Source organism: Hypomesus transpacificus, chromosome 15 (assembly GCF_021917145.1).
Source record: "Hypomesus transpacificus isolate Combined female chromosome 15, fHypTra1, whole genome shotgun sequence".
Lineage (NCBI taxonomy): Eukaryota > Metazoa > Chordata > Actinopteri > Osmeriformes > Osmeridae > Hypomesus > Hypomesus transpacificus.
Window position 1 is genome coordinate 3,193,944 of NC_061074.1, and position 144,179 is coordinate 3,338,122.

Sequence of the window (144,179 nt, forward strand, 5' to 3'; positions counted from 1 at the left end):
GTTAACAATGCTAACGGGTTCCTGTAAACCAATTACTAAATCATTAGCTTCTCTAACATCAAAAATGTCATTTTGACTTGTCTCATTGGCATCATGAGACGCTTGGGCGGAGTTTCTACAACTTCACGCTCATATTATGGAGGCAGTAGCTCAAACACCACACCGAGACACGATTCTTTATCACTAACTCTGACTAAATTATCAAACCGTTTCATCAGTTTACTTACAACAGTATGTACTCTGTTCCATATTTTATCATCAAAGTCATGTTCGTGGAGTTTAAAGTTATTTTTAATTATATTAAACGTTACAAGGTGCGCTGGCATTTGAAATACTAATTTGTGACTACGCGTGATAATGTCGATCATGATCCCATTTGTTAAAGTTTCTGATGGTAATTTACCACAAACCTTAAGACTATTTGGATCTAAAATGATACCTAAACTTTTGCAAGTGGCTATGTGTTGCTCCCCCTCACCTATGAATGCAATTTCAGTAGTTCTTGTTTTTTTATCTGCCATAGAATTTCTTTTCTTGCGAAATTGATTGCCAGAAAGAAAGAATATTCGCGCTTTTTTTTTAAGTTTTGCATTTCCTGACAGACAAAAAATGTTATGATTGGTTCCGATTTGTGCTACGTGACAAGAACATTTGCATATCATTACCATGAATCATTTCGGTAGAAACATTTATTTAAAAGTCACCAAGAGAGTGGGTTTTATATTACCAACCTTTGTTTTTTGTTCTGCACACTGTAAAGATACATGTAAAATATTTATCTTTCAAACCAGTAACCATGACCGATACTTGCATCCACATACGGGTATATATAATAAGGCTAGTAGCACCCACGTGATGACAATCAGTTGATGTGAGCATTGGAAGCAGCCTAGCATGAGTCAAGCTCAAAACGTCTGACGTCACAGGTTTCTGAAGGACTTATTCAGGGAGCCAAAACACAAAATGTATGTCTTTCGATTTTCTTTAAAATTTGACTGATGACGTCTTTCTACGTAACCTTGCTTTCCAGGAAGTATCAGGGTGGTGCCGACATGTGGGAAAAAGTTACAAGGGAAAAACCAACCTTTTTCTCAATAGAACGTTCAGATTTCAATGCATTCCTATGGGATTTTCAGCAACATGTCTTCAACTTGATTTTTCTCAAAATGTATATGTTTTAAAATTGACTAAATATACCTTATTTTGAAGAAAACAACCTACTCTTTCATTTAAGATATGTCTCCCGGTGGTGCCGACCCTCTATGAAAGGTAGCCAAAGCAGCAAAAACTATAAACATTATTTTCACACACTTCCTCAATATGTATTGCAACCAACATTTGATAGCATTAAGGGGTAAGTGTCTACATGTTAACTGGCATGTTTGTTTTTAATATCTCGATAGTAGTCGCTAGTTATAGAGCTAAGAAAAGGACGTGGACCTTAAAATTCCGGTGCCAGATTTCTCAGTGGCGTTCTTAGCTACATTCAGGCTAACTTAGCATTCGATTTAATGCGTTTTCTACCGGCGTTCCACAGTATTTGACAGTTGGTTAGCCTAGGCCAAAAATGACGCGTTCTATTGTCCTCCCTACTAACAGAACAGCGCTAGCGGCTAGGTAAAGACTACTAACAGAACAGTGCTAGCGGCTAGGTAGCCTAGTAGGCTACTGTAGCTAACAAAAAAATCTCCACAGCTGTTTACAGTACTGTAGGAAGTCAAACGGCGGCACATGTTTTTGGTGAAACTATCTAACTAGTGACTACTAACCTGAACTCCATTGCCACAGCCTAAACTTTGTCAATCTGTTCATGAAAATAATTCATTTCAGCCTAGACCGTACAATGGAAGTAACGTTAAATCAAATTCAACCAACGCAATCGCGATCAAGACAGTCTAGTAGTAGTTGTAGCCAACAATCTACCGGGGCAGTTTCTCCACACAGCAGGGCTATATCGCATTTTGCCTTGTTACTGACAATGATCGCTACCACTGACATTCTTATGAATTAGTGATTTTCCCCTAAATAAATGTCAAGCTTACTTACGATTTTTGGGGCATATTTTCAGTTAGCAGATGATACTATTTGAATCGCGATTCCATCTGAGATAGCTAGCTACTGCTGGTAACGTTGTTGTTAAACTAAATTTCAAAGGGGGTTCTTTATTAATGAATTAATGCAATATGAGTAGGCTAAATGCCTGAAAATATCACGAGAATGGAAAAACTTACAATGACTTACAATGACGTTTAAGAGATTAGGTCTAATTTTTACACCGGTCTGCCAAATGTATTCGTTGATGCAACTATGAGGTTGCTGATCACCATTCCCTCTTGCAGGGGAAATGAGAAGACAACTATTTCATTCTACTCTTCACTCGTAGTATTTTGAGTTGTAAATGAGCAGAAAAAAATATGCTTTTAAATCTATGTAATCTTTAAAATATAAATAATATAAATAATAAGTAGGCTATGCATTTTAATATAAAATATACAGAAATGTAATTTAAATACAGACCCCTGCAACCAACACAAGTAAGCAAGCACACCCTACAATTTCCCCAGAAATTGTACCATCTCTAGTTATAGTCCTGTAACGGCCACAGATACCAGATTTATATTACTGTCTAAGCATTTGATTTGATTACTATTAGGATTTGAATTTTATTTAAGCCAATATGATGAAATGTCCATCTCCAAACCTTTACTTATACTAGTGTTAAAGGTCCCATGACATGAAAACTTCACTTTAGGAGGTTATTTAACATTAATTTGAGTTCCCCTATCGTACCTATGGTCCCCCAGTGGCTAGAAATTGCGATAGGTGTAAACCAAGCCCTGGATATCCTGCTCCGCCTTTGAGAAAATTAAAGCTCAGATGGGCCCATCTGGAATTTTCTTCTTATGTCGTCATAAGAGGAAAGGTTACATCCCCTTTCTCTGTTTGCCCGTCAAAAAAATTTGGTCCGCCAATGAAAAAATTAGCTACGACGGTGCAAGCACGATATTGTTTTTTCCTTGAGACACATCATGGCTTGCAAACGACCGAAGCATGGCAGGTAGCCCCGCCCCTCTCCTCCTCATACCATTTAAAACTACAGACACAGAAACGGCACATCCTGAGGAAAGCTCATTGTGGGACTGCTCTTAGTGGCTGTAATTCCGCACAAAGGCTGAATTTCGGGAGGAGACTTCAGATACAGTATTAGGGGGCAACTTAAGCCTATGTAAAAGCATCCAAAAACAGCATGCCATGGGGACCTTTAACTTAATTTAGATAATCTCATGGTGAAATTGTAAAACAAGATAACATTGATCACTGTATTTCACTAACTTTTGATAAAGTAACAAACATTTTCGGTAACACTTTACAATAAGGGTGCATTAATTAGCATTCATTAATGCATTAACTAATGCATGAATCATCATCAGTTAATACATAACTCAGAAAGTACTTAATGATGCACTGATCATGAACACATCATTTGGTAATAGGGAGTCACATATGATTTACTATTAATTAAATCTGGAATCATGTATCAATTCCTATTGACATTAACACATTAACTGATAGGTGAGTTAACTACTTTAGTTAATCGTGCAAACTATGACTGTTAGTTAACTGTGTGAACCAAAACCCTGTTTTAGGAGTGTAAGTGGCCACTAGAGGCCGTTAGAGGTACTGCGTCCAAGTGTCAGGTCATTCATGTGCCAGGGGTTGAGGCTGTGAGCCCAGGAACCTGTATATTCGATGGGTATACACTGATTGATGATTTCCATAGAAGAAGGACACGTGTGAGGTAACCGAGACGATGTTGTCCTTTTGTTTTAGCATATTAGTTCAATGTAATGCTGTTTGCTTTATGTTTTGTTTAATCGATTTGTTTACATCCACATTTGTGTACTGTTTTAGCAAAGAGACCCTCACGCCAATTAGAAGCAGCAAGTCAACCTTGCACCCTTTGGCTAGCGGAGCGAGGTGTGTATAATGCTAGCTAAAATGAAGGTCATAGATTGTCTATTTGAGTATTACTGCAACTTGTTAACTGTGTGTATGTTTAAGTGAGCGCATCTTTGTTTTATGTATTTTTCTTGTAAGATTAATCAATCAGCAATGTTTGTGTGTTAACTTTTAGTTTTCACGGTGCTCATGCTGGTTCGAGAATAAAGAACTATTGCACCCGTTGAGACGCTGCCGTTATTAAGAAAGCCGAGGGGCTGCTACAAGGAGGGTAATTCATGTGTTAATTACTACAACGGCGGTATCCATGGATTGAGACCGTAATTAATCATTTGTTAATAGTAATGTGCCTCCTCGAGGAAAGTCATAACATGAGTTACATTCACTAATTATTCACTCAACAAATACTTACAGTTTTTTCAGAGAGAACACTTTTAAATAAACTCTTTGTTTTGGCATCACAGTCAAAAAAACTTTTTGACGAATTGATGACTACCATGCCGTTTGCAAAACTTTTTATTTCACTCGAACAACACATGCAAGGACACCTTTCTAAGAAGAAGTCCACTTGAAATATCGACCAGATCTTCCGTAGAAAATGTTTGGCTGCAACAGATCCTGGATTCTGGACCAATTCATGACGGTGAACTCCTATGTTAACTTTCCACCAGTGGCGATTTCTTTAAGACTGAAAAGGAAGCTCAGCTTCCCCTAAAACATCAAAAAATGTATGGTAAAATATTTACTATAGTGTTAAAATGTTTAATGTGTTAGAACACGTTCATCTCGAAGACGAAGTAGTTCAGAATCAGTAAAAACTAAGTATTTGTTGAGTGAATAATTAGTTAATGATTAGTGAATGTAACTCATGTTATGACTTTACTTGAGGAGGCACATTACTATTAACAAATGATTAATTACCGTCTCAATCCATGGATACCGCCATTGTAGTAATTAACACATGAATTACCCTCCTAACTCAGGGTTTTAGTTCACACAGTTAACTAACAGTCATAGTTTGCACGATTAACTAAAGTAGGTAACTCAATGTCAATGTCAATAGGAATTGATACATGATTCCAGATTTAATTAATAGTAAATCATATGTGACTCCCTATTACCAAATTATGTGTTCATGATCTGTGCATCATTAAGTACTTTCTGAGTTATGTATTAACTGATGATGATTCATGCATTAGTTAATGCATTAATGAATGCTAATTCATGCACCCTTATTGTAAAGTGTTACCAAATTGTCTTATTCTTATTTATATATTTTATAGTTAAATTGTTTTATGCTTAGATTTTAGTTCTAAGAAATAATTAAACTTTTGCACTTTTACTTAATTTAAGATCCGTATGTTTATTGTTTGCCCCTCCCTGCCTTAGTAAATTCTGTGTTTGTTCACATACATGGTGAATAAACCATATTCCGATTCTGATGTGTATTTCTTTTCACAGTGTAAAAGAATGGGAGGATACCTGGAAGCCTGCTGTTAATATGTCTGTGCCTAGCTGCCTGGTTATTGTTTTAAGAGTTCCCAATTCTGTATTTGTTATTGATATACACTGTATACATTTTATGAGCTTGTTGAGATACTGTTACAGCCACTGTCTTTTTCTCTGTTCATGTTTTGTTTGTTATCGACTTACATTTACATTTAGTCACTTCCTGGGTTCTGGGCATCGATTGTGGTTCAACTTTGCTGCCTCCATAACACTTAACTTACAACATGGGTGAGTTGGTGACCTAGCTAACGTTTTTCAGGTTTTTGTTTTAGATTCACAGTTGGGTAAGGGAGCGCGCTGGCTCCACCTTCCCATTGCGGGGAGGGCCAGCAGCTACCAGGTTTTGGTTTTATTTTCACTAACTCAGTCTTGTTTTTCTGTTCCATAAACTTTGGTATTATTGTTATAAACATTGACTTGCATTGTTGGACTCACTTATGTAAGCCTACAAGCAACCGTCTGATCCTTTGCTTGGTGGAGGTAAGAGTAGACTATGAAGAGAAGACTTAGATTAAAACTCAGGCCATTACAAGTGGATGTAAATTTTTTATCTTATTAACACCACATTGCATACAATGTTAAATGATGGATTCCTTGTGGCTGAATATGAATAATCTGTTCTGGGATTGCGGCACAATGAAGTCGCATTCAGAATAATCCATGCCTTTATAAAGGTGATGGCATGAAGGTAGGCTATATGAATTATAAATAATATATATTTTCATTTTTTGCGTGTTAAGGGTTAGCGTGGTAAGACTTATACAAGTTTTTAAAGTAATTAAATATGTCATTATGAAATGTGCGCTACACTTAACTAAAATGATATCCATAGTGAACTTACGTGGACTACAAATATGGCGCATATTAGCGTTAAAACATTGGCGGGGTTCTGGGAAATGTAGTTCTTTTTTACTTAAAATAAAATAAAAATTGAGAATATTTTTGTCCTGTTACATTTAAATTCTTAATATGACAAATATACATTTATTGGTCTTTTATGAAAGACAAAATGTAGCAGTGCTCGAAAAGTCAACAGTTAAATGTCTTTATACGTAACCTTTACTTAACATTATTTTATATCGTAATCTTCGAACATGGTTCCAGTATAATGTGAAAAGGTTCCAAATACAAAATCCCAGGCTGTTCCTAGCTTCAGCTGAAAAAGAAAATGTAAACTTAAGGAAATTACATTTTCTAGGTGGCGCTGTTGATCCCCTGTAGGGGCTAGGGTTATGAAACTGAAAGACACAGTTTATCTAACCCCAGTTATTCACTGAACCAAGCCAGGACTATGTGCCATGAAAGGAACCCTAACCCTAAGTACCTTAATTAGGGTTACTAAATATAGGGCTTTAAGGTGACCCCTGGCAAGGGTTCAAAGGTCAATATATCAGATAAGTGTTTACAGGGATGTGTCAAACTTACATAAGTGAACCTGCAACCTAAGACCTTTCCAAAAATGGGTTTAATTTTGTTGTACGACAAAGTCTTTTTTAAATCAAAATCTTCCATTGCAGTGAGGTATCTTTCCAAGTACAGATTCCAAGACCATTCATAATTTAAATGGACTACATCAGTGGTCGAAGTCAAATTATGTTTCGGTGGCACATAGTCCTGGGGGGTGTTCCATCAACGTCGATTAAGGGAAAGCGAGACTTATTTCGCCAAGTCTCACTAACTTTAGCGAGAGTTCCGTTCCATGAAGGTGGATTATTCTAGTTCTAGCTAAGTAATCAAGGTTCGGAACTAGCCTGATCCGTGTCAGGCTAGAAGTCAAGCTAAACTAAAATGTGTTGCAAATAATTTCAAACAGGCGGAAACAGAATTTCAAAAGACAGTTCCGTCGAGTAAATTCCTGCGCGCAAAGCACTTTAGTCCGTGTTCGGAAACGTAAATTCAGACTTGTGCAGACATGAATGATTCACGTGTTTAGGCCTACTTCATCTCCAAAAAATATATTAATTTAAATTAACAAGTTAAGAAAAAATGTCACTTTAGCTGTTTTCAAAAGCCATTGGTTAATTGACATAAAATAAGGCCTTAGAAACTAAGCAGAGTCTCAAGACAAGTTACAACCAATTATGGCGTATCCGTTTTTTGACAAGCCTGTGGTGGGTGAAGGTGCTCAGATTATACAAAGAGCGTTTATCCCACCAGCCCCAAGGGTCTTCAGAGACAGAAGTAATGCTTCCCTGACCAGTATCTGTGGAAGAAGTATAAGTTCAGCAGGCCCAGCATTGTTCATCTAGATAGATTTAATTGTAATTCTTGAAAATGAAATAATATAAACATAAATAATATATATATATATAAAATAACACTTTAGCAACTCTTAAGGATGACAATGTACACATAAAAGCAAACTACCATCCTTTGTAGAAAGTAAATAGACATGAGAGTAGACTATAATAAAGGAGGGTAGTAGACTGCAGTTTATGTAGGTATGCCTAGACTATGTAGTCTGCTGGAATCACACACAAGGAAGCAAATTACCCACTGTAGCCAAGCCTTGACACTGTTCAGTCTGTCTGCATCTGTCTATGTCTTTGCATGTGGGACGTTCTTGAACTATGCCAGGAAATATGAAGGGTGTACTTTGCTCCAAGCAGTACCTGAATATTATCATCAGTTTTTCAGGTAATCTTGAAACACAAAGAATCAAGGAGACTCTTTATTCAATTGTATAAAGTATTTTCATTGTTTAAAGTAGCCTATATCGATTCAAGACCCTGGTACTGACCTTCCGAGCAGTGAACGGGACTGCACCCGACTACATCAAGTCTCTCCTGCAACCTTACACCCCCATCCGTCACCTACGGTCTTCCTCAGACAACCGCCTGGTGGTCCCACCGCTCAAGACTGCCAGGTCCCAACACAAGCTCTTCTCCTGCCTGGCCCCCCAATGGTGGAACCAGCTCCCCACCTCCATCAGGGATACCGACTGTCTCCCCACCTTCAAGAAAAGGCTCAAGACACACTTGTTCCGGGAGTACAACGGCACTTAGGAATGCTTGGCTAGACCTGTTGTTAGTTTCCTCCAGGATCACAATGACTCTTATTGAGTGACTTGTTGCTCTTGTAGGTTAGTTATAACGAAGTTAAGTCTTGTACTCGCTGTGAAAATGTTTACTATTGATTGTTCTTCCACAGGTACAGTCCTGCACTTTTTTGTGGTTCATGTTGTTTTAATTTGTAAACTTGTATAACTGCATGCTCTTATGGGTCTTCCCTTTTGGCACTTGTTTAGTTTTTTCACAATGTATGCTTCATGTTTTGGCTGCTTGCAATGTTTGGGACTACCTCGTTGTTATGATCAGTGACCTATGCTCTTTTGTAAAGCTCTCTCTTGGAAGTCGCTTTGGATAAAAGCGTCTGCTAAATGCATAAATGTAAATGTATATGTTGACAAGCCTCTATATTACCTCTCCTCTGGCTTCCCCAATATTATAGGTGCAATATACTGTCCCCATGGGTGTATCCAGGCCCAGTGGAAGACTCAGGGGGTGACTGCCTGGTGGCCCCATGGTTGAAAGTGTTTCTAAAATGCCTTAGAGTGGCGAAAATTAGACCAAGTGCCCTACTGTCTGCCATTCACAGTGCCTGGGATGCCCCACGCAATAAATAACAGTGCCCTCTATAAGTGTAAAAACATGTCTTAATGAGTTCCTTTATAGTATAGAAAATGTGATACCGTACCCTATAAGGTGCCCTTATAATGTTCCCATGCCCTTACTTCCAATGGAAAAGGGTGCTGTGATGAAGTGCCCTTTATGCTGCCCCTACATGAGTGTCACAAATGTTGCCCTTTCCCAAAAAGACAATTAGATGCTGTGCCCAACAGTCTCCCCTAATGTTCCCAGTAGGGCATGCTTTCCCAAAGTGAGTCTGTCACTGTCCAAGCCCACTCTGGATCTGTGGAGGCAGACTATGTTAATTGGAAATACTCATGATATAATAATGATAGTCATGCTAAGCAATAAAATGACTGTTCTTCCAAACAAAGTGTGCAATTTGGGTCACCTTCTGATCTAAAAAGTCAATGCTGGATCTGTGCAATACTAGTCATTTCAGTGAATCCCTATTTTAGTCATGGTTATCTTTCCCTTTTATCTTAAATCTCAGCATTTAGCCGATCAGTTAATAAATGCGTGTGGCAAAGTTATTTTGAAGTAATTTAAAACATTATTAGCCACATCAAGTGCAATTAACCATGGCTTTCATCAGTGTTTAGAATTTTATCCTACCACCCCACGTTCTCTTTTGGGCTAATATTATTTTCAATCTCCTGTTGAGAATATTGGCCATAGGCTAGCCTACTGTCAGGACGGTTTCAGACAGCTCATCAAATTACGCTAATTATCAGTAGGCCTAAATGCATATATATATAGATAGATATAGATATATATATATATATATATATGTTAAGTCGATTTGGTAGGTCTACAATTTACACATGTTAACGGTCGTAATGGTTTGACAAGTTGTCTCTCTTGCCATGTTAATTGCGGCAACATTGCTCTTTTTGGGGACAACTCCCAAAAAACTCAAAAAAATAATTTACGCTGCTGAAACAACACCTCTCTGCTGCTTTACGCTTTACTTTTTGCAACATAACTCCTCTTTTCGACTATCGCCTGATCTGGGCTGCAGAGTCTAAGCCAAGCCCTCGCCCCTCGGCTTGAAGCAACGGCCCCGGTGGATGTAGGTGGTATTGCATGTACGGTTAGGTTTCCGAGTCTTCCGGTCGTTTTTATTCTATTAACTCCATTCAACATTTACAAAACTATCTCCCCCAATAATTTTAGTTTGATTCTCGAACCTGGCTCATACTACTAGCTTTTTCATAGAATAATTGTTCCCGATTTTTGCTAAGTTTGAAACCAATCCGAAATGGGTAAACTAGCAACCCATTTATTTGCTTAGTCAATGAAAGTTGCCTGCAAATGTGCTTGCGGATACTAAGAGGGCACGAGCACAAAAGTTCACATTGGCCGATAGCCGATTTACATGAGCTCTCGGAGCTAGGAAAAAAAGATCCACTGTTTAAAGCTAGACAGGAAGACACGGAAGTGGAAAGATGGCCGCGTCCAGTCTCGCGCTCTCGCTTGCCTCACTGCGCCACTGAGCACTTTTCATGGAAATGAATGGGGACGCCATCTTGGAAGACTAAAGTAGCTTACTCTAGTTATATTAACTCTATGGTCTAAGCTTATTGAGGTCTAGCTTGAATAGGGGTTATGCGGAGCGCTCAGCGTTCGAACCGGAAAACAGATGTAATTGTTTTCGCTTCTCACTTCTGTACACATCTGCAGCGCTAGGTGATCCAAATAACTTATAAGTTTAAGGATTTTATAAGTTGTATTACACTCTACATTAGGGTAAGTGTGACAGGAATAAAGTGATGAGTTCATGTAACGTTATAATAGTCTAACGTTAGACCGTTTCCCAGGAGGTAGCACTAACACTAGCTCTACACATTAACTACAACGTTACAGTAGGTTACATAGCTACACAACTAGTGCTAAGTTATCAATGAAATATATGAATTCAGCAAATTAATTTAAGAAGCTCATTTTAATTTAGTGTCATATCCTAAAGAATTTATAATACATTACAGTATAATTCTAGTGCTATAATCATTAGCTGTATCATGGGCATGGCACTATCTATAATTCCAGTTATTAATATTTGTGGCAACTTAATCACCAAATGCATCACGGGCACTGTGCACTATATAGCAACGGGAACAATGCTCATAAGACTTTATACAGGATACATGTATTAAAGTTATGTTTTGTGCTTATTAAATGTATATCTTATGAACTTAGAAGTGTGCTCAGGCTTAAAACATTGTGTCTCACACGGGGTGTGGGAAACAGGCTGTATTTTGTGTTGTTATCTCTCCATTTCAGAAGCAACCTTGAATCCAGGCTGAGACAGCACCCGAGCAGAAGGGATGCGTGGGGAAGAACAAACTCCGTGCATTACGCATGCAGAGGGCGTAATGACTGGGAAATAATAGCATATATTCAAAGGAGTATTCTATATTACATGTTTTGATAAGACTTTTGAGAAGTTAAAGAGTAAGGGTTTGTGTCTTATGGGTTACATTGTTAAATTGCGGGTTTGAAACAGAAAAAGGGAGCATTTTGAGTTATATTTTCTTTTTGTCTTAAGGGCATTGTTTGGCTAACATGATTACAGAGCGTAATACTGACATGAGTGACGTAGGTCTGGGAGCAGTTTTATCCTATCTAAACATGGATTCCATGAAACAAAGTTATGATATAGATAGTGCTAAGCAAATTCAAAAGAGCAAAGTTATTTTATTTTGGTTTGAGGAAATGTGAAAAATTATGAGAAAGCAATTGGAAAGTTACATAAAAGATTGGTTTAGAGAGGATCATGGAAGGTTTTGAAATGAAACGGGAACGTTTTGTGGATGTGAACAGATGATTGGTGTAAAAACTGATGTTTTGAAGAGGAAACTATGCATATACTTTGAAAGTATAGGGGCAAACATTTTAAGTCAAAAGAGTCAAATCTAGAGTTTTTAAGAGTTTTGATAAAGGTATTAGATGCATTGTGGTTAAAAATGAGAAAGAGAAAGTATTTACAATGTACTTTTGTTTGGAGTTTCATCGTCATTTGGTTTTAAGTTTTATTTGAGAGTTTTATCAGAGCCTGGCATAAATCAAATCAAATGTATTTGTATAGCCCTTTTTACACGCAAGCATGTCACAGAGGGCTTCACATACGCCCATAGAACTGCCCCTCAACCAACCTAAACCCTCAAGGAAGACAAGGAAAAACTCCCAGAAAAACTCCCAATGGGAGAAAAAATTGAAGAAACCTTGGGAGGAGCAATTCAGAGAAGGATCCCCTCCTCCAGAGACGGTTGGTAGGAGAGAGGAGCAGAACACAAGCTAAACATAGTCATACAGTGTCAATGGGTTTTGAAACACCAAAACCCATTGTTCGCCTTTATAGACGTTGGATGGGACCGGGAAACTCGCTGTTGGCCGTCATGGAGACTGGATTCCGGGTGATGACCTGGTCCAACCTTGGCAGACCGACGACCAAGCAGGTCCTGACAGCTCCAACCCCCCACACCACAGGGAATGTGTGGAGGGGGGGGGGGACAGAGAGAGGAGAGCAGGGATTAGAGATAGCATACTGTTTGGGATAAATAGTTAGGCTGTGATAATGTTGTATTAATAAATGGTATTAGTGCATGAAGAGGGTTATTATTGGTAGCAGAGTTCTGAAATCATTTGGGAAGACTCATCAAGTCTGATAAATTGTGGTTATGATGGTTTGAGCTGATTGGCTCGTTTTGAACTGCAGCAAAACGAGTTATGAAGTTCTACCTATCTGACCTTTGTAGAAAATATAGTTGGGAAAATGTTTGGTTAATAGCTACATTAAGAACATTAATTGGTCTATATTTCATTTAAGAAGCATACAGATTCTGGTTTGGCATAATGAAAATTGCTTTTATCATATCTTTGATGAAAAGAGGTGTGATTTGGTAAAATTGAGAATCTGAAACAATGTAGGTCTTAAACTTAACTTTTAAAAGAAAGAAAACCTTTTTTGAAGTGAAAGAAACAAGATTAACAGTTGATTTTGTTTAAATAAGGAAACAAAGAAACAGATTGTAAATTCTGGTAGGTTATGTAAATTCGCAGGAGGAACTTATGGAACTAAGGAATCAGTTTCGTTATGTGCTGATTTGAGCCATGGGATGAAGCATGTCTCAAACAGGAGGGGTGGAGATAACAAAACAGTGTTTATAGCATATGGATTTCTATTCAAGGAAACTTTTAAGATTATTTTTTTTGCATACCCTATTTGTGCAAACATGATATGCATGCACTTTATTGAACTAAAAAAATGTGAAGAGGAAAATACTGCCTGGTAATTATAGATACAGTATGTTTACTATGTGAATTGAAGTCTTTCCCAGTCCTATACCAGATGCTTAACACCATTTGAATTGATTTATTGGAGATCATATGTACTACAACTTAAACCTTTCACATAGCATAATGAAGAGGTGAATCAAATGGTTAACCAATTTTATAAAAAATGCTAACTAGAAAAGAGATATCTTCTGCTAAATTCTGTTCCAGGTGAAGCTGTAACCCAAAGAGTGGAGGAGTTAAACCAGGAGATTGGGTTGACAGTTACATTTTGAATTACATTTCTTTTGATAATTTCTTTTATTTTTTCTATATTACAATTCTAAAAAGCTTGGCTAAAGTTGTATGTATGTGGTGAAGGGGGCCTGTGAGAATGTCCAGGTCTGCCGTGGATACATGGATGTTGAATGTCCACTCTGCGGAGTGACGGTGGGTTTTCCCCTGTAACATCATTAGGGTTTTCCCACTGTCCAGTGTGTCCTCACCACTTGGCCATAACGCTGCATAGTCTCATCATTATTGTTGAATTGTATGTTAACATTGTATAATCAGTAATGGGATATTTTTTATTCTGTGTTTGTTGTCCCACCCTAAAAATATCCACTTTAAATCCTCAAATGGGTTCTTGATTTCAATATCTGTGTTTAATCATTGGTGTCCGACTGTTTGCATCTCATTTGACTCAGTTACTGCTTGATCATGGGAGATAAGGTGATGCTGGGACTGTAACTCTTTTCTGCTTCAGGACGAATCAGAGCGGCGGGTCTGACTACCTTTGGATATACAACCCCTGTTCTAAGGCCCCATTCCCCTGGAGACCCTGTCCCCCCTTTCTCACTGGATGATCTACCCCTTCCCCTTGCAGACCCTGCCCTATTTGCCCCTATGCCTCATCAGACCTAGGAGTGGTCTGCCTCCCCCCTTCCCCTTGAATACCCTGCCCCACCTGCCCCCATACATCATCAGATGTTCGGGAAAGCCTGTTGTACATTTATGGCCAGGACCATTCCAGGTCATCGAGAGAACCTTGCACGCCCTAACGGTGCTGGGGAAAGGGAGTATGTGGTACCACTGGAGCATGTGTTGTGCTGTGCATGAGTTGGTGGAGAAGTGCCAGGAGGGCCAGTGAACCTTTGGCTATTGCTACAAATATGAGAGTCCGGAAAAGAGGGTTACGACCAGGTCAAGAGTGTTACTGCTTGACCATACTAGAATTGTACTGGACTAAGATGGTTTCTGCTAATTTGCTTAGTGTGTGCTATATCGAATATCAATATGATTGTTGCTCTATCCCATGTATCAGATCCCTGTGCAACCAGATCATTGTCTCGGCTGTGGAGAACCCAATGAAGGGGTTCCAAATGCCGTTGCTGGGGGTGGCTGACCAGGAAGAGGAGGCGGTGGTTGGTCCGGGCTATGTTGATTGATCTCTGGTGTTTTCAGAGATCAAAAGAGGGATTAAAGAATTTATAATACATTACAGTATAATTCTAGTGCTATAATCATTAGCTGTATCATGGGCATGGTACTATCTATAATTCCAGTTATTAATATTTGTGGCAACTTACTCACCAAATGCATCACGGGCACTGTGCACTATATAGCAACGGGAACAATGCTCGTAAGACTTTATACAGGATACATGTATTAAAGTTATGTTTTGTGCTTATTAAATGTATATCTTATGAACTTAGAAGTGTGCTCAGGCTTAAAACATTGTGTCTCACACGGGGTGTGGGAAACAGGCTGTATTTTGTGTTGTTATCTCTCCATTTCAGAAGCAACCTTGAATCCAGGCTGAGGCAGCACCCGAGCAGAAGGGATGCGTGGGGAAGAACAAACTCCCTGATACACGAGAGAACAAGCTCAACCCTTTTTTGATATTTCTGTTTCAATTGCACTGTATAATATATGCTGGGGCAGGGACAGATAGCCAGTTGGACTTCGTGAACCAGCCCAAACTCTATTGCGGGTAGGGAAACGTAGACAACCCCAGAGCTCTGTACTTGGCGATTTCCAACTGCTGCATTAAAGCTGATATTATCGGACCTCTGCGACTCCAGACCACTCTTTCTAGAACACATATTTGTGTCATTGATTACCATCATTACATATTGGATTAGACACAAAGATTTTCAGTCCTTCAATCCATATCATTATTCTGGTTTCTATAGCTAGGACCTATCGTTCCTAGAAGGAATTACGTTTACTAGCCTACTACTAGGCCAAAAAAAACTTTAAAGTTAGCAGGTGTATAAGATTACGCTACGACAAAATTGACCTGTAAATAAATACTGTCACACTGGTAGTTGTTGCAGTTGATTGCCAAACACTGAATTCTTTGAGTCCACTTGGACTTCTACAGGTACAGTCTTCGTTTGACTGTTTTGATCGTCTGCGAGCAAAAAGAGGCTACTCCACAGGGTACTCGGGGCTCTGGAAGTCCGTTTGGCAATCCTGTGTACATGGGAAAATGTTGCGCATAACCCCTATTAGCGTTGCTTGTTAGTGGAACGGAACGTTAGTGGAACGGCTTGAGGCCCAAGTCTAAGTTGACGTTTACCTAAGTGAGACTTATTCATGTTAGCGCAACGTTGATGGAACACCCCCCTGGTTTAGCACAAACAATATCAGGGTACAGACCCACTTGTGCATTTGTTTATCCCCAAACTTAAAAGATGATTAGTTGCTCTGCATAAGACATGGTCTAAACAGACCGCGCTAGGGTTAGGGGTTTGTTGTCCTTGGTGGTACATGTTCGTGGCTTGCCCTGTCGAATATTTTGGACTAGTAAATACTTTTTTGGACTAGTAAATACTTTTTTTTCCTATGGCCCAACATCTAAGCCTGATAGAGGCTCAACAGCGCCACCTTGTCTCGATAGTTGTCTCGAGTTATACAGAATTAAATCAGAATTTTTCAAAAACAATCTGGATAATTTAAATATATGTTGAATACACATGATGAATAATAAATGAACAATTTATCCCCATAATTTCCCAATTGCCCAATCTGCCAGCCAACATAAGGTGAGTCCAACCATGCAGGTGAGTCCAACCATGCAAGTCAATGTATGTAAAAAATAAGAAAGTTTATTGAACAGAAAAACAAGACTGAGTTAGTGAAAATAAAACCAAAACATGGTAGCCGCTGGCCCTCCCCGCAATGGGAAGGCCTAGTCAGCACGCTCCCTTACCTAACAGTGAATCTAAAACAAAAACCCGAAAACGTTAGCTAGGTCACCAACTCACCCATGTTATAAGTTAAGGTTTTATGTTCTACCACTCATTTACAAATAATGCTCTGTGCTCTGCTGCAGTAATGCTCTGGAGGCAGCCTCTGTTGCAATTGTCTCGCCTGGGCCATTACAGGTAGAGATCAAAGGGAGAGAACACACAGTATACATCACAGTATATCAAGTTAGGTCTCAGGCGATTACAGCTGTGACTGAGTGATTCAAATCCAAGTGACTTGAGTTCAATTCTCTGCATCCTCCTCCTCATCCCTATCATCATCCGAGCTGTTGCCACCTTGCCAGTCCATGTCTTCCTCCATTTACCTGTCCTCCTGTTACTTGGTTTGAGAGTGTATCTGTAGGTGCCTGCTATGGCCTGCTGTTGGAGTCTCAGGTCTTGCAGTCTTCTCTTCAGTGCACTGATGAGGCCCTTGGACCCCTCCTCGGTTAATCCATTTGGCAAGCCTGGAAATGTTGTTAATTGATGTTGAAATTAATTCACCGAAGACTATACTAGCAGGATTGGTTTACACTTAAATAGTTTGACCTATAAATTTAAAAGTGCATGTAGCCAGATCATTTGATTTACACTTACTTCCTGTCTGTGTGCTTACTAAAACAGTGCCCATCAGTGTCTGAACCTTTGCCACTGAGTCCTTGAGGTACTGGCAGTGCTGCAGCATCTCCTTCACAAGGATCTGCTTTTAGTCGTAAGGCAAGCATTACGTGGTCAAAGAGCTTCTTCTTTGTGAGGATGTCCACACCGTCTATAAAGGAATAAAAACATTTGAAATTACTAAACAAATTTGATGACATTTTATATGCATACTTAAAATTAAATCCTGATGCAACACCTGTGTTCTGTTCCTGCCAAGGCCAGATCATGCTCTCTGCAGCTTTGTTAGAGAGTTTCTGCACAACTAAGTCTGTGTCCACAAGGTCACCATCAGGCTGTTGGTTGTATCTCTGGATGTCTTCCAGCAACCGTTTCTTTTCCTGGGCTATCTTTTGAGTTACTTTCTGTTGCCTTTTGTTGCGATCTGCAAATACAGTAAAAACAATAGTACGTAAAAAGAGCTGCCATGGTAATGAAGATATCAGTATAGCCTAAGATTTATCTGCATTAGTTACGTTTACACTATACATACCATTCTGTCTGTAAAGGTAGTGTTTTTTCTGACAAATGCTCACAAAGAGTGCTTCGATTGTGATCTGCAAACTTTGAGCATCAACCGGACCAGGTGCTGCACTTCCTTGATTAAAGATAAAAGAAATACACTTAACATTTCAGATATGCATTACAACCAAGTAACTGACATTGTTTATATATTAAGTATTTTTCTTACTGCTCCTGGCTTTTTGTTTCAGCATGTCATCACAGCAATGCAACTGCTCCTGCATTGTATTCAGGCTCTCAGTTACATCCACAGTCTTCTCTACTGTCTGAAAACAGCAATACAGAAGGCAGTTTTTTAAACTAGCAGAGGTTCTGTACCACTACAATGTCTACTAGGGGGTACTATAACAACGTGATGCATTTTGGGTATAATAAGTAAAAGTTACATTTAAAAGTAAATGCTTTAAATAGTTAATCATCCCCAGTATGTGAACATACCTTCTTGAATCTAGAAGACAAGGCTATATGGAGGCCATTCTCTTTCTGTTCATTCCACCCCATAGCATGGACAGTCAGCATGTCAGTTCTTACTGTGAAGAACAAAACAAAATTACAATACAATTTTGTAAAACGTGTATATTTGCAGGCTGGCAGGGGGAAATAAGCTTACAACCCTGACTTGGCCATATACTTGGTGGTAAGGTCACATCTGGAGAGAAAACTATTTACTTGCTCTACTTCTTCACCGAGAGTGGTGCCGGCACCCTCCTGGTTCCTTGCAGTCCACAGAATCTACAGGAAGAAGATAATGTGTAAAGCGGCGTGGACACACGATATTGAAGCATATCCTGAGATTACCAACTTTAGAGGGCAGCACTTAGGGGCAGTGTTGGGAACGTTACCGAAAATTAGTAATTAGTTAGTTACTTATTTCAGAAGTAACTGCATTACTTTACTAGTTACTGCATAGAAAAGTAATTAGTTACGAGGGAAAGTAACGTTTGCGTTACTTTTAATTCCCTGCTTCTATTATCTATGTTCTCGCACCTGCACACAAACTACAACTAACCAGTATATTTGTATCCTTGATCTGGACAAGGGAAAAATAATGTCGATATTTCCATGACACAAAGCTTGCTCGGTCCGAACTGTCGGCCATTGTTTGGGCTGGTCTAAAATGCGGAGTGATTCAGTCATACACTGCGTCCCCGTAAACTTTTTTAAGTTAGATTAAAAACAGGAAATTGGGGAATTCATGCAAGAAAAGAGTAACGAGTAACGAGCCCATTTAAATTTCAGTAATGTAACTGCGTTATTTAATTGAAAAAAGTAATGAGTTACATTACTAGTTACCTCCAAAAGTAGTGGAGTTACAGTAACGCGTTATTCCCAACACTGCTTAGGGGCTACAGAAAAACTTTAAACACACTCCTAGGTTGTGGTATGGGTCAGTCCAGACCACTGTGGTATGGCTATTGTCATTTATTATGGCATTTTACACTCCCTTTGCCACATCATACTCTAAAATGTAAAGGTCAAGTAGTTAAAAGCATCACCTCGCATTTTGTATTGTGGGCTTTGGCATGCATCACAGACAAGCAATGCTTCATTTCCTGAAGGGATTGAAGATGAGTCAGGGCCTCTGACACTTTTGTCAAGTATGGCATATATCGGCAGGTCACATCCATGGGAAAAAATGTAGCGCTCTGGAACTCTTTTTGGAGAAACATTGGATATGCAAAGATTTCTCCTCTATACATATTCAGACCTTAAAAAAAAAGAAGCACAATGCACATGAGAGAGGCATTATTTCATAATATAAATATATATCATTTTATTTTTTTACTACTACTTATTCAGACCCATACCAACCTTTGAGAAGAAATCCATGTCTACACACAGCAATTTCCACACTTTCTTCATCCATCTTGTTGGCCCGCTTTGAAGTCTCTCTTGCTGCATTCAATTGGGAGTCACCACACATCGCTTTTCCTGCGGTCTACCAAAGTAAATAATTTGAACATGACAATAGTTAATTCAAGTACACTAGATTGCATGGCTGTTTACGCAAATAGGCCTGTCGGGATAGTCAATATATTGACTTATCGCACGGTATATGTAAATAAATGCAATATTTTTTGGTGCTGCGATATATTGCAACTGATCATTTTTATTATAAAAAATAATGATAATATAAATTTTTACATAATAACAAATGTCACCAACATTTTAGTCAATCCCGCTGCCTCAGTCATCTTGTCAGCTTTCTGTGTCGAAAGCATAGGCGGGACTAGCATTTCCACTAGAGATGGGAAGTACAGATCATTTTAGTGATTCGGTTCTTTGAATCTCGTTCAGTAAAATGATTGTATGATTTGGTCATTTATTATCAAACTAGCATTTAATTATCACGGCAAACAATTACACTGCACTAAACTGTAAGTGTAAATGTAAAGTGAATATAACAAAACCAGTCAGTATGATGACTTGAGCGAAAATCATTCACGTCTTACTAAAACAGCGGCCACGCGAAAGGGAATGAGGAACTGAGGTTTCCTCTGCTACAAAATACAAGAGTCGGGAAATTAACGAATTGTTTGTTTCTTCTAGCTACCAGTACAGAGCCTATGCATGCAGGTTACGTGAAAAATGATCTAAAGACTCATAAAAAGACTGAGGCGGGAAATTAACGAATCGTTTGTTTCATCTAGCTACCAGTACAGAGCCTATGCAGGTCACTTGAAAATTGCTCCCAAGACTCGTAGAAAGACCGAGTCGGGAAATGAACAAATCGTTCGTTTCCTCGGGCTACTGGTACAGAGCCTGCGCAGGTCAAGTGAAAAATGATCCAAAGACTCATACCCGAAGACGGGCCGAATCCCAATACTCCCCCTTCCCCTTACCCCTTCCCCTTAACTTACCCCTTCCCCTTGGCCCTCGAAAGTAAGGGGTAAGGGCTACATAGCCCTAGGAAATGGGACGCCACTTGGTTACAGGTACGTCATCTAGCACGTATCGATATCTCCAAAGCAAGTAGCGTTATGCACTGATATTAAACGAAATTCGCTGCTAATGGAGTTTACTTACAACTGTAGACATGCTAGGCAAAGAAATGCGGGACTGTTGTGCAATTCAGAACTGTAACATTAACGTACCAAACTAGCGATTTTTAGAAACGTTTCAATTAGGAAAATGGTTGCAAATATATATGTTCATGACTGTATATAACACAAAACAAGACTGTCATAATTTTTTTATCAATTAATTAAGCCGATAATATAACATTTATCGGACTCTATGGAGCAGGGGTGTCGAGCTCCGGTCCTCGAGGGCCGCTGTCCTGCATGTTTTAGATGTTTCCCTGATCCAGCTCACCTGATTCAAATGAATGGTCGTTATAAAAACCCTTTTAATTGAATCAGGTGTGTTGGAGCAGGGAAACATCTAAAACATGCAGGACAGCGGCCCTCGAGGACCGGAGTTCGACACCCCTGCTCTGGAGGATTTGGTCGCCATTGTTGCCGGTCGCGCAGTTTTCACATAGCCCTAGGTTTCAAGTAAGCTCCCGATCTTACTTGGTTTTAAGGGGTGTATACCCCTTAGTCTTAGCCCTTCCCCTAGCTCCAAAAGAGTATTGGGACACCACTTGGACGAGCCTGTGCAACAGTCCCGATTCGCGGCCACGAGAAAATGAACGAATCACTCTTAAGAGGACTCGTTACTCCAGAGTCCTTGTAAGGATTCGTTCAAAATGAACGAATCATTCACGAACGATACATCACTAGTCTTCACACACACACAGAGCGGACACCGACAGGTGAAGAGAAGGCGTGAACTCACTGTGTTATAAAGTGTTCTGTTTCGTGACATATACAGCTAGTTAGGAAGAACAAGTAAAAATTGACTTGGTTTCAAAGCTGCAATCTTCAGCTCTGGTGTGGGAACAGTGGCGGAACCAGACTTTTATATATGGGGTGGCCAAGGGGTGTCCACAGACCAAGACTGAAAATTTGTGTGTAAATTATTCATATGATTGCTGATGAGAAATAGAAATTACAATTCACTTAAGCCTGAGTTCTTCAGTGTGGCCTAGTATGGTCCACTAGGGTTGCTTTAATAAAATTCTACATTTACTATGAATAGACTGTGTCTCTACATCTGAATTGCAACTCCTTTCTTTCTTACACACACTGTAGTGTAGGCTACTCAAACTGGAGAGACTTTGGTCACTCTGTTTTCATGAACAGAGTCTGTAAGTCGCTCTGGATAAGAGCGTTTGCTAAATGAATAAATGTATATGAATACACTGTATAATCTGGGTCTAACCAGGTTAAAGGTTAGATCCTTCGTTTACATCAAAACATAACTATTAGTGTATACTAATGAGTCAGATGGCTGAGCGGTGAGGGAGTCGGTTTAGTCATCAGAAGGTTGCCGGATTTGATTCGATTCCCCGCCGTGCCAAATGACGTTGTGTCCTTGGGCAAGGCACTTCACCCTAGTTGCCTCGGGGGGAATGTCCCTGTACTTACTGTAAGTCGCTCTGGATAAGAGCGTCTGCTAAATGACTAAATGTAAATGTATGCTTACACAAAAAATGCCACAGCCATCAAAACAAGAACACTCATGAATCAACAACCAACATTTGAAAGTGAGGCTTAATCTGGGACAAAACTGTAGTCTAGGTTTACATGTGTGGCCTACAAACACAGGCTAAACTTGGCATGTGACTGACTGACTAGTATGCTGCTCTGAGGTCTTGGGGTGGTGCAAGTGTCACCGGCTTGGAAGTGGGGTACAGGGTGTATTGTATATTTAGTTAATTGGGTTATTTGGGTTGCAGTAGTGTGCCTTGTTTGGTTGCTGTGTGGTTGTTTTGCCTTTCCCTTTACCTCCAGAGTCACCGAGCCTAATTGACAATAAAGGAAATGACCAATTGGAGCGCAGTTGGGGCGGAATACCTGGCCTATAAAACAAGGAAGTCACGGGGAAACAAGGAAGTCTGAAACCACCGACGAAGTCACGGAGGAACCGATCGGGACGATCAAGGGAACGGCGGTAATTAGAGGGCCGCAAGGGAGTGTTCTGAATTACGGAGGGAGATCTAAGGGCGTGGTTAACATTCGGCACACCCGGACAACGCTGTGGGAACGAGACGGGAACCGGGGTAATCAGAGGACCGCAAGACAGGGATTCGGATTACGGAGGGAGACCTACGGACGTGGCCCTATGGACGAGGCTACCAGTCAGAACACTAGGGTGACTCTGTTAGAGACTCAGACATTCACTCTTTTAAACTTGTAGACATTTCGGACGCCTGGAAATACCTTTTATACTAATTAAAATACATTACTTTATATGGCATGGTTGTCGACTGTTCCTTTGGTCAAACACACAGGTTCCTCCCTCTCAGAACGAACCAATTGAGTTCCTAGACGTACAACTAGGTGGCGTAGTCAGTACAACACTACACGTCGGCGACACAAGGACTGAGGTCTTTTTCCACCTGATCCTGTTTGCTCAGTTTTTTGAAGAAGTCTGCTATCTCACCCTTTCTTTTAATGTTTGAAGTGAACACTAAGCAAAAATAACATGTAGGCTTACACATCCAATTACCCACAATTGAGTCCAATCTCAATCTTAAACATAATTCCCATTATTATCTTCAATCAACTACTAAATCATGGCTAGCCCTACTCTGAAATACGTATTTCGAACAGGCATTATACAATAGCAAACAGGGTAGCTATCTGACTGCAGCGTTAATCTTTTGTAACATTAATAAATTGATGAGGCATCTCATCAAGGAATCTTAGCAGTTAAAGTACAAACATAGTGTAGCGACCCACACTGAAAGACGTGTGTTATGTTAGGCTGTTAGTTGGTTGTTTACCAGTATTCTTCGGGGGGTCCAACATGCCAATCAACCTGCTGTCTGCTAATCACGGGAATGCCCAGAATGTTCGGATGCCGGGCATCCTGGTGGTTGGCGAAGGGTCATGGATGGGCAGGGGGTTGTAGCATTCGAAGTTAAGAGTGGGCTATTGTGGTTATTGTAAAGTTATTGTGGGCTAGCTACCTTTCTTTTATTCAGCGTGGGCTACGGCCAAACAGCTGTTTGGCTTACTGTGCCTGTGTACCGTGTGGTTAATAAACGTCAATTCTGGAACTTCATCTTATGCTTGTACGATTGTTCTTTTCTGACCTAGTCAAGTAATTACAATAGATTTCAAATGGCTAAATGATACTGTTGTTGTTTTAAAAGTGTGATATATGAATGAAAATGAAAACAACCAAATTGAATAAACTACACCACAGGAATTGTGCTGTTAGCTAGGCCTACGAAGGTAGTGCTAAGTGATAAAACAAAAACAGAGACATTTCTCTTATCTGAATCTGTTATAGAACCAGATTGCCAATATGCATCTTTTTCTATGGCTCTGCGGCCCAGCAACTCAACTTTCATAACATTTTGTTCGGGAAGCCTCGACCCCAATGCTAAACCTTAAAACGATAGTCTAACTGTAATGTGATGCTCTAGTCTTCCGTCGCGGGCGCTGTATCAGACGCTGGTAGGAATTTGTGACTGACTGGTGAACTGTGGAAATATCCTCGATTGAAAAAATGCACTGCCAGATGTAAAAAAAAAAAAAAAAAAAAAAAAAAGATTCTTTTAACAAGATAAATTAAATGTCAATCAGCAACCAATTGCCAGGGATAGCGAATTACATTTTGGGGTGGCACCTGGGGTGGCCAGTCCAATATCAGGGGGGTCCAGTGCCACCCTGGCCACCCCTTTGGCTCCGCGACTGTGTGGGAACATTTTGTCTTTAAGGCGAATGAGATGAGAGCCAATTAACGTGAACGAGCCGGTATGTCGACTTTGTTTAAAAACTGTGGAAACGAAAAGAGGCAACTAACCTAACATCTCACCTAGCAATACATAACTATCCCACCCAGTTTTTCAACCTGTGAACAACAACTGCAGCTGAAGCTGGATAGGGGTCTTCCATACAGTTCTGTTACAAATGCTTTTTTTCCGACAGTGAAAATATTAACGTGACAGCGCGAAATGGCGCACACATTTACATTTATGCATTTAGCAGATGCTTTTATCCAAAGCGACTTCCAAGAGAGAGCTTTACAAAAGAGCATAGGTCACTGATCATAACAACGAGGTAGTCCCAAACATTGCAAGCAGCCAAAACATGAAGCATACATTGTGGAAAACTAAACAAGTGCCAAAAGGGAAGACCCATAAGAGCATGCAGTTATACAAGTTTACAAATTAAACAACATGAACAACAAAAAGTGCAGGACTGTACCTGTGGAAGAACAATCAATAGTAAAATATTTCACAGTGAGTACAAGACTTAACTTCGTTATAACTAACCTACAAGAGCAATATTTCACAGGGAGTACAAGACTTAACTTCGTTATAACTAACCTACAAGAGCAACAAGTCACTCAATAAGAGTAATTGTGATCCTGGAGGAAACTAGCAACAGGTCTAGCCAAGCATTCCTAAGTGCCGTTGTACTCCCGGAACAAGTGTGTCTTGAGCCTTTTCTTGAAGGCGGGGAGACAGTCGGTGTCCCTGATGGAGGTGGGGAGCTGGTTCCACCATTGGGGGGCCAGGCAGGAGAAGAGCTTGTGTTGGGACCTGGCAGTCTTGAGCGGTGGGACCACCAGGCGGTTGTCTGAGGAAGACCGTAGGTGACGGGTGGGGGTGTAAGGTTGCAGGAGAGACTTGATGTAGTAGGGTGCAGTCCCGTTCACTGCTCGGAAGGTCAGTACCAGGGTCTTGAATCTGATACGAGCGTTGATGGGTAGCCAGTGGAGAGAGGAGATGAGGAGCGGGGTAACATGGGAGCGTCTGGGTAGGTTGTAGACCAGGCGGGCCGCTCCGTTCTGAATCCTCTGAAGAGGGCGGGTTGCACATGCTGGGAGACCAGCGAGCAGCGAGTTGCAGTAGTCCAACTTGGAGAGGACCATTGCTTGGACTAGCAGCTGGGTTGAGTGCTCAGACAGGTATCTCCTGATCTTCCGGATGTTGTAGAGGGTGAATCTACAAGACCGGGAGACTGCGGCAATGTGGGCCGTGAGGGAGAGCTCGTCATCCATGGTAACCCCAAGGTTCCTGGCAGAGGATGAAGGGGTCACCGTTGCAGATCCCAGGGTGATTGACAGATCATGGGAGATGGAGGGTTTAGCCGGGATGATGAGAAGTTCTGTTTTGGCGAGGTTCAGCTGGAGGTGGTGCTCGGTCATCCAGGCAAAGATGTCTGCGAGGCAGGCCTCAATCCTAGCTGAGATCCCCGGATCAGTCGGGGGGAACGACAGGTACAGCTGCGTGTCGTCAGCGTAGCAGTGGTAGGAGAAGCCATGGGAGGTGATGATTGGTCCAAGTGAGGTGGTGTACAGAGAGAAGAGGAGGGGGCCAAGGACGGAGCCCTGTGGGACACCAGTGGAGAGCTGGCGAGGGCCTGACAGTTTGCCTCCCCAGGAGACCTGGTAGGATCTTCCCGACGAGCACACTCACGGATAGCTTAACTCGCAACATAGCCAAAGAGATACAGCAATCAGGGGCGGCCTTAAGCATCTGGGGGCCCGTTTCAAAAACTAATATGGGGCCCCTACCAAAACATAAACATAATAGAGCAGAAAAGGCAAGGATTCCTGTTGGTTTCCATCAATGGTATATTATTTTATGACATGCACTTTTGGCTTCATGAACAGGGCAGCTCAACATCGAAATAATCCAACCTTATTTGATTAAAACTATATATAATTATACAGCATTTACTGTAAGTTGGAATAAGCCTCGCCCTTACACGCACGGCTACTTCACTGCTAATTGACTAGCGCAGTATATGTTCAGCTGTCTGGGCTGACTTAAAAAAAAAACAGCTCAAACATCCCGTCAATTTGAATTATTTAACAAAAGCAAATAAGAAAAACGAGTCTGACGTGACACTGAACCGAACTTATCATAAACTAGCTCTACAACGATGCACTCACCGGGCGCACCGCTGCTGTCGCCGTTAACGCTAGTTAGCTCTACACCACTGCTTTCGCCGGTAACGCTAGTTAGCTCTACACCGCTGCTGTCGCCGGTAGTTAGCTCTACAGAAGCTGGACCAAAGAAATAAGTCACTTTTTGAAAACTGAATAAAGCTTTTCTTTTGTTGTCCGATATTTTTACTTTTTCAGCACCACTGGCATATGTACGTTTCATTTATTTTCCTGCTCAAACTAACATTTTAACCTTGTTTGCGGGGGCAGTAAACGTCGCCATGGTAACCGCGAGTTCGACAAATCAGAGATATCAGTCAGTGTTGTTTTGCTTAGGATTGTGGGTAGTGTAGTATTTCAACAAAAGATCGCAAATAACAAGGTTGATTTACGGACTTGTGGCTTGAGCAGAAACGTTCTTTTCACAACCTCATAGCTCGTGGTCAGTCTACCTTCGATTAGAGTAGACATTATGGCAGACAATCAATATCTTACTGAGAGAATGAATGGGATTTTTGCTGGTCTGTTGGGGGCCCCCTTGGAGGGCGGGGCCCGTTTCAATTGAAACGGATGAAACATAGGTAAGGCTGCGTTTGACAGCAATCAAACACAGTCGAAAAACCAGCATTTACAAATATGCTGCAAACTTTGGACAAACACAGGGCTACCAACTCTTACGAATTGGCCGTGAGACACACGCATTTCAACCATTTCACACGGTCTCACGCAGGGGCGGTCTTTCCTACAGGCGGTAGAGGCGGTCGCCTAGGGCGCCACTCAGAGGGGGGCGCAAAAAAAAGTGCCCAGCAATTATTTTTTTTTACAGCTGGGCAGTTTTTTCGCGCCCCCTTCTATATCTCAATCCAATATTTGGACAGAACGGCTACTTCACTGCTAATTGACTAGCGCAGTATATGTTCAGCTGTCTGGGCTGACTTAAAAAAAAAACAGCTCAACGATCCCGTCAATTTGAATTATTTAACAAAAGCAAATAAGAAAAACGAGTCTGACGTGACACTGAACCGAACTTATCATAAACTAGCTCTACAACGATGCACTCACCGGGCGCACCGCTGCTGTCGCCGTTAACGCTAGTTAGCTCTACACCACTGCTTTCGCCGGTAACGCTAGTTAGCTCTACACCGCTGCTGTCGCCGGTAGTTAGCTCTACAGAAGCTGGACCAAAGAAATAAGTCACTTTTTGAAAACTGAATAAAGCTTTTCTTTTGTTGTCCGATATTTTTACTTTTTCAGCACCACTGGCATATGTACGTTTCATTTATTTTCCTGCTCAAACTAACATTTTAACCTTGTTTGCGGGGGCAGTAAACGTCGCCATGGTAACCGCGAGTTCGACAAATCAGAGATATCAGTCAGTGTTGTTTTGCTTAGGATTGTGGGTAGTGTAGTATTTCAACAAAAGATCGCAAATAACAAGGTTGATTTACGGACTTGTGGCTTGAGCAGAAACGTTCTTTTCACAACCTCATAGCTCGTGGTCAGTCTACCTTCGATTAGAGTAGACATTATGGCAGACAATCAATATCTTACTGAGAGAATGAATGGGATTTTTGCTGGTCTGTTGGGGGCCCCCTTGGAGGGCGGGGCCCGTTTCAATTGAAACGGATGAAACATAGGTAAGGCTGCGTTTGACAGCAATCAAACACAGTCGAAAAACCAGCATTTACAAATATGCTGCAAACTTTGGACAAACACAGGGCTACCAACTCTTACGAATTGGCCGTGAGACACACGCATTTCAACCATTTCACACGGTCTCACGCAGGGGCGGTCTTTCCTACAGGCGGTAGAGGCGGTCGCCTAGGGCGCCACTCAGAGGGGGGCGCAAAAAAAAGTGCCCAGCAATTTTTTTTTTTACAGCTGGGCAGTTTTTTCGCGCCCCCTTCTATATCTCAATATGAGTGGCGCCCAACATTAGGGTAAAATGAGCCAAAAATCTAAAACGGAAGGGGTACGTAACTTCTTGGTGTTATCCGAACATGCTAGCACAGTGAGGCGTTTCGTTAGAGTGGGTTTGTGTTGAAGAACGAAATAATGAAGAGGCAAAAGCCATCTGGGGCGGAATTTAAGAAGAAAAGAAAGGAAGAAGAGAAACGTGCAAAGGCGAAAGGTAGCCTAAATCCTTAAATTCTGTTCTTAGCCTAGAATGAATTCCTGATAAGAAAACGTTCATGAATGCGTGAATAGGTGGGCACTTTAGTGGAGTTAAGAAAAGATGTACCTCATTGAAAGTTTTCATACTCCCTGTCACATAGTTCTTTAAGGATTTTACAGAGGCGGGTATAACAAAAATTATATGTCCATTTATTCTACATTATACAAAAAAGACATGATTAAAATAGGGGCGCCAAGAGTGAAGCTCGCCTAGAGCGCCAAATGTGCTAGGGCCGGCCCTGGTCTCACACCACACCTTGGATATCTCAAGCTGAAAAGGCAACGCCAACCAAGTAGCCCTGTTAATGTTGTAATCAAAAAGGGATGGTGGAGTGAAGCAACATAGACGCGCGAAGGGGGGGGCGGTCATTGTGCAATCAGTGGTCTAAAATGGACTGAAAATTACAATTGACGTGTGGGCAATAATATCGTTTATCGCAATTAATTTTGGTGCAATATATCGCACAATTAAAAAGTTGTTATCGTGACAGCCCTACACGCAAACTTTTTTTCTTTGCCTGACCTATCTTACATTTGACGGATAAAGCAATATGCAGTATAAATATACTGTGCCCCCTGGATAAGAATCTAGTACTGTATAGTACCCCACTTGATCATAGACGCCCTTCTCCAAAGGCAAACGTGTTTTCTACTTTAACTTCACAAAATAATCCCAATAAATGTTGTTCAGAATAATGTCAGACTTACACTCTTGACAGTTCCCCGGACCTCCTCAACAAAACTGGACACCTCAGAGTCTCGGGCTAAAAACACTCCATCAAAGAACCCTGGCTCTTCACTCCTTTAAGAAAATGTATTATGGACTGCCTTTGTAATAGGACCTTTTATATATGTAGCACTTATTTAAAAAAAACTGACATTAACAGTTGGACATACTGTATATTAACTACATTGGCTGTTTATAATGTGTGCACAGAACTCAGTAGTTTGTTTTCTGGAACCTGTACAACGTTCTGTTGCCATCCACAGAAACAGCCACCATTTCAGGGCTACAGGCTGGACAGACCAATGGCTCCTTTCCAAGAAGTTGGTTCTTTTCATAGTTGCAGTACACAAATTGCAGAAAACTTCTCTGAAATGCATCTGCATTCACTTTGCCAGTCTAAAGGAAAGAATATAATACAGCTTTCAAGAACGATAAACTACATCTTTGCCTTTGAATGTTTTGTGTTTTGTATGCAACTTTTCAAATCCATACGGATGCAAATGAAAATGTTGTGTGGTAAGGTCTTCAGTCTATTATCTGAAATATGTACTACCTACTACAGCCACTTGTGGACCTTGAACTGCTTTTTACCTACCATTCCATATTGCTTTGTTCTCTGGTCCAACATTGCTGTAAAGGCTTGTCTGGACATTCCTGGAGCTGCTGTCTTCATAGCCTCAAAGGAATGGAAGAGATTTTGGTGGAACAGTGTCTGTGCCTGCATGGTAGCGGGCCAGTAACCACTTTTTACAGTCACTGACTTCTGGAGCTCATTTCTGGTTGCAATGTTTGCATTTTAGCACCGGAACGTGAAGATCATAACGGCCTGAGAGCACATAAAAGGCAAATCAATAACATGGAACCAAAGTAATGTGTCATCTAAAAAAATTCAACAGTTCAACAAGATCCTACCATTTATGCAAACCAGTATGATGGATCTACCAACAGAGACTGCTGCATCAGCCGTGTCACAAGAGCATATCCTTTGAAGTAGAGCTGTTGGCAGAAAACAATCTGCAAGGCAAAGAACCATAAGGTATACAATTAAGAATGTTTGGGTTGTGAGTAATGACTTAAACAACACATTTCAATTTCAGATAAGAATGGTCTGTTAAGAAAATTGTCAATCAATTGAAAAAGAAAGGCCAACCTTGTTCACAAATGATGTATTTTCCATCATGGAGTGTCACAAACTCTGTTGGCGGGATGTATTTGAAAAATCCATCCATGATGGTTTGCCTGTTGTGTTGAGTTGAGTTGAGTGTGGTGTTTATGTACCAAGCCATCACACTCAGCACAAAACCACTCTGAGGGCATACATTCCCCACAACGGATGACAGCTTCTTTCACGTGACAGTGATTGCATGTCATCTGTACGATGTTCTCATCAGAAAGTAAATTGTCAAGGTTCTATGGCCTTGCCTGTTGCCAACATTGTTGGACCTCTTTCTGCCTTTGACTCCAACTGGACAATGGTGGCTGCTGAACAAAATCTTGCGATTCAATGTTCTCTGAATTTTTGTTTGTAGAAGGTCCTCAAGCTGTCGTATATTAAAATCTTCAAAAGGGAGGAGAAAAAATAATAATATCATAACTTCAATATTGCCACAACACACTGTTGAAATACAGCATTTGCAACAAAAGATTATTCGCCATGGTCTAGGTGTTGGCCATGGTCTAATGGCGGTGAAGAAGAAACATGTCTTCCTTCGTCTGGTCTTTGTGATGGTGACTCCTTTCTAAGGGCTCGTGGGTGCTGGTGAACAATTTCCCCATTGTGAGCTAACTCAAAGATTTCCAAGTGTCACTTTCTTCGTAATACACCCCACTGGCATATATAACTGAGAATTTTTTGTTAATTGCAATACACAGTCAATATTCTGTTGCAAAACATGCTGAATAACTGAGTAGGTTAGTTCATATTATTCTCTAAGCAGTTATTTTGTCATTAAGTTTAATTTTCATATCAGGCTTAGCTAACACTATAACATTCCTTAATCTACACTGTCATCTAATGGATAAAACTGAAATAAAACTAGCCTACTTGGGTATAAACCTCACAGCTGTCTTATTACAACAGATATTTCTGCACAGCAATACATAACAAATGATATTTATGTATCTATTTATCTACTACAACACCTATGTAAATTATGCTAGCAATTTTACAGTTAGATTAGACTTTATGAGTTGAGGTACATGTGTGCTGTTAAGTTATTTTAGTATTTAAGTGTCTTTTATACACATGGATGAGGCGACTGTGACCAATAGAGACCGTGGGGCTGTCATTAGTCAGATAACGACTAATTCCCGTAGCCCCTAGCGTTCCGGTGGTGAACTGTAAAACCATACTGAAAACTGCAACGCAGAACTTAGAAAGACTCAAGACTCCATCAAAGCGCCTGCATGGTCAAAGAGTTGGATACTATTAGTAGTTCTCTAGTAGTTGAGAACTATAACGGAACCCTAAGAGTGAGGTATAAATCCAAATGGACTTAATTTCTCCTTTAAGGCATCCTGTTGAGGGGGGTTCGAGGGTGGAGGGGTATCTGTTAGGTTGGATATTTAATCCAACCTAATAATTATCTGTTGCAAGATGCAATATTAAGGCTAAGAGTGACACTTTCTCTCCAGAAATTGAAGATAAAATAAAGTGATACCTCAGTTATTACATTATTGGCTCGGTTATTACATTTTCAACGTTTTTGTAATAAGTTATTACATTATTGGCAAAACGTTATTACATTATTGGCTCAACAACTTTATTACATTATTGGCAATTTATTACGTTATTGGTTTTATTACATTTAAATTATTACGTTATTGGCTCTTATTACATTATCGGTTGCTACAGTCCCTCTTCTTCCAATGAACAGGCTTTGTACCCGCATTGTACTTTGTAGTAGAAGAAACAGTTTCCTCAGTTTCCTCTATCCCTTTCGCGTAGCCGCTGTTTTAGTAAGACGTTAATGATATTCGCTCAAGTCATCATACTGACTGGTTTTGTTATTTTCACTTTACATTTACACTTACAGTTTAGCGCAGTGTAATTGTTTGCCGTGATAATTAAATGCTTGTGTGATAATAAATGACAAAATCATAGCAACTGTCATGATACATTATTTTAATGCAGGAATTTATTTTGAAATAGTATCTGCTGGTGCACGTCATGCACTAACCTACATGAGAATGTGATACGTGTTTGCATTAGACGGATAGCCGGATGGATCTTGTGCAGGTAGGATGGACTGGAGCCTGGAGATGCACACAAACACAGAACAACTGAAAGACGAGAGGCGGTTAGAACCAAAACTGTACTGTCCTGTAGCTTGTGGTACGTGCCAGTGGAGCGAGTGGTACGTGTCAGTGGATCCGCTGGCACATGACAGTAGCTAGTAGTATGTGCCAGTGCCTCTACTGGCACCTAGTGGTACGTGCCAGTACCTCCGCTGGCACAGGACAGTAGGTAGTGGTACATGCCAGTGCCTCAGCTGGCACATGACAGTAGCTAGTGGTACGTGACAGTGCCTCTACTGGCACCTAGTGGTATGTGCCAGTGGAGCTAGTGGTATGTGACAGTAGCTAGTGGTACATGACAGTGCCTCCGCTGGTACATGACAGTAACTAGTGGTACGTGACAGCGCCTCCACTGGTACATGACAGTCACTGTTCTGTTGATAGTGGTACGCAAGTGTCTCGTGGCAGTTGCATTGGGTGTCTTGCAGCTTTTGTTTATTGTCATGTCGACTAACTGCCCCGCGGCCATTTTAGAATAGGAGAACAGGCTATAAACTTTTATTTACAAAAATAAGTTAAACTGTTCGTGCTAACAGACTCCATACCATACTTTTGATGTCTCACTACAAGCTCACCATACAAAGTAGACAATTTAGACATTATATTGCACATCGTGTAATGGTGTGACTGTAAAGCAGACTTACACACGAAATGAATTAGAATCAAATTATTTTATTCAGAGAAACTGAATTTAAGCGTGCACATGAGCCACCGTTGTAGACTCTCCTATGTCTCTAATGCACATCCTTGTGTTGTTATCAGCGCCTCCTAGTGCCGTATATAATTAATTGTAATAACTGAAGTCAATGTATGTACATTGCTACATTTGCATTTCGATACTTTTGAGTAAATATAGTTGTTAATAATAGTTCATTATTTTCACATGAAGAACCATGTCAATAAATGACACCCTATGATTGCAAATGTACTTTCTGGGTTTTATACATATTAGAAACTACAAACTCTCCTGGATACAAATCTGTTTAAATCACTCACTCATTAAATCACTTAAGATATCTTTATCACAACTGAAGTTACATTTCGACCTGAAAATCCTTTTGTTCGTAATGACGTTGTGAATGTAAACGTCAGTTTAAGTATAGGGTTAATAACTTCTCAGCAAGTTATTTCATTGATCAGTTGTTATGGGCTGCTGCAGCACTCAAAAGAGCAGGCAAACTAAGCATTTGATTTGACATGGCTTGAAAATCTTGCAAGCTGATCCAAGTAATCATATACTTTTTGTATATTACAATGAAGTTTAGGGTGTTAACAATACAAAACATCAAAAATCTCAATTTTGACAGAAAACGATTTTCGATCTTTTATGGCTTCTCATTCATAATATAAATATATATCATTTTATTTTTTTACTACTACTTATTCAGACCCATACCAACCTTTGAGAAGAAATCCATGTCTACACACAGCAATTTCCACACTTTCTTCATCCATCTTGTTGGCCCGCTTTGAAGTCTCTCTTGCTGCATTCAATTGGGAGTCACCACACATCGCTTTTCCTGCGGTCTACCAAAGTAAATAATTTGAACATGACAATAGTTAATTCAAGTACACTAGATTGCATGGCTGTTTACGCAAATAGGCCTGTCGGGATAGTCAATATATTGACTTATCGCACGGTATATGTAAATAAATGCAATATTTTTTGGTGCTGCGATATATTGCAACTGATCATTTTTATTATAAAAATAATGATAATATACATTTTTACATAAGAACAAATGTCACCAACATTTTAGTCAATCCCGCTGCCTCAGTCATCTTGTCAGCTTTCTGTGTCGAAAGCATAGGCGGGACTAGCATTTCCACTAGAGATGGGAAGTTCAGATCATTTTAGTGATTCGGTTCTTTGAATCTCGTTCAGTAAAATGATTGTATGATTTGGTCATTTATTATCAAACTAGCATTTAATTATCACGGCAAACAATTACACTGCACTAAACTGTAAGTGTAAATGTAAAGTGAATATAACAAAACCAGTCAGTATGATGACTTGAGCGAAAATCATTCACGTCTTACTAAAACAGCGGCCACGCGAAAGGGAATGAGGAACTGAGGTTTCCTCTGCTACAAAATACAAGAGTCGGGAAATTAACAAATTGTTTGTTTCTTCTAGCTACCAGTACAGAGCCTATGCATGCAGGTTACGTGAAAAATGATCTAAAGACTCATAAAAAGACTGAGGCGGGAAATTAATGAATCGTTTGTTTCATCTAGCTACCAGTACAGAGCCTATGCAGGTCACTTGAAAATTGCTCCCAAGACTCGTAGAAAGACCGAGTCGGGAAATGAACAAATCGTTTGTTTCCTCGGGCTACTGGTACAGAGCCTGCGCAGGTCAAGTGAAAAATGATCCAAAGACTCATACCCGAAGACGGGCCGAATCCCAATACTCCCCCTTCCCCTTACCCCTTCCCCTTAACTTACCCCTTCCCCTCGGCCCTCGAAAGTAAGGGGTAAGGGCTACATAGCCCTAGGAAATGGGACGCCACTTGGTTACAGGTACGTCATCTAGCACGTATCGATATCTCCAAAGCAAGTAGCGTTATGCACTGATATTAAACGAAATTCGCTGCTAATGGAGTTTACTTACAACTGTAGACATGCTAGGCAAAGAAATGCGGGACTGTTGTGCAATTCAGAACTGTAACATTAACGTACCAAACTAGCGATTTTTAGAAACGTTTCAATTAGGAAAATGGTTGCAAATATATATGTTCATGACTGTATATAACACAAAACAAGACTGTCATAATTTTTTTATCAATTAATTAAGCCGATAATATAACATTTATCGGACTCTCTGGAGGATTTGGTCGCCATTGTTGCCGGTCGCGCAGTTTTCACATAGCCCTAGGTTTCAAGTAAGCTCCCGATCTTACTTGGTTTTAAGGGGTGTATACCCCTTAGTCTTAGCCCTTCCCCTAGCTCCAAAAGAGTATTGGGACACCACTTGGACGAGCCTGTGCAACAGTCCCGATGCGCGGCCACGAGAAAATGAACGAATCACTCTTAAGAGGACTCGTTACTCCAGAGTCCTTGTAAGGATTCTTCAAAATGAACGAATCATTCACGAACGATACATCACTAGTCTTCACACACACACAGAGCGGACACCGACAGGTGAAGAGAAGGCGTGAACTCACTGTGTTATAAAGTGTTCTGTTTCGTGACATATACAGCTAGTTAGGAAGAACAAGTAAAAATTGACTTGGTTTCAAAGCTGCAATCTTCAGCTCTGGTGTGGGAACAGTGGCGGAACCAGACTTTTATATATGGGGTGGCCAAGGGGTGTCCACAGACCAAGACTGAAAATTTGTGTGTAAATTATTCATATGATTGCTGATGAGAAATAGAAATTACAATTCACTTAAGCCTGAGTTCTTCAGTGTGGCCTAGTATGGTCCACTAGGGTTGCTTTAATAAAATTCTACATTTACTATGAATAGACTGTGTCTCTACATCTGAATTGCAACTCCTTTCTTTCTTACACACACTGTAGTGTAGGCTACTCAAACTGGAGAGACTTTGGTCACTCTGTTTTCATGAACAGAGTCTGTAAGTCGCTCTGGATAAGAGCGTTTGCTAAATGAATAAATGTATATGAATACACTGTATAATCTGGGTCTAACCAGGTTAGAGGTTAGATCCTTCGTTTACATCAAAACATAACTATAAGTGTATACTAATGAGTCAGATGGCTGAGCGGTGAGGGAGTCGGGCTAGTCATCAGAAGGTTGCCGGATTCGATTCGATTCCCCGCCGTGCCAAATGACGTTGTGTCCTTGGGCAAGGCACTTCACCCTACTTGCCTCGGGGAGAATGTCCCTGTACTTACTGTAAGTCGCTCTGGATAAGAGCGTCTGCTAAATGACTAAATGTAAATGTACTCCCCAGCTGCTTCAAGAGGACCACCACCGTCCCTGTGCCCCAAAACACCTAGGTCAACTGCATGAACGACTATTGCCCGATAGCACTGACCTCTGTCATCATGAAGTGCTTCAAGTGGCTAGTCAAAACATTCATTTGCTCATCGCTGCTTCCCACCCTGGACCCTATGTTTGCATACCGGTACAACAGATCTACAGACAATGCCATCACCCTGACTATGCCCACCGCTCTCTCCCACCTGGACAAAGGAATACGTATGTGAAGATGCTGTTCATTGACTACAGCTCAGCAGTCAATACCATAATCCCCTCCAGACTCAGCTCGTAGCTTGTGGACCTTGGACTAAGCACCTCCCTATGCAAATCAAATCAAATCAAATTTATTTGTATAGCCCTTTTTACACGCAAGCATGTCACAGAGGGCTTCACATGCGCCCATAGAACTGCCCCTCAACCAACCTAAACCCTCAAGGAAGACAAGGAAAAACTCCCAGAAAAACTCCCACCGGGAGAAAAAATGGAAGAAACCTTGGGAGGAGCAATTCAGAGAGGGATCCCCTCCTCCAGAGACGGTTGGTAAGAGAGAGGAGCAGAACACAAGCTAAACATAGTCATACAGTGTCAATGGGTTTTGAAACACCAAAATCCATTGTTCGGCTTTATAGACGTTGGATGGGACCGGGAAACTCGCTGTTGGCCATCATGGAGACTGGATTCCGGGTGACGACCTGGTTCAGCGTAGGCAGACCGACGACCAAGCAGGTCCTGACAGCTCAAACCCCCCACACCACAGGGAATGTGTGGGGGGGGGGGACAGAGAGGAGAGCAGGGATTAGAGAATGCCAGGAGCAGCTAACAGTTACAGTCATAATAGAATGAGATCCCCACCGGTCAAGTGTGGACTAGTGCAGCAATTTAACAGAGCAAAAAGGGTATTTGATGCAGCCCCACACACCAAAACAACGACAGCCCCCCTCAGTTGGAACATGAAATCTGTTCCAGGGGAAAGAACTCTAAAGTAGGTTATACTTATACGAATAAGGATGAAAACAACCAGTCCCCCGTTGTCTCCAACTAGTAATAAAAACTGTAACAGTAACAATATACAGCAACGGAACTATAATAATAATACTTACAATATACAGTAACAGGTTTACTTTATTTGTAACATCTAGCTGGGCAATGTGAACATAAGCTATAATTAAAATTTAAAAGTTACATGTGATACACACATAGGCAAGCACACACCCCAGGTTTACATAGAAAGTACACACATACTTCCCTTTAACAATCATAGAATTGACTAAACAAGAACGTTTTTAATCTAGTTTTAAATGTCGAGACAGTATCAGCTTCCTTAATTGAGATGGGTAATTTGTTCCAAAGAAGAGGTGCTCTATATGAGAACGCCCTACCTCCAGCAGTTTTTTTCTTAACTTTGGGTATTACCAGATAGCCGGCATTTTGAGATCTTAGAGTCCTTGCGGGGCAATAGGGTGCAAGGAGACCGGAGAGGTACAGTGGTGCCAATCCATGCAGAGATTTGTAAGTTAGTAGTAGAACTTTGAAATCAGCTCTGGCTTGGATAGGGAGCCAGTGTAAAGAGATAAGAGTCGATGTTATATGATCAAACTTTCTAGTTTTAGTCAATAGTCTAGCAGCAGCATTTTGCACCCGCTGTAAGTTTTTTAGGTAGGTAATTGGGAGGCCAGAGAACAACACATTGCAGTAGTCCAATCGGGACGTAACAAAAGCATGTATTAGTTTTTCAGCATCATCCTTTGAGAGGAATTTTCGTATTTTGGCAATATTACGTAGATGGAAAAATGCTGTTCTGGTGATTTGCTTAATATGGTACTCAAACAAAAGGTCTGGGTCCATTGTGACTCCCAGATTTTTTACCAGCTGGCTTTGAGATACTTTGACGCCGTCTAAGGTTAGATGGGATAAATTATTTCGGTGTTTTTTCGGACCAAAAATTTGAACCTCGGTTTTATCCGAATTAAGAAGAAGGAAATTTGCAGTCATCCAAGTTTTCAACCCGGAAACACAGGTTTCCATAGCATGTGGAAATTCTCCCGGCTTTATAGACATGTATAGCTGAGTATCATCTGCATAGCAGTGAAAATCTACCCCAAAACTTCTAATTACGTTTCCTAAAGGCAACATATAGAGTGAAAATAACAAGGGGAAAAAGGGGAAAATGCAAGGGGATCTTCAACTTCCTGACGGGGAGGACACAGGTGGTGAGAATAGGTGACCGCACCTTATCCACACTGATCACCAACACAGGCACCCCCCAGGGCTGTGTGCTCAGCCTTCTCCTGCTCTCCTTGCAATGCACAGTTCCAACCTCCTTGTTAAGTTTGCTGCCGACACAACCATTGTGGGCCTCATCTCTGATAGTGACGAATCAGCCTACAGAGAGGAGGTTGATAAACTGACATCATGGTGTCAGGACAATAACTTCTCAACGTCAGCAAGACTAAGGAGATTATTGTGGACTATAGGAGGCGGCAGGAGGAGGAGCATGCTGCTTCAGGTCAGCTGCAAGCAGGTCAGCTGCGTCAGGTTCTTCGGGGTGAACATCAGCAATGATCTCATCTGGTCTACTCACACGGTAGTTAAAGCTGCCCGGAAATGCCTGTTCTTCCTGAGGAGACTGAGGAAGTTTGGCATGGACTCAGTCATCCTCACTAACTTTTACAGATGCACAATAGAGAGCATACTGACTGGTTGCATTACAGTGTGGTATGGGAGATGCACAGACAGGGGCCGCAAGGCCCTACGTAGTGTGGTCAGGTCTGCTGAGTTCATCAGCAGGAAGCTTCCAGCCCTACAGAACACTTACCACACACAATGCTTCAGGAAAGCTGACTGTTACCACCCATCCTTCAGTCTTTTTTCCCTGTTGCCTTCTGGTGGGCAATATTTAAGCATTCGGTCTCGCACACATAGACTGGAGAATAGTTTCTTTCCAAGGGCCATCAGGCTTCTGAATGGACACTAATTCAGTCTCACCACTTTCTCACTAGCCACTTTACACACTGTCACTTTCAGCTACTGGTTGTATTATCAGCAATATTGCACTAATTGTTACCCCACTTGTCTTTAGGTTAGTGTAGGTTTAAACGTTTAGGATAGGTTATTATGTGTATTACATGTTTAGTATAATGTATTGTATATTAATTTGTATATTTAGGAGTTTTTATTTTATTTTGTTATCATAGATGAAATATGATCAGAGTACTTATATGTTATGCCGGGTTGCTTTGCGCTGTCTTGTCCTAAGAATTTCAGGGCCCAGTCTGACCTTGTGTTGTTCTGTGCATCTGACAATAAAAGACTTGAACTGGAACTCAGCTAACAATCAGACTAAATGGTAGAACAATGGTGGTGAAAACCAATCTTCCTGTGGACACATAAAACAACTTAAAATACATGAAATGGTATTTCATTTTAAAACCAGCACATACAACTCATATTCACCTCTTGTTTGTCAGGGACACATAAAAAGGCTCTTTCTTTATAGTGACTTAGGACTCCAGGAAATACTATTGTTCAAACATTGAAAGCAGACACAAGGACAAGCAACTTTAAATGCAAAAACATCGTTTATTATCAAAATAGTAGGATAATCAATACATTATGACTATGTAACAAAATCAATACAGAAACAAACGCTACCTTCAGAGCAAACAATAACAAAGGTATTTTAAATGCAAATAAACCTAGCGCACCTAACCTGAGCAAGTATAGAAGGCTTATCAAACTCGGTGATTGGTTTAGCTTCTCCTTTTGTAAACCCATTCTGCATACTAAAATAGCGACGCCGGCTATATGAAGAAACAATTGCCTGACACATACAAATTCAAATGCCCCATCACCGGTATTTGGCTGCAGTAAGTAAGGGATAATGCCCGACGAGGTGTCCAATATCATCTGATAACGGACGATGCGGAGGCGTGAACCGTCCGATGCGCAGCGGACGAACGGACACATTTACAAACATTAATTTATGTTTTAAGGCGTTTTGCAATAGAAATCTAACGTTTTTCAACGTTAGCCAACTCTGATATTTATAGTCCGCTCAGCTCATAGAACCAACACCGGCTTTCCTTTGGCTGAGCTATTAGACCAAAAGCTAACGTTATGCTAGCAGGATTCAAAGCCAATAACATTGTGTATGGTTGACAAACAGTAAATATAATTTTACAGTATGTTTGACAATAAGATTTGCTAGCTAACCAGCCATGTCACTGTCCCAAAATCAATATCAAGATTTTCACGAACAATATCGGCCATATACTAGTACTAGGGCTACAGTATGGCCGCAGCCTGTGGAGCGAGTTGAATAGCAAATGGATGTGAGATGATTGCATCAAAGTTGACATTTTCTCCAATCAGTGATTATAATTTGACAGTATGTTTAACAACAAGCCACTAGCCAGCTATCAAGCCATGTTATTGTCCCCAAATAAAATCAAGATTTTAAAGAAGAAAATAGTCGGCCATGTGTAGAGTTGCTGCTAGCCGCAGACTGTCTGAAGTAGACTGACTAGCGAGGTGAATCAAATCAAATCAAATTTATTTGTATAGCCCTTTTTACACGCAAGCATGTCACAGAGGGCTTCACATGCGCCCATAGAACTGCCCCTCAACCAACCTAAACCCTCAAGGAAGTAGTGATGTGTCGTTCGTGAACGATTCGTTCATTTTGAACGAATCCTTATAAGGACTCGGGAGTAACGAGTCCTCTCAACGAGTGATTCGTTCATTTCCCGACTCGGTCTTTCTACGAGTCTTTGGATCATTTTTCACGTGACCTGCATAGGCTCTGTAGCTAGAGGAAACGAACGATTCGTTCCTTTCCCGACTCGGTCTTTCTACGAGTCTTTGGATCATTTTTCACGTGACCTGTATAGGCTGTAGCAAGAGGAAACAAACGATTCGTTCCTTTCCCGACTCGGTCTTTCTACGAGTCTTTGGATCATTTTTCACGTGACCTGCATAGGCTCTGTAGCTAGAGGAAACGAATGATTAGTTCCTTCCCCGACTCGGTCTTTCTACGAGTCTTTGGATCCTTTTTTCACGTGACCCGCATTGTATTATTTAGTAGAGGAAACAGTTTCCTTATTCCCTTTCGCGTGGCCGCTGTTTTAGTAAGACGTGAATGAATGATATTCGCTCAAGTCATCATACTGACTGGTTTTGTTATTTTCACTTTACATTTACACTTACAGTTTAGTGCAGTGTAATTGTTTGACGTGATAATTAAATGCTAGTGTGATAATACATGACCAAATCATACAAACTCATGATACATTATTTTAATGCAGGAATTTATTTTTAAATAGTATTTGCTGGTGCACATGTCATGCACTAACCTACAGTGGACGTATAGGGGCTATACGTCCTTTGCAGTGGACGTATAGCCCCCAACCCCCCCCCCCCTGAAATGAACAAATGACTCGAAAAAAGATTCGTTCATTTTACTGAACGAGATTCAAAGAACCGAATCAGTAAAAAGAACCGAACTTCCCATCACTGCAAGGAAGACAAGGAAAAACTCCCAGAAAAACTCCCACCGGGAGAAAAAATGGAAGAAACCTTGGGAGGAGCAATTCAGAGAGGGATCCCCTCCTCCAGAGACGGTTGGTAAGAGAGAGGAGCAGAACACAAGCTAAACATAGTCATACAGTGTCAATGGGTTTTGAAACACCAAAATCCATTGTTCGGCTTTATAGACGTTGGATGGGACCGGGAAACTCGCTGTTGGCCGTCATGGAGACTGGATTCCGGGTGACGACCTGGTTCAGCGTTGGCAGACCGACGACCAAGCAGGTCCTGACAGCTCAAACCCCCCACACCACAGGGAATGTGTGGGGGGGGGACAGAGAGGAGAGCAGGGATTAGAGAATGCCAGGAGCAGCTAACAGTTACAGTCAAAATAGAATGAGATCCCCACCGGTCAAGTGTGGACTAGTGCAGCAATTTAACAGAGCAAAAAGGGTATTTGATGCAGCCCCACACACCAAAACAACGACAGCCCCCCTCAGTTGGAACATGAAATCTGTTCCAGGGGAAAGAACTCTAAAGTAGGTTATACTTATACGAATAAGGATGAAAACAGCCAGTCCCCCGTTGTCTCCAACTAGTAATAAAAACTATAACAGTAACAATATACAGCAACGGAACTATAATAATAATAATACTAACAATATACAGTAACAGGTTTACTTATAAATAGCGAATGGGATGTGAGATGAGCGGTTACGTGACACTGACACACTACATTCAGAAAAGAAACATTTTTCAAATAGGTTAAAATAAATATTGAAATCACTCATTGTTGTAAATACAAGTTAGCTTGTTAAAGTCTTTCACTTATTGTAAATCGAGGCTTTGACTACGTCACTGTTGTTATGGTTACATATTTAAGATATTTTGTACAGGCTCCTGTGTAGCCAGCGGAATAATTTAGAACGGTGAAAAGACAGTTTTTCTGCAATGACGCAGTAGGTGTCCGTTATCACCCTATAATGTACACCCCTGCAGCCAATCAGAATTGAGTATTCACCCAGACCATGGTATAATTAAGCAATAAGCCCCAAGAGGCCGTGGTTTCCGCTGATTTTAGAACAGGTATGGGGAGTTGTTAGGCACGACGCGAAGCGAAGTGCCGAAAACCCCCTTACCTTTTCTAAAACTGTTACTACAAATAGTTGATATGGTTTCATCAATAAAAACAATTAGAAACAAAATAGTTTAATAATAAACCGTCATTCTTCCGCTACTACAAAGTATAGTTCCTACATAAATCGTTGCCACGCAACAGCCAGATGGACATCTTTGTCGTCTTTTTCAATTTGAAATATTCGATGCGCAGTAATATGGAATGTTAAAGAATGTTATGAGGACAACCTGTGCACCCGATACAGAATGAATCAGTAGATTTAATCGAACCAAATCACAAAAAAATCACCCATTTGAATCAATTTGTAGGGCACCTCCTGTCCTACCAGTAGTTTAGAAGGTTGGAATTACTCGATTTGTCTAATGATATGCTAAGCCGTGTGTGTTAATAATGAGCCACCCTGGACCTTAAACAAGCAGAAGGGCAGTAGATTACAATCGCCCGTTTCATATAGTGATCCCAGTCACGAAAAATAATCTAATATTTCGTGACACGTTCACGAAATTAGCACTTTTTTCGTGACTGCCACGTTTTTTCAACCAGTGCATTTCAATGGAGAGAATATTTCGTGACCTCGGCACGTTTTAATTAGCCTACCCAATTCATTTCAATGGAGCAACAATGGTGAAATGTTTTCGTGTTCATTTAAGGTTTTGTTCCAATTTTTAAGCGATAAAAAACGAGTTCATAATATAACTTGCCGTGTTGTTTTTTAAGAAGTAGGCTATAGAATATTTATTCAAATAATACCCAAAGCCTACTACTTTACCACTGATCCGTGCTTTTACGTATACTTTACCACCCGTATTCAACCGATCTTCCTATTTATAACCAAGAAAGGACTTAAGCAATAACCGAGGAAATATAGAAGCTGTCTATGTCATTCATAATGGAACGAGACCTGGACAACGAGAGCACGCGACCTGGCTGGTTGCCCTGGCTACTATCTACCACGCTATTTTAACTTTCAGTGCGACTTCATCCCTTTCCTGGTAAGTAGCATAATCAACCTGCTCGATTTTTCATGTGCAGTGTACGTTGTGATGAAGTTACTAGCCATAATTCCTGTTTTTGCAACAAAACATAGAAGCCCAACTCTATTGCATTTTTTTTTGTTGCAGTATTCATACATATAGTAACATTAAAGATTAGGAGGCATATTGAGGAATAATGTGGTCCTGGTTCTTGGGCCTTTATACCGTATATATCTATGCTTGGGACACCACCGGATAGAAAATCAGGAAATGACGTACTCAAATTAAGAGAGTTTGTGTAACTTCGTGTCTTTATCAGGAAATGACGTTCCCGAAATGAAGAGATTTCGTGTAACTTCGGCTCTTTAAATCGATTGTCAAGAGAGTTTCCATGGCATTCAGAAATATACAACCGCGCAAATCACGGTTAATGGCTGTCAGAGTTTTCCTTGATGCTAGCTAGAGGCTAACGTTGTTAGTTAATGGGTTAGTGGGGTGGTTCAGTTACATGTAGCAACATCTATCTGTATTACATACTTAGACATATCCAATGTTTATCAGTGTTTATTATGACTAGACAGACCATCTTCAAATCTCAAAGCAAAACAGCTATTTACCAACCTGCCTTTCAGGTCCACAACCCTAGCCCTACCTCCTGCTCTGCATCCAGCGCTGGTCCCAGCCTCCTAGCCCTACCTCCTGCTCTGCATCCAGCGTTGGTCCCAGCCTCCTAGCCCTACCTCCTGCTCTGCATCCAGCGCTGGTCCCAGCCTCCTAGCCCTACCTCCTGCTCTGCATCCAGCGCTGGTCCCAGCCTCCTTCCACTAACCCCTGCTCTGCATCCAGCACTGGTCCCAACCTCCTGCTCTGCTTCCAGCGCTGGTCCCAGTCTCCTTCCACTAACCCCTGCTCTGCGTAGCACTGGTCCCAGCCTCCTAGCCCTACCTCCTGCTCTGCATTTAGCACTGGTCCCAGCCTCCTTCCACTAACCCCTGCTCTGCATCCAGCACTGGTCCCAACCTCCTGCTCTGCTTCCAGCGCTGGTCCCAGCCTCCTTCCACTAACCCCTGCTCTGCGTAGCACTGGTCCCAGCCTCCTAGCCCTACCCCCTGCTCTGCATCCAGCGCTGGTCCCAGCCTCCTTCCACTAACCCTTGCTCTGCATCCAGCACTGGTTCCAATCTCCTGCTCTGCATCCAGCGCTGGTCCCAGCCTCCTTCCACTAACCCCTGCTCTGCATCCAATGCTGGTCCCAGCCTCCTACCACTAACCCCTGCTCTGCATCCAATGCTGGTCCCAGCCTCCTACCACTAACCCTTACTGAGGTCCTAGCGCTTTCCAATTATTTCGGTGTTGTAACCGCTAACCACTCTCAAATTAATGACAGTCCATGATGTTTGTGTGATGTGTCCAGAAAGCCCAGTACAGGACTGGTTGCCAGCCACAGTGGTGGCGAGAGAACTTGCCCTTTTCATCCCCCAACAGTGGTAAATCTGTTGATTAAATCAAAATATGCCATTAATAGTTAATATACAGCTAGCTGTCTTTTGTTTTTATGATAGAGACATTGCATTGCAACATCTCTAAAATTCCTTAGGTGAAAACAGTGGAACGTTTACTGCATCAGCAGTGCGAGGGATCATCAACTATTTTTTCCCTTTCCCTTTCTGGTACATAGTCATGATTTATTACAGTGAATAATTGGGGTTAGTTAAACACAATCTTTCAATATCATAACCCTAGTACCAACAGGGGGTCAACAGCGCCACCTAGAATCCCAGATTTTGGGCCAAAAGTCCAAGTTCAGATGTCCATATTTCACACCAGGAACCAAGTAGAACCTTCAGACTGGCATTGTTTTATTCTCCTGATCGAGACCCTTCCAATGATGTATTTGGTGTAGTCGCATGACAACATTTTAATTTTCACCCTGCTTGACTAGACCTTGTGTCGGGCGCACATTTCACAGAGGCATGAAAAGGTCAAATGCATAGAATTAGATTTTGTGTGTATAGTGGCTAAATTCCTTAATGATATATTTTTTTTTACTTACTATTGTTGTTAAGGATTCAACATGGGGCCAAATCTAACTTTTAAGCAAATGTACAATTAAAATACAAGGTTGCAGTCAGACGTGCAGTTTTGGTCCAAAATTAGGGTTAGGGTTTTGAGTTCCCTTTATGGTACATAGTCATGACTTATTACAGTGAATAATTGGGGTTAGTTAAACACAATCTTTCAATATCATAACCCTAGTACCAACAGGGGGTCAACAGCGCCACCTAGAATCCCAGATTTTGGGCCAAAAGTCCAAGTTCAGATGTCCGTATTTCACACCAGGAACCAAGTAGAACCTTCAGACTGGCATTGTTTTAATTTCCTGATCAAGACCCTTCCAATGATGTATTTGGTGTAGTCACATGACAACATTTTAATTTTCACCCTGCTGGACTAGACCTTGTGTCGGGCGCACATTTCACAAAGGCATGAAAAGGTCAAATGCATAGAATTAGATTTTGTGTGTATAGTGGCAAAATTCCTTAATTATATATATTTAACTTACTATTGTTGATGAGGATTCAACCCTTGGACTAAATACAACACCCTGTCTGGGATTTTGTATTTAGACCAATATTGATACTCTTCACATAATGTCGGAACCACTTTCAAAGATTATGTGAAATAATGCTAGGTGAAGGTTACATATAAAGACAGTTAAATGTTGACTTGTTGAGTATTGATCATTTGTGGCTTGTATGTATTTCTTAAATTGTTGACAAAGATGTATAAAATAACGAGTTTAAAAAGAAAACTACATTTCTCAAATCGCTGCCAACAGGTTTGAACGATAATAGGCACCATATTTGTAGTTTGGTTTGTTCACTTTGGTTGTAGCGCAGATTATATAAAGTTATTAAATATGAAATTACTTTAAAAACTTGTTGGAGTAGCCCACTATTAAATACAGTGAACCTTCAATGACTAATGGATCCCCATCATCGTAAAAAAATATTTTGTATTTCTAATAGGCCCTTACCTACATAAATTGTACATTTCTTGCCAAAACAAAAGAGGAATACTGAATGGAAATGAATGACTATCTAAAGTTGATAATAATAAATCTTTACTTTTCAAATGCATTACAAATAACACAAATAAAAGGGTGATGGTTAGGTGGTGGAGGTGAGGGTGGAGCTGTGGAGAAAAAGTAGCTGATCAACAGCTCTGTAGTATCAACATATTAATAAAGATTTGTTATTTAATCAAATTATTATTCAATTATGTATCATTAGTTATTCAATACAATTATTGTTGGTGTCTATTCTTGGGTCTGTCCCGATGAAGGGTCTGTCCATTCGCTGGTACAGACTTTCTCTTTTAATCACAACCCGACCATACTTGCTCTCTTTTTCTCACACACACACACAAACACACACACTGCTTTCTGTTGCTCTTGTTGAAGTGAGCATGTGCAGAGGTGAGAGTCTTGTTGCACTGGGATGCATGCGCCTCCTGATGGTCCTGGGTGACCTTGCCCAACTTGCCAGGGTTGCTGGGCTTCTACATCTGTAATGGTGGATAGGTAGAGGGTGTTTACTTTAGGTTACACAACACAGTCTGTGGGGCAATAGGAACAACAGTATCATTTGTAAGTGCAGTTTGTGCATAGAGTATTATTATGGTGAATTATTTAACATTGGTATAAATTAAATTAAAAACAAGACCATTATGTGAATGCAGTCCCAGCAAAGTGTTAGTGTCATTATATATTAACTGTAGTTATATATAGTTTATTAGTTTACCTCCTGGATTCTGGGAAGGAGTTAGTGGTAGGAGGCTGGGACCAGCGCTGGATGCAGAGCAGGAGGTTGGGCCCAGCACTGGATGCAGAGCAGGGGTTAGTGGAAGGAGGCTGAGACCAGTGCTGGATGCAGAGCAGGGGTTAGTGGAAGGAGGCTGGGACCAGCGCTGGATGCAGAGCAGGAGGTAGGGCTAGGAGGCTGGGACCAGCGCTGGATGCAGAGCAGGAGGTAGGGCTAGGGTTGTGGACCTGAAAGGCAGGTTGATAAATAGCTGTTTTGCTTTGAGATTTGAAGATGGTCTGTCTAGTCATAATAAACACTGATAAACATTGGATATGTCTAAGTATGTAATACAGATAGATGTTGCTACATGTAACTGAACCACCCCACTAACCCATTAACTAACAACGTTAGCCTCTAGCTAGCATCAAGGAAAACTCTGACAGCCATTAACCGCGATTTGCGCGGTTGTATATTTCTGAATGCCATGGAAACTCTCTTGACAATCGATTTAAAGAGCCAAAGTTACACGAAATCTCTTCATTTCGGGAACGTCATTTCCTGATAAAGACACAAAGTTACACGAACTCTCTTAATTTGAGTACGTCATTTCCTGATTTTCTATCCGGTGGTGTCCCAAGCATAGATATATATGGTATAAAGGCCCAAGAACCAGGACCACATTATTCCTCAATATGCCTCCTAATCTTTAATGTTACTATATGTATGAATACTGCAAAAAAAAAATGCAATAGAGTTGGGCAACTATGTTTTGTTGCAAAAACAGGAATTATGGCTAGTAACTTCATCACAACGTACACTGCACATGAAAAATCAAGCAGGTTGATTATGCTACTTACCAGTAAAGGGATGAAGTCGCACTGAAAGTTAAAATAGCGTGGTAGATAGTAGCCAGGGCAACCAGCCAGGTCGCATGCTCTCGTTGTCCAGGTTATGAAGGACATAGACAGCTTCTATATTTCCTCGGTTATTGCTTAAGTCCTTTCTTGGTTATAAATAGGAAGATCGGTTGAATACGGGTGGTAAAGTATACGTAAAAGCACGGATCAGTGGTAAAGTAGTAGGCTTTGGGTATTATTTGAATAAATATTCTATAGCCTACTTCTTAAAAAACAACACGGCAAGTTATATTATGAACTCGTTTTTTATCGCTTAAAAATTGGAACAAAACCTTAAATGAACACGAAAACATTTCACCATTGTTGCTCCATTGAAATGAATTGGGTAGGCTAATTAAAACGTGCCGAGGTCACGAAATATTCTCTCCATTGAAATGCACTGGTTGAAAAAACGTGGCAGTCACGAAAAAAGTGCTAATTTCGTGAACGTGTCACGAAATATTAGATTATTTTTTGTGACTGGGATCACTATATGAAACGGGCGATTGTAATCTACTGCCCTTCTGCTTGTTTAAGGTCCAGGGTGGCTCATTATTAACACACACGGTTTAGCATATCATTAGACAAATCGAGTAATTCCAACCTTCTAAACTACTGGTAGGACAGGAGGTGCCCTACTAATTGATTGAAATGGGTGATTTTTTTGTGATTTGGTTCGATTAAATCTACTGATTCATTCTGTATCGGGTGACCTGTGAGGTTATGCTGGATTTTACAACGGCATGGAATGCGATATAGCCAATCACAATCAAGGATGGGAACAATCAGTTTTAGAAAGGCTGATATATACTTCTGCGTCTCCGTTAACGGACAGACGCACGCACGGAGTCGGACGGAGTCGGACGGACTGGTTGAATTTATACTACTCCGACGGCTCTGCGTGCTGAAAGCAATTCACCGCCAGAACAGTATGAAATACGTATATGGCGCTGAACTGCAATGCTAGCTAGGTTATCGAAAAGTCGGAGCAAATTTACAAATGAGCCGTTTCATCAATAAAATAAGCACATTTTCAGCAACTACACTGCCCATTTCTCGTTACATTTGAATTCAGATGCTGATTTACATGTACTGTTTAGCTGAAATATGAATTGTAAAAACTTACAACAATGGCGATCAAAGGATTAACGTCACTGTGTCCAATCCCGACCGGTTATTAGCTAACATTCTGAGAAAATGCCACTTCAAATATTGATAAAAATGATTGTATCACGTCTTCAGCTGATTTACTGATTTCACGTTAAGCTTTAACTTCCTACCTTTCGAGCTAAATATTGTTAAAAAAATAGAGTTAGCTTATCCTTTACTAGAGCCGGTAGAAAGACGCTGGCGCCGGTAAATTAGCCGTGCGCTACCCTTGTCCAAACCCAACCGCACTTATACTTGTAGTAAACACTCGCTGCTGCTGTTTTTACGGGGATATTAACTTGATCCAGGGTCACCAAACTGACCATAATGCTGTCAATATATCCGGGGACAATAAGATATCACGCTTCAACATCTCAAAACTATGCGATAAAATCTCAATTTGACTGTTTACCACCACCTGCTGGATGTTTTGTTGAACTCTTCTCATGTCAGAGTAGAGAACGTCGCCCGAGCGTCGCCTGAGTGGTCTTTCGGCTTTCTCTCATCAATGTAACTTTCCTAAATTATTTATATATGTAAATGTCCATATATGTTTATGAAATTTGACACGTAGATTGTTTGGTATGCCTAAAATAATATTACTTACACTTTGTTAGCGATTGCAAAAGAAAATGGTGGCAAAAAGACCGGACACTGGGTGTCCAAACCCCGTTCGGGTTTGGACAATAGTAGTTTACAGCGGTCGGGATTGGACACAGTGACGCTAGTTCTCTTGTTGGTCACGGCAACCCCGCCCCCACCACTGACGCAAGTGGTTCTTAATACGGACCAATCACAGCCAAGGGGTATCCGTAAAAAGACGCATGGACAGATGGATAGTCAGGAAAATCAGGAGGCGCTCGCAGAGCTCTGCGAGGGCTCCGCGAGGACACGCAGAGGGCGTTTCTTGACGGAGAGGGAGTTCCCCGTGTGTGTGTGCGTAAAAACGCAGAAGTATAAATCGGCCTTAAGACAAATATGCCTTTGCATCAAGACAAGAGAATATGTAAACACATTTTGGGCCTCTGCACGACACAACTCTAGGCTATCAAACCAGCAAATATACATTTTACAACACTGAAAACATTACTAGAATGTGATGCATAAAATACGAAATTAATACATATCAAACATGACATGAAAACGTGCTTAAAACTATATTTACACACAACATAAATTTCGGAGTCTAATTAAGGTCTGCCAATACAACCCAACACAACCTAGCTGAAATAGCCAGAGTTGATCATAGGCTACTTTAATTTTTTATCTCCGATTGATAGCTAGCTAGCCTACAGTTACCAACCTGAGACCGGTTATAGCTAACTTACCACATAATGGCAGACGCTTGGCGTAGCGGCGTCCATCGTTGCAGACGCTTGGCGTAGCGGCGTCCATCATTGCAGACGCTTGGCAGCGGTGTCCATCGTTGCCAGACGCTTGGTGTAGCGGCGTCCATCGTTGCAGACGCTTGGCGTAGCGGCGTCCATCGTTGCAGACGCTTGGCGTAGCGGCGTCCATCATTGCAGACGGGCTACACGTCACAAGCACTAATGCAACGTTTACAAAGGTAACGTCGCCGCTATCAAAGTTCCCTCACGTACTACGTCGCCGCCATCACTCCCATTGGGAACCAATGATAAAAAGACTGAGACGACACGCACCGTGTGGGCAATGCTAGTATACAGTGCATGCTGTTTGTGTGTGAGGGCACTTGTCACCCCCCATACAGCGGAGGCACTGACACGTACCACTCGCTCCACTGGCACATACCACTAGCTACAGGACAGTACAGTTTCGGTTCTAACTGCTACTGAGAAAGACAGAAACAGAAAGACAGGCAGAGCCTGTAGAGGGCGTAATACAGGTAGACACAGGTAGGTGGACACAGGTATACACAGATACGTCCTGACAAATTATGAAATAGGCAGTAAGGCAAGGATATGGTGAGGTAATAAGGATGTCGATATGGTTTCCAGAAAATGCATGACTTCAGCTGCAAGTAAGAAAATATAAAAAAATACAATACAATAAATGTCATACAGCAAGCTATGAGATGCAAAAAGGACCACGCCAGCAAAGATAAACATTGGTCTGAGTCCAATGAATGTGCACCGGTTCATGACCTTGCATGACATAAAGTTAGTGACATAAAGATAGGTTAATACACAGAGTATTAGCCTATCTTTACAGTTTACAAAGTCAATCAATTTATATTGGTGATGCAAAGCACCTGTCAGGCCGGGGTTTTCAGGCACACATGCAGATAGCGGATCAGGTGTAAAAAATTATTTATTCAAAGGTTAACAAAAGGGGTACTCCACGGGAGGAAGGTTCAGTCCAACAAAAAGTAATCCATAAACAAAGGTAAATTCCAAAACGAAATAGGTATCCCCTTCTGGGTAGAGTCACACAACTTAAGACATAAACGGAAGGCGTACTTACAACAAACAAACTTCATGACAGAGTGAAGAGGGAAAGACACCCAGTGCTTAAATAGGAAGTATTGATCACCGCAGGTGTGGAGCCCAGTGTAGAAGAAGGTTGGTGCTAGGTGCTCTAGGGTGAGTGTCGCCCTCTAGAGGGCTGGCGCCCGTGCGCGGATGTGACAGCACCGGGCAATGTACGTCAAACATAATAACATTTAACTAACCTAAAAACTATTTTAAAAAACTGTATAGTAGGATAGTATCTTAAATATATGTTCACCTCATCGATAATAGTGTAACAACCACGACTATGGTCGTATGAATGAGTCAAGGCGACTTGGATGTCCACAGTTCTACTTGTTTATTTACCCGACTGGGCTGTTGTTTCGGCCACAACCCACGCCGCTAAACCATCACACTAGCAACGAACAGTAACAGAAACTCGTACACGTCTTTCCACTTCTCGGGTCAGAACACAGAGAGAGATACAAAAACAGTCGCTCTATTTATAACATCCCAACCCCGTGAGATTTATGGAACGCCGAATTAGTCAAAATTAAATAAATAAATAAATAGGTAAATAAATAGATAAATACATACATAAATAAATATGGCTATGGAATAAATTATGAAATTAAAAAAAGATTGCAATAAATATATAAATATAGCATTATATAATTACATAGCTGAATCCATTTACCGACACCAATAAATAAATACATTTTTTTATTTCAAAATGACGTTTTTGTAAAGACAACATTTATTTATTTCATGGGACTTTTATTTCCTAATACCATACGTAATTATTTTTTTGAGATCTCACATGCAAACGAGAGGGGCGTGGTTATCGTCAGACCAACGCAGCAGATAGCTGTGCTACCTGTATGGGGGTGACAGTGGAATCGCACTGCCGAAAAGCATGGCTTGTCAGGATATATTATTTTGGCACAGATAGTAGATTTTGTAGAGGTACTTGGGCGGATAAGTGCTCTACAGAACATAGATATTGAAGTCTTAAATAGTTTGAGACTTATCGAGCACTGTTCGTGTGCAAGATGAACAGGTAGTGGGGGTGATAAGTGCCAGGTAATGTTAGCTAACACAGCTAGCAACAAAGGAGACAATCACTGCCACCACCGCTACATCGCTCTACTATTATGTGGATAGATAGGTCGATAAGGCACCTGATTATAACTATCTAGCCTCACCGGCATTATGCCATGTATCACCATTTAGTGAGACGAGACCTGAAGTGAAGCCAGACCATTCCAGACATTACCCATACCTTTGGATTTACAGTAGGCAACTGCTTCAAATTGAAGTCAAGTTTCTGAACGCTTTGTTATTATTGGCAATATAAAGTTGCAACAACCAAGACAAGTCAAGACCAATACCCATTCAACACGGTACACAATAACCAAACCCAGATATTATAATTTACGGAATTATTCAATATTAAATCAAACCACTACCACTTGACTCGTTTTAATGACCATTCAGTGACAAAACGGGTTTGGCTGTTAAGGTATGTGCCAATACAGCACAACACTGCTAGCTCTACAGTAGCTAGTGATGAAGAAAATTATGTCACCCTGCTGAAATGATGGAGATGGGTTACACTTATGGAACTATCTAATTGAAAAGTGAATGTCTCAGTTATTCCTTATATTATACTCTAAGTTGTATTATGGGAAATTTGATTCTAAGCTGTGACTGAGGAAAAACAATAGAAGTGCGAGACATTGGTTTTAGCAAAGGAGGACGGGGAAGTACCACTCAAAGGAATGCAGAGGCCTAGCCGTAAATTAGAACGTACATTTATGGCCGAGCTTCAGGAACTCTTGCAAATCAAGTCTGAAGCTGTCACCCAGGTCAGGCCTAGGTCTGTGTCTAGGGGTTTCCTATGTTTATAAAGCACGAGCATCCCATACCAACTAGAAGAAAGTCTAAGATGTGTGCACCCAACACGAGCCTGGACATGGTCAGATTTATGTAAGGACAGAGATGCCAACGTGACCCAGCTTCTGTAATCAGAAACCCTAGTATAGGGGCCAATTGGGTGACAAAGCGTAGAAATGGTCATCAACAGAAAGGTACCAATAATGTGAGGATGCATAATGTATCTGTAACCAACTGTATTGTACCAATAGCAAAAAATGACACAAATAATAGGCAGAAAATACAGTATAAAAGGGACTGTCCGGAGAGAAACGGACAGTCTGCTCTTCGGAGCTCACTCACTTTTTTACCCTGTGTTGGAATAAACCTTTGCATCAGACTCTGAGTTCCAGTGCGTCTGTTTTGGACTTAGTTTATTTTTCATCTGTTGGGACTTATTTTCAAGTGAATAATTTTCACTTGTTGGGACTTAGCCTGATTTTTGACGGGTCAACACTTAGAATAATTTTCAACCTTTGGACTTTGTTTATTTTTTACTTGTACGGACTTCGGATTTTCTTCACTTCGAGACTCTGATTTATTTTCACTATACACGGGAACTGGAAAAATTATTTACGACATTTGGCGAGCCAGCCAGGAGTTTGATGAGACCAGCCTAGGGTCAAAGGTAACTTCAGCGCAACCTTATAGCTATCAAAGATCAAGTCCCCACACGTAGGCTATTAGGTCACCGCCATCACTCCCATTGGGATCCAATAATAAAAAGGCAGAGACGACACAGACATTATGGGCAAAGCTTGTCTACATTGTATGCTTTTCGGCAGTGCGATGCCACTGTCACCCCCATACAGGTAGCATTGCCATCTGCTGCGTTGGTCTGACGATAACCACGCCCCTCTTGTTTGCATGTGAGATCTGAAATAAATACAGCACAGAAATAAATGTGGTGTGGAAATAAATGTGGTGTGGAAATGCATGTGGAAATAAATGTGGTGCGTAAAAGTCTCAAAAAATAAATGAATGTGGCATTAGGAAATAAAAGTCCCATAAAACAAATAAATGTTATCTTTACAAAAACGTCATTTTGAAATAAAAACATTTATTTATTTATTGATGTCGGTAAGTGGATTCAGCTATACAATTATATAATGTTATATTTATTGCAATCTTTTGTTTATTTCAGAGTTTATTTCACAGCCGTATTTATTTATGTATGTATTTATCTATTCATTTACCTATTTATTTATTTATTTATTTAATTTTGACTAACTCGGCGTTCCATAGAGATTACCCAACATCCCCTCAACCTTACTGTCTCCCCTGAACTCTGAATGCATGAAACAATAACTATAACACAGGGTCGTTACAATAGCTTACCTTTTTAAGAACGAGAGAGCGGAGGTTTGGTTGACAATAAGTAGTTCCAGCCAAATATTGAGGGTAAAAATGTTCAGCGACTTGTGTGTGATAATACATTTACAATAATGTTGGATAATTTATAGGTTTTGCTTTCAGTGCATTTGACATGCTTGCTTCCAATGCGCTTAAAATTGTGATTAAAATAAAATTATATTCCTCCCCCGCCTGAATTTTTTTTCTTCATATTTTGATTTACAAGTAGCCTACCGTTTAGCTAAAATATGAATTGTAAAAACTTAGAGCAATGGCGGTTAAAGGATTCTGTTCAACTCTGTTCAGCTCTCTTGAAAAATTACCGTTATGTGACGTATTTCAAGGTATCTTATTACATTTACATTTATTCATTTAGCAGACGCTTTTATCCAAGTCTACTTAAATTGTTAACAGTTATGGCGTCGGAAATTGTTCTTCAACATTGTCAAATGAAATGCATCAAACAGTAGCATAGCATTAAGAATACATTTATTTTGTATATTACATAGAGGTCCGTGTACGTGACTTTAATTCCTTATATCATTATAACGGAACACACATGAATACGAACAACGTTTGTGAGTCCGTTTTTTGCAAAAACGGAAAAACGGATTTTGACGTGTTATTTGGTTTTCTCGTTTTTTAAACACAAACCATAAAAAAACGTTATATTTGAATTTTTCTCACGTCGGTGGAGGTAAGTGTGAAATGCCTGTCATTGGCCGAATGTGTCGTCAGCACTACCTGTTCCTTCAAAGTAAAAGTTTCCCCCATCTAAGTCGATTAGCCTAATATGGGTTATCTATCAGTTACATTTGAGGGTATTCACGTTTATAAACTTGCCAATGAATCTTTATTGACTTGGGAGTTCGCCGTTCCAACTTCTCTCAATGCATCTACTTTTTTAGGGCCTACTGAAATCTACAGGCTAAATAAACTAATGTCCAAATGCTGTAGGCTTAGTCGTGTTTTTCCATTTATATTTGTATTAGTAATATTATAAGATCACATCAATCAATTTTATTGGCCCCTTAGTGTGGTGGTGTTGCTGTAAATTGTTAGCTAACTGATAGTGCTTATAGATTCAACATTCCATTGAACTTCTTTCACACAACTGTAAAAATATATACATCATGGCAATTCTAAATGTGCAGAGGAAAATGGAATGTGCAACTGAAATGCAGGGATAGCAGCATGTGAGGTTTTTATGCACTGATGATCCTGTGCACCCTGCTCAGACACAGTTTATGCATGCCGCTAGGCGCTTGACCTAGAGGCGGCAGGAGGAGGAGCATGCACCCCTACTCATCAATGGATCGGAAGTGGAGAAGGTCAGCTGCTTCAAGTTCCTCGGGGTGAACATCAGCAATGACCTCACCTGGTCTGTTCACACGGACAAGGTGGTCAAAGCGGCCCGTAAGCGCCTCTTCTTCCTGAGGAGACTGAAGAAGTTTGGTATGGACTCAGTCATCCTCACTAACTTTTACAGATGCACTATCGAGAGCATTCTGACTGGTTGTATTACAGTGTGGTATGGGAGCTGCACAGACAGGGACCGCAAGGCCCTACGAAGTGTGGTCCGTTCTGCTGAGTTCATCATCGGCAGGAAGCTCCCAGCCCTACAGGACACCTACCACACACGTTGCCTAAGGATAGCCGGCAGGATTCTAAGAGACTGTTCCCACCCATCCTTCAGTCTCTACCCCGTTGCCTTCTGGCAGGCGTTACCACAGCATCCGGTCGCGCACACGCATACTGGACAACAGTTTCTACCCAAGGGCCATCAGGCTTCTGAATGGACAATGATATGGACATTGATTTACTGCACACTAGTCACTTATACTCTGTCACTTTCAGCTACTGGTTGCACTATCAGTAACATTGCACTTCTGTACCTCACTGTACCTCGCCACCAGGCTCCTGTATGGTCATTGACTTAGTCACTGATCTGCAAATTTGCACTATTGTACTGTACTCCACTTAGGTTAAAATAGGTTATAGGGTTGAAACAGGTTTTATGTGCATTTAGGGTTAGTATAGTGTACTATTTATTGTTATCTGTAATTTAGGAAGTTTTAGTATTAGGGTTAGTATAGTCGATTATTTATTGCTATCTGTATATTTAGGAAGTTTCACTTATTTAAGCCTAGCATAGACGTAAATTATGTTACGTGTACTTATATGTTATGCCAGGTGCTTGCGTTGTCTTGTCTTAAGAATTTCAGTGCCTACTCATCCAGTTAGGTTTCTGTTTTATGTCCAGTCTTTGGCTGTGTCTACTACCGCGCACTTTACAAAGTACACTGCAATACAGTGCACTGCAAAACAGTGCACTTACATATTCAGTGCACTCCGTTGCTGAAAAGTGCTGTCTCAAATGGAACACTTACGTTAAACATATGGTGGAAGTGACAGACGCAAATCTGCTCGCGACACCCGCAAAATTCAGTGCACTGAATTCTGCAGGTTTTGTGAGTGAAGCGCCCTAAGCACTGAAAGTCAGTGCTCGAAATGCATAAGTGCGTGGTAGTAGACACAGCTTTTGTCTTGTCATTGCTGCTACTACTACCTGTCGTGTGAGTACCCTTCTGTGTCCCTGGCGTTCTGAAAAAAAACCTTTGTTTACAGTATGGCTGCGTTCTCTTGTGTATTTGGGTCTTACCCCTCCTCACACCCTTACAGAATGACAAGACCCACAAAAGACCCAGTGGAGAGTTCTCCGAACCCTTTCATAGGGACCTGCCGAAGCCTGCAGTGGAAGGCCTACCCCTACTGGACTATTCCCCTGCCCGGCCTTGTGGGACGTCCGGAGACGTCCTTTGAGAGGGGGGTACTGTCACGGCCACAGCCAAGCCCCCCCGGTTTCAGTTTTTACCTTGCCCTAGTGTTCCCTGTCTCGTTCAGTTCTCGTTAGTTTCATTGTGTCCACCTGTGTCTTGTTTGTATGTATTTAGGTTTCTGTTTTGTGTCCAGTCTTTGTCTTGTCATTGCTACTACTACCTGTAGTGTGAGTGTCCTTCTGTGTCCCTGGCGTTTTCAGAAATAAACTCTGTTTACAGTATGGCTGCGTACTCTTGTGCATTTAGTTCCTACCCCTCTTCACACCCTGACACCAATGTTATGTATTAAATGTGCATTATACCATGGTCTGGGTGAATACTCAATTCTGATTGGCTGCAGGGGTGTCCATTATCGGGTGATAACGGACACCTACTGCGTCATTGCAGCACAACCAGAGCCTGTTTAAGGAGAGCCTGCCCACTCCCTATTAATCCCCATTGTACCGAATTTTGTTGCAGTTCCACCAGAGTTCCACTCGGAGTGATCGCGGTCGAGTGCATGCTGAATGGGAGTCTATGGAGCTAAACGGCTATATTTGCCTCTTTTGCCTGATTGCTGTTGATAAATCTCAGATTTGATTATAGTTTTTGTATGTTCAACATGGATTACAGGTCAAAAGTTGAATGAACGAGTACTTATGTCCTTTCTATTTCTTACAGGGTAAGTCGTTGTTGCCCATAACACGCTAGCATTCTGCTAACGAATGTTGATTGGTTAGTGAAGGACTGACTACGACCAAAGATCCCGCTTGATGGCATCCGAAGCAGAACCAGAATGTCAGAGCATTAGCAACATAAGCAACAACATTAGCAAGCCAAAACTCTTTCTAGCATGTGTATTGACAGGGAGAGCCTAACCTGTCAGCTGTGTTGTCGATGCCTCGAGAGTAAAGTGGAAGTAACCAGAGCTTGCCGTCAAGCAGTAGCTCTGGTTGTACGATGTGTATGACGTCAATGCCATTTCAAAGGCTTTTTAGAAGAGAAAAGTGACTTAAAAAAAATCTAACACCCAGTGGTGTGTCTTTTTTTTGCCTCCCCTTTCGATTTCAGAATTCAAATTACTAGACAAAAAATTAAATCCTGAGAAAAGTGGATTTTGAGGGGTATAGCTCCATAGACCTCCATTCATTCTGCACTCGACCGTTAGCACCCTCATATGGAACTTGAGTGGAACTGCAACCAGTTCAGAACCCGGAAGTTTCCCGAGAGTGGGAGTTATTAGACATTCTCTTTATTAGACATTCTCCGGCACAACTGTCTTTTCACCGTTCTAAATGATTCCGCTGGCTACACAGAAGCCTGTACAAAATATCTGAAATAAGTAACCATAACAGTGACTGAGTCAAAGCCTCCATTTACAATTTTGAAAGACTTAACAAGGAAATTTGAATTTACAACAATGAGTGACTTCAATATTTATTTTAACCTATTTGAAAAATGTTTATTTTCTGAATGTAATGTGTCAGTGTCACGTAATCGCCCATCTCACATCCCATTCGCTATTCACCTCGCTAGTCAATCTACTTCAGACAGGCTGCGGCCAACTCTACACATGGCTGATTAGTTTTTACTTAAAAATCTTGATTTTATTTGCGGACAATGACATGGCTCGATAGTTGGCTAGTCTTGTTGTTACACATACTGTCAAATTATAATCACTGTTTGGAGAAAATGTCAACTTTGATGCGGTCATCTCACATCCATTTGCTATTCAACTTGCTCCACAGCAGGGGCGTGTTCAGGGAGTGGCCTAGGGTGGCACGGGCCACCCCTGAAATATGATTGGCCACCCCAATATATGATTGGCTATATGCCCAGTCAGAGGTGGGCCACCCCTGGTGCCACCCCTATCAAAAATGTCTGGACACACCGCTGCTCCACAGGCTGCGGCCATACTGTAGCCTAGTACTAGTATATGGCCGATATTGTTCGTGAAAATCTTGATATTGATTTTGGGACGGTGACATGGCTTGTTAGCTAGCAAATCTTATCGTCAAACATACTGTAAAATTATATTTACTGTTTGTCAACCGTACACAATGTTATTGCCTCTGAATCTTGCTAGCATAATGTTAGCTTTCGGGCTAATAGCTCAGTCAAGGGAAAGCCGGTGTTGGTTCTATGAGCTCAGCTGACTAAATATCAGAGTTGGCTAACGTTAAAAAACGTTTGATTTATTTTGCAAAACCCCTGAAAACATGAATTCATGTTTGTAAAAAAAAATCGGTGGCTTATGGTATAAGCGGGATAATGCCCTTCGAGGTGTCCAATATCACCTGATATTGGACACCGAGCTTTTAATGGGGTTTTCAAGGAAAAACTGCCATGAGAAACCCACCACTACTTCAGCTACAGTGAATGAGGACATCCTTCTGGAGCTCTTAGAGACGAAAAAGGTAAATAGAATGTAATTTGAATGCAAAGCAACTGATTGAAGATGATTCATTAGAAATATTGTAATACAAACTTCTTACAGGCAGCAAAGTCAGAACTTAGTTCTATGTGTGAAAAATTGGGCGTCTCATCTGTGGGAACGAGAGAGGACCTCATTAATAGACTGAAAGAGCTTATGCTCTACAAAGACATTTATCCAAAGATGTTTGTCAAGATAATGAAAACTGGAGGTCAGTTAGTTTTTATTTACTCCCATTATATTTACTGCATTGAACAAAAGACTAACACAAATACTTATGCCTGTTTTTGGTTGTTGTTGTTGTTAGGTGGAGTATTGCACTTTTCTTGCCCTCACTCAGTGGTGTATTACTCCTCAACTCTGGTGGCAAGAGTCTGCGAGAGACCACTCGTCTACTGAGTTTCAAACACAGACCTAATGTCCACATATCAGACATTGCTGGACGGGTGGCTCGCCATACCAACAACAGAAGGCTGTGTGAACCCACACAAAAGAACATTGAAAAGGCCAAGCTCAACGAGCTCACAGTTGAACTACTGTGGTTGAAAAAAAGAGGAGGCCAAGAAGAAAACGCCCACTTAGACATGCCACACTGGCTCTTCCCACCATTACTCACTGTATGACAGGTTCCACCAAAAGAACCTGAAAAGAGAGGAGGATAGACTGCATAGTCTAAACTTGGTTCCTGAGTTGGCATCAACAGTAAACTCATCAGTGGCTGAGCAAATATATAGAGAGCTGTCATCAAGCAGCTACTTCCTCTGCTCCATGAGGGACAGCCATTTCATGTTTTCACTGGGCTCATATTTCACCTGCACAACCAGAAAGTGAATACCACTTATGGGGAGGCAATAAAAAGGATGACAGAGGATCCACTAGAGATCCTACAGTGGGCGACTCTGGCTATCAGGATCGGGTATGAGCAATTTTTCAAATAGTTTGTATATTATTGTGTGTACTTACAATGTGTGTAGTAACAGATTTTCATCCTATTTTTTATAGTCCCAGTAAAGGTAGAGAAAGTGGAGATGGCTATGCCAACAAGTGGAGGTGAAACGACATCGGCTGACAGTCAAGTTTGTTTTTCAGCGTCTTTGTTTCCGGATAAACCTAAGGTTGGTTTTTGTTATGGCTTAATGCCAATGTATTACTAAGTCAACACAGATTATATTGTACACATTTATGTACTTTTTACTGACTGCTAACTACATATTGCACGGTACACTAAAGCAAATGGGACGTTACATGTGATACAAAGAAATAACATGCTGCATATATCATTATTTTTGATCATGCAAATCCTGTACCCCATATACATAGTTTTTCAGGCAAAACTGACACATATTTATGCTGAACAAAATGACCACAGTCCTACTTACGGTAGGCAACAACCATGCCACTGTCAGTGACCTTAAAAAATCTGCCCACCAGACCTTTTGGTTTCAGACACATCAACTTCCCCCTCACCGTGGTTAAATGATGATGTAAGTAAAACTGTTACATACTAGTTTTTGAGGCCCAGGAAATAACACATTTAATTTCGGACAGCGGTGTGATATTGCTCAATTTAATGTGATTTTTTTGTCTAAAGGGGTTCAACACCAGAATTTCACAACTTGCTGAAAATGTCCACAACGTTCGTGACTTTGTTGTCAAATTTTACTGAAAGACAAATATGCGGTCCATTTCTACATTGATATCCAATTTATGACCAGGTCACGGTAATCCCATCCTTCATGTTCCCTTACTGGTGGCGGGATTGGAGAGCTCATCAAACAGTTGGGGACAGGCGCCTGTCCTGCATACAGGTAAAATACATGTCCTACATTTTCAACTAAATCAGCTAATCATAGTGTTCAGATAATGGCCGGGTTTCCCAGATTCGTTAAGTACCTCTTAACGCTAAGAGCGTCTTAAGAACGTTCTAAGGGCGCTCTCGAACGCTCTTAGAACGTTCTTAAGAAGATCTTAGCGTTAAGAGCTTCTTAACGAATCTGGGAAACCCGGCCAATAGCATTTGCGAGACACAATATGGAAAGAATAAGGAGTTAACAACTAAACACAACTTTCGTTGACCAATGTGCTATACAGATTGCTAAAATCAACATGACAACAGACACTCATCCCTATAGGACACATCAAATAAAAAGGTATTTAACCTCACTTTAAAAACAGACAAGGAAGGTGCTGTTCTAATGTCCAGAGGAAGACTATTCCAAAGTCTTGGAGCAGCAATAGAGAATGCTCTATCTCCTGTAATACAGCTTTATCAAAAGCCTTTGGAATTGATCTTTAGGAATCATAGTTTCTGCATATGCATTATCAAGTTAAGTTTGAGAATTCAATGCAACTAGAGTAACTGAAGTCATACCAATAACCACAATATTTCTGCATGACAATGACAGATCCACACAGTGAACAACTGTTGCCAATGAAAACTAATTGCTAAATTTTCTAAATGTTTCTATCAAATCTCATTGCATTTTGTTGTAACAAACAATTTGTAGTACCTGTAGCGAGGAATTAACAACAATAAATGACTGGTCTAGGGAAAGGAAAACAAACAGCCATCAGCATCCAAATTATGCCTTAAAATTCCAAGCATTTACATTGTCTTGTGTTTTACACAGGTTTTCGATGGACCATATAAACAAATACGAGTGTACAACTCTCTGGGCTTGTACAAAACAATCCCTTAAAATGACATGGAGTTGTTAAGGTGCTTTAATATGTTATATATCTTGTTGTGGTTGATCACAGAGTGAAGCTTAACATGACAACTTTGTCATTTCAGTGGTTTCATGTTTAGAAGCATACTTTCATCTTTTAAACCCTGAAATGGTACCCTTGTGTTAGTTACGAGGTAGTCATCATTGGCAGATTTACTCATTTCTTTAGCCAAAAAAAGAATTAAAGCTGCTATAAGTGTGTTAAGTTTAGAGTTTGAAGCCTTTTGAGACTGAGACTACAAATATAATAAATAATTTTACCAGGTCTATCAGTGCATTAAGTTACAATTTTGATTTGGTTAAATGTACAGCTTTGCCTTTTCCAAAATGTGGGACATAACTGTATGGACACAGAAATACCCAGCACAGTGGACGCAAAATTATGGAAATAACTGTGGGGCGTTTGGCATGACGGTAGGGTACACCGTCTTAAGAAATGTTATAAAACAAACCCAAAATGTTGAGATAATAAAGTGTTATGTTTAAGAACAAATAACTTTTTAATACTAAGAGAAAATATGTATGGTAATAAATGTCATTGTGAAGATCTATATTTCACCCAGATTTGATTTCATTTGAATGCAAGACATTCATGAACATTACTGCAGGATATTAATAATTGTAATTACACGTCAATTATGTGTCTTTTTATGCTATAAACTAAGGCTCTCTTAGTGTTCTTACTAATCATTGGTTTTTCTCTGCAGATGGCACAGATTGAACTGCAGTCCTTGCAAGTTAAGGAGGAGGGTTTGGGACACAACCAATTACAGCACCTTCACCTTTACCACGCCACAGAGATGATGGCAGATGTGAAAGTATTAATTTGTGTATTCCTTCATTACGCAACATTTAGGCACACTTTCACACATTTTCCAAATATAAGAATGATGCATGTTGTGGATTATTTTCATTGTTCTGTGTTATTTTCATAAACGTTTGACAGGTAGAAAAGCCGAAAAGGAAACGGCAGTGTATGGCCAGTAACATCCATGTATGCGTGTAACAGGAAGGCTCATCCGGACAACAGTATGATATTAATTAACATACAAAAGAAAGCAACTGCTGTTACTCCAATATAATATATATAATATTTGCTTACGATGTGCTTACAATAACAACAACTTCATAGTGTACTAACATCCAGTTATACATGAAGTATGTAAGGTATGATTGTATAATGTATGCATTGATATATTTTCAAAATACTGTACCCTGATGTCACTATACACCAGTAGATACAGTATGAAAGCTGCAAAGAGTGGCTGCACTTGAAATGTGCAGGTTTAAAGCCCGCCGACCTACAGATATTCAGCTTTTCAATGTTGATGCAAGAACCCACAGCAATGTAGCTACTACTAGTATTGCTGCTTGCTAAGGTTTTTCTTCTCACTGAAAACGCCTAAATGCTTTAATAAATGTAGAAAATAGTAGACCAGTCCCATCTAATTCATGAGACTGAAAGGTTTTACGTTCAGTAAATGCCTACCAGCACTTTTCAAGGTTGTGCAAATTGGCCATATAATGTGTAGACTGTATCACATCAATATTTTGGTAAAATGATATAGGTTTTGTTATCAACAGACGTGCGGTAATAGAAGAAAAAAAGAGTCCTGGGCATTGTAACAGAGGAAGAAGTAAAGGTATGGTTTTTGTAGTTTAGTCTTGGTGTGTTTCACATACATTAAAAACTTTTACCAATAGGAAATCCTGGTTGACTTGGAGAATGATACAATAAAGTCCCCAAGAATGTTCCTGTGGCGGAACGCTGGTGCATCCCTGCGGCTCAAGAAACTGACCCTGATTCAGAGTTTCTAGATTTCTGGGAAGCCCGTATGTCATTGTAATAAATGTTTCTATAGAATTTGTTAGCCAAATATATTTAGTTATATTGATAACTGTTTAATTACAGGGTGATGACTTAATCAAACTGCTAGAGAGGGCAGTGGGAGGCAAACCAACGGAAATCAGGACTGTGGACCTACTTTTTGATGTCATGATGCCAGAGGTAAATGTTATATTGATTTTTATGCTAATGAACACCAAATCCAATAACTAAATATTTTCTTTTAATATAAATGTTCTTGTTTTAGGTCATTATAAGAATACTGTTCAGGCATCAAGGGATGTGCTGCTACATGGCTGAACTGTTTATCCACAGCAGGAAAGCCATTTAGGCTGCTTTTATTTGTTACACTACATAGTTTGATTGTTGGTGGGGTTTTGTATTTAACAAAAACATTTAAGACCACACACAGTTTTTTTCTTTATCTTATTGTAAAGGTTATTATGCTTTTATTGTTTCGGTGGTCCTATTTTCATGCATATAATGTCAAATGCAGTTTTATTTACTTGAGTAAACGGACGCCCTCGCCATCCCTGCTGTCGGATGTCCGTCCATGTGAAAAAGGCCTATAAAGTTTTGTTTTTGCTATCATAACAGCCATGTTGTCGGAGTAAAATTAGTGTAAGTTCTTTACCATTTATCAAAGTTTAAAACAGCACGGAAACTGCAGCAAAGTATGATGCAAAGTGTTTATTCGAATCTAACACAAAGGATTGATTCCAACAAACGTGAGTAGACCCCGGAGTCTGACTGAAAATGTTCTCCGGACATTTGCTTATATATTTGTTCTCCATTATTTTTTTTATTTTACCATTGGTACATTATATGTAGTCACAGATTCATATATGCATTTCACACTCGGTTGGTTCATTGTCACAGAATTTGAATAGCCTGGACTTTCCCTAACTTTCTCCCATCCAGTGCCCACGTGAAACCTTGCAGCCCACCTGCACAGGTTCTACGGAGTTTAAGGACATAAATCTGTCCTCTGATATCTGGGCCTTGTAGTTCCCTATCTGGGTCTTGTAGTCCTTCCGGGAAGAAACCTACACACACACACTTCTCTCTGTTGCACTCAAACTCTAACTATCTGGTCTTCCACATTTGGCCTCTTACTTCTGTTTTAGTGGTAATACTTATCAGTCAACAGCTTTGCATCTGGTTTTCAATAATATAGCATATAAAAGTAAAAAGGTGATTAAGAGGTTCATTTTCAATCATATAATCTATACAATTTCTCCATCTTCATAATTACAGCAGTGTGATGTTTTGTCCACAACAATGTCATTTTATGTAGTTTTTTATAACTGTAGACCTTCTGGCTCAGTGCTTAATTTACTGTGTAAGATATGTCGCCGGGTCCATAATTAAAAACGCCTTTTGCTGGTGCTACAAGACTAAATGTATATTTTCAAAACTTGACTTGTCGCGTAGCATGGTATTGCAACGTTAAGATTTGTCTCTGCTCTAGTGGTTCATGCGCAAAATTGGAGCGACTGACTGGCGGCTCCAAATCCACCCATAAAAAAATTTAAACTGACGGCTTAACAGACCTAAAGGGCAATGTATATCAAAGGGTCATAAGTCTTTAAACAAGTTTTTATTAACAATTCTCGAAATAATCTAAATATATGTAGCCTATATCTAGTCAAACCCTAACCATAATATATTGTTTTTCAAGTCTATATTGTCATGAGATTTTATTGTTGATTTGGCCTACTTTTGTATGTAAAAATAATAATAAATAAAGGTATACATATATAGCCTACACTTAAAAACAATTCATACAAAATAACGTGACAAGTTATTGAGTCATCCAAAGTTGTTGTAGCTAGCTACATGCTATGGTAGCCTTCGGCTCTGAACAGCATCCCGTCCATAATATATGCTCCCCTTAGCGACGGACTTCCCTGCTAATCAGGGACAGCACCCTGAACAGCATCGCCGTCCATGATCTATGCTCCCCCTAGCGACGGACGTCCCTGTTAATCAGGAACGGCACTCTGAACAGCATCGCCGTCCATGCTCTATGCTCCCCTAAAGAGTAAAATATTGTTTAGGTTACTTTATAATAGCATGTTGTCTTAGTTATTGGTATAAATAAAATAAACATTTTAACAACAAATACAGTGTCAGCACTCAAGTCAAAATGTCACAATGACTCTGACTCTTACAAACATTTTGAAAAAAGCACCAATAATCCCCCAAACTTTGAAAATAACATTTTCATGAGAAATGACGTACAGTTTTAAATGCTCCCTAAGCTCAGACCCTTCCTGCTCTTTCTACAACACACATGTATTGCTTTCTGATTGGCTTGTGTCGACTCACATCACTGTGATTGGGAAAAGAAACCTATAAACCCATAAATACTCAGTCCTATTTCATGTTCACATAAACTGACAATCGCCGGGTTTCCCAGATTCGTTAAGAAGCTCTTAACGCTAAGAGCTACTTGAGAACGTTCTAAGAGCGTTCTAGAGCGCTCTTAGGACGTTCTTAGGACGCTCTTAGCGTTATGAGCTTCTTAACGAATCTGGGAAACTCGGCCAATGACACTTTACATGCTTCATTCATCCTCCCAGGAGTGCATTGTAGAAAAAGGTTATATTTGACCTAAACAAAGCATGCTCTCCCGACACACCGGACCAGGTAAATCAAGACCACCAACTGAGATGAGGTAGAGACAGCTGTTCAGGTTCTTTAAGTTCTATTTCAACTGGTTGGTTAAGTCAAACATTGACAGACTTGGCATGTTAAGAAGGCTGTTCCTTACCTTGCTAGCCTCCATCAGCCATATTGTATGCGAGCGGCAACACATAACAAGGACTCACTGTTTGAGGTATATTTCAGCACCCTAAGAGTATGTAGACTTACAAGTAGGATACAAATTAGTCAACTATCACTGCAGCACATGTAGTTCTTGCTGAAAGGCACACTTGATGAGACATGTCATCAGAAGACCCGTGGACACCACACACTGGACCACACACACACTCTTGTAGACATAGCGATGACAGAGCATTAGAGACTTACAATTCCCTACACAGACACTAAGTAACAGTCATTCTAATTACTCTACTACAGTATGCTGCAGAATAACACAATTAGCTTAGCATCAGTGCCATTGCTATAGCATATTACTTGACACAGTTGGTCTATTGCACAAATATGAAATTGCACATAATATTGTTCAGTTAGGAAAATGTCATAGAATGTTGCATGTTCAAATTTAGGGTAAATGGTTGATTTCTATTGAATACTACATAAAAATGGTACATACTACGTTAGTTATCTTGTGTTGAGAAAATCAAAATGTTTCAATATATGTCTTTTTTCTTTCTTTTTATGAGCATCCTGAAATGTCAGTATGTGCTGGAATGTTCTGTGTGTCCTGAACGTTGTACCACTATCTCCCTCTAGACTGTGGTCAGCTCCTCCTCTTCAGAAAGAAGAGGTTCCACCTCAGAAAACTTCAAAAGCTGGCCTGTCTTGCTGGAACGGTTCTTCCTGTACTTGATGAACTGGACGGTGATCTGACAGTGGGGTTGAGGGTATAACGGACTACAGTGACAGAGTAAAAAGCCCTACAGAAAGAGAAGTATCAAAATAACACACTATTGTCAATAGATGAAGATGATCATCAGATCAATAAAGCAATCCTTACTTTTGCTCATCTTCCAGATTCGTTTTCTGAGATAATGTTCAGATACCGGATCACCTACAACTTAAATTAAGACAACAGCAGAATAACAACTAACAGCAGAATGCACTACATCATCACTACCGAGAACCCGGTAATATCTACTGTACCATGCCCTTTGACCCCTCCCCCTGTCTGAGATGAAGGATACCAAGAGGTCGAGCAGCAAGACTCCCAGGCTGCCGATGAGCCAGGGAAGGTGTTTGAGGATGAAGACTCGCTTGGACCCCTGGAGGGCAGGGAGGACCACCATCAGACTGAGCCCGTACGTGCCGTTTCCCATCATGACCAGGGCAAAGAGCAGGTAGGATGTTCCCTCAGTGGACTGCCGCTTAAACTGGCCAGAGGGAGAGAAAAGGGGAGGAATGGTGGAAGAGAGAGAGAGGTAGAGGGGGAAATCATAGAGGAGGACTCAATTCTTGGTATTTGCTGCTTGAGATGTTTTTCTGGAGATGTTGCTGGTCTTTATGGTGCTAATTATTCCTAACGCATGTCCAATCCTCTCTCTAGCACGCACACACTGCATGAAACTACCACTCACATTTTTGTGGAGCTGAGGAAAGCGTGAGGAAAGGTAGAAGACAGAGGCCAGGTATCCACATGTGTAGCCATAGACCTCCAAGTTGTTAGTGGGGCTCTGTAGGACACAGGTAGAACATGAAAACCTCAAACTTACCTGACTCAAAGTTAAGTTTTGTTACCAAAATTAATTTGAAGCAAACAAAGTTTAACTTTTTAACACTTATTTCAAACCCCGGGTGTCCATAACTTTTCTGCTCCATGTCCTAAACTCCTCTCTTACCTCTGGCACCTTCCCCTCTGCCTTCAAACAGGCCAGAGTTACCCCTCTACTCACCCTCCCTTAACCCTGCCGTCCTCCAGAACTACAGACCGGTATCACTGTTACCCTTCTTCTCTAAAACAATTGAACAATTGAACGTGCTGTATCTAACCAACTCTCTAACTTTCTCTCAGAACAACCTGCTTGACCCCAACCAATCGGGCTTCAAGACCGGCCACTCCACAGAGACTGCCCTCCTTTCAGTCACCACTGCCCTCCAGTCTGCCAGAGCGGCTTTGAGGTCATCCGTCATCATTCTGCTGGACCTTTCTGCAGCCTTTGATACGGTTAACCACCAGATCCTGCGCTCCAGAATTTCTGAGATGGGCATCACTGGCACTGCACTCCAGTGGATCTCATCCTACCTTCCGGGAAGATCCTAACAGGTCTCCTGGGGAGGCAAATTGTCAGACCGTCGCCAGCTCTCCACGGGTGTCCCACAGGTCTCCGTCCTTGGACCCCTCCTCTTCTCTCTGTACACCACCTCACTTGGACCAATCATCACCTCCCATGGATTCTCCTACCACTGCTACGCTGACGACACGCAGCTGTACCTGTCGTTCCCCCCGACCGATCCGGGGATCTCAGCTAGGATTGAGGCATGCCTCGCAGACATCTCCGCCTGGATGACCAAGCACCACCTCCAGCTGAACATCGCCAAAACAGAACTTCTCATCATCCCGGCCAAACCCTCAATCTCCCACGACCTCTCAATCACCCTGGGATCTGCGACGGTGACCCCCTCATCCTCTGACAGGAACCTTGGGGTTACCATGGATGACAAGCTCTCCCTCATGGCCCACATTGCTGCGGTCTCCCGGTCGTGTAGATTCACCCTCCACAACATCCGGAAGATCAGGAGATACCTGTCTGAGCACTCCACCCAGCTGCTTGTCCAAGCACTTGTCCTCTCCAAGTTGGACTAATGCAACTCGCTGCTCGCCGGTCTCCCAGCATGCGCAACCCGCCCTCTTCAGAGGATTCAGAACGCAGCGGCCCGCCTGGTCTACGATCTACCCAGATGCTCCCACTTTACCCCGCTCCTCATCTCCCTCCACTGGCTACCCATAACGGCCCGCATCAGATTCAAGACCCTGGTACTGACCTTCCGAGCAGTGAACGGGACTGCACCCGACTACATCAAGTCTCTCCTGCAGCCTTACACCCCCACCCGCCACCTACGGTCTTCTTCAGACAACCGCCTGGTGGTCCCACCGCTCAAGACCGCCCGGTCCCAACACAAGCTCTTCTCCTGCCTGGCCCCCCAGTGGTGGAATCAACCCCACCTCCATCAGAGACACTGACTGTCTCTCCACCTTCAAGAGAAGGCTCAAGACGCACTTGTTCCGGGAGTACAAAGGTACTTAGGAATGGTTTGCTGAACCCAATGCTAGTTTCCTCAAGGATCACAATGACTCTTGCTTAGACTGTTGCTCTTGTTGGTTAGTGGTAGCTGATTTAAACTGTTGTATTCTATTTTAGTTAATCCTATTTTTTTATTGCTTTCCTACAGGTACACTCGCACTTAGAGATTCATGTTGTTTAATTGTAACTTGCTTAACTACATGCTCTTATGGTTTCTTCCCTTTAGCACTTATTTTTTGGTTGTTCACAATGTGTACTTCTTGTTTTTGGCTACCCGCAATGCTTTGGGGCTATCTTGTTGTTATTATCAGTGACCTTTGCATTTTGTAAAGCTCTCTCTTGGAAGTCGCTTTGGATAAAAGCGTCTGCTAAATGAATAAATGTAATGTAAATGTCCATGGTGTACACACACGTACCTGTGAGTCGAATGAGATGCTGTTTCTGAGGATGAGTTTGGGCAGCCCCAGGAGGACCAGAGTGACCAAGCCAGACCACAGGAAACACAGCCACTTCAAGAAAGGAAGCTCTGGTGCAGGGAGCACATGGACACATCCTATGATATCTTGTGCAATACATTCCAGTAGGTTGAGCAGCAACAAGAGAAGAAGTGTGTTCTGTATGAACTCTTTTCTACTAGATTTTCATATGCACGATCACATACACACCAAAACAATATTAGGGATGCATGATATATCGGCAGCCATAACCGTATCAGCCCAAAAAAATCACTTTTAGAATTATCGTTAGCGGTCCGATAAGAAAATAAGGTTGATTAATTAAAGCTGATTAATTATGGATTTTTTCTGTCGGTTCAACATCTTCGGATTCACAAATTCAATACTTTGATTGGTATTTTGTTTCTTTATGTTAGTAATGTTGTTCAGTGACTTATTCACAGTATTTATGCATAATAAAACAAATTGTCAGGCAATAGATTTTATTTATATGAAAGAAAGTTGCCCATAGGAATGGACAATTATTCTTTTCAGTTAAGAAATCTGTTCAATATTGGCTACATTTAGTAAATGATTTTGTGAAAAGAAAGATCTAGATGTTTCCCTGAAGTTTCGTTGTTTTCTGCCCTTAAGGTTTGTAAATAAAATAATTTGTCCACTGCATTTGTTTGCCTATTTTGTGATCAGGCTCAGCAAGATTTATTTCAAGATTTGTATTTATTGGCATATATATCGGTTATCGGTATCAGACAAAATGTCCATGTAAGTGTATCCAGTTCTAGTACTCGAGACCGGTTTTCACTTTTTAAAGGTCTCGTCATCTACCGCATTTTTACTACAACTGCGGGAATATCACTTAATTTCCTGTGCATTGATGAATGCATTTGTTAATATCATTACTGTTATTGGATGTAAAACTTTACACTTCAAATGCAACCAATAACTTCACTCATTTCTAATTTGAAATTACCCATCACCCCTCCTTGCACCCCAAAAGTGAATGAGGAAGATAGGTGAAACAGTGGATGTCTGAAGATGTTGGCCAAATCAGCTATAATTCGATTTGGTTACCTGAACCACAAAGAGTTTACAATATCGTCCAAAAGAAAACCCACAGCCGTATTCTGCAAAGAGACGGTCACTGAGACGGCTGGGACTTGGCCTATGTAAAATGTTTACCGGCATATAGAAAGCAAAGCTATCTACCTAACCATGGCAATCTGTCTCTCTCCAAAACTCTTCATAAATCTCTTGTCCCTTTACACAAAGAGATTTGGCGAGTATTAGCTGTGTAACATACTGTATGTTTCAGGGCGTTAGTTGGGGTGTGCTTGCCTTTGGCGAGCACAAACCAATGTTATCTCACATACATATTATTGGGTGTGCTTTGCGTTCGGCTCTCATAAATCTCTTAAATATATTATGCTGTTCAGCATTTTCACAATTGTTTTTCAACTTCTCAGTTCTTCCGCCGTTTTTTGGCCCTTATCTAGTCCTGCATACTTTCACCGATTCCTACAATTTTTGTATCAAAACGTTCAGCTCCTTCAGGAAATGATGGCTATGACTTTTGGTATTTCTCAGTTTTATGCTTTTTAAAGAATTAAGGTTTTTGTGCAAATTATTCTCCCATGGTAAATCCTTTCAAATCATTAAAAAGCTTCCTCCTCTTTCAAACTTAACTACTTCAGCATTCTTTCAGCTAGAGACACCATTCAACCTTTGAAATGTTCACAATACATTCAGCTATTCCCAAATGATTCAGCTTTTTCAAATATATTCAGCCAATTTTGAATTATGGCAGTTTGAAATACTTTTAAATGTTTGCTCCTTCTTGATTTTTATGAATGAGCTGTTCTTTTTCTGATATTCAACTAAATTGTCAAACTAATTCCTCTGACGTTCATATAGTTTAAGTTATAGAAACAAGTTATACCTTAAAATGTAGGAAAACGTGTCCTCTTTCAGCTAATGTAACTACTAAAGAGCTCACATTTACAGATTTTCAGCCATGAGCCTTGAAGCGAGAGCAGCCTTTCAAATTCTCTCACTAACTTCAATGGAGAGGTGAGTAAAATTCGTCAGAGAACGCCGAAAGGAAGACGATTTTAAAACTGCCGGTAGAGTCGTATTTCTGACCGCATTGACATATAAAAGGACATCTCTGGTTTTGGCAGAGTCTTGGGTCTCGGAAAATATATTTATTTTTTGGATTGGACGTATAGTTTTGCATCTAGGTTAACTTGTTTGAGGTGTGGATGCTAGGTAAATGTTGGTTATTCTCTCTGCCCAGCTCGTTAGCAATCACAGCTGCGCCATCACAGTGGCAACCGCACAGACACGCACCATGAAAGCAGAATTGGGTGAACGTTTTGGAAACTGCCAAAAGAGTTGTATTTCTGACCGCACAGACACAAAAATTATATCTATGGTTTCGGCAGAGTCTTGGGTCTCGGAAAATATCCTTATTTTTTTGGTTGGACGTACAGTTTTGCGTCTAGGTTAACTTGTTTGAGGTGTGGATTCTAGCTACATTTCTGTTATTCACATAATCGAGCTAGTGCTATGGCTCCCCATAACTAAAACGGTTCGACTTTTTTTTCACAATCGACCAAATTGCCCAAACAAGGTATGTACATTGAGCTTGAAGTGTACATAATCAGCTAGATCGTTTTTATTTTAGCAAGTTTCACAGAAATCTGCAAAAAAAAAATCGAGGCTCGACTGTCATAGCTGACCGTCACAAACAGCCAAACCGGGGCGGGGGTAAATGTTTGCTGCAGCTGGCGTTAATCCTACGAACAAACGCTTCGTAACTGGAAAGTTTTTTTATTTTAATTGACGATATTGAACAGATATTGAACACAGACGTTAAGTAACTTGTTTTTACTCTAAACATCTTCATTTTCAATTTGAAGTAGTAGATCTAGCTTATGTAGGAAATCTTCCATTGCATCCTCTCTCTAGCTTTACGCCTTCGGTTATTATTCAAGCCTACGGTGTTAATACATACCACTTTGAAACACTTGCAAGAAATGATCGGCTAGTTAGATGTAGCATGATCTTATTTTACATAAAAAAACTCACCAGGGACAACGACAACATCGGCAACCCTGCACTATGGATTATTATTTTGACGTCATCTTGATAAGTGTCTGAACAGGACTGGGTGTGCAGGCACGCATGATTAGTTTCTCCTCCGTCTCGAACCTCAAACCTAGATTCTAGGTTAGAAATGTTGCCAGTCTGTTGCCAATGACCAACGGTTGCTAAGTTTTTCCAGCAAGTTCAAGTCATTCCATTGTTGTCTTTTACCTTCAAATTCGTTCAACCCAGACTTCAGCAACTGGTTTTCTGCTAAACGTTCAGAATTTTTCCCCTTTTTTGTTTTGCATTTTTTCATCTTTTCTGTACTTTTCTGCCTTCCTCTTGCTGCAAGTCCTTTCTAACATACATTTCCGGCCTTTTGAAACTCCAGCAATTTTCTTGGGGCTAAATGTTCAAATTTTTATGCATTGTTTATCTTCGTCATGTAACCTGCATACCTCTCCTGACTTAATACATTTAAGTTAAACGCCACGATACTGCGCTCCTTCACTTGAGTAAGAGAGATGTGAAAGCAGAGACCGAGTACTAATGCGCCTCCCCTTCCAAGAAAAATAAATAAAATAAGAGTGCTTATTTTGAGTTCAAATGCAAATTTACAGATCAAATCTAACTTTACCTAGTCAAACCCTACTGCTTGTGTGTTTTGAGTGGTCTGGTCTTGACCCGGTCTCGCCCTTGGTCTTGGTCTTGACATGGTCTCGGGCCCTCAAAGTCTTGGCCTTGTCTCGGTCTCGATACACTCTGGTCTTGGTCATGCCTTGGTCTCAGTTTAGGTGGTCTTGACTACAACACTGGGTGTATCCCTAAACAATATTAATTAACTGGGCACACCAGGGAACTCATGACACATGCAATGACATGAAATTGACATTGAGCAGAAAACCAATGAGGGGATATACTTTTGCTGGAACTGTTCTTGATCTTGTAATAGAGGAACTGAGAGATGAGGCTCATGTCAGTGAAAATGTAGAATACCCCTGTGATTATCTGAGAACAAAAAGGGAGAGAGAAGGGGGGGAAAAGAGAGAGAGAGCGAGAAAACAAAGTGAGGGTGGGGGGGAAGAGAGAGAGGACGGGAGAATAAATTACGTTATTTCACATAATTTTTAATGGCCAAGCCCGCAACAAACAGAAATCGAATGTGCAGCTTATTTTATGTAATTCTTATCTCTGCCAAATACTGTAAACTCTAAGCTCTTAATATTGATAAGCAATCCTAACACTGTTTTATGGATCATTTCTTAAAGCACTGCTACTCCCACTACACGTCAACCGGAAACCAGTCTCCATGACGGCCAACAGCAAGTCACCCGGTCCTGTCCTACATCTGTAAAGTTGAACAACCCATTAACACTGTATGACTGTTTAGCCTGTGTTCTGCTCCTCTCTCTCACCAATCGTCTCTGGAGGAGGGAATCCCTCTCTGAATTGCTCCTCCCAAGGTTTCTTCCATTTTTTCTCCTGTTGGGAGTTTTTCCTTGTCTTCCTTGAGGGTTTAGGTTGGTTGAGTGGCAGTTCTATGGGCGTATGTGAAGCCCTCTGTGACATGCTTGCGAGTAAAAAGGGCTAAACAATCTATTTGATCAATTTGACTACACGCCTAACGTTGCCCATGTGAATGAATAAATGTGTTATAATTACTGGTGGTCATAGATTATTTTTTAAATCTAGATTAATTTCACTATAATCTTGGCATTAATCTAGATTAAAATAGCTCATTTGAATTCCGTCGAAGGCATTCAGAATATGTGTGCTCCCCAAATAATGACTAAAAGTAAGTCTTTGAGAACGGGTTTCTCAAGCCAGGTGGCGCATTAGACCAGGGGCTCATCTCCTGTTTCCAAAACAAACAGCTTGAGAAAGCTGTTCTACTATGATAATTGGTGATGAAAATAAATATGTTCAATAAGATGTACTTGTGTTTGTTAACTGTTTATTAGATTAGTTAGCTTGGCTAATAGAGCTGTGCTGACGGGCTTGCCTCAGTTGCACTCAAACATCGTAGTTTGACGACAACTCTTCCCCTGCGCTACATCAGTGCTTGGCCCGGCATCTTCCACATTAGCTAAGGGATGCTTTGCCTTTAGGTGGTATTTAAGACTCGAAGAACTCCTACAGTAAACTAATTCCGCATAGCACAAGGTGCAAACAACCTTAGTCTTGTCAAGGTTTCCATTGAGAAGTTTCTTAAAAATACATTTTCCCTGAAGCAAACCAGGCGGCTTCATAGCTGCGTCCGTGTTAGCACGTCACGTTTGATGAGATAATTTCATACACAAGGCATACACACAGGTTCGAAGACTCGTTCTCGCCCCCTACAGTGCAATTCGGCTAGGTATACATCCGCGCAAAAATTTCAAGGTGAAAGTCATCATAGCTTGCGTAGTATAGACCCAGCTCCCAACCCAATTTTGAGAATAGATTAACGGCGATATTTTTTTTTATCGCCCGATAAGAGTCTCACGTTAACGCAGCACATTAACGTCGATAACGGCCCACCACTAGTTATAATGTATTTTGGACAGAGTTTGTGGTTGTTAGTACCTGTATCGGCAGCTGATTGGTCAGGTAACAGCCCATAAGGCTGCTCAGGTCTCCGCTGATGAGAAACAGCAGGAACCCAAACGACATGGCCTCCTCCACCTTCCCATTACGATAGGCCTCATAAACTTGACTAGGGAGGGGGAGCAGGATAACAGTCAGGTGGCTGAGCGGTTAGGGAATTGGGCTGGTAAGTTGCCAGTTCAATTCCCGGCCGTGCCAAATGACGTTGTGTCCTTGGGCTAGGCACTTCACCCTGCTTGCCTCGGGGAAATGTCAATGTACTGCTAAATGACTAAATGTAAATAACAGAGGTAGACAAGAAAAGAAAGATGTCTCCATAACTTGATAAACTGGCCCAAACTGTCTTGACAACTCCAACCTATTGATTCTCAGATGTTAACACGCACAAATTGTGCACAGAAAATAGACCTCACATCAGCATTATCTGGTCATAAAACTATTGAAGCACAGTTCAAACAATTAAATTATTATATTTCCTACTCACGGTACAGTGGATAGCAGGAAGCAAAACATTGATATTAATCCAATAACTATGCTCCAGTATTCCGACATGTTCTGTACGCATTCATCCAGTAGATGGAGGATCCAAGGAGTTCCGTTCACGCACAGAGGCCGACCCTGGACATAGTATAAATTGGCGGCGGCCATGTCTGCACCCTTCCCCTGGAAGCGAGTGTGAGCCATGGGACGAAGGTAACTGTTCCTCCTTGAGCCACTTAACTTCCGTAGACGACCCCTTGGATGAAGCGATGATGTAGAAGTGTTCGCTCGCATAGACACCCACAGTAGTGTTATGGCCAAGGAGAATAATACAATTTAGAATTTGCCGACACCTACCGCTTGCCAAACAAGTGCGGTGGCTCCCAGGGTTGATGTCATTTTATGAAACTGAAAAGGAAACACCGACTTACCGTCAGCTAAAACTGATATTTGCATTGATACGATGCAATTCGTAAAGGAAAAATAAAAGCACACATTAGCCATTTTGACTTTGGCTTAAACTCCCTACACTAACAGGAAATGTAATTAAGAAAAAACAACATTACAGCATGTCGAAGATGGGCACTGTAAACGTCAGAGCAAAATGTGTGATATTATTCCTTATAATAGGATACGACGGATTTTTCTATTTCTCACATAGGCGGTCTATCTCACAAAACGTACAGGGATAGACAACGCATAGTGAATAAAAAAGTGTCCCATTAGGCTATGGATCAAAGATGTCCAACTACTTACAAATCATTTGCCTCTACCTTGCACCGTGATGTCTTGACCTTTTGGACAGTGTGCAACAGATTTCCATCTTTGCTGGCAGCAGTGTTGTTATTTCTAAGAGCGTGTTGTTTTGCATTCAAATGGACGAAATATTTCAACGCTGCCGGTTGTAGGTACTCAGCTGTTTGTCGCCCATTGCTCTGATCTCACCAGTATCCTCCGGAATGGCAAACATTTCCTCGTTTTAACTTCCGTTATTTTACGAACAGTGAAACTTTAGCACCATCTGTTGGTTATAATTCAGTTACACATGTTTTAACATGTTTGGCAAAAATGTAGCCTATCGCGATATGGAAATAATTTTAGAAAATAAATACATTTTATACAGGGATCACATTCAGAACGAAATTTGTGTGTTTTCCAGTTCAAATACGGTGAAAGAAGCGGAAGGAGGCTGCGACTAGCTGTGCCTCCTCTAGGATTGCGCAATCCCACACAAACTGGGTTGAGCTGCTAATTTATTTGCTCATTTTGAGCACGTGCAATTTTATCTCTCTGTATGTCTCCAATGTAATGTTTGTACACATTTTATATGTCCTCACATTTCATAGTCTTGGTCATGTATTTTATGTTTTTGCAGAGGCTAATCTAGGTTCCCACTTTGGGGGGGTTAAACCCCTAGATAAAACCTATTATTTTTCCTGTGATCCAGGTCTGGGGGCATGTTCCCCAAGAGGACATTTTTGAAAATATCCTTTTAAATAGTGTCCTCTAGTGGGTTTTGGGAAGATACATTTAATTTATCTTGTCTTTTGGCCATTCTTTTCCCCTTGTCCTCAGCTTCTGGAGCCGAGGTACTCGGTGTTGCTGCAGACTCCTGTGGAGCAGAACCTTCTGAGACATTGGTCTCAAAAAAGTGGGCACATTCCCTGGTCAGCCTCACAGTGGCACCCTGTGCACAAGTGGTACTGCAGAACCCCGCTGCTTTGAATCTGGGATCCAGCAGTGTTGTCACAGACAGTGTCGATATCTTCTCCAAGAGCGCAAACTTGTCCAGCAAATTGTTTTTCAAATTCGTAGCAAGTTTGGCACCAATGTTGTGCCTCATCTGTGATCCCACTAATCATTTTGATTAGTGGGATCACTTTGGATCCAGACACCCTTTTCTATTCTGACAACTCCACAGTGGCTTGATGGAACGGATTTCTAAAAGGCAAGGCTCTGTCGGATTGTCTCATAGTCCTCAGCTGTAATGGGTCTCAAGTCTGTGCTTAAAGTGGTGAGAGCTGCACTAAGTGGTTCTCTGATATTGTAGAGTCTGTCCAGCATGGCAAAAACACTGTTCCACCTGGTGTCCACCTCCTGGATAATTTTCAGTTCTTGTCTTCCCATATTGACCTGCATTTCCGTCAGCTTCTCCTTGGCTTTGGTGCTGGATTTAAAATGTCCCACAATTCAGCGTGCCCAAGTGCAGATCTCTTACAGTTCTGGGGTTTGAGAAAGGGATTTTTTCACCACAAGATTGAGGACATGGGGAAAACAAGTCACATGCCGCACACTGAGCAGGTTTGCACAGGCAACCATGTTGGCTGCACAATCTGTGACCAAGCTTCTCACCTTTCCTCTGATTCCCCACTCCACCATCAGGGTGTGTTTTACCTAAGCAAGGTGAGTTGCTGTGTGGCTTTGGGGACACTTTCCTACCCCTAAAAGAACTGTGGACAGCTTTGCTTGGTCTGTTATGTAGTGACATGTCACAGCCAGGTAAGCGTCCATGTTCCTAGAGGTCCACATGTCAGCCGTCAGGCTAACGGCAGAGGCCTTCCTCACCTCAGCCATGGCCTCCTCTTTAGTGGCCTTGTACTTACATTTAGCAGACGCTCTTATCCAGAGCGACTTACAGTAAATACAGGGACATTCCCCCGAGGGAAGTAGGGTGAAGTGCCTTGCCCAAGGACACAACGTCATATTGCTCGGCCGGGAATCGAACTTGCGACCTTCAGAGTACTGACCCGATTCCCTAACCGCTCTGCCACCTGACTTACTTGGCCTCCACCATTCTCTTCTCAAACCCGTCATCCTCTACCAGTGTAAAAGGGTGGGCATCCTTTACAATCATGTGGACCAATGCATCATCCAGCATTAGTTTTCTGGACACTGTAACAAAGATCATATTTATGATCATAATTTTCATGATTATCAATAGAATGGACAGATAATAATTTGATTACATTGATTATACAATTACAATACTGATTTTAAAAAGTCTAATTACCCTTGGAAGGAACTCCAGCGCTGCGTGGATTGGTCACATTGGCTTGTGGTGTAGCTACATTCTCATGTTTGGCTCGAAAGTGCCTCAACATGGAACAGGTGTTATTGTTGTATGCCAACTCTTGAGGGCACAGCAAACACCGAACCTTAAAATAATGAGAGTTAAAGCATGACATTATATTGATTCGTTATGATTGGTATAAGCAGTCACATTGCCTATTTACCTTATTGGGGTAAAACATATCAAAATGTTCCCATACTCTTGATCGCTTTCTTCCTCCGGTAGCATCCATACTCTATCGTCTTCTACTTTCTGCTCTTCTGCTAATAATTGTCAACTGTACTACTCTTCTGCTAATATATCCTACTTCTCGTCTAATAATGATAATTATCTCTCGGAATCTTTGCATTTGCGTCAGAATCTTTAAGCACACAGCGTCAACTTAGCTCGCCACTGAATGAGACACCGGCTATCACGCAAGTCTGATGGAATATAAGGAAGCTATTCAATTAACATTAGCTACCGCTTTTATATGTGATAATACTGGTGGCCAAGCCGCGAAAAGGCGAAGCCACTTATGTGTTTCTACCTTTTCTTATTATTATTATTATTGGTGGCCAAGCCGCGAAGCGGCGAAGCCACCTTAAGTGTTTCTACGTATTCTTATTATTGGGGTGTGCTTGCCTTCGGCGAGCACAAACCATTGTTATCTCACATATATATTTATTGTTGTGAGAATGCTGTTAAGCATTTATTGTTGCTGAAATGCTTAGAGTGGAGGGGAGCTTCGAATTCAGTTTCAAAAAGTATTTCTAGTTTGCCAGCATTGCCACAATTTTCCCTCTTTATGCTTCGTTTTTGGATCAATAGATAGCTAATTTTGTGCTGGTCGTAGACAGTTGTCTGTGGAATCCAACAGACTTGCACATTTATTCAGAGCCCCACTAAAGCGAGACAAAGTCCAACTCTCCCCCCATAGAGTCCAATGCAAATCTTGTGACAAATTCGTCAGAAAAGGCAAAAACAACCAGATTTAGAAACTGCCGGTAGAGTCGTATTTCTGACCACACAGACATATAAAGGACATCTCTGGTTTTGGCAGAGTCTTGGGTCTCGGAAAATATCTTTCTTTTTTGGATTGGACGTATAGTTTTGCATCTAGGTTAACTTGTTTGAGGTGTGGATTCTAGCTAAATTTCTGTTATTCTCTGCCCTCAGCACATTAGCAGTCATAGCTGCATCATCACCGTGGCAACCACACAAACACGCGCCAGTCTCTTACACAGGTGATTGGTATTAGCTGATTAGTGGAGACACAAGACAAGCTATTCAGTCAACTCGTCTCATTAAAAGACTAAGAGCACCACAACACAACTACTACACTACCGATACTGCTATATCTTATGCCACACTACAACTACTAATTCTGCAGATGCTGCTAATATCTCTTTTACTAACTAATGGTAGGCTACTGTTTTCTTCTACTACGCCACCGAGTGCGTTCACTTGACTATGAGAAACCTGATAGCCATTGTCGGTTTATGCCAATAATATTGTTGCTCCGTTTATATGTGTAATTAGTTATGCGATTACTTAAACACGTCTACATGATTCATTTTATTAATCGTTGTACGCTCCACGGACAAAACTTGCACCATCATCCTTCTGCAAAAAAGTGTTGCCTAGTCTTCCTGTATGTTGTATGTTTCATTCAATCAACACATTGAATCCTACTAGGAAAGCCGAGTAAACACACTCAATGATAGGCTACATCTGCTACTGATATTGCTATCCCAACTATAATTTCAGCTGTTAAAACTATAATATTCTTGTTACGACTAGCTAGCCTACTTCTTCTTCTGTTTAACAGTTCAACTTTCAGCTTCTCCCGCATTGTAGGCTATTTATGCTCTTAGCTTTGTTGATGCAGTTCAGCTTCCACACTGCCTCTTGAAATTAAACTATTTCTTCGATTGCTTCACTACGTTCAAACGTATTCTCCCGCATTGTATTTAAGCACTGAGCTTTGTTAGATGATGCAGTTCAACTTCCACACTCCCTCTTTTATGTGAATCATAAATTTTTTAAATTAATTTCAGCTTGCGGGTATTTCCTCATTTCTGTATTTTCAGCCATTATTATTATTTTTTTTTTTCAGATTTCAGCATTCCAACGCATTTTCAGCAGGAAATGCATGTTCTAGTTGTTGGAATGCTGCTTCAGCATTCCAAGTATTGTTCTTTGAATCTTTATTCAACTTCTTCATATTCTTCTTCTATTTCTTCCGCGACACCTTTCAGCGCCTTCAAATCTTCAGCTAATAAAACCGTTCAGCTATCAAAAAATTCAACAGTTTCAGGCCATGGGCGCTATGACTTTTCAGCTTTGTACCTCTTATGCTTGAATTAATATAAATCAATATTCATAATATTTTTAACATGGGTTTCCAATGGAGTTTTCTTTCAAATCCCTCAAACTTCTTAAAACTTCTTCAACTTCCAAATCCTTCTTCTTCCTCAATCTTTCAGCCAGAGCCACCATTTAAACTTTAAAACGTTGACAAAACCATAAACTATTTTAAATAATTCAGCTTTTTGATATCTATTCAACTTTTTTCAATATCACTGATTATGTTTCATGACTTTTTCAAACCGTTTCTGAGATTTACATGGGTGTGTACGTAAAAGCCTAGAGTGCAGACTGAAACGCTTAGAGTGGAGGGGAGCTTCGGATGTCGTTGAAAAAATATTTGTAGTTTGCCAGCATTGCCACTATTTTCGCTCTTCATCCTTCGTTTTTGGATCAATAGATAGCTAATTTTGTGCTGGTCGTAGACAGTTGTCTGTGGAATCCAACAGACTTGCACATTTATTCAGAGCCCCACGAAAGCGAGACAAAGTCCAACTCTCGCCCCATAGAGTCCAATGCAAATCTTGTGACAAATTCGTCAGAAAAGGCAAAAACAACCAGATTTAGAAACTGCCGGTAGAGTCGTATTTCTGACCACACAGACATATAAAGGACATCTCTGGTTTCGGCAGAGTCGTGGGTCTCGGAAAATATCTTTCTTTTTTGGATTGGACGTATAGTTTTGCGTCTAGGTTAACTTGTTTGAGGTGTGGATTCTAGCTACATTTCTGGTATTCTCTGCCCTCAGCACATTAGCAGCCATAGCTGCACCATCACCGTGGCAACCACACAAACACGCGACAGTCTCTTACACAGGTGATTGGTATTAGCTGATTAGTGGAGACACAAAACAAGTTATTCAGTCAACTCGTCTCATTAAAAGACTAAGAGCACCACAACACAACTACTACCACTACCGATACTGTTATATCTTATGCCACTACTACAACTACTAATTCTGCAGATGCTGCTAATATCTCTTTTACTAACTACTATGCTAATGGTACTGGTTTGTTCTACTACGCCACTGAGTGCAATCACTTGACCATGAGAAACGCCATAGCAATTGTCGGTTTATGCCAATAATACAATTACTCCGTTTACATGTGTAATTAGTTATGCTCAATTACTTAAACACGTCTACATGATTCTTTTTATTAATCGTTGTATGCTCCACGGACAAAACTTGCACCATCATCCTTCTGCAACAAAGTGTCGCTGTGTCTTCCTGTATCGGCCCTACTGCTGTATGTTTCATTCAATCAACACATTGAATCCTACTAAGAAAGCCGAGTAAACGCACTCAATGATAGGCTACATCTGGTACTGATATTACTATTGATGAAGAAAGTGTTTTGTCCGTCTCCATAAACGGAGTGACTAAGTTCAGTTGAGTTCTGGATTTTAATAAGTATTTATCAATCTGCAGATTGGGAGAGAAAACCAGACCTCTGACAATAAATGACACCACAACACCAGGCTTAGGTCTCAATGATGTCTCTCTCAGCTCTGAAGGCCGGAGGACCATCTTTTATAGGGCACAAGAATGTAAACATAGATAGTGACAGTCAGGCAGTAATGACGTTACAACAGTCTCAGAGAAAGAGATTCACTGCTCCCAACACATGACAACTCTCAGACTAGAGTTCAGCAGTACTTTCTCCTGATCCCGAACATCTATTAATCCTGACACATAGACACAATCTACTATTATTAATAGCAAGCTTACATGAGAACATACTAACTAGTATGTAATGACTAGTTCTATTGATTGGGGAATAATGTAAGCACACAGGAAATCGCAATTTCCCCCTTTTGACGTTTAACGTCAACACAACAACCATTCATCAACTGTTTATCTTGGGCCTGCTGTAATGCCTTACATTTCACAAGTTTCATAACATTTCAATACCTTAACAATCAAACAATACAGTATCTGTTACTACTCAGCACAGAATACATGATTATAGGATTTGAACAAATATTAGGTAGTACCCAATCACAGGTGAAAAGGTACAAAGTCAATGAAGTGAATAGCATAATGACAGTTTATCAACGATTCTAGAAACATAGGCATATTTATCTCCTGGACATAGCCAAAGGTCATGCTCTCGTGAGATCAACACAGCAGGGTATAGACCAAACCCTGTTCATTACATGTAAATTCAGAGCATTTCAAACAGTATACAAGCAATAAAGTAACCATTATTTTTAATTATTGTTAACTGATCTGTGGTTCAGGACAGATCTATTCAGATTGCATACAATATTGCATATCAATTGGAATATAGAAGGAGGCAAATGGCCATCTTTATTACATTGGCAAAGTAGTCACTTGGTACTTGAGATTACATATCAGACATGTCCATCATTCTCAGGGCAATACAGTAATCATCAGTTTTGCTTGCTTTTGTCTGTGGCTTGATTTGGGCTACCGTAATCTTACTGGCATGCTTTCGAGAGCCTCCTGCACAGCACTGTACACAGCAGAAAGTACACATCTTCCAAGCACAAAATCAGCACAATCAGCACAACAACGATTAACATGCCCAATCTAGTGATTTCAATAATAGTCGAAAAAGAAACCCCAACCGAGGATGTCAGTCAGCACAATTCCAAGCTTCAAGTTCCCCCAAAGCTGAAATGATCTCTTTACGTAATGTGAGCATATTTGTGATATTAGCAGATTCATCTGGGATAAAAGTACATCAGTTATGACCTATCACGGAGCTGACAACAGATAATCCAGTGCCATACGGTTTTGTAGCACTACCTGCCTCATGGCCTTTATCTCAGAAGCAACCGCAGTTAAGGCGTCGGCTGTCTCATTACCAATAGACTCCAACCCTAGTGCTAAGCTCCTTATATCTGTAAAGGCAGTGATAATACCATACACAGGGAAAATGGCAGCTGAAAACATGACAAGTGACTGAGGTACTATTGAATCCACATGATTCTTAGCATCTGCTTTAAAAATACTTCTTTTGTGGCGGTGCCACCAATGTTTGGGCAAGGGGTGCAGGGGCAACCCATCTATAGGTCTGAGGGCTCCTACAATAAACCCAAGGTAACATGTTCCTGACCAGTCGGCCGGCAGGAAAATAATAAGCACTCTTATCACATCCCCACATGGTGCCCTTGTTAGCTGCATGAAAAACCCCAAAATGGTGATGCCCTTATCAGTACTTACGGGTCCATCTGCAATAGGCAAATCATGCAACAGGCTGTTAACATACATAAACACAGTGTGGTTAAATGTTTTTTCCAACTACCTTTCCATAATTATTTGAACATTTAATCAACCATATATTACATCTTCTGTAGTATGCTAAAGGTGTATGAATAGCATAGTCAGCAAGATCTGGAATTAATGCCACCCGTCCAAATGGTATACAGGACAAGTAACATTGAACTCAGATACAATTGAACTTTCAAATCATCCAGCAGAGTGTGAGCATACATAGAAACCGTATCCTTACATGTATTATTCTCCAACACTCTCACTGTACCACTGTGCCATACACATAACCATGCAGGTGGGGCATATTCAAGAGATGACTGACTCGTTTGACAGAACAGTCACATTTGTTACATCCAACCCTACACAAAACCACTTCTTAACATTACGCATATCAGCCATTGACAGAGGGACAGATATCCCTGGATAACCTCCAGGGTGCTTGGGACTCTAACCACAAACTCTGCAAGGTCTGTCCCCTCTAATGCTGGTCCAGTCATTATTTTTTTTTTCGTCCATGGTAAGGTGTTGTTGTACAGATTGTTCTTCATGTGTGCTTTAAGATGAATCTCAATGTTCACATCAGTATAATTGGGAGCATGCAATAGTGACTCTCGGTGTGGCTCATGTATGCGATGTCTGTGGACTCGTGCGTCCAGTATCAGTAAATGTCTGTCAGGTGTGTGCGTCAGTATGTCTGGATCTCATCTCACATCGTAGCTCAGGCAGCGGCCTCGGTTTCCTTGAAACAACCAAGGGCCTCTGCCTCAGTATCCTCTTGTCCCCTTTCTGGGTGCTGTCATCTGCTTTATGTAGAGGCCGGAGGAAGACTGAAAGTGTCTTCCCCTCTCCAGGCTCCTCTCTCTGGTTTCCCGTCTGGGTGCTGTCATCTGCTTCATGAATCACACATGGGGGAGAGAGGCATGGTAGCAACAGCAGCCCCTCTCTGGCTTTCTCCACATGTGACTCACCTTTCGACGTCTTCAACACCTCCGGGTGGGTGCTCTTTGGGACCTCCTTCTCGGCACCCCTGGATTGGAGTGCTGGATGGCGGGGTCCTGGTTTTGGCTCAAATTAGTCCACTGGAATGGAACCTGCTCCCGGATCAGCTGCTGCAAACGGGTCTCCACCCCCCTTGGTGTACTCCTGGAAGAGTAACCCAGTGGAGAAGAGACAAATGAAGTGAAGTTGGAGCAGGCACCATTTGGAGGTGCACCTGCTCCTCCACCGGTCTCTGGCTCTCCGTTGGAACCCTCCACCGTGTTGTTTGGTGGAGGGGCTGTTTTGCAGTGTGTCGCATGGCTCCATGTTGGACGACCCTCCACTTTCACAGCTGTGTGAGTCACCAAGATAAACAGCTATGGACTGCTCCATCTCGGTGAGAGGCAGTCCTCCGTTTGTGCACTTTCACGTACACGTAGTCTCCCGGTTGATAGGGATGACATGGCTCCCCAGGCAGGGCAGCTTTCACCTGTGAATGCACAACCCTGGCTGCTCTAGTTAGGGCGTAACAAAAGTTTAACATTGTATCATCCATTTGGTGGATATCCATCTGTGTCAATGATAGTGGGAGAAACAGGCAATCTTATTGGTCTCCCAACAACTATCTTGTGTGGGGAAAGTCCATTCCCCCTCTGGGGAGTAGACCTCATGGCCATAAGAGCTAGTGGAAGTGCATCAGGCCACTTCAGGCCAGTCTCTTCACATATCTTGGCTAGTTTTTTCAAAGTTCCGTTTTGCCTCTCCACTGCCCCGCAGACTGTGGGTGTTAGGGACAGTGGAAATGCTGGTTGATCTGGAGCGCTTTTCAAAGTTCCTGAAAAATTTGACCCGTGAAATGTGAACCTCTATCACTGGACAGTCTTGTGAGGATCCCATATCTACAGATCACATCTCTAATAATAAAAATCTTGGCTACCGTAGCATCAAATTTCCGACATGGGTAGGCTTCTACCCATTTCGAGAACATCACAACAATTACAAGTACACACTGTTCATCTGCATAAAATCAATTTGTAAATTAATAAAAGGACCACTTGGTGGTGGATGGTCTTCTCTTTGGTCCCTTTTCGGGATTATGCTGCTGGTAAATATGACACTGAGCACATTGTTTCTCAGCCTTTGTGGAAAAACCAAGTGGAAACCAATCTGTATTTACTATTGAGACCATACCCCCCTTGCTCGTATGGGCACATCCGTGCGCCATGCAAGCCAACCAAGGGAACAATGCACGTGGAATCTTTCACACAGCCAACAGATAACCAACCATCCCTCTCAGTGTTATCAGCAGCGGCTTGAAGGTCCACCACAACATGAAGAGAGGGAGTGCGCGTTTCAGGTTGCTGAGACACAACAAACAGAGACCTGGGACAGGTCAGAGGGCCGCAGCCTTTGCTGCAAAATCAGCTCAAGCATTTCCTCTTGAAACACATTTTCTGTATTGTTAGTATGAGCCTCACACTTAACAATAGCTAGCTTTCTCGGTAGTAGTATTACATTATCAAATCATCTTTCCATTCTTAACTGCTCCACCTGAGGAGTTAATGAAACCTCTTTCTGGCCATATGGCACCAAAATTGTGAGTAACTCCAAATCCATACCTCGAGTCAGTGTGAATATTTACGACCTTGCCTTCCGACAAACAACATGCCCTTGTCGAAGCAAAACTCTGCCTGCTGTGCAGTGCATTGTGAAGACAGTTTACCAGATTCGAATGTCTCACTGTCCGTGCAGACCGCTTATCCGGAGTTTAGAGAGCCATCCCATGCTCGGGACGAAGATCCATCTACATACAACTCAAGTTCAGCATTATCCATAGGTTTGTCAAACAAATCAGGTCTGGGTGTTAGCACTTTATCAACAACCATCTCACAGTCATGTGGTTCACCATCATCAGGGGTGGGCAACAATGAAGCTGGATTTCAATGGGGAGCATCTATGGATTGTAATGTTACTTTGAGTCAACAATAACAGTTCATATTTTGTAGCTCTAGTGGCTGACAGGTGTTGAGTTTTGGTGCGTAACAGAAAAGCACTTACTGCATGAGGAACCATCAATGCCAAGGGCGACCCCAGAACTATATCTGAAGTTGCTTCCACACATGTTGCCACAGCACTGCTCGTAAGCACGGGGGGAAACCTGCTGCCACAGTATCTAAAGAAGAACTCACGTAGGCAATAGGCCTCTTAAGATTACCATGCTGCTGGGTCAGTACACCCAGATGTAGTCTGGCAGACCGAGAGCTGGCGCTTGGGCCAAGGCCTGCTTGAGAGATACAAACGATTTATCAGCTTCAGTTTTCCACAACAAATGAGTATCAGTCTCCTTCCTTAAACGAAGGAGAGGTTTAGCCAACACAGCATAATAAAGGATCTACTAACGACAATACCCGGCTGAACCTTAGAAAAGACTTGAGTTGTTTTGGTGTTCTAGGCTTTGGTATCCATCGGATGGCCTCCACTCTATCAGGCGTCAGTAGATGCTCTGTACATTTGAGTGTACGGCCCAGATACTTGACTTCCTAAGACCATAACTGCAGTTTTGCCTTTGAGGACTTGTGGCCCTTCTCAGCCAGTGCCTGTAGCACAGCAATAGTGTCCTGTTGGCAGGAGGCAAGATTCTTAGAACATATCAAAAAGGTCATCAATGTACTGCACCAGAGTAGAGCCGGCTCCTCTCGTAATGCTTGACTAAACAACGTAGGTGATTCGGTGTACCCCTGTGGTAGAACTGAAATGTATAGTAGACCTGGTGAACCGTGAATGCAAACAGATACTGGCTCTTTTCTGCAATGGGAACAGAGAAGAAAGCACACAATAGTCATTCACAGAGCTAGAAAGTAACAGGGTTACTTGCTAAGTATCGTAACAGGGTTAGGCACAACAGGATGTATAAACCCATAATAAACTTCCATGTATTTTATTAGCTTTAAAGGTTCAAATTGACCTTAAGTCTACCTATGACTCCTTGTTTCAACAAAGCATCAATAACTGGGACAATACCTTTCCCTACTTCTTCATTACTAGCATACTGAGGTACGGTTCTCAATAGTCGTACTATAAACAATGATAACAACTGGGGTAGCATTCTTAATGCGCCCAATATGATTAGCGTGTGTGAACCACAGGAGCTCAGGCCCAGCTTCTAGCAAGGCCACATCTGCGGTCGCTAAAATCTCTGCATTCCACTGCTGGGGGATGTGTATGGGATTGCTAGGCCAAGTGTCCTAAGGAATAGACAAGAAAATCAGTAGTGCATATTTCGGTTCAGTTTGCACAACAAATTCATTTCCAACAGATTTATTCGACACCCCATAGTTGAAAGAAATAGGACTCTAATATCAAGGATTTCAACCTATTTTTTTCTTTACTTTAGAGGACTCTAACCTCAGGGACTCTTACCCTATTTTTTTGAGGATTCTAACCTCAGGGACTCTAACCCTATTTTTTTAAACTATTTTAAAAACCACAATTCGTGCTTGAAAGAGACAAGTTAATTCATAAACTGCCAGTCTATCTTTCCCTTAGTGTTTGATTGTGTCCCTCGCTGATCATTAAATGCTAAGCTTGTCAGTTAAAAGCCTTACTGTCCCTTTACATTGTCAAAGTATTCCTAACTTGTATAAAACCACTTTACCCTTAAAAGTTGGTCTCTCGCATAAAGCCTTTGACCCTAATACAATATGACCGCCCACCTACTGTGCCTGGTATTAAGAAAAGCCCAAAACTTAATACAGTTACAATTTAAACAAAAATAAAAGCCCCAATAACATCTCTGTTCAAAAGAGAAAAGCCCAACACAAAACGTAATACAATTCAGTTAAACTTAATACAATTCAAACCAACATAAGATCTCTGTTCAACTAAAGTTGTCGTCGTCGTCGTCATCTGCCGCTTGTCCGGGGATCGGGTCGCGGGGGCAGCGACCTAAGCAGGGAGGCCCAGACTTCCCTCCCCCCGGCCACTTCCGCCAGCTCTTCCTGGGGGACCCCAAGGCGTTCCCAGGCCAGCCGAGAGACATAGTCCCTCCAGCGTGTCCTGGGTCTTCCCCGGGGCCTCTTCCCAGTGGGACGTGCCCGGAACACCTCACCAGGGAGGCGTCCAGGAGGCATCCTAATCAGATGCCCGAGCCACCTCAGCTGGCTCCTCTCGACGCGGAGGAGCAGCGGTTCTACTCTGAGCCCCTCCCGGATGACCGAGCTTCTCACCCTATCTCTAAGGGAGAGCCCGGACACCCTACGGAGAAAGCTCATTTCGGCCGCTTGTATTCGCGATCTCGTTCTTTCGGTCACTACCCATAGTTCGTGACCATAGGTGAGGGTAGGAACGTAGATCGACTGGTAAATAGAGAGCTTCGCCTTTCGACTCAGCTCCTTCTTCACCACGACGGACCGATGCAGAGCCCGCATCACTGCGGACGCCGCACCGATCCGCCTGTCGACCTCGCGCTCCATTCTTCCCTCACTCGTGAACAAGACCCCGAGATACTTGAACTCCTCCGCTTGGTTCAGGATCTCCTCCCCGACCCGGAGATGGCACTCCACCCTTTTCCGGTCGATTACCATGGCCTCAGATTTGGAGGTGCTGATTCGCATCCCAGCCGCTTCACATTCGGTTGCGAACCGCTCCAGTGAGAGCTGAAGGTCACGGCCCGATGAAGCCAACAGGACCACATCATCCGCAAAAAGCAGCGACCCGATCCTGAGGTCACCAAACCGGACCCCCTCAACACCCTGGCTGCGCCTAGAAATTCTGTCCATATAGGTAATGAACAGAATCGGTGACATAGGGCAGCCCTGGCGGAGTCCAACCCTCACCGGAAACAAGTTCGACTTACTACCGGCAATGCGGACCAAACTCTGGCACCGGTCGTACAGGGACCGGACAGCCCCGATCAGGAAATCCGGTACCCCGTACTCTCGGAGCACCCCCCACATGAGCCCCCGAGGGACACGGTCGAACGCCTTTTCCAAATCCACAAAACATGTGTAGACTGGTTGGGCGAACTCCCATGTACCCTCCAGGACTCCGCGGAGGGTATAAAGCTGGTCCACTGTTCCACGGCCAGGACGAAAACCACATTGCTCCTCCTGAATCCGAGGTTCGACAATCCGACGGACCCTCCTCTCCAGGACCCCTGAATAGACTTTCCCAGGGAGGCTGAGGAGTGTGATCCCCCTAAAGTTGGAGCACACCCTCCGGTCCCCCTTTTTAAAGAGGGGAACCACCACCCCGGTCTGCCAGTCCAGAGGCACTGTCCCCGATGTCCACGCGATGTTGCAGAGTCAACTAAAGTTTTCAGCTGTAAACATGCATGCAAAAAAATAACACATACCTTTCCTTGTTTGGTTCACTCCTGGTCTGTATCTGTAAAACCATACTCTCTGTTAACAGATCCTTTACCTCAGATCAAGAGTATGGTCCGTATTCTCTGTGAACAGATCCTTTACCTCAGATCAAGAATACGTCCGTATTCTCTGTTAACAGATCCTTTACCTCAGATCAAGAATACAGATTATATTACATACTTTTTCAATACTTCACGCGACCAGGGTTCTTGTACGCTATTAGAGTTTGCCAACTCTGACCTAGACAAAGTAAAAATAGCAAGTCAATTAATGACCCAAATTTACTAAACCAAAACTCTACCTAAACTAAACCTAATATTATCTTCCTCCTGTTGAGGCCTAGCAGAATCTGGTCTGCTAAGACCAGGCTCCCAACTGAACGTCACAATAAAAGGTTCTAAAATTGTTTACGTTACCAGCATCGCAGAGGGACAGCAGGCGCACCAAGCATAAAGGAGTCCATGAATGGGGTTTTGGAAAAGGATCCCCTTACCATTTTGTTTTGTGCACCACGGGTTCTGCTTTATACTGGTGCCGCCGTGGGTCTCTCCTGGATCTGGTTCTGTAATCCTGCTGCTCGACAACGCCAATTGATGAAGAAAGTGTTTTGTCCGTCTCTTCATAAACGGAGTGACTAAGTTCAGTTGAGTTCTGGATTTTAATAAGTATTTATCAATCTGCAGATTGGGAGAGAAAACCAGACCTCTGACAATAAATGACACCACAACACCAGGCTTAGGTCTCAATGATGTCTCTCTCAGCTCTGAAGGCCGGAGGACCATCTTTTATAGGGCACAAGAATGTAAACATAGATAGTGACAGTCAGGCAGTAATGACGTTACAACAGTCTCAGAGAAAGAGATTCACTGCTCCCAACACGTGACAACTCTCAGACTAGAGTTCAGCAGTACTTTCTCCTGATCCCGAACATCTATTAATCCTGACACATAGACACAATCTACTATTATTAATAGCAAGCTTACATGAGAACATACTAACTAGTATGTAATGAGTAGTTCTATTGATTAGGGAATAATGTAAGCACACAGGAAAACGCAATTTCTTCCACACTATCCCAACTAATTTCAGCTGTTAAAATATAATATTCTTGTTACGACTAACTAGCCTACTTCTTCTTCTGTTTAACAGTTCCGCTTTCAGCTTCTTCCGCGTTGTAGGCTATTTAAGCTCTTAGCTTTGTTGATGCAGTTCAGCTTCCACACTGCCTCTTGAAATTCAACTATTTCTTCGATTGCTTCACAACATTCAAACTTATTCTCCCGCAAAGTATTTAAGCACTTAACGCTAGCTTTGTTAGATGATGTGGTTCAGCTACCACACTGCCTCTTTAGAGTGAGTCACACATTTTTTTAATAAATTTCAGCTTGCAGGTATTTTTCTCATTTTGTATTTTCAGCCATTTAAATTTTTTTTTTTCAGATTTCAGCATTCCAATGCATTTTCAGCAGGAAATGCCTTTTTTAGTTCAACTTCTTCTTATTCAATTTCTTCCGCGCCACCTTTCAGCGCCTTCAAATCTTCAGCCATTAAAACCGTTCAGCTATCAAAAAATTCCGCAGTTTCAGGCCATGGGCGCTATGACTTTTCAGCTTTGTACGTCTTATGCTTGAATTAATATAAATCAATATTCATAATATTTTTTACATGGTTTTCCTATGGAGTTTTTTTTTTTCTCTCAATCCTCTTAAACTTCTTAAACTTTCAAAAACTTATTCTTCCTCAATTCTTCAGCTTCAGCCACCATTTAAACTTTACAATGTTGACAAAACCATAAACTATTTTTTTTAATTCAGCTTTTTGATATTTATTCAACTTTATTTAATATCACTGATTATGTTTCATGATTTTTTCAAACCGTTTCTGAGATTTACATGCGTGTGTACGAGAAAAGCCCAGAGTGCAGACTGAAACGCTTACACGCGTGTGTACGGCCAGCCCAGCCAGAGCCAACAGCTGGTGTTGCCAGCGTGTGTGTCACTGTGCTGTCCTGCTGTGCACGGGGGCTTCAGATGTCGTTGAAAACATATTTCTAGCTTGCCAGCATTGCCACAATTTTCGCTGTTAATGCTTCATTTTTGGATCAATAGATAGCTTATTTGTGCTGGTCGTAGACAATCGTCTGCGGAATCCAAAAGACTTGCACATTTGTTCAGAGCCCCACGAAAGCAAGACAAAGTCCAACTCTCGCCCCATAGAGTCCAATGCAAATCTGGTGACAAAATCGTCAGAGAAGGCAAAAACAACCAGATTAAGAAACTGCCAGTAGAGTCGTATTTCTGACCGTACAGACATATAAAGGACATCTCTGGTTTCGGCAGAGTCTTGGGTCTCGGAAAATATCCTTATTTTTGGGATTGGACTTATAGTTTTCGTCTAGGTTAACTTGTTTGAGGTGTGGATTCTAGCTACATTTCTGTTATTCTCTGCCCTCAGCACATTAGCAGTCATAGCTGCACCATCACCGTGGCAACCACACAAACACGCGCCAGTCTCTTACACAGGTGATTGGTATTAGCTGATTAGTGGAGACACAAAACAAGTTATTCAGTCAACTCATCTCATTAAAAGACTAAGAGCACCACAACACAACTACTACCACTACTGATACTGCCATATCTTATGCCACTACTACAACTACTAATTCTGCAGATGCTGCTAATATCTCTTTTACCAACTACTATGCTAATAGAAATGTTTTGTTCTACTACGCCACTTAGTGTGTTCACCTGACCATTAGAAACCCGATTGCAATGTTGGTTTATGCCAATAATACGATTACTCTGTTTACATGTGTAATTAGGGTTCCTCTTGTTTTTGTTAGTATTCTTATTAGGGTTCCTCCGGTTGGAGGGAACCTATTGTTATTGTTGGTATTCTTATTAGGTTCCTCCGGTAGGAGGGAACCTATTGTTATTGTTGGTATTCTTATTAGGTTCCTCCGGTAGGAGGGAACCTATTGTTATTGTTGGTATTCTTATTATTAGGATTCCTCCGTCAGGAATCGATCAGAATTGGCAAAAAAGCAACCAAACAGGAAATTGGATAAAATCTCATCAAATTTCAGATATCAACACCAAAGTTGGTATATCGGTGGAAGACATTACATCATGTTACAATGTGCAAAGGCAACTTCATATCTCCAATAATGATTGATATACAGCAAATCAAATGTATCGCTAATGCTAAAATTATGCTGTACACATCCGCCGGTCAAAAAGTGATACATTGATTCAATCACAAGTTCATATGAAGACTCTTGAGAATGTTTAGTACTCAATCTGAAAAAAAGTTGAATGTAAGATGAAAAGTAGATTTTTAGTGAATATTTTAAATATACATGCTTGGCTAATTTCTATAGCTTATTTGCCAAATCCTCTCTCCCTCTCCTCCTCAGCGCGCGCGCTCCACATTCACACACACTCAGCCTTCCCTTCACACACGCGCGGGCTTGGCAAGACGCACACGCAACATTTCAGGAGAGTGTCGGCTGACCAAGCCCCCACTCATTCCTTGGTCTTTAGCAAAGGCCCATGTGGATCTTGATGGTATTACATTTCCGATTTTGTATGCAATGGTAAAAAGTTCAAGGCTTAAAAAGTTCAATACAAGGCTTTCGGGAATGGATAGGCCCACCAAGCTTGCTCCCTTCACTTCTTGGCTTGAAATAAAGAGCCTTGTGGATCTTGATGGTATTGCATTTCAGATTTGGTATCCTATTGATAATTCTGCAGCATTGATTTTCTAAACAGTTACAATTTGTCAAGAATATACATGTTTAGTACACAAATCTGAGAAAAAGTTGACAGTAAAATGAAAGGTCGATTTTTGGTGAATGTTTGAAACATGCATGCTTGGCTAATTTCTAGGCAAATTTCCAATGAAACGTGTCCCCTGCTCCTCCCCGTGCGTGCTCCAAATTCTCACACATCATTCTTCCCTTGACACACGTGCGGGCTTGGCAAGACGCACACTCAACATTTCAGGAAAATGTGGGCTGACCAAGCCCCCACTCATTTCTTGAATGTCTGCATAGGCCCTTAAGGACCTTGGTGTCATTGCAGTTCCGATTTGGTATGCAATGGTAAAAAGGTCTCCAAATCCTGAAACATTGATAGTAAAGGCCAAGAGTAACAACCACACTTTAACCAAAGCCCATGTGGATCTTGTTGGTATTGCATTTCCGATTTTGTATGCAATGGTAAAAAGTTAAAAAAATTCTGAAACGTTGATAGTATAGACCAAGAGTAACTACCACACCACAAATGGCCCACCATTACCCATAGGTGGCGCTACAGGCCACGCCCTAAAGCACAAAGATACAAGGCTTTCTGGAATGGATAGGCTAAACAAGCCCGCTCCCTTCACTTCTTGGCTTAAAATAAAGGCCCTTGTGGATCTTGATGGTATTGCTTTTCCGATTTTGTATGCAATGGTAAAAAGTTCTCCAAATCCTGAAACATTGATTGTATAGGCCAAGAGTAACTACCACACTTTAACATAAGGCCATGTGGATCTTGTTGGTATTGCATTTCCGATTTTGTATGCTATGGTAAAACGTTTTTAAAATCCTGAAACATTGTTAGTATAGGCCAAGAGTAAATACCACACCACAAATGGTCCACCATTACCCATAGGTGGCGCTACTGGCCACAAACCAAAGCACAAAGATACAAGGCTTTCTGGAATGGATAGGCTCACCAAGCCCCCTCCTTTCACGTATTGGCTTGAAATAAAGGCCCTTGTGGATCTTGATGGTATTGCATTTCAGATTTGGTATCCCATTGGTAATTCTCCAGCATAGATTTTTCTATACAGTTACAATTTGTCAATAATATACATTTTTCAATGGTTCGCAGTGTTTGGAGGAATCCGCCATTACTGCTTGCAGTTATATTTAGGTTCCTCCGGTAGAAGGGAACCTATTGTTATTGTTGGTATTCTTATTATTAGGTTCCTCCGGTAGGAGGGAACCTATTGTTATTGTTGGTATTCTTATTATTATTATTATTAGGTTCCTCCGGTAGGAGGCAACCTATTGTTATTGTTATTGTTGGTATTGTTATCATTATTTTTCTTCTCCATGCGCCCCAATATCTCAAAAAGTCCCTTGTTATAAATGTTCTGATTTAGCACATTGATACTACATCCAAGTGGGTACCCCCACACCAAATATGGGCCACATCGGACGATAGGGGGCGCCACAGGCTACGCCCAAAAGTCCGATTTTCAAAGTGATGGCATTTCCACCCCATTGCTCCAATTCTTCTGAAACTTGGTGTGCATGCCTCATTTTTCATGAGGAACAATAAAGCCTCAAAGACCCATAAGGTCCGCCATGATGGATTTTCCTGTACAGTGATAATTTGGGAAAACATTCAAAATTCCTCTTCTCTTGAACCAAAGGTCTACTTGACTTGAAATTTTTTACAGATATGCATCATTGGCGTGTTTAAAAATGTTACTGAAGGCAATTGAATCAAGTACAAAATGGCTAAAATGGATGTATTTATGTAAATGTACACATTGCCTCAATATGTTTGTGTCACTAAATCAAATGTATTTTTGAAGGATGGTTCAAACCTTATAGGCTTTAAGGTGACATGCCTTTGAAGTACCATGCAAAGTTTCACCTTGATATGTCAAAATATGACTGAATTACAGCTGTTTGAACTTGGACCAAATCTAACAAGGCTCGCCCTTGGAGAAATAGTTTTTTTGATTATCTTTATTGAATTTTGTGTATTTTGTATTTTGTCCATGCTTGGGAATGGCTCAATTGGCTGAGATGTTGTGCTGGTAAGCAAAGGGTTGTAGGTTCAAAACCAATCAGAGGCATAGTTTTTGATTTTTTATTCTGACAAAACGGTTTCTAGTCTTCAGATAAATCCTCCGGTTGTAAAACATAGCAATGCCTGTTTATTTGAGCCCATCACAACACTCCAATCATCTGTTTAGTGAGACTGTGTAGACCACTGCAAAACAAGTCAGGTTCACCGCAGTAGCTAGCTACTTGTAGTTTACGCATGGTAGAGATAACGCTAATGGTTATCTCTAATGAAGTAAATTGATGGTTCAGGTGGATCCCTTGTCTGTTGCACAAATTCGTTTCAGTAACCTAAGCCAGGACACATCCCCACTGATGCTAGGCATGATTTGAAATTCCCTTCAATGACAAGTTATGGCACTCCAAACAACCTTTTATAAAAACTATAAGTAAGTTTTTCTTTACAGCAGCAAACTCAACATTTCAGGAAAATGTGGGCTGACCAAGCCCCCACTCATTTCTTGAATGTCTGCATAGGCCCTTAAGGACCTTGGTGTCATTGCAGTTCCGATTTGGTATGCAATGGTAAAAAGGTCTCCAAATCCTGAAACATTGATAGTAAAGGCCAAGAGTAACAACCACACTTTAACCAAAGCCCATGTGGATCTTGTTGGTATTGCATTTCCGATTTTGTATGCAATGGTAAAAAGTTAAAAAAATTCTGAAACGTTGATAGTATAGACCAAGAGTAACTACCACACCACAAATGGCCCACCATTACCCATAGGTGGCGCTACAGGCCACGCCCTAAAGCACAAAGATACAAGGCTTTCTGGAATGGATAGGCTAAACAAGCCCGCTCCCTTCACTTCTTGGCTTAAAATAAAGGCCCTTGTGGATCTTGATGGTATTGCTTTTCCGATTTTGTATGCAATGGTAAAAAGTTCTCCAAATCCTGAAACATTGATTGTATAGGCCAAGAGTAACTACCACACTTTAACATAAGGCCATGTGGATCTTGTTGGTATTGCATTTCCGATTTTGTATGCTATGGTAAAACGTTTTTAAAATCCTGAAACATTGTTAGTATAGGCCAAGAGTAAATACCACACCACAAATGGTCCACCATTACCCATAGGTGGCGCTACTGGCCACAAACCAAAGCACAAAGATACAAGGCTTTCTGGAATGGATAGGCTCACCAAGCCCCCTCCTTTCACGTATTGGCTTGAAATAAAGGCCCTTGTGGATCTTGATGGTATTGCATTTCAGATTTGGTATCCCATTGGTAATTCTCCAGCATAGATTTTTCTATACAGTTACAATTTGTCAATAATATACATTTTTCAATGGTTCGCAGTGTTTGGAGGAATCCGCCATTACTGCTTGCAGTTATATTTAGGTTCCTCCGGTAGAAGGGAACCTATTGTTATTGTTGGTATTCTTATTATTAGGTTCCTCCGGTAGGAGGGAACCTATTGTTATTGTTGGTATTCTTATTATTATTATTATTAGGTTCCTCCGGTAGGAGGCAACCTATTGTTATTGTTATTGTTGGTATTGTTATCATTATTTTTCTTCTCCATGCGCCCCAATATCTCAAAAAGTCCCTTGTTATAAATGTTCTGATTTAGCACATTGATACTACATCCAAGTGGGTACCCCCACACCAAATATGGGCCACATCGGACGATAGGGGGCGCCACAGGCTACGCCCAAAAGTCCGATTTTCAAAGTGATGGCATTTCCACCCCATTGCTCCAATTCTTCTGAAACTTGGTGTGCATGCCTCATTTTTCATGAGGAACAATAAAGCCTCAAAGACCCATAAGGTCCGCCATGATGGATTTTCCTGTACAGTGATAATTTGGGAAAACATTCAAAATTCCTCTTCTCTTGAACCAAAGGTCTACTTGACTTGAAATTTTTTACAGATATGCATCATTGGCGTGTTTAAAAATGTTACTGAAGGCAATTGAATCAAGTACAAAATGGCTAAAATGGATGTATTTATGTAAATGTACACATTGCCTCAATATGTTTGTGTCACTAAATCAAATGTATTTTTGAAGGATGGTTCAAACCTTATAGGCTTTAAGGTGACATGCCTTTGAAGTACCATGCAAAGTTTCACCTTGATATGTCAAAATATGACTGAATTACAGCTGTTTGAACTTGGACCAAATCTAACAAGGCTCGCCCTTGGAGAAATAGTTTTTTTGATTATCTTTATTGAATTTTGTGTATTTTGTATTTTGTCCATGCTTGGGAATGGCTCAATTGGCTGAGATGTTGTGCTGGTAAGCAAAGGGTTGTAGGTTCAAAACCAATCAGAGGCATAGTTTTTGATTTTTTATTCTGACAAAACGGTTTCTAGTCTTCAGATAAATCCTCCGGTTGTAAAACATAGCAATGCCTGTTTATTTGAGCCCATCACAACACTCCAATCATCTGTTTAGTGAGACTGTGTAGACCACTGCAAAACAAGTCAGGTTCACCGCAGTAGCTAGCTACTTGTAGTTTACGCATGGTAGAGATAACGCTAATGGTTATCTCTAATGAAGTAAATTGATGGTTCAGGTGGATCCCTTGTCTGTTGCACAAATTCGTTTCAGTAACCTAAGCCAGGACACATCCCCACTGATGCTAGGCATGATTTGAAATTCCCTTCAATGACAAGTTATGGCACTCCAAACAACCTTTTATAAAAACTATAAGTAAGTTTTTCTTTACAGCAGCAACCCAGTGATCCCGTTGTCCCATTTTATAGGAAATGTATAAGCAGTTTCAACTTTGGCTGAATCTAACAACGCTTACCACAGGAGAAACAGCTTACTTTTTAATACAGTTACTGAACATGACACTATTCAACACTGAGAATAGCTCAATGGGCTTGGATGGTGACCTGTAAAGTATAAGGTAGTAAGTTGGAATCCAGCCATTATCTTTTGGCGTGTCATCATTTTGATTATCTGTTTAGTTCAATAGGATGACATCATTCTGAAGTCCCACAAACAATTTCACCTTGGTATGTCAAAATATGATTGAATTGGATCAGTTTCAACGTTGGCTGAATCTAACAACGCTCACCACAGGAGAAACAACTTACTTTTTAATACAGTAACTGAACATGACAATATTCAACACTGAGAATAGCTCAATGGGCTGGGATGGTGACCTGTAAAGTATAAAGTATTAGGTTGGAATACAGCCATTATATTTTGGCCTGTCATAATTTTTATTATCTGTTTAGTCAAACAGGACGACATCATTCTGAAATACCCTGCACAAATTCATGCAATTTCACCTTTAAATTCCTAACCTTTGTCGCAAAGCTGACCAAAGCTGATACTCTGCCCTTTCTATTCATACAATCTCAACAGTTGGTGCGTAGCAGAGAGGATGGAGACTGACTTGTAACCTTATGCTCATGAGTTCAAATCCCCATTCAGCATTTTGTTGTTGGCCAAACATGAAGTAGTTTTGCTCTCTTGTTGTCCAACTCTCGATCTTCTACAGTGTTCATGTTTATAATATTTTGCGGAGGAACCTGCATCGCTGCTTGCAGCTATATTTAGGTTCCTCCGGTAGGAGGGTACCTATTGTTATTGTTGGTATTCTTATTAGTATTTTTCTTCTCCTTGCGCCCCAATATCTCAAATGGTCCCTTGTCATAAATGTTCTAATTTGGCACATTGTTACTACATCCAAGTGGGTACCCCCACACCAAATATGGGCCACATCGGACCATAGGGAGCGTCACAGGCCACGCCCAAAAGTTCGATTTTCAAAGTGATGGCATTTCCACCCCATTGCTCCAATTCTTCTGAAACTTGGTGTGCATGCCTCATTTTTCATGAGGAACAAAAAAGCCTCAAGGACCCATAAGGTCCGCCATGATGGACTTTCCTGTACGGTGATAATTTGGGAAAACATTCAAAATTCCTCTTCTCTTGAACCAAAGGTCTAATTGACTTGATATTTGGTACATATATGTATCATTGACTTGTTTAAAAATGTTAATTAGGTAATTGAATCAAGTACAAAATGGCTGAAATGGGTGTATTTATGTATATGTCCACATTGCCTCAATATGTTTGTGTCACTAAATCAAATGTATTTTTGAAGGATGGTTCAAACCTAATAGGCTTTAAGGTGATATGCCTCTGAAGTACCATGCAAAGTTTCACCTTGATATGTCAAAATATGACTGAATTACAGCTGTTTGAAATTGGACCAAATCTGACAATGCTCGCCATTGGAGAAACAGCTTTTTTGATTATCTATATTGAACTTTGTGTATTCCATGGTTTTTAATTTTTTATTCAGACAAAACAGTTTCTAGTCTTCAGATAAATCCTCCGGTTGTAAAACATAGCAATGCGTGTTTATTTGAGCCCATCACAACACTCCAATAATCTGTGAAGCGAGACTGTGTAGACCACTGCAAAACAAGTCAGGTTCACCACAGTACCTAGCTACTTGTAGTCTACGCATGGTAGAGATAACGCTAATGGTTATCTCTAATAAAGTAAATTGATTGTTCAGGTGGATCCCTTGTCTGTTGCACCAATTCATTTCAGTAACCTAAGCCAGGACACATCCCCACTGATGCTAGGCCTGATTTGAAATTCCCTTCCATGACAAGTTATGGCACTCCAAACAACCTTTTAAAAAAACTATAAGTAAGTTATTCTTTACAGCAGCAACCCAGTCATCCCGTTGTCCCATTTTTACAGGAAATGTACAAGCAGTTTCAACTTTGGCTGAATCTAACAACGCTTACCACAGGAGAAAGAGCTTACTTTTTAATACAGTTACTGAACATGACACTATTCAACACTGAGAATAGCTCAATGGGCTTGGATGGTGACCTGTAAAGTATAAGGTAGTAAGTTGGAATCCAGCCATTATCTTTTGGCCTGTCATCATTTTGATTATCTGTTTAGTTCAATAGGATGACATCATTCTGAAGTCCCACAAACAATTTCACCTTGGTATTTCAAAATATGATTGAATTAGAGCAGTTTCAACGTTGGCTGAATCTAACAACGCTCACCACAGGAGAAACAACTTACTTTTTAACACAGTAACTGAACATGACAGTATTCAACACTGAGAATAGCTCAATGGGCTGGGATGGTGACCTGTAAAGTATAAAGTAGTAGTTTGGAATACAGCCATTATATTTTGGCCTGTCAATTTTGATTATCAGTTTAGTTAACCCTTTCCTGCCGGACCATTCAAATATGGGTCGAAAAAGACCCATAGAACCCGCCTTAATAACTTTGCCATCCAATCACCGATTTTATTTCTGAAAACTGCCAGATACTCATGACAACTTAAGCTCAAAGCACATATCATTGGTTAAGGGGTTAGTGGGAGGGGGAAATAAATCTATCGTCTGCAACGGCAGCCATTGTTTTCTGAGGCGGAGCCAGAGCGGAGACCATGGGAGATTGCCTACAGTGTTAGATATACAGCTTCGAATTGAAATCGGAGACGATATTATGAGTTAAGACAAGTTCCTTAATATGTGTTGTCAATATTGTCTATTAAAAGTCTCAACTTTTTACTTACGAAGAATTTGTTTGTGGGAGTGACGCGAGTGTTTTCAGGAAAGAATGACGTGTCCGGCTTGGCCGTTTGTGACAGGCAGCAATGACGGTAGTAGCACTGTTTAGCTTCGATTTGAGCAGATTTCTAAAAAACTTCGAAAAACAACATTAACTAGGTAGATTATGTATACTCTAAGCTAAATGTACATGCCTTGTTTGGCCAATTCGGTCGATTGTGGAAGAAACTCGAACTTTTTTTACTTATCGAGAGGAGTATCTAGCCATAGCGCTAGCTGCTTTTAGCTGCTTTTGGGACAGGATAATTCCGGTTTCCCCCATGTCTCCACTAGTCACAAGAATGGTCATAACTTTTAATCAAAATAAGGTATTTCTAATCTGTCTTCTGTTCTACATTGCCCACAGACTTGTGGATATTCCACCTACTCAAAGTTTTTCTCTATCTTGTAATTAAAGTGGTGACAAATTCAGTTGTCTGATGAGGTATGGTGGATGGAGAAGTTTTTGTTAAAAATATCTACCTGAAACCACTTTGATAAAATATGATTTGCCTTAAGTAATCATATATTCATTTACATGATAAAAATCCCCTAGTTCTCCTCTTCAAGATGGTATAAACAGTTAAGGTGTATGATTTTATATGAAAATCCATAAAATATGAATATTAATATGCATATCATATTTCAACAGCATATGGAATGTTCGGAATTTTGTATTAGGCAGTAAAGGGTTAAACAGGATGACATCATTCTGAAATACCCTGCACAAATTCATGCAATTTCACCTTGAAATTCCTAACCTTTGTCCCAAAGCTAATACTCTGCCCTTTCTATCCATACAATCTCAACAGTTGGTGTGTAGCAGAGAGGATAGCGACTAACTTGTAACCTTATGCTCATGAGTTCAAATTCCCATTCAGCCTATTGTTGTTGGCCAAACATGAAGTAGTTTTACTCTTTTGTTGTCCAACTCTCGATCTTCTACAGTGTACATGTTTATAATATTTTGCGGAGGAACCCGCATCGCTGCTTGCAGCTATATTTATTATTATTTTTCTTCTACTTGCGCCCCAATATCTCAAAAAGTCCCTTGTCATAAATTTTCTAATTTGGCACATTGATACTACATCCAAGTGGGTACCCCCACACCAAATATGGGCCACATCGGACCATAGGGGTTGCCACAGGCCACGCCCAAAAGTCTGATTTTCAAAGTGATGGCATTCCCACCTTATTGCTCCAATTCTTCTGAAACTTGGTGTGCATGGCGCGCCTAGGAGCACGCTCAAGCACCAGATCCTCCCAGGTCACAGACAATACCAGAAACAGCGTATGTTTATACAAGTTTATTTTTACAAAAGGCAGGACTGTGGCACAGAACAGTTGTATTTGGGACCCCACTAGGTGCTGGACATAGACCCCCCTTACTGGCCAGCTATGCTTTGACCCGCGAGCCCCCCACAGAACAATATCACCCCACAGCAAGGTACTTAAGGACCCACAACAAAGCCACAGCAGAGCACAGCAAAGTCACCACAAAATCACAGCAAAGTCACTACCAAGAGGGGAGTAGTCTTGGGCTGGGCAATAGCCGACCATGGCGGGCCCTGCTGCCACGCCTAACAGTCCCTTGTCCTCTCCAACAGCCTGCAGTACTGACAATTATAAATTGGTACTGGTCAGTCGGTCCCCCACCGACCAGTATTAAAAACAATGAAACAAGCAGTTTATGCAGCAGCCTTGCGCTGGATACCGTCGGTGAAGCGTGCTGTCACTGCCCAGTACGGCCGACACACGCCTTCGCCGCTCCAGCGCTGACCCTGATCTGCGCACCGCTGTCCGTTGCAAAAGCCTCCGTAATGGCGCTGGTGATGCGCTGCTCCGCCCACCTCAAGGACTCCCCCAAGCTGCTGAGAACGGAAGTGCAGGACAGACCGCTTAGCCAACCTCACACCCTTCAACAGACCGAGCTAATGGGACAGAAGCACAGTGAGGTGGAGTAATGAACTTCCCTTCGCAAGGCAAACGTAGAGCAGATTGACCGTCAGCCTCGACGCCAGACCAGGCACCGCGTCCGGAGCCTCTCCAGGGTCCCTTCTCAATCCGTTGTCGCCAGAGCTGTCAAATTGCTAGCGCTCCCATCCGTCGTGTCAATCTCCTGCCCCACGTTCATCCACTGTCCTCTCTTATACAGGGAACTGACCTATCCCCACTCACTACACCACTCCCTTCCCATCAAGCTAATTGCCCAGTAATTGGCAATTAGCCAATTGCCCGGTAATTGGCAATTAGCTTTGCAGCAGCCTTTGTAGGCCATAGCAACGCCCCCAATACAGACACATTCAACACATAAGTCCAGCACATAATACACATGGCATTTACACTAAAACATTACAGTACACTTGACATGCATGCCTCATTTTTCATGAGGAACAAAAAAGCCTCAAGGACCCATAAGGTCCGCCATGATGGATTTTCCTGTACAGTGATAATTTGGGAAAACATTAAAAATTCCTCTTCTCTTGAACCAAAGGTCTAATTGACTTGATATTTGGTGCATATATGTATCATTGACGTGTTTAAAAATGTTACTTAAGGTAATTGAATCAAGTACAAAATGGCTGAAATGGGTGTATTTATGTAAATGTCCACATTGCCTCAATATGTTTGTGTCACTAAATCAAATGTATTTTTGAAGGATGGTTCAAACCTAATAGGCTTTAAGGTGACATGCCTTTGAAGTACCATGCAAAGTTTCACCTTGATATGTCAAAATATGACTGAATTACAGTTGTTTGAACTTGGACCAAATCTGCCAATGCTCGCCATTGGAGAAACAGCTTTTTTGATTATCCAGTTATTGAACTTTGTGGATTCCATGCCTGGGAATGGTTCAATTGGCTGAGATGTTGTGCTGGTAAGCAAAGGGTTGTAGGTTCAAAACCAATCAGAGTTATAGTTTTTTATTTTTTATTCTGACAAAACGGTTTCTAGTCTTCAGATAAATCCTCCGGTTGTAAAACATAGCAATGCGTGTTTATTTGAGCCCATCACAACACTCCAATCATCTGTTAAGCGAGATTGTGTAGACCACTGCAAAACAAGTCAGGTTCACCACAGTACCTAGCTACTTGTAGTCTACGCATGGTAGAGATAACGCTAATGGTTATCTCTAATAAAGTAAATTGATTGTTCAGGTGGATCCCTTGTCTGTTGCACAAATTCATTTCAGTAACCTAAGCCAAGACACATAACCACTGATGCTAGGCATGATTTGAAATTCCCTTCCATGACAAGTTATGGCACTCCAAACAACCTTTAAAAAAAACTATAGGTAAGTTATTCTTTACAGCAGCAACCCAGTCATCCCGTTATTCCATTTTTATAGGAAATGTACAAGCAGTTTCAACTTTAGCTGAATCTTACAACTTTTACCACAGGAGAAACAGCTTACTTTTTAATACAGTAACTGAACATGAAAATATTCAACACTGAGAATAGCTCAATGGGCTGGGATGATGACCTGTAAAGAATAAGGTCGTAGGTTGGAATCCAGCCATAATCTTTTGGCCTGTCATAATTTTGACTATTTGTTTAGTTCAATAGGATGACATCATTCAGAAGTACCACAAACAATTTCATGCAATTTAAACTTGTAATTCTTAACCTTTGTCCCAAAGCTGACCAAAGCTAATACTCTGCCCTTTCTATTCATACAATCTCAACAGTTGGTGTGTAGCAGAGAGGATAGAGACTAACTTGTAAGCTTATTATCATGAATTCAAATCCCCATTCAGCCTATTGTCTTTGGCCAAACATGAAGTAGTTTTGCTCTCTTGTTGTCCAACTCTCGATCTTCTACAGTGTACATGTTCATAATATTTTGCGGAGGAACCCGCAACGCTGCTTGCAGCTATATTTGGTGGCCAAGCCGCGAAGCCACTTAAGTGTTTCTACCTTTTTAGGGGACAAGCAGCGAAGCTGTTTAACTTATTTGTTGCGCAAGTGCTATGGAGGCCATGTCTTGCTCTGGACTGCTTGGCCCCTCTATTGCTGCTTGCAGCTATATTTATTAGGGGCCAATCAGCGAAGCTGCGAGGCACCTATTGTTATTGTTAGTATTATTATTATTATTAGGGGCCAAGCAGCGAAGCTGCGAGGCACCTATTGTTATTGTTAGTATTATTAGGGGCCAAGCAGCGAAGCTGCGAGGCACCTATTGTTATTGTTAGTATTATTAGGGGCCAAGCAGCGAAGCTGCGAGGCACCTATTGTAATTGTTAGTATTATTAGGATTCCTCCGTCAGGAGGAAACCTATTGTTATTGTTAGTTTTATTATTATTATTATTCTTGTTCCATGGAGGTCAATGGCAGCCCCTAGAACCCTTCGACAACTTTTTGTGAAATTTGGCACACTCATTAAGGACAGTTGATTCTATACCTACACCAAGTTTCATGTCTCCCATTAGACCACTCCAGCGCCACCAACGGGTCAAAGTTGGACTTGTGTTTACACACGCAACTTTTGAAACGTATGACCCATTTTCAAAAATGAGGTACCATTGGATTCCCTGGATCAAGCCGAGTTCAACGCACCCCATGGCGTCAATTTCCGGTTATATATATTTTCCGCTATTTCCGGTTTTATCAAAAACCTTTGAAAGCCTACTCCTCCTACAATTTTTGTCATATCTTCTTCAAAGTTACCAGAGATGATCTTCAGACCAAGCCTCACAAAAGTTATCGAAAAGAATTTTGATCCTCGCAACCGTTTGTCCGGTACAGCCAATCAAATTCATCAGAAAAGCCGCCAAACAGGATGTGAAGTCATGTCTCAGCAAATCTTTGAGATATCAACACGAAACTTGGTATATCGATGGAAGACACTACAACATGTTACCGTGTGCAAAGGCAACTTCATATCTCCAAAAATGATTGATATAAAGCAAATTGAACTTATCGCTAACGCTAAAATAATGCTTTACACATCAGCCAGTCAAAAACTGATACTCTGATTCAATCACAAGTTCATATGAAGACTCTTGAGAATGTTTATAACACAAATCTGTGAAAAAGTTGACTGTAAGATCAAAGGTCGATTTTTGGTGAATATTTGAAACATGCTTGCTTGGCTAATTTCTAGCCAAATTTCCAATGAATGTCTCCCCTCCTCCTGCCCGCGCGTGCTCCACATCCTCACACACTCAGCCTTAACTTACACACGCGCGGGCTTGGCAAGACGCACACGCAACATTTCAGGAGAGTGTGGGCTGACCAAGCCCCCACTCATTCCTTGGTTTCTAGCCAAGGCCTTGTGGATCTTGTAATCTTGGATCTCTTAACAAAAGCTGATCTTTTTAGTATTGCATTTCCGATTTTGTATGCAATGGTAAAAAGTTATACAAATCCTGAAACATTGATATATATATATGTATTTACATATATATAAATCTTTATTTCAGACGCCAAGTTCCACGTAAAATAACAGACATAGAGCTATAAAAAAGAGAGTAAAACGAAAACATAAAACATAGATAATACAGTGCATAAAAAGTATGAAGACTTTTGTGCCAATGTAGTCTTAAGTTCCAAGTAATCGATAGCAGCTCTTTAGAGGGTTGACCAGGGCCTCTACTATTCAGTTCTCAGACTTGTCCAGTCGACACGTGAAACCATACATCAGTTGTCTCAGGAGTGCCTTACAGGTTGGTACGTGCTTAGACAGAAACAACTGACCAGCACTATGCCACCTAGGCACATTAAGTAGCAATCTAAAAGCATCATTGAAACCATACATCAGTTGTCTCAGGATTGCCTTACAGGTTGGTACGTGCTTAGACACAAACAACTGACTAGCACTATGCCACCTTGGCACATTAAGTAGCAATCTAAAAGCATCATTGTAGGCTACTTTCAGTATCTGTATACTCCTTTACCTGTACATAGACCACAAATGAGCAGTGTACAATGGTGTTATGTAGGTTCTAAACAGGGAACATTTAACTGAATCTGAGCACATAGAAAACGTCCTTAATAACATACTGGCCTGAGAATATATTTGACAGCGCTGTTGATACATATCGTTGTCATCTGTCCAATCATCAGAAATGACATGGCAGATATTTTATTTCCTCACAAACACCAAGGGGACTGCCAGATAAATAAAAGGTAGGGAAGGTTAATTTCCTGTCCTGATTACTTCTGACTATCATTATGTGGCTTTTCTTTGCATTATATTTTATATCATGATCTAAGCCATACTGAGAGCACACCCATAGCATCTGTTGCAACAGGCTGAGTGGAACCAGATAATCTGCGTACATCAGATGATTGACAATAGATTCACCAACAAGACAGCCTGTATTTGTCTTATTCAGCTGACTTGATAAGTCGTCCATATCCATATTAAACAAAAAGGGAAATCAAATTCCTCCTTGTCGAACTTCGTTACCAACATGGAAAGGAGCTGATACAACATTGTCCCATTTAACATGAAAAGTTTGATTGGCATACGAGAACACCAAAATCCTCACAAGAGGTTTAGGGACACCTCTCGCTATTAGCTTCATAAACAGTTTTTCATGACAAATTCGATCGAAAGCTTTGTAAGCATCAATAAAGCATAAAAATACAGATAAATTAAGACTTGTGTACCTGAGACAATCTCCTTCAGAGCATAGATACAGAGATCAGTACCATGTTTTCTTTTAAAACCAAACTGATTTTCTGCAGTCAGAATATACATTTCCAATTTCAATCAAATAATTCTCTCAAACACTTTAGACAAGATACTGGCCAATGCAATGGGTCGATAGTTGTCTATGCTGTTCAGTTTACCAGCCTTATCTTTAACAACAGGCACTAACAGTACTGACATAATAGAGTTCGGTAGAACACCATGAACCATAATTCCAGTGAGACACATGGCTAGAAATGGACTGAGTCTATAACTGGCATTTTTTAGATGCTCTGCAGAAATGCAATCCATACCACAAGCTTTGTTGTTGTCTAGCATGTGGATGGCATCATAAATATCTACTGATCTAACTATCAAGTCTGCAGAGATACCTTTATATTCATTATCAATTTTCACTGTGTTACTTTTAACACAATTAAATAGTTTACTGTAGTGCTCATGCCATAGATCAGCAATCTTCTCTGGACAACTAACCCCTTTGATATCAGAAGGGAGGGGAGTTCTGTTATTATTTATGATCTTGACCTCCTTCCAGAAGTCAGTAAGATTGTTATTCTGCATCTTTCTGGCCAGCGAGTCTGCTCTCATTGTGTTTTCATTTCTCTTAATGAAACAAGTGCATATTTAAATCTAGCATTTGTGAGGTTTTTGTTATCAAGCAGCACTCCCTGTCTGGGTCTGCCTGCCTCTGACCAGACTCTAAAGGCTTCTCTAGCAGCAGCATGTTGCTCAGACACAAACTCATTCCAGACAGGCCGTGCGTTAGGGACCTTACTCTTGTGATTAATAAAAGGTTCACTGGGAGCATAAAGACATTTGACAATATCATCATACATGGCACAGAGCTTTTCAGCATGATGTTTATCCTTGCAGTTCATATCCGTGCACATTAGGGCATCCCTAGAAAATGCAACATCACTATGTAAGCTGTCAGTTAATAGAGAATATCTGTGCATAACCTCTTTGGTCAATTTTGACCTGTCCAGTTTTCTTGGGGGGCCAGCAACAAGGGTACACTCTCAACATTTAGCAGCATAGCAACTGGTATGTGATCAGTGGTGGCCAGCCCATAACACATCTCTATACTTTCCAGTGAGTCATGAGCATCGGCTGTGGTTACAATATGGTCTAGCCAGGAAGTTGTGTGCCACGTTTCACTTATATAGGTAAAACTTGTATCAGGCAATAACGCTTGATATCATTAATTTAGTTTCATTACAGAACTGCTGCAGATGTTGTGCGAATAAACACTTATCTGACATGTCAGCATTAAAATCACCCATGACATAGACACAACATGAACTATTGTCCTCTATGAAGGACTGAATAAAAGCTAACCTGTTCTGAAATGTATCCTCATGGTCATAGGATTCATATGGTGTGTACACATTTACAATAGTAAATTTATTTTCATTGTGATTAAACTCCAACCCAATAGCCCAGTCAACGTTAAGCCACACCACCTTTACCGTTGGGTCATATTTTATGTTCCACAGTATAGCTACACCACCAGCTATCCTCCCACAAACCATTCCCATGCTGAGATCGGTAGTGGACTCTCCAGCACCATGAAAGTTCTTGTGTAGGGAGTTCAATTTGTCCAGATCTTGCTTGGCCATCCAGGTTTCTTGAAGGCAGACAATGTCACTCTCGTCCAGCAATGTGTCCACCACCAAACGTCTTGATCTATCAGCAGCAGTATGTCCTACTCGGAGGCCACGAGCGTTGTAGGATACAACCCGCATTAATGATCTACCACGGACCCATCAGGGCAGCTGGCCGGTGTGTCTGTCTCCCTGGTCTCTACATATAGGCCTACATTCATCCCAGCATCATGACTGAGCTGAAGCTCGGTACCCTGAGAGCGGGGGGGTATGCTCTGGTCGAGCTTTTTTGAAAGTATAGACCAAGGGTAATTACCACACCACAACTGTCCCACCATTACCCATAGGTGGCGCTACATTCCACGCCCTAAAGCACAAAGGCTTTCTGGAATGGATAGGCTAACCAAGCCCCCTCCCTTCACTCCTTGGGTTGAAATAAAGGCCCTTGTGGATCTTGATGGTATTATTTCAGATTTGGTATCCCATTGGTAATTCTGCAGCTTAGATTTTTCTATACAGTTCCAATTTGTCAAGAATATACATTTTTCAATGGTTCGCAATGTTTGGAGGAATCCGCCATTACTGCTTGCAGTTATATTTAGGATTCCTCCGTTAGGAGGAAACCTATTGTTATTGTTAGTTTTATTATTATTATTATTATTATTCTTGTTCCATGGAAGTCAATGGCAGCCCCTAGAACACTTCGACAACTTTTTGTGAAATTTGGCACACTCATTAAGGACAGTTGATTCTATACCTACACCAAGTTTCATGTCTCCCATTAGACCACTCCAGCGCCACCAATGGGTCAAAGTTGGACTTGTGTTTACACACGCAACTTTTGAACCGTATGACCCATTTTCAAAAATGAGGTACCATTGGATTCCCTGGTTCAAGCCGAGTTCAACGCACCCCATGGCGTCAATTTCCGGTTATATAGATTTTCCGCTACTTCCGGTTTTATCAAAAACCTTTGAAAGCCTACTCCTCCTACAATTTTTGTCATATCTTCTTCAAAGTTACCAGAGATGATCTTCAGACCAAGCGTCACAAAAGTTATCGAAAAGAATTTTGATCCTCACAACCGTTTGTCCGGTACAGCCAATCAAATTCATCAGAAAAGCCGCCAAACAGGATGTGAAGTCCTGTCTCAGCAAATCTTTGAGATATCAACACGAAACTTGGTATATCGATGGAAGACACTACAACATGTTACCGTGTGCAAAGGCAACTTCATATCTCCAAAAATGATTGATATAAAGCAAATTGAACTTATCGCTAACGCTAAAATAATGCTTTACACATCAGCCAGTCAAAAACTGATACTCTGATTCAATCACAAGTTCATATGAAGACTCTTGAGAATGTTTATAACACACATCTGTGAAAAAGTTGACTGTAAGATCAAAGGTCGATTTTTGGTGAATATTTGAAACATGCTTGCTTGGCTAATTTCTAGCCAAATTTCCAATGAATGTCTCCCCTCCTCCTGCCCGCGCGTGCTCCACATCCTCACACACTCAGCCTTAACTTACACACGCGCGGGCTTGGCAAGACGCACACGCAACATTTCAGGAGAGTGTGGGCTGACCAAGCCCCCACTCATTCCTTGGTTTCTAGCCAAGGCCTTGTGGATCTTGTAATCTTGGATCTCTTAACAAAAGCTGATCTTTTTAGTATTGCATTTCCGATTTTGTATGCAATGGTAAAAAGTTATACAAATCCTGAAACATTGATATATATATATGTATTTATATATATATAAATCTTTATTTCAGACGCCAAGTTCCACATAAAATAACAGACATAGAGCTATAAAAAAGAGAGTAAAACGAAAACATAAAACATAGATAATACAGTGCATAAAAAGTATGAAGACTTTTGTGCCAATGTAGTCTTAAGTTCCAAGTAATCGATAGCAGCTCTTTAGAGGGTTGACCAGGGCCTCTACTATTCAGTTCTCAGACTTGTCCAGTCGACACATGAAACCATACATCAGTTGTCTCAGGAGTGCCTTACAGGTTGGTACGTGCTTAGACAGAAACAACTGACCAGCACTATGCCACCTAGGCACATTAAGTAGCAATCTAAAAGCATCATTGAAACCATACATCAGTTGTCTCAGGATTGCCTTACAGGTTGGTACGTGCTTAGACACAAACAACTGACTAGCACTATGCCACCTTGGCACATTAAGTAGCAATCTAAAAGCACCATTGTAGGCTACTTTCAGTATCTGTATACTCCTTTACCTGTACATAGACCACAAATGAGCAGTGTACAATGGTGTTATGTAGGTTCTAAACAGGGAACATTAAACTGAATCTGAGCACATAGAAAACGTCCTTAATAACATACTGGCCTGAGAATATATTTTACAGCGCTGTTGATGCATATCGTTGTCATCTGTCCAATCATCAGAAATGACATGGCAGATATTTTATTTCCTCACAAACACCAAGGGGACTGCCAGATAAATAAAAGGTAGGGAAGGTTAATTCCCTGTCCTGATTACTTCTGACTATCATTATGTGGCTTTTCTTTGCATTATATTTTATATCATGATCTAAGCCATACTGAGAGCACACCCATAGCATCTGTTGCAACAGGCTGAGTGGAACCAGATAATCTGCGTACATCAGATGATTGACAATAGATTCACCAACAAGACAGCCTGTATTTGTCTTATTCAGCTGACTTGATAAGTCGTCCATATCCATATTAAACAAAAAGGGAAATCAAATTCCTCCTTGTCGAACTCCGTTACCAACATGGAAAGGAGCTGATACAACATTGTCCCATTTAACATGAAAAGTTTGATTGGCATACCAGAACACCAAAATCCTCACAAGAGGTTTAGGGACACCTCTCGCTATTAGCTTCATAAACAGTTTTTCATGACAAATTCGATCGAAAGCTTCGTAAGCATCAATAAAGCATAAAAATACAGATAAATTAAGACTTGTGTACCTGAGACAATCTCCTTCAGAGCATAGATACAGAGATCAGTACCATGTTTTCTTTTAAAACCAAACTGATTTTCTGCAGTCAGAATATACATTTCCAATTTCAATCAAATAATTCTCTCAAACACTTTAGACAAGATACTGGCCAATGCAATGGGTCGATAGTTGTGTAGCCCGGGTGGTAAACATTTCTGTTGAAACAATCCTATTACATAAATATAAAAGTTTGAATACATAATACTTAAGTTCATAGTTTAATAAATAGACTTTAAGGTTTGAGAGTATGATTTTGATTTGATGAGAAATGCATATTGTTCATGTTTTACTGAATACAGCATTTGGAAATGTATATCTGTTGTTTAAAAAACGCATGTTAAAATGTACCGGTTACAAATATGAAGAGAGTAAGATGAATGTTTTGTGAATCTATGTTGTTGCTTTAATTTTGATTATGATGTTAAGCCAATCCGGTTTGAGGTCAAAGGGCAGGGTAACACGGGAAGTTGGGGTAGATGAGGTTGGAGTAGAAAAAGACAGAGCGAGCGGAGGAGTTGGAGGGAGAAGAAAATTGTAGCGTACGGTAAAATACCAAGAGTGAAGATTTTATATTATCATTAGTGGTGTTATGTTTATATTGTTGGGTGAATATCTCAACCAACAACAATAACCCAGAAAGAGGAGTTTGGCTGTTGGCGGTTTTGGATTAAGCACGGGCTTTGCCGCCAGACTAGCGACAGCGAGTGCCAGGTTGGAGCCGGTGGAGGTCGGGATTGTCGTCGTCCTCAGTCTTCTTCCTGAGTTGGTTCGTCTCGTAAATCCACGAGAGTATTTGGTCGGTCTCTCCTTCACCTGCTGCCGCCCTTCTGCCGCAGTGCGTGTGCTACCGCACTGCTGATCCGAGGTACCAGCTCCTTGTTATTTTGTGCCATCCTGGCGAAACAGCCATTTTGTTTACGGCTACAACGCACACGAGCTACACTCAGGCCTGCACCGTAGAACTGTACTGAATTAAGGTATTCGTGTAGTTAGCATTGCCGGCTAGTTTGTATTGTGTGTCCATGTGCATTACGATGTCATGTAAATGTTGAACCAATAACTGAAGAACTGATTTTTTGTCTGAAGTAAATCTTTCCTGTTTTTGTTTAACAGTTGGTTGTATTGTTTTTTTCATATGTTAAATTGGTTTAAGTTAGTAACAATTACTAACGAACTCAGGTTAGCCACCTCTCATTACAAATCCACCAAACTAGAGAGGCGCTACAGTTGTCTATGCTGTTCAGTTTACCAGCCTTATCTTTAACAACAGGCACTAACAGTACTGACATAATAGAGTTCGGTAGAACACCATGAACCATAATTCCAGTGAGACACATGGCTAGAAATGGACTGAGTCTATAACTGGCATTTTTTAGATGCTCTGCAGAAATGGAATCCATACCACAAGCTTTGTTGTTGTCTAGCATGTGGATGGCATCATAAATATCTACTGATCTAACTATCAAGTCTGCAGAGATACCTTTATATTGATTATCAATTCTCACTGTGTTACTTTGAACACAATTAAATAGTTTACTGTAGTGCTCATGCCATAGATCAGCAATCTTCTCTGGACAACTAACCCCTTTGATATCAGAAGGGAGGGGAGTTCTGTTATTATTTATGATCTTGACCTCCTTCCAGAAGTCAGTAAGATTGTTATTCTGCATCTTTCTGGCCAGCGAGTCTGCTCTCATTGTGTTTTCATTTCTCTTAATGAAACAAGTGCATATTTAAATCTAGCATTTGTGAGGTTTTTGTTATCAAGCAGCACTCCCTGTCTGGGTCTGCCTGCCTCTGACCAGACTCTAAAGGCTTCTCTAGCAGCAGCATGTTGCTCAGACACAAACTCATTCCAGACAGGCCGTGCGTTAGGGACCTTACTCTTGTGATTAATAAAAGGTTCACTGGGAGCATAAAGACATTTGACAATATCATCATACATGGCACAGAGCTTTTCAGCATGATGTTTATCCTTGCAGTTCATATCCGTGCACATTAGGGCATCCCTAGAAAATGCAACATCACTATGTAAGCTGTCAGTTAATAGAGAATATCTGTGCATAACCTCTTTGGTCAATTTTGACCTGTCCAGTTTTCTTGGGGGGCCAGCAACAAGGGTACACTCTCAACATTTAGCAGCATAGCAACTGGTATGTGATCAGTGGTGGCCAGCCCATAACACATCTCTATACTTTCCAGTGAGTCATGAGCATCGGCTGTGGTTACAATATGGTCTAGCCAGGAAGTTGTGTGCCACGTTTCACTTATATAGGTAAAACTTGTATCAGGCAATAACGCTTGATATCATTAATTTAGTTTCATTACAGAACTGCTGCAGATGTTGTGCGAATAAACACTTATCTGACATGTCAGCATTAAAATCACCCATGACATAGACACAACATGAACTATTGTCCTCTATGAAGGACTGAATAAAAGCTAACCTGTTCTGAAATGTATCCTCATGGTCATAGGATTCATATGGTGTGTACACATTTACAATAGTAAATTTATTTTCATTGTGATTAAACTCCAACCCAATAGCCCAGTCAACGTTAAGCCACACCACCTTTACCGTTGGGTCATATTTTATGTTCCACAGTATAGCTACACCACCAGCTATCCTCCCACAAACCATTCCCATGCTGAGATCGGTAGTGGACTCTCCAGCACCATGAAAGTTCTTGTGTAGGGAGTTCAATTTGTCCAGATCTTGCTTGGCCATCCAGGTTTCTTGAAGGCAGACAATGTCACTCTCGTCCAGCAATGTGTCCACCACCAAACGTCTTGATCTATCAGCAGCAGTATGTCCTACTCGGAGGCCACGAGCGTTGTAGGATACAACCCGCATTAATGATCTACCACGGACCCATCAGGGCAGCTGGCCGGTGTGTCTGTCTCCCTGGTCTCTACATATAGGCCTACATTCATCCCAGCATCATGACTGAGCTGAAGCTCGGTACCCTGAGAGCGGGGGGGTATGCTCTGGTCGAGCTTTTTTGAAAGTATAGACCAAGGGTAATTACCACACCACAACTGTCCCACCATTACCCATAGGTGGCGCTACATTCCACGCCCTAAAGCACAAAGGCTTTCTGGAATGGATAGGCTAACCAAGCCCCCTCCCTTCACTCCTTGGGTTGAAATAAAGGCCCTTGTGGATCTTGATGGTATTATTTCAGATTTGGTATCCCATTGGTAATTCTGCAGCTTAGATTTTTCTATACAGTTCCAATTTGTCAAGAATATACATTTTTCAATGGTTCGCAATGTTTGGAGGAATCCGCCATTACTGCTTGCAGTTATATTTAGGATTCCTCCGTTAGGAGGAAACCTATTGTTATTGTTAGTTTTATTATTAGGATTCCTCCGTCAGGAGGAAACCTATTGTTATTGTTAGTTTTATTAGGATTCCTCCGTCAGGAGGAAACCTATTGTTATTGTTAGTTTTATTATTATTATTATTCTTGTTCCATGGAAGTCAATGGCAGCCCCTAGAACACTTCGACAACTTTTTGTGAAATTTGGCACACTCATTAAGGACAGTTGATTCTATACCTACACCAAGTTTCATGTCTCCCATTAGACCACTCCAGCGCCACCAATGGGTCAAAGTTGGACTTGTGTTTACACACGCAACTTTTGAACCGTATGACCCATTTTCAAAAATGAGGTACCATTGGATTCCCTGGTTCAAGCCGAGTTCAACGCACCCCATGGCGTCAATTTCCGGTTATATAGATTTTCCGCTACTTCCGGTTTTATCAAAAACCTTTGAAAGCCTACTCCTCCTACAATTTTTGTCATATCTTCTTCAAAGTTACCAGAGATGATCTTCAGACCAAGCGTCACAAAAGTTATCGAAAATAATTTTGATCCTCACAACCGTTTGTCCGGTACAGCCAATCAAATTCATCAGAAAAGCCGCCAAACAGGATGTGAAGTCCTGTCTCAGCAAATCTTTGAGATATCAACACGAAACTTGGTATATCGATGGAAGACACTACAACATGTTACCGTGTGCAAAGGCAACTTCATATCTCCAAAAATGATTGATATAAAGCAAATTGAACTTATCGCTAACGCTAAAATAATGCTTTACACATCAGCCAGTCAAAAACTGATACTCTGATTCAATCACAAGTTCATATGAAGACTCTTGAGAATGTTTATAACACAAATCTGTGAAAAAGTTGACTGTAAGATCAAAGGTCGATTTTTGGTGAATATTTGAAACATGCTTGCTTGGCTAATTTCTAGCCAAATTTCCAATGAATGTCTCCCCTCCTCCTGCCCGCGCGTGCTCCACATCCTCACACACTCAGCCTTAACTTACACACGCGCGGGCTTGGCAAGACGCACACGCAACATTTCAGGAGAGTGTGGGCTGACCAAGCCCCCACTCATTCCTTGGTTTCTAGCCAAGGCCTTGTGGATCTTGTAATCTTGGATCTCTTAACAAAAGCTGATCTTTTTAGTATTGCATTTCCGATTTTGTATGCAATGGTAAAAAGTTATACAAATCCTGAAACATTGATATATATATATGTATTTATATATATATAAATCTTTATTTCAGGCGCCAAGTTCCACATAAAATAACAGACATAGAGCTATAAAAAAGAGAGTAAAACGAAAACATAAAACATAGATAATACAGTGCATAAAAAGTATGAAGACTTTTGTGCCAATGTAGTCTTAAGTTCCAAGTAATCGATAGCAGCTCTTTAGAGGGTTGACCAGGGCCTCTACTATTCAGTTCTCAGACTTGTCCAGTCGACACATGAAACCATACATCAGTTGTCTCAGGAGTGCCTTACAGGTTGGTACGTGCTTAGACAGAAACAACTGACCAGCACTATGCCACCTAGGCACATTAAGTAGCAATCTAAAAGCATCATTGAAACCATACATCAGTTGTCTCAGGATTGCCTTACAGGTTGGTACGTGCTTAGACACAAACAACTGACTAGCACTATGCCACCTTGGCACATTAAGTAGCAATCTAAAAGCATCATTGTAGGCTACTTTCAGTATCTGTATACTCCTTTACCTGTACATAGACCACAAATGAGCAGTGTACAATGGTGTTATGTAGGTTCTAAACAGGGAACATTTAACTGAATCTGAGCACATAGAAAACGTCCTTAATAACATACTGGCCTGAGAATATATTTGACAGCGCTGTTGATACATATTGTTGTCATCTGTCCAATCATCAGAAATGACATGGCAGATATTTTATTTCCTCACAAACACCAAGGGGACTGCCAGATAAATAAAAGGTAGGGAAGGTTAATTTCCTGTCCTGATTACTTCTGACTATCATTATGTGGCTTTTCTTTGCATTATATTTTATATCATGATCTAAGCCATACTGAGAGCACACCCATAGCATCTGTTGCAACAGGCTGAGTGGAACCAGATAATCTGCGTACATCAGATGATTGACAATAGATTCACCAACAAGACAGCCTGTATTTGTCTTATTCAGCTGGCTTGATAAGTCGTCCATATCCATATTAAACAAAAAGGGAAATCAAATTCCTCCTTGTCGAACTCCGTTACCAACATGGAAAGCAGCTGATACAACATTGTCCCATTTAACATGAAAAGTTTGATTTGCATACCAGAACACCAAAATCCTCACAAGAGGTTTAGGGAAACCTCTCGCTATTAGCTTCATAAACAGTTTTTCATGACAAATTCGATCGAAAGCTTTGTAAGCATCAATAAAGCATAAAAATACAGATGAATTAAGACTTGTGTACCTGAGACAATCTCCTTCAGAGCATAGATACAGAGATCAGTACCATGTTTTCTTTTAAAACCAAACTGATTTTCTGCAGTCAGAATATACATTTCCAATTTCAATCAAATAATTCTCTCAAACACTTTAGACAAGATACTGGCCAATGCAATGGGTCGATAGTTGTGTAGCCCGGGTGGTAAACATTTCTGTTGAAACAATCCTATTACATAAATATAAAAGTTTGAATACATAATACTTAAGTTCATAGTTTAATAAATAGACTTTAAGGTTTGAGAGTATGATTTTGATTTGATGAGAAATGCATATTGTTCATGTTTTACTGAATACAGCATTTGGAAATGTATATCTGTTGTTTAAAAAACGCATGTTAAAATGTACCGGTTACAAATATGAAGAGAGTAAGATGAATGTTTTGTGAATCTATGTTGTTGCTTTAATTTTGATTATGATGTTAAGCCAATCCGGTTTGAGGTCAAAGGGCAGGGTAACACGGGAAGTTGGGGTAGATGAGGTTGGAGTAGAAAAAGACAGAGCGAGCGGAGGAGTTGGAGGGAGAAGAAAATTGTAGCGTACGGTAAAATACCAAGAGTGAAGATTTTATATTATCATTAGTGGTGTTATGTTTATATTGTTGGGTGAATATCTCAACCAACAACAATAACCCAGAAAGAGGAGTTTGGCTGTTGGCGGTTTTGGATAAAGCACGGGCTTTGCCGCCAGACTAGCGACAGCGAGTGCCAGGTTGGAGCCGGTGGAGGTCGGGATTGTCGTCGTCCTCAGTCTTCTTCCTGAGTTGGTTCGTCTCGTAAATCCACGAGAGTATTTGGTCGGTCTCTCCTTCACCTGCTGCCGCCCTTCTGCCGCAGTGCGTGTGCTACCGCACTGCTGATCCGAGGTACCAGCTCCTTGTTATTTTGTGCCATCCTGGCGAAACAGCCATTTTGTTTACGGCTACAACGCACACGAGCTACACTCAGGCCTGCACCGTAGAACTGTACTGAATTAAGGTATTCGTGTAGTTAGCATTGCCGGCTAGTTTGTATTGTGTGTCCATGTGCATTACGATGTCATGTAAATGTTGAACCAATAACTGAAGAACTGATTTTTTGTCTGAAGTAAATCTTTCCTGTTTTTGTTTAACAGTTGGTTGTATTGTTTTTTTCATATGTTAAATTGGTTTAAGTTAGTAACAATTACTAACGAACTCAGGTTAGCCACCTCTCATTACAAATCCACCAAACTAGAGAGGCGCTACAGTTGTCTATGCTGTTCAGTTTACCAGCCTTATCTTTAACAACAGGCACTAACAGTACTGACATAATAGAGTTCGGTAGAACACCATGAACCATAATTCCAGTGAGACACATGGCTAGAAATGGACTGAGTCTATAACTGGCATTTTTTAGATGCTCTGCAGAAATGGAATCCATACCACAAGCTTTGTTGTTGTCTAGCATGTGGATGGCATCATAAATATCTACTGATCTAACTATCAAGTCTGCAGAGATACCTTTATATTGATTATCAATTCTCACTGTGTTACTTTGAACACAATTAAATAGTTTACTGTAGTGCTCATGCCATAGATCAGCAATCTTCTCTGGACAACTAACCCCTTTGATATCAGAAGGGAGGGGAGTTCTGTTATTATTTATGATCTTGACCTCCTTCCAGAAGTCAGTAAGATTGTTATTCTGCATCTTTCTGGCCAGCGAGTCTACTCTCATTGTGTTTTCATTTCTCTTAATGAAACGAGTGCATATTTAAATCTAGCATTTGTGAGGTTTTTGTTATCAAGCAGCACTCCCTGTCTGGGTCTGCCTGCCTCTGACCAGACTCTAAAGGCTTCTCTAGCAGCAGCATGTTGCTCAGACACAAACTCATTCCAGACAGGCCGTGCGTTAGGGACCTTACTCTTGTGATTAATAAAAGGTTCACTGGAAGCATAAAGACATTTGACAATATCATCATACATGGCACAGAGCTTTTCAGCATGATGTTTATCCTTGCAGTTCATATCCGTGCACATTAGGGCATCCCTAGAAAATGCAACATCACTATGTAAGCTGTCAGTTAATAGAGAATATCTGTGCCGAACCTCTTTGGTCAATTTTGACCAGTCCAGTTTTCTTGGGGGGCCAGCAACAAGGGTACAATCTCAACATTTAGCAGCATAGCAACTGGTATGTGATCAGTGGTGGCCAGCCCATAACACATCTCTATACTTTCCAGTGAGTCATGAGCATCGGCTGTGGTTACAATATGGTCTAGCCAGGAAGTTGTGTGCCACGTTTCACTTATATAGGTAAAACTTGTATCAGGCAATAACGCTTGATATAATTAATTTAGTTTCATTACAGAACTGCTGCAGATGTTGTGCGAATAAACGCTTATCTGACATTTCAGCATTAAAATCACCCATGACATAGACACAACATGAACTATTGTCCTCTATGAAGGACTGAATAAAAGCTAACCTGTTCTGAAATTCATCCTCATGGTCATAGGATTCATATGGTGTGTACACATTTACAATAGTAAATTTATTTTCATTGTGATTAAACTCCAACCCAATAGCCCAGTCAACGTTAAGCCACACCACCTTTACCGTTGGGTCATATTTTATGTTCCACAGTATAGCTACACCACCAGCTATCCTCCCACAAACCATTCTCATGCTGAGATTGGTAGTGGACTCTCCAGCACTATGAAACATCTTGTGTAGGGAGTTCAATTTGTCCAGATCTTGCTTGGCCATCCAGGTTTCTTGAAGGCAGACAATGTCACTCTCGTCCAGCAATGTGTCCACCACCAAACGTCTTGATCTATCAGCAGCAGTATGTCCTACTCGGAGGCCACGAGCGTTGTAGGATACAACCCGCATTAATGATCTACCACGGACCCATCAGGGCAGCTGGCCGGTGTGTCTGTCTCCCTGGTCTCTACATATAGGCCTACATTCATCCCAGCATCATGACTGAGCTGAAGCTCGGTACCCTGAGAGTGGGGGGTATGCTCTGGTCGAGCTTTTTTGAAAGTATAGACCAAGGGTAATTACCACACCACAACTGTCCCACCATTACCCATAGGTGGCGCTACATTCCACGCCCTAAAGCACAAAGGCTTTCTGGAATGGATAGGCTAACCAAGCCCCCTCCCTTCACTCCTTGGGTTGAAATAAAGGCCCTTGTGGATCTTGATGGTATTATATTTCAGATTTGGTATCCCATTGGTAATTCTGCAGCATAGATTTTTCTATACAGTTCCAATTTGTCAAGAATATACATTTTTCAATGGTTCGCAATGTTTGGAGGAATCCGCCATTACTGCTTGCAGTTATATTTATTATTATTATTCTTGTTCCATGGAAGTCAATGGCAGCCCCTAGAACACTTCGACAACTTTTTGTGAAATTTGGCACACTCATTAAGGACAGTTGATTCTATACCTACACCAAGTTTCATGTCTCCCATTAGACCACTCCAGCGCCACCAATGGGTCAAAGTTGGACTTGTGTTTACACACGCAACTTTTGAACCGTATGACCCATTTTCAAAAATGAGGTACCATTGGATTCCCTGGTTCAAGCCGAGTTCAACGCACCCCATGGCGTCAATTTCCGGTTATATAGATTTTCCGCTACTTCCGGTTTTATCAAAAACCTTTGAAAGCCTACTCCTCCTACAATTTTTGTCATATCTTCTTCAAAGTTACCAGAGATGATCTTCAGACCAAGCGTCACAAAAGTTATCGAAAAGAATTTTGATCCTCACAACCGTTTGTCCGGTACAGCCAATCAAATTCATCAGAAAAGCCGCCAAACAGGATGTGAAGTCCTGTCTCAGCAAATCTTTGAGATATCAACACGAAACTTGGTATATCGATGGAAGACACTACAACATGTTACCGTGTGCAAAGGCAACTTCATATCTCCAAAAATGATTGATATAAAGCAAATTGAACTTATCGCTAACGCTAAAATAATGCTTTACACATCAGCCAGTCAAAAACTGATACTCTGATTCAATCACAAGTTCATATGAAGACTCTTGAGAATGTTTATAACACAAATCTGTGAAAAAGTTGACTGTAAGATCAAAGGTCGATTTTTGGTGAATATTTGAAACATGCTTGCTTGGCTAATTTCTAGCCAAATTTCCAATGAATGTCTCCCCTCCTCCTGCCCGCGCGTGCTCCACATCCTCACACACTCAGCCTTAACTTACACACGCGCGGGCTTGGCAAGACGCACACGCAACATTTCAGGAGAGTGTGGGCTGACCAAGCCCCCACTCATTCCTTGGTTTCTAGCCAAGGCCTTGTGGATCTTGTAATCTTGGATCTCTTAACAAAAGCTGATCTTTTTAGTATTGCATTTCCGATTTTGTATGCAATGGTAAAAAGTTACACAAATCCTGAAACATTGATATATATATATGTATTTATATATATATAAATCTTTATTTCAGACGCCAAGTTCCACATAAAATAACAGACATAGAGCTATAAAAAAGAGAGTAAAACGAAAACATAAAACATAGATAATACAGTGCATAAAAAGTATGAAGACTTTTGTGCCAATGTAGTCTTAAGTTCCAAGTAATCGATAGCAGCTCTTTAGAGGGTTGACCAGGGCCTCTACTATTCAGTTCTCAGACTTGTCCAGTCGACACATGAAACCATACATCAGTTGTCTCAGGAGTGCCTTACAGGTTGGTACGTGCTTAGACAGAAACAACTGACCAGCACTATGCCACCTAGGCACATTAAGTAGCAATCTAAAAGCATCATTGAAACCATACATCAGTTGTCTCAGGATTGCCTTACAGGTTGGTACGTGCTTAGACACAAACAACTGACTAGCACTATGCCACCTTGGCACATTAAGTAGCAATCTAAAAGCATCATTGTAGGCTACTTTCAGTATCTGTATACTCCTTTACCTGTACATAGACCACAAATGAGCAGTGTACAATGGTGTTATGTAGGTTCTAAACAGGGAACATTTAACTGAATCTGAGCACATAGAAAACGTCCTTAATAACATACTGGCCTGAGAATATATTTGACAGCGCTGTTGATACATATCGTTGTCATCTGTCCAATCATCAGAAATGACATGGCAGATATTTTATTTCCTCACAAACACCAAGGGGACTGCCAGATAAATAAAAGGTAGGGAAGGTTAATTTCCTGTCCTGATTACTTCTGACTATCATTATGTGGCTTTTCTTTGCATTATATTTTATATCATGATCTAAGCCATACTGAGAGCACACCCATAGCATCTGTTGCAACAGGCTGAGTGGAACCAGATAATCTGCGTACATCAGATGATTGACAATAGATTCACCAACAAGACAGCCTGTATTTGTCTTATTCAGCTGGCTTGATAAGTCGTCCATATCCATATTAAACAAAAAGGGAAATCAAATTCCTCCTTGTCGAACTCCGTTACCAACATGGAAAGCAGCTGATACAACATTGTCCCATTTAACATGAAAAGTTTGATTTGCATACCAGAACACCAAAATCCTCACAAGAGGTTTAGGGAAACCTCTCGCTATTAGCTTCATAAACAGTTTTTCATGACAAATTCGATCGAAAGCTTTGTAAGCATCAATAAAGCATAAAAATACAGATGAATTAAGACTTGTGTACCTGAGACAATCTCCTTCAGAGCATAGATACAGAGATCAGTACCATGTTTTCTTTTAAAACCAAACTGATTTTCTGCAGTCAGAATATACATTTCCAATTTCAATCAAATAATTCTCTCAAACACTTTAGACAAGATACTGGCCAATGCAATGGGTCGATAGTTGTGTAGCCCGGGTGGTAAACATTTCTGTTGAAACAATCCTATTACATAAATATAAAAGTTTGAATACATAATACTTAAGTTCATAGTTTAATAAATAGACTTTAAGGTTTGAGAGTATGATTTTGATTTGATGAGAAATGCATATTGTTCATGTTTTACTGAATACAGCATTTGGAAATGTATATCTGTTGTTTAAAAAACGCATGTTAAAATGTACCGGTTACAAATATGAAGAGAGTAAGATGAATGTTTTGTGAATCTATGTTGTTGCTTTAATTTTGATTATGATGTTAAGCCAATCCGGTTTGAGGTCAAAGGGCAGGGTAACACGGGAAGTTGGGGTAGATGAGGTTGGAGTAGAAAAAGACAGAGCGAGCGGAGGAGTTGGAGGGAGAAGAAAATTGTAGCGTACGGTAAAATACCAAGAGTGAAGATTTTATATTATCATTAGTGGTGTTATGTTTATATTGTTGGGTGAATATCTCAACCAACAACAATAACCCAGAAAGAGGAGTTTGGCTGTTGGCGGTTTTGGATAAAGCACGGGCTTTGCCGCCAGACTAGCGACAGCGAGTGCCAGGTTGGAGCCGGTGGAGGTCGGGATTGTCGTCGTCCTCAGTCTTCTTCCTGAGTTGGTTCGTCTCGTAAATCCACGAGAGTATTTGGTCGGTCTCTCCTTCACCTGCTGCCGCCCTTCTGCCGCAGTGCGTGTGCTACCGCACTGCTGATCCGAGGTACCAGCTCCTTGTTATTTTGTGCCATCCTGGCGAAACAGCCATTTTGTTTACGGCTACAACGCACACGAGCTACACTCAGGCCTGCACCGTAGAACTGTACTGAATTAAGGTATTCGTGTAGTTAGCATTGCCGGCTAGTTTGTATTGTGTGTCCATGTGCATTACGATGTCATGTAAATGTTGAACCAATAACTGAAGAACTGATTTTTTGTCTGAAGTAAATCTTTCCTGTTTTTGTTTAACAGTTGGTTGTATTGTTTTTTTCATATGTTAAATTGGTTTAAGTTAGTAACAATTACTAACGAACTCAGGTTAGCCACCTCTCATTACAAATCCACCAAACTAGAGAGGCGCTACAGTTGTCTATGCTGTTCAGTTTACCAGCCTTATCTTTAACAACAGGCACTAACAGTACTGACATAATAGAGTTCGGTAGAACACCATGAACCATAATTCCAGTGAGACACATGGCTAGAAATGGACTGAGTCTATAACTGGCATTTTTTAGATGCTCTGCAGAAATGGAATCCATACCACAAGCTTTGTTGTTGTCTAGCATGTGGATGGCATCATAAATATCTACTGATCTAACTATCAAGTCTGCAGAGATACCTTTATATTGATTATCAATTCTCACTGTGTTACTTTGAACACAATTAAATAGTTTACTGTAGTGCTCATGCCATAGATCAGCAATCTTCTCTGGACAACTAACCCCTTTGATATCAGAAGGGAGGGGAGTTCTGTTATTATTTATGATCTTGACCTCCTTCCAGAAGTCAGTAAGATTGTTATTCTGCATCTTTCTGGCCAGCGAGTCTACTCTCATTGTGTTTTCATTTCTCTTAATGAAACGAGTGCATATTTAAATCTAGCATTTGTGAGGTTTTTGTTATCAAGCAGCACTCCCTGTCTGGGTCTGCCTGCCTCTGACCAGACTCTAAAGGCTTCTCTAGCAGCAGCATGTTGCTCAGACCCAAACTCATTCCAGACAGGCCGTGCGTTAGGGACCTTACTCTTGTGATTAATAAAAGGTTCACTGGAAGCATAAAGACATTTGACAATATCATCATACATGGCACAGAGCTTTTCAGCATGATGTTTATCCTTGCAGTTCATATCCGTGCACATTAGGGCATCCCTAGAAAATGCAACATCACTATGTAAGCTGTCAGTTAATAGAGAATATCTGTGCCGAACCTCTTTGGTCAATTTTGACCAGTCCAGTTTTCTTGGGGGGCCAGCAACAAGGGTACAATCTCAACATTTAGCAGCATAGCAACTGGTATGTGATCAGTGGTGGCCAGCCCATAACACATCTCTATACTTTCCAGTGAGTCATGAGCATCGGCTGTGGTTACAATATGGTCTAGCCAGGAAGTTGTGTGCCACGTTTCACTTATATAGGTAAAACTTGTATCAGGCAATAACGCTTGATATAATTAATTTAGTTTCATTACAGAACTGCTGCAGATGTTGTGCGAATAAACGCTTATCTGACATTTCAGCATTAAAATCACCCATGACATAGACACAACATGAACTATTGTCCTCTATGAAGGACTGAATAAAAGCTAACCTGTTCTGAAATTCATCCTCATGGTCATAGGATTCATATGGTGTGTACACATTTACAATAGTAAATTTATTTTCATTGTGATTAAACTCCAACCCAATAGCCCAGTCAACGTTAAGCCACACCACCTTTACCGTTGGGTCATATTTTATGTTCCACAGTATAGCTACACCACCAGCTATCCTCCCACAAACCATTCTCATGCTGAGATTGGTAGTGGACTCTCCAGCACTATGAAACATCTTGTGTAGGGAGTTCAATTTGTCCAGATCTTGCTTGGCCATCCAGGTTTCTTGAAGGCAGACAATGTCACTCTCGTCCAGCAATGTGTCCACCACCAAACGTCTTGATCTATCAGCAGCAGTATGTCCTACTCGGAGGCCACGAGCGTTGTAGGATACAACCCGCATTAATGATCTACCACGGACCCATCAGGGCAGCTGGCCGGTGTGTCTGTCTCCCTGGTCTCTACATATAGGCCTACATTCATCCCAGCATCATGACTGAGCTGAAGCTCGGTACCCTGAGAGTGGGGGGTATGCTCTGGTCGAGCTTTTTTGAAAGTATAGACCAAGGGTAATTACCACACCACAACTGTCCCACCATTACCCATAGGTGGCGCTACATTCCACGCCCTAAAGCACAAAGGCTTTCTGGAATGGATAGGCTAACCAAGCCCCCTCCCTTCACTCCTTGGGTTGAAATAAAGGCCCTTGTGGATCTTGATGGTATTATATTTCAGATTTGGTATCCCATTGGTAATTCTGCAGCATAGATTTTTCTATACAGTTCCAATTTGTCAAGAATATACATTTTTCAATGGTTCGCAATGTTTGGAGGAATCCGCCATTACTGCTTGCAGTTATATTTATTATTATTATTATTCTTGTTCCATGGAAGTCAATGGCAGCCCCTAGAACACTTCGACAACTTTTTGTGAAATTTGGCACACTCATTAAGGACAGTTGATTCTATACCTACACCAAGTTTCATGTCTCCCATTAGACCACTCCAGCGCCACCAATGGGTCAAAGTTGGACTTGTGTTTACACACGCAACTTTTGAACCGTATGACCCATTTTCAAAAATGAGGTACCATTGGATTCCCTGGTTCAAGCCGAGTTCAACGCACCCCATGGCGTCAATTTCCGGTTATATAGATTTTCCGCTACTTCCGGTTTTATCAAAAACCTTTGAAAGCCTACTCCTCCTACAATTTTTGTCATATCTTCTTCAAAGTTACCAGAGATGATCTTCAGACCAAGCGTCACAAAAGTTATCGAAAAGAATTTTGATCCTCACAACCGTTTGTCCGGTACAGCCAATCAAATTCATCAGAAAAGCCGCCAAACAGGATGTGAAGTCCTGTCTCAGCAAATCTTTGAGATATCAACACGAAACTTGGTATATCGATGGAAGACACTACAACATGTTACCGTGTGCAAAGGCAACTTCATATCTCCAAAAATGATTGATATAAAGCAAATTGAACTTATCGCTAACGCTAAAATAATGCTTTACACATCAGCCAGTCAAAAACTGATACTCTGATTCAATCACAAGTTCATATGAAGACTCTTGAGAATGTTTATAACACACATCTGTGAAAAAGTTGACTGTAAGATCAAAGGTCGATTTTTGGTGAATATTTGAAACATGCTTGCTTGGCTAATTTCTAGCCAAATTTCCAATGAATGTCTCCCCTCCTCCTGCCCGCGCGTGCTCCACATCCTCACACACTCAGCCTTAACTTACACACGCGCGGGCTTGGCAAGACGCACACGCAACATTTCAGGAGAGTGTGGGCTGACCAAGCCCCCACTCATTCCTTGGTTTCTAGCCAAGGCCTTGTGGATCTTGTAATCTTGGATCTCTTAACAAAAGCTGATCTTTTTAGTATTGCATTTCCGATTTTGTATGCAATGGTAAAAAGTTATACAAATCCTGAAACATTGATATATATATATGTATTTATATATATATAAATCTTTATTTCAGACGCCAAGTTCCACATAAAATAACAGACATAGAGCTATAAAAAAGAGAGTAAAACGAAAACATAAAACATAGATAATACAGTGCATAAAAAGTATGAAGACTTTTGTGCCAATGTAGTCTTAAGTTCCAAGTAATCGATAGCAGCTCTTTAGAGGGTTGACCAGGGCCTCTACTATTCAGTTCTCAGACTTGTCCAGTCGACACATGAAACCATACATCAGTTGTCTCAGGAGTGCCTTACAGGTTGGTACGTGCTTAGACAGAAACAACTGACCAGCACTATGCCACCTAGGCACATTAAGTAGCAATCTAAAAGCATCATTGAAACCATACATCAGTTGTCTCAGGATTGCCTTACAGGTTGGTACGTGCTTAGACACAAACAACTGACTAGCACTATGCCACCTTGGCACATTAAGTAGCAATCTAAAAGCACCATTGTAGGCTACTTTCAGTATCTGTATACTCCTTTACCTGTACATAGACCACAAATGAGCAGTGTACAATGGTGTTATGTAGGTTCTAAACAGGGAACATTAAACTGAATCTGAGCACATAGAAAACGTCCTTAATAACATACTGGCCTGAGAATATATTTTACAGCGCTGTTGATGCATATCGTTGTCATCTGTCCAATCATCAGAAATGACATGGCAGATATTTTATTTCCTCACAAACACCAAGGGGACTGCCAGATAAATAAAAGGTAGGGAAGGTTAATTCCCTGTCCTGATTACTTCTGACTATCATTATGTGGCTTTTCTTTGCATTATATTTTATATCATGATCTAAGCCATACTGAGAGCACACCCATAGCATCTGTTGCAACAGGCTGAGTGGAACCAGATAATCTGCGTACATCAGATGATTGACAATAGATTCACCAACAAGACAGCCTGTATTTGTCTTATTCAGCTGACTTGATAAGTCGTCCATATCCATATTAAACAAAAAGGGAAATCAAATTCCTCCTTGTCGAACTCCGTTACCAACATGGAAAGGAGCTGATACAACATTGTCCCATTTAACATGAAAAGTTTGATTGGCATACCAGAACACCAAAATCCTCACAAGAGGTTTAGGGACACCTCTCGCTATTAGCTTCATAAACAGTTTTTCATGACAAATTCGATCGAAAGCTTCGTAAGCATCAATAAAGCATAAAAATACAGATAAATTAAGACTTGTGTACCTGAGACAATCTCCTTCAGAGCATAGATACAGAGATCAGTACCATGTTTTCTTTTAAAACCAAACTGATTTTCTGCAGTCAGAATATACATTTCCAATTTCAATCAAATAATTCTCTCAAACACTTTAGACAAGATACTGGCCAATGCAATGGGTCGATAGTTGTGTAGCCCGGGTGGTAAACATTTCTGTTGAAACAATCCTATTACATAAATATAAAAGTTTGAATACATAATACTTAAGTTCATAGTTTAATAAATAGACTTTAAGGTTTGAGAGTATGATTTTGATTTGATGAGAAATGCATATTGTTCATGTTTTACTGAATACAGCATTTGGAAATGTATATCTGTTGTTTAAAAAACGCATGTTAAAATGTACCGGTTACAAATATGAAGAGAGTAAGATGAATGTTTTGTGAATCTATGTTGTTGCTTTAATTTTGATTATGATGTTAAGCCAATCCGGTTTGAGGTCAAAGGGCAGGGTAACACGGGAAGTTGGGGTAGATGAGGTTGGAGTAGAAAAAGACAGAGCGAGCGGAGGAGTTGGAGGGAGAAGAAAATTGTAGCGTACGGTAAAATACCAAGAGTGAAGATTTTATATTATCATTAGTGGTGTTATGTTTATATTGTTGGGTGAATATCTCAACCAACAACAATAACCCAGAAAGAGGAGTTTGGCTGTTGGCGGTTTTGGATTAAGCACGGGCTTTGCCGCCAGACTAGCGACAGCGAGTGCCAGGTTGGAGCCGGTGGAGGTCGGGATTGTCGTCGTCCTCAGTCTTCTTCCTGAGTTGGTTCGTCTCGTAAATCCACGAGAGTATTTGGTCGGTCTCTCCTTCACCTGCTGCCGCCCTTCTGCCGCAGTGCGTGTGCTACCGCACTGCTGATCCGAGGTACCAGCTCCTTGTTATTTTGTGCCATCCTGGCGAAACAGCCATTTTGTTTACGGCTACAACGCACACGAGCTACACTCAGGCCTGCACCGTAGAACTGTACTGAATTAAGGTATTCGTGTAGTTAGCATTGCCGGCTAGTTTGTATTGTGTGTCCATGTGCATTACGATGTCATGTAAATGTTGAACCAATAACTGAAGAACTGATTTTTTGTCTGAAGTAAATCTTTCCTGTTTTTGTTTAACAGTTGGTTGTATTGTTTTTTTCATATGTTAAATTGGTTTAAGTTAGTAACAATTACTAACGAACTCAGGTTAGCCACCTCTCATTACAAATCCACCAAACTAGAGAGGCGCTACAGTTGTCTATGCTGTTCAGTTTACCAGCCTTATCTTTAACAACAGGCACTAACAGTACTGACATAATAGAGTTCGGTAGAACACCATGAACCATAATTCCAGTGAGACACATGGCTAGAAATGGACTGAGTCTATAACTGGCATTTTTTAGATGCTCTGCAGAAATGGAATCCATACCACAAGCTTTGTTGTTGTCTAGCATGTGGATGGCATCATAAATATCTACTGATCTAACTATCAAGTCTGCAGAGATACCTTTATATTGATTATCAATTCTCACTGTGTTACTTTGAACACAATTAAATAGTTTACTGTAGTGCTCATGCCATAGATCAGCAATCTTCTCTGGACAACTAACCCCTTTGATATCAGAAGGGAGGGGAGTTCTGTTATTATTTATGATCTTGACCTCCTTCCAGAAGTCAGTAAGATTGTTATTCTGCATCTTTCTGGCCAGCGAGTCTGCTCTCATTGTGTTTTCATTTCTCTTAATGAAACGAGTGCATATTTAAATCTAGCATTTGTGAGGTTTTTGTTATCAAGCAGCACTCTCTGTCTGGGTCTGCCTGCCTCTGACCAGACTCTAAAGGCTTCTCTAGCAGCAGCATGTTGCTCAGACACAAACTCATTCCAGACAGGCCGTGCGTTAGGGACCTTACTCTTGTGATTAATAAAAGGTTCACTGGAAGCATAAAGACATTTGACAATATCATCATACATGGCACAGAGCTTTTCAGCATTATGTTTATCCTTGCAGTTCATATCCGAGAATTAGTTAATAGAGAATATCTGTGCCGAACCTCTTTGGTCAATTTTGACCAGTCCAGTTTTCTTGGGGGGCCAGCAACAAGGGTACACTCTCAACATTTAGCAGCATAGCAACTGGTATGTGATCAGTGGTGGCCAGCCCATAACACATCTCTATACTTTCCAGTGAGTCATGAGCATCGGCTGTGGTTACAATATGGTCTAGCCAGGAAGTTGTGTGCCACGTTTCACTTATATAGGTAAAACTTGTATCAGGCAATAACGCTTGATATAATTAATTTAGTTTCATTACAGAACTGCTGCAGATGTTGTGCGAATAAACACTTATCTGACATGTCAGCATTAAAATCACCCATGACATAGACACAACATGAACTATTGTCCTCTATGAAGGACTGAATAAAAGCTAACCTGTTCTGAAATTCATCCTCATGGTCATAGGATTCATATGGTGTGTACACATTTACAATAGTACATTTATTTTCATTGTGATTAAACTCCAACCCAATAGCCCAGTCAACGTTAAGCCACACCACCTTTACCGTTGGGTCATATTTTATGTTCCACAGTATAGCTACACCACCAGCTATCCTCCCACAAACCATTCTCATGCTGAGATCGGTAGTGGACTCTCCAGCACCATGAAAGTTCTTGTGTAGGGAGTTCAATTTGTCCAGATCTTGCTTGGTCATCCAGGTTTCTTGAAGGCAGACAATGTCACTCTCGTCCAGCAATGTGTCCACCACCAAACGTCTTGATCTATCAGCAGCAGTATGTCCTACTCGGAGGCCACGAGCGTTGTAGGATACAACCCGCATTAATGATCTACCACGGACCCATCAGGGCAGCTGGCCGGTGTGTCTGTCTCCCTGGTCTCTACATATAGGCCTACATTCATCCCAGCATCATGACTGAGCTGAAGCTCGGTACCCTGAGAGCGGGGGGTATTCTCTGGTCGAGCTTTTTTGAAAGTATAGACCAAGGGTAATTACCAAACCACAACTGTCCCACCATTACACATATGTGGCGCTACATTCCACGCCCTAAAGCACAAAGGCTTTCTGGAATGGATAGGCTAACCAAGCCCCCTCCCTTCACTCCTTGAGTTGAAATAAAGGCCCTTGTGGATCCTGGTGGTATTATATTTCAGATTTGGTATCCCATTGGTAATTCTGCAGCATAGATTTTTCTATACAGTTCCAATTTGTCAAGAATATACATTTTTCAATGGTTCGCAATGTTTGGAGGAATCCGCCATTACTGCTTGCAGTTATATTTAGGATTCCTCCGTCAGGAGGAAACCTATTGTTATTGTTAGTTTTATTATTATTATTATTCTTGTTCCATGGAAGTCAATGGCAGCCCCTAGAACCCTTCGACAACTTTTTGTGAAATTTGGCACACTCATTAAGGACAGTTGATTCTATACCTACACCAAGTTTCATGTCTCCCATTAGACCACTCCAGCGCCACCAACGGGTCAAAGTTGGACTTGTGTTTACACACGCAACTTTTGAACCGTATGACCCATTTTCAAAAATGAGGTACCATTGGATTCCCTGGTTCAAGCCGAGTTCAACGCACCCCATGGCGTCAATTTCCGGTTATATAGATTTTCCGCTACTTCCGGTTTTATCAAAAACCTTTGAAAGCCTACTCCTCCTACAATTTTTGTCATATCTTCTTCAAAGTTACCAGAGATGATCTTCAGACCAAGCGTCACAAAAGTTATCGAAAAGAATTTTGATCCTCACAACCGTTTGTCCGGTACAGCCAATCAAATTCATCAGAAAAGCCGCCAAACAGGATGTGAAGTCATGTCTCAGCAAATCTTTGAGATATCAACACGAAACTTGGTATATCGATGGAAGACACTACAACATGTTACCGTGTGCAAAGGCAACTTCATATCTCCAAAAATGATTGATATAAAGCAAATTGAACTTATCGCTAACGCTAAAATAATGCTTTACACATCAGCCAGTCAAAAACTGATACTCTGATTCAATCACAAGTTCATATGAAGACTCTTGAGAATGTTTATAACACAAATCTGTGAAAAAGTTGACTGTAAGATCAAAGGTCGATTTTTGGTGAATATTTGAAACATGCTTGCTTGGCTAATTTCTAGCCAAATTTCCAATGAATGTCTCCCCTCCTCCTGCCCGCGCGTGCTCCACATCCTCACACACTCAGCCTTAACTTACACACGCGCGGGCTTGGCAAGACGCACACGCAACATTTCAGGAGAGTGTGGGCTGACCAAGCCCCCACTCATTCCTTGGTTTCTAGCCAAGGCCTTGTGGATCTTGTAATCTTGGATCTCTTAACAAAAGCTGATCTTTTTAGTATTGCATTTCCGATTTTGTATGCAATGGTAAAAAGTTATACAAATCCTGAAACATTGATATATATATATGTATTTATATATATATAAATCTTTATTTCAGACGCCAAGTTCCACATAAAATAACAGACATAGAGCTATAAAAAAGAGAGTAAAACGAAAACATAAAACATAGATAATACAGTGCATAAAAAGTATGAAGACTTTTGTGCCAATGTAGTCTTAAGTTCCAAGTAATCGATAGCAGCTCTTTAGAGGGTTGACCAGGGCCTCTACTATTCAGTTCTCAGACTTGTCCAGTCGACACATGAAACCATACATCAGTTGTCTCAGGAGTGCCTTACAGGTTGGTACGTGCTTAGACAGAAACAACTGACCAGCACTATGCCACCTAGGCACATTAAGTAGCAATCTAAAAGCATCATTGAAACCATACATCAGTTGTCTCAGGATTGCCTTACAGGTTGGTACGTGCTTAGACACAAACAACTGACTAGCACTATGCCACCTTGGCACATTAAGTAGCAATCTAAAAGCATCATTGTAGGCTACTTTCAGTATCTGTATACTCCTTTACCTGTACATAGACCACAAATGAGCAGTGTACAATGGTGTTATGTAGGTTCTAAACAGGGAACATTTAACTGAATCTGAGCACATAGAAAACGTCCTTAATAACATACTGGCCTGAGAATATATTTGACAGCGCTGTTGATACATATCGTTGTCATCTGTCCAATCATCAGAAATGACATGGCAGATATTTTATTTCCTCACAAACACCAAGGGGACTGCCAGATAAATAAAAGGTAGGGAAGGTTAATTTCCTGTCCTGATTACTTCTGACTATCATTATGTGGCTTTTCTTTGCATTATATTTTATATCATGATCTAAGCCATACTGAGAGCACACCCATAGCATCTGTTGCAACAGGCTGAGTGGAACCAGATAATCTGCGTACATCAGATGATTGACAATAGATTCACCAACAAGACAGCCTGTATTTGTCTTATTCAGCTGGCTTGATAAGTCGTCCATATCCATATTAAACAAAAAGGGAAATCAAATTCCTCCTTGTCGAAATCCGTTACCAACATGGAAAGCAGCTGATACGACATTGTCCCATTTAACATGAAAAGTTTGATTGGCATACCAGAACACCAAAATCCTCACAAGAGGTTTAGGGACACCTCTCGCTATTAGCTTCATAAACAGTTTTTCATGACAAATTCGATCGAAAGCTTTGTAAGCATCAATAAAGCATAAAAATACAGATGAATTAAGACTTGTGTACCTGAGACAATCTCCTTCAGAGCATAGATACAGAGATCAGTACCATGTTTTCTTTTAAAACCAAACTGATTTTCTGCAGTCAGAATATACATTTCCAATTTCAATCAAATAATTCTCTCAAACACTTTAGACAAGATACTGGCCAATGCCATGGGTCGATAGTTGTCTATGCTGTTCAGTTTACCAGCCTTATCTTTAACAACAGGCACTAACAGTACTGACATAATAGAGTTCGGTAGAACACCATGAACCATAATTCCAGTGAGACACATGGCTAGAAATGGACTGAGTCTATAACTGGCATTTTTTAGATGCTCTGCAGAAATGGAATCCATACCACAAGCTTTGTTGTTGTCTAGCATGTGGATGGCATCATAAATATCTACTGATCTAACTATCAAGTCTGCAGAGATACCTTTATATTGATTATCAATTCTCACTGTGTTACTTTGAACACAATTAAATAGTTTACTGTAGTGCTCATGCCATAGATCAGCAATCTTCTCTGGACAACTAACCCCTTTGATATCAGAAGGGAGGGGAGTTCTGTTATTATTTATGATCTTGACCTCCTTCCAGAAGTCAGTAAGATTGTTATTCTGCATCTTTCTGGCCAGCGAGTCTGCTCTCATTGTGTTTTCATTTCTCTTAATGAAACGAGTGCATATTTAAATCTAGCATTTGTGAGGTTTTTGTTATCAAGCAGCACTCTCTGTCTGGGTCTGCCTGCCTCTGACCAGACTCTAAAGGCTTCTCTAGCAGCAGCATGTTGCTCAGACACAAACTCATTCCAGACAGGCCGTGCGTTAGGGACCTTACTCTTGTGATTAATAAAACCTTCACTGAAAGCATAAAGACATTTGACAATATCATCATACATGGCACAGAGCTTTTCAGCATGATGTTTATCCTTGCAGTTCATATCCGTGCACATTAGGGCATCCCTAGAAAATGCAACATCACTATGTAAGCTGTCAGTTAATAGAGAATATCTGTGCATAACCTCTTTGGTCAATTTTGACCAGTCCAGTTTTCTTGGGGGGCCAGCAACAAGGGTACACTCTCAACATTTAGCAGCATAGCAACTGGTATGTGATCAGTGGTGGCCAGCCCATAACACATCTCTATACTTTCCAGTGAGTCATGAGCATCGGCTGTGGTTACAATATGGTCTAGCCAGGAGGTTGTGTGCCACGTTTCACTTATATAGGTAAAACTTGTATCAGGCAATAACGCTTGATATAATTAATTTAGTTTCATTACAGAACTGCTGCAGATGTTGTGCGAATAAACACTTATCTGACATGTCAGCATTAAAATCACCCATGACATAGACACAACATGAACTATTGTCCTCTTTGAAGGACTGAATAAAAGCTAACTTGTTCTGAAATTCATCCTCATGGTCATAGGATTCATATGGTGTGTACACATTTACAATAGTACATTTATTTTCATTGTGATTAAACTCCAACCCAATAGCCCAGTCAACGTTAAGCCACACCACCTTTACCGTTGGGTCATATTTTATGTTCCACAGTATAGCTACACCACCAGCTATCCTCCCACAAACCATTCTCATGCTGAGATCGGTAGTGGACTCTCCAGCACCATGAAAGTTCTTGTGTAGGGAGTTTAATTTGTCCAGATCTTGCTTGGCCATCCAGGTTTCTTGAAGGCAGACAATGTCACTCTCGTCCAGCAATGTGTCCACCACCAAACGTCTTGATCTATCAGCAGCAGTATGTCCTACTCGGAGGCCACAAGCGTTGTAGGATACAACCCGCATTAATGATCTACCACGGACCCATCAGGGCAGCTGGCCGGTGTGTCTGTCTCCCTGGTCTCTACATATAGGCCAACATTCATCCCAGCATCATGACTGAAGGGTAATTACCACACCACAACTGTCCCACCATTACCCATAGGTGGCGCTACATTCCACGCCCTAGAGCACAAAGGCTTTCTGGAATGGATAGGCTAACCAAGCCCCCTCCCTTCACTCCTTGGGTTGAAATAAAGGCCCTTGTGGATCTTGATGGTATTATATTTCAGATTTGGTATCCCATTGGTAATTCTGCAGCATAGATTTTTCTATACAGTTCCAATTTGTCAAGAATATACATTTTTCAATGGTTCGCAATGTTTGGAGGAATCCGCCATTACTGCTTGCAGTTATATTTATTATTATTATTGTTAGGACTGGGTGTCTATGGCAGCCCCCATAAGCGCTTGGTCGAAAGTTGTGAAATTTGGCACACTCATTGGGGACAGTCCCCTGGTCCAATTCACAAAGTTTCATGTCCCATACTTGGGCACTCTAGCGCCACCAACGGGTCAAAGTTGGACTTGTGTTTACACACGCAACTTTTGAACCGTATGACCGATTTTCAAAAATGAGGTACCATTGGATTCCCTGGATCAAGCCGAGTTCAATGCACACCATGGCGTCAATTTCCGGTTATATAGATTTTCCGCTATTTCCGGTTTTATCAAAAACCTCTGAAAGCCTACTCCTCCTACAATTTTTGTCAAATCTTCTTCAAAATTACCAGATATGCTCTTCAGACCAAGCCGCACAAAAGTTATGGTAGAGCATTTTGATCCCCACAACCGTTTGTCCGTGAGAGCCAATCAAAATCAGCAGAATAGACACCAAACAGGAAGTGAAGTCATATCTCAGCAGTTGTTTGAGGCAGTGACACCAAATTTGATATGCCTACTCGGAACCTTATTCTGAGTATGTCCTCCAAAGATTGTGTCATGTGACTAAAAGGGGGCGTGGCCGGAAGTATAAACGTGTTTTGGCTAATAACTGTTGAAGTGTTTACCTTAATAAAGTAATTTCTTTGTCTGTTGGTGTCTTGTGAGATATAATGCTTGACCATCGATAATATTTCATAACAACCGAATTGACGCGGCCGCCATTTCGGATTTTATGGAAAAGTGTAAAAACCTTTTAAACGCCCCAAATGTTGTCCAATGTTTACTAAATTTGGCACAGATGATCTTCAGACCAAGCTTCACAAAGGTATCAGATGGATTTTCCATTTTCAAAACCGTTTATTCGGTAGAGACGATCAAAGGCGGCGGCGAAGCCGCAAAAGACACGTGAGAGCGTAACTCAGCAACCATTTGTGCGATTGTCACCAAACTTGGGTTCCACCGTTCCCACGAGGAGCAGAAGAGGCCTGCGGTGTTACACCAGAAAAAAAACACTGAACACTCACTACTTTGGAACGCAAACAGATATTTAAACCAAACTTGGCGTGTTGCATGAGTGCAACAGGTTGTTGTGACTTAATTGTTGCGCAAGTGCTATGGAGGCCAGGTCCTGCTCTGGACTGCTTGGCCCCTCCATTGCTGCTTGCAGCTATATTTAGGGGCCAAGCAGCGAAGCTGCGAGGCACCTATTGTTATTGTTAGTATTATTAGGATTCCTCCGTCAGGAGGAAACCTATTTTTATTGTTAGTTTTATTATTATTCTTGTTCCATGGAAGTCAATGGCAGCCCCTAGAACCCTTCGACAACTTTTTGTGAAATTTGGCACACTCAGTAAGGACAGTTGATTCTATACCTACACCAAGTTTCATGTCTCCCATTAGACCACTCCAGCGCCACCAACGGGTCAAAGTTGGACTTGTGTTTACACACGCAACTTTTGAACCGTATGACCCATTTTCAAAAATGAGGTACCATTGGATTCCCTGGATCAAGCCGAGTTCAACGCACCCCATGGCGTCAATTTGCGGTTATATAGATTTTCCGCTATTTCCGGTTTTATCAAAAACCTTTGAAAGCCTACTCCTCCTACAATTTTTGTCATATCTTCTTCAAAGTTACCAGAGATGATCTTCAGACCAAGCCTCACAAAAGTTATCGAAAAGAATTTTGATCCTCACAACCGTTTGTCCGGTACAGCCAATCAAATTCATCAGAAAAGCCGCCAAACAGGATGTGAAGTCATGTCTCAGCAAATCTTTGAGATATCAACACGAAACTTGGTATATCGATGGAAGACACTACAACATGTTACCGTGTGCAAAGGCAACTTCATATCTCCAAAAATGATTGATATAAAGCAAATTGAACTTATCGCTAACGCTAAAATAATGCTTTACACATCAGCCAGTCAAAAACTGATACTCTGATTCAATCACAAGTTCATATGAAGACTCTTGAGAATGTTTATAACACAAATCTGTGAAAAAGTTGACTGTAAGATCAAAGGTCGATTTTTGGTGAATATTTGAAACATGCTTGCTTGGCTAATTTCTAGCCAAATTTCCAATGAATGTCTCCCCTCCTCCTGCCCGCGCGTGCTCCACATCCTCACACACTCAGCCTTAACTTACACACGCGCGGGCTTGGCAAGACGCACACGCAACATTTCAGGAGAGTGTGGGCTGACCAAGCCCCCACTCATTCCTTGGTTTCTAGCAAAGGCCTTGTGGATCTTGTAATCTTGGATCTCTTAACAAAAGCTGATCTTTTTAGTATTGCATTTCCGATTTTTTATGCAATGGTAAAAAGTTATACAAATCCTGAAACATTGATATATATATATATATGTATTTATATATATATAAATCTTTATTTCAGACGCCAAGTTCCACATAAAATAACAGACATAGAGCTATAAAAAAGAGAGTAAAACGAAAACATAAAACAGAGATAATACAGTGCATAAAAAGTATGAAGACTTTTGTGCCAATGTAGTCTTAAGTTCCAAGTAATCGATAGCAGCTCTTTAGAGGGTTGACCAGAGCCTCTACTATTCAGTTCTCAGACTTGTCCAGTCGACACATGAAACCATACATCAGTTGTCTCAGGAGTGCCTTACAGGTTGGTACGTGCTTAGACAGAAACAACTGACCAGCACTATGCCACCTTGGCACATTAAGTAGCAATCTAAAAGCATCATTGAAACCATACATCAGTTGTCTCAGGATTGCCTTACAGGTTGGTACGTGCTTAGACACTAACAACTGACTAGCACTATGCCACCTTGGCACATTAAGTAGCAATCTAAAAGCATAATTGTAGGCTACTTTCAGTATCTGTATACTCCTTTTCCTGTACATAGACCACAAATGAGCAGTGTACAATGGTGTTATGTAGGTTCTAAACAGGGAACATTTAACTGAATCTGAGCACATAGAAAACGTCCTTAATAACATGCTGGCCTGAGAATACATTTGACAGCGCTGTTGATACATATCATTGTCATCTGTCCAATCATCAGAAATGACATGGCCCAGATATTTTATTTCCTCACAAACACCAA

General features: G+C 41.0%; 2 protein-coding genes and 2 long non-coding RNA genes across 8 annotated transcripts; 2 read left to right on the forward strand and 2 right to left on the reverse strand.

Moving 5' to 3' along the window:
* The first annotated feature begins 3,592 nt into the window (after positions 1-3,592).
* LOC124477822 lies at positions 3,593-7,148 on the forward strand. Its single transcript, XR_006957187.1, has 3 exons — positions 3,593-3,799; positions 3,913-3,978; positions 5,422-7,148. It is a non-coding gene; the product is annotated as an uncharacterized LOC124477822 (long non-coding RNA).
* A 9,801-nt stretch (positions 7,149-16,949) lies between these two features.
* On the reverse strand, positions 16,950-34,393 carry LOC124477476. Its single transcript, XM_047035282.1, has 11 exons — positions 34,361-34,393; positions 29,645-29,665; positions 19,619-19,745; positions 19,303-19,514; positions 18,421-18,538; positions 18,245-18,336; positions 17,976-18,072; positions 17,778-17,882; positions 17,484-17,669; positions 17,225-17,396; positions 16,950-17,094 (listed from the first exon to the last, which is right to left on the reverse strand). Exons 1-11 carry the CDS (start codon positions 34,376-34,378, stop codon positions 16,965-16,967), a joined length of 1,278 nt encoding a protein of 425 aa, XP_046891238.1. The 5' UTR covers positions 34,379-34,393; the 3' UTR covers positions 16,950-16,964.
* Positions 34,394-61,624: 27,231 nt separating this feature from the next.
* LOC124477482 lies at positions 61,625-67,103 on the forward strand. 2 transcript variants are annotated; one of them, XR_006957150.1, is made up of 11 exons: positions 61,625-62,278; positions 62,365-62,477; positions 62,794-62,846; positions 63,078-63,170; positions 63,993-64,081; positions 64,403-64,505; positions 64,799-64,909; positions 65,038-65,120; positions 65,676-65,734; positions 66,004-66,099; positions 66,185-67,103. It is a non-coding gene; the product is annotated as an uncharacterized LOC124477482 (long non-coding RNA). The 2 variants fall into 2 exon arrangements; XR_006957151.1 differs by lacking the exons at positions 63,993-64,081; positions 64,403-64,505 and having other exon boundaries at positions 61,626-62,278.
* On the reverse strand, positions 66,704-79,412 carry LOC124477480 (lysosomal amino acid transporter 1 homolog). Of its 4 annotated transcripts, XR_006957146.1 has the most exons (9): positions 79,211-79,412; positions 78,459-78,862; positions 77,954-78,083; positions 76,309-76,396; positions 72,263-72,372; positions 70,182-70,277; positions 69,792-69,977; positions 68,714-69,473; positions 66,704-67,974 (listed from the first exon to the last, which is right to left on the reverse strand). XR_006957146.1 is itself a non-coding variant. In XM_047035292.1 (8 exons), the coding sequence occupies exons 2-8, from the start codon at positions 78,746-78,748 to the stop codon at positions 69,357-69,359; spliced, it is 1,017 nt and encodes a 338-aa protein (XP_046891248.1). In that variant the 5' UTR covers positions 78,749-78,862; positions 79,228-79,412; the 3' UTR covers positions 68,450-69,356. The 4 variants fall into 4 exon arrangements, 2 of the variants coding, with proteins under 2 accessions (XP_046891248.1, XP_046891247.1); XR_006957147.1 differs by lacking the exon at positions 66,704-67,974 and having other exon boundaries at positions 68,443-69,473; positions 76,026-76,396; XM_047035292.1 differs by lacking the exon at positions 66,704-67,974 and having other exon boundaries at positions 68,450-69,473; positions 79,228-79,412.
* Between the last annotated feature and the right edge of the window lie 64,767 nt (positions 79,413-144,179).

Coding starts and splice junctions, on each gene's coding strand:
- LOC124477476 (XM_047035282.1), bottom strand. Junction 17,883..17,975: donor GAAACAAAAAGCCAGGAGCA/GTAAGAAAAATA, acceptor TCTTTAATCAAG/GAAGTGCAGCACCTGGTCCG. Junction 17,397..17,483: donor TTGGCAGGAACAGAACACAG/GTGTTGCATCAG, acceptor ATTCCTTTATAG/ACGGTGTGGACATCCTCACA.
- LOC124477480 (XM_047035292.1), bottom strand. CDS start 78,748: ATGCGAGCGAACACTTCTACATCATCGCTTCATCCAAGGGGTCGTCTA. Junction 78,084..78,458: donor TTCCTGCTATCCACTGTACC/GTGAGTAGGAAA, acceptor CCCCCTCCCTAG/TCAAGTTTATGAGGCCTATC. Junction 70,278..72,262: donor GCATCTCATTCGACTCACAG/GTACGTGTGTGT, acceptor TGTGTCCTACAG/AGCCCCACTAACAACTTGGA.